The 144179-nt window shown below is 44.9% G+C and overlaps 6 protein-coding genes and 1 long non-coding RNA gene across 13 annotated transcripts in view; 4 read left to right on the forward strand and 3 right to left on the reverse strand.

Moving 5' to 3' along the window:
- ctnnd2a (catenin (cadherin-associated protein), delta 2a) overlaps nt 1-670 on the forward strand; it is a 389747-nt gene extending 389077 nt beyond the window's left edge. The window contains exon 25 of the mRNA XM_052483548.1: nt 1-670. This exon is cut by the window's left edge and continues 3522 nt beyond it. The gene's annotated coding sequence lies outside the window, so the exon portion shown is untranslated.
- A 41820-nt stretch (nt 671-42490) lies between these two features.
- On the forward strand, nt 42491-60235 carry dap (death-associated protein). Its single transcript, XM_035741782.2, has 4 exons — nt 42491-42728; nt 45118-45223; nt 49472-49514; nt 57833-60235. The coding sequence occupies exons 1-4, from the start codon at nt 42674-42676 to the stop codon at nt 57950-57952; spliced, it is 324 nt and encodes a 107-aa protein (XP_035597675.1). The 5' UTR covers nt 42491-42673; the 3' UTR covers nt 57953-60235.
- A 4077-nt stretch (nt 60236-64312) lies between these two features.
- ankrd33ba (ankyrin repeat domain 33ba) lies at nt 64313-93975 on the reverse strand. Its single transcript, XM_052483549.1, has 6 exons — nt 92956-93975; nt 69893-70022; nt 69075-69215; nt 68757-68898; nt 67703-67901; nt 64313-67551 (listed from the first exon to the last, which is right to left on the reverse strand). Exons 1-6 carry the CDS (start codon nt 93376-93378, stop codon nt 67000-67002), a joined length of 1587 nt encoding a protein of 528 aa, XP_052339509.1. The 5' UTR covers nt 93379-93975; the 3' UTR covers nt 64313-66999.
- A 9812-nt stretch (nt 93976-103787) lies between these two features.
- Nucleotides 103788-107424, reverse strand: ropn1l (rhophilin associated tail protein 1-like). Its single transcript, XM_052484239.1, is given in 9 exon segments — nt 103788-103985; nt 104066-104078; nt 104127-104180; nt 104182-104264; nt 104417-104543; nt 105236-105258; nt 105605-105617; nt 107335-107387; nt 107389-107424. Coding segments are annotated over 9 exon segments (579 nt in total). The 3' UTR covers nt 103788-103808.
- Nucleotides 107425-113291: 5867 nt separating this feature from the next.
- On the reverse strand, nt 113292-125016 carry LOC118361667 (nucleoporin p58/p45-like). Its single transcript, XM_035741784.2, is given in 14 exon segments — nt 113292-114226; nt 114366-114428; nt 114431-114463; nt 114907-114990; nt 118433-118634; nt 118747-118829; nt 118938-119056; nt 120366-120445; nt 120555-120729; nt 120855-120920; nt 121060-121219; nt 122911-123177; nt 123544-123701; nt 124125-125016. Coding segments are annotated over 14 exon segments (1740 nt in total). The 5' UTR covers nt 124205-125016; the 3' UTR covers nt 113292-114056.
- Nucleotides 125017-125173: 157 nt separating this feature from the next.
- Nucleotides 125174-144179, forward strand: part of LOC118361174 (myotubularin-related protein 6-like) — a 22652-nt gene continuing 3646 nt past the window's right edge. The window contains exons 1-13 of the mRNA XM_052483553.1: nt 125174-125427; nt 127273-127398; nt 131591-131753; nt 132302-132459; nt 132548-132676; nt 137363-137497; nt 137597-137729; nt 138237-138346; nt 140077-140202; nt 140314-140457; nt 140574-140680; nt 140852-140986; nt 143219-143345. Coding sequence (XP_052339513.1) covers nt 125404-125427; nt 127273-127398; nt 131591-131753; nt 132302-132459; nt 132548-132676; nt 137363-137497; nt 137597-137729; nt 138237-138346; nt 140077-140202; nt 140314-140457; nt 140574-140680; nt 140852-140986; nt 143219-143345 — 1617 coding nt within the window. The 5' untranslated portion in view covers nt 125174-125403. The remainder of the gene's footprint in view (nt 125428-127272; nt 127399-131590; nt 131754-132301; nt 132460-132547; nt 132677-137362; nt 137498-137596; nt 137730-138236; nt 138347-140076; nt 140203-140313; nt 140458-140573; nt 140681-140851; nt 140987-143218; nt 143346-144179) is intronic.
- LOC127912856 (uncharacterized) overlaps nt 143509-144179 on the forward strand; it is an 846-nt gene continuing 175 nt past the window's right edge. For 2 of the 7 annotated variants that reach the window (XR_008083725.1, XR_008083723.1), the window contains exons 1-2: nt 143509-143721; nt 143755-144048. This is a non-coding gene — a long non-coding RNA (uncharacterized LOC127912856). Of the gene's footprint in view, nt 143722-143754; nt 144166-144179 lie in introns of all 7 variants that reach the window. The other 5 variants (XR_008083726.1, XR_008083724.1, XR_008083721.1 and 2 more) reach the window with 5 other exon arrangements.

Below are 144179 nucleotides of genomic sequence, written 5' to 3' on the forward strand. Positions count from 1 at the left end.
TCCTCTCCAATTAAGCTGCCACCAACCTCCTGTGGTTGAATACTTATTACTCAAGACATTTAAGCTTTCATGTTTTATTAATTTGTAAAAAAATAAAATAATTGAAAAACATCATTCCACATTATGGGGTAGTGTGTGTAGGCCAGTGACACAAAAACAACAATTTAATCAAAAGTCAAGGGGTGTGAATACTTTCTGAAGGCACTGCATATATATATATATACAAGGTATCAAACACATGGTTTATGTGTGTTTGATGTCATTCCATATACGTATATATATATATATATACTTTTTATGTGCAGGTGTTGGTGTCACTAAAAGCAACAATGTTTTATGGAGAAAAACAAACCTGTACAATATGACTCTGTTCACGTGACTGTACTGATGATGACGATGATGATGATGATGAAGTTTGAACCCCCTGTTGAGAAGACAGCTCGGTTCCAATATTCACACCAGCATACTAGTTATTTGGCCATACATTCTAAGCAGTACGCTAGAGTAGATATTGGAACGTAGCAGAACCAACAGAACCTAGCTGATGATAGTGATGATGTTGACACTATGGTGCGCGTTGTGATGTCGTGTGTCCTGGCTTATTAGAAGACCTTACTGAGTGTGGATGCTACCTTTAACACCAGGTAAATAAAAGACTCTTTGCAATCTATTCTACCTATTCAACATTTATTTCACCAGCTAAGTCATGAAGATAGTTTTTTTATTATTCACATTTTATTAATTACTTTGGGACTTTTTCAAATTAATTTAAGTCACTGAACTTTCAAGAGAACTTGAACTTCTTCCAAAAGTGAAAGCCAAGTTCGACAGTGACATTTAAAAACTCCCTTGAGGTTGGAAGAAACATTGAGTTGCCAGGGCATAAGTACAGAGGATGTTTAGACAGTAGTTCATCACTTTAACCCATCCTGGGCCAATCCTTTTCTATCACATCCTACCACATTTACCCAGACCTAAGATTATGTTTTTTATCCTTATCAGGACCGCTATTTCCCTGCTACTGCTTTGTGTGTGTGTGTGTGTGTGTGTGTGTGTGTGTGTGTGTGTGTGTGTGTGTGTGTGTGTGTGTGTGTGTGTGTGTGTGTGTGTGTGTGTGTGTGTGTGTGTGTGTGTGTGTGTGTGTGTGTGTGTGTGTTCCACGTCCTGAAAGCTATTTCTGCTACTTCAGTGTGTGTGTGTGTGTGTGTGTGTGTGTGTGTGTGTGTGTGTGTGTGTGTGTGTGTGTGTGTGTGTGTGTGTGTGTGAAAGCTATTTCCCTGTGTGTGTGTGTGTGTGTGTGTGTGTGTGTGTGTGTGTGTGTGTGTGTGTGTGTGTGTGTGTGTGTGTGTGTCCACGTCCTGAAAGCTATTTCCCTGCTACTTCTGTGTGTGTGTGTGTGTGTGTGTGTGTGTGTGTGTGTGTGTGTGTGTGTGTGTGTGTGTGTGTGTGTGTGTGTGTGTGTGTGTGTGTGTGTGTGTCTGTCTGTGTGTGTGTGTGTCCACGTCCTGAAAGCTATTTCTGCTACTGCTACTGCTGTGTGTGTGTGTGTGTGTGTGTGTGTGTGTGTGTGTGTGTGTGTGTGTGTGTGTGTGTGTGTGTGTGTGTGTGTGTGTGTGTGTGTGTGTGTGTGTGTGTGTGTGTGTGTGTGTGTGTGTGTGTGTGTCCACGTCCTGAAAGCTATTTCCCTGCTGCCCTGCAGATAAATCACATGCCACATGGTGTTATCTCCCTGACAGGCTCCACTGACAAGCAGCTGATTACATCTGGACTCATAAACACCTCCATTGGGGACTGGGCCAGCAGACATGTTGTTACATGTCCAACTGAAAATAGGCTCTGTCATAATGTGGATAGCTTACAAATGTATCCATAGACCTGATGCATTCTGGCCATGCATACACTGACTATGGAGTAATAGACATGTTTCAAATAGAATGATAATCCCTTACATACCACTCTATAGATGAATAACAACAGTGACAAGATATAGACAGACCCTTCAACTCTCCTGGTACTTTCCCCCTGAAGTCACCTTTGATTCATTTCATCAAAGAGCTAGGTGCCTGGCTACAAAGCCAGCCTGGAAGTGTTTTAGAAGAGCGGAAGAAGGAGGTGGTGGCACATTGAAAGTTGACTAGAACTCATTTCCTTGCTGTGATCCAATGTAGTGCTCAGCGATAACTGTATTGTCGTGATTATTACCCTTCACAATAATTAGACACGTTAGACACTGTCAGAGAAAGTAGTCCCCACAGTGGATGGGTGATGGTAATGTGGCATGAAAATAGCTCTTCAATTTCACCTCCATTTTATGCCTCAAACACGGCAGAGACAGACACCGCCGGGGACGTGGTACCACGCTGTACTGTTCCTCTCTGCTCTGCTGCTCGCCGCTGCCCATCGAGACGTGGCAAACCTCGGGCACAGAGGAGGTGTGTGTGTGGATGGGTGTGTGCATGTGCATGCGTCAAGGGTGAAATTGTGGTTTAGATAATTGGGGGGCGAACAGTGGATGGGGTGTCCAAGGGGTCCTCTTTTAAAACACATTTCCTGCAATTATACACAGTATAAGTGAAAGGATAAGTGGAAGCCCCCCCAATAATTGAAATATTGAATTAACATATATTATAATATATGTTACTTTAAAGGTTGACTTTGGGCAAAAATGCTAAAAACAACATCTTTAAATTGTATAACTGATCAATGCACCATCATACCACTTCTGTACAAAGACAAATCCTGTGAATGACGTCAACGCATACTGGAAGAGTTACTGGCTAGCTCCAAAGTGGCAAACTTAGCTAACAAACTAGCTACTTGGGTCATGGTGTGCATGACAAGAATGACACATCGATGAACCACAAAAGGCACACCCCATTTCTGTTAGAAAATTGAGAAAGAAGAGGAGTTGGACCGTTTTTTCGCACCCAAAGTCGATAGTTAAAGCTAATTTCTTGCAATTCTACACATTTTGCCATTGCTTTTGACGTGTTTGTATGCTATCTGGGGGGACCCACAAGCCGAAACACTTTTAACTTCTTGCGTCGAGCCATCCCGGATCTGGTATCGTGACTACAGCTTCAAGCTCATTACCATAACGCAACGTTAACTATTCATGAAAATCGCAAATTAAATGAAATTAATCTATTTGCTCTCAAGCTTAGCCTTTTGTTAACAACACTGTCATCTCTGATTTTCAAAATATGCTTCTCAACCATTGCAAAACAAGCATTTGTGTAACAGTATTGATAGCTAACGTAGCATTTAGCGTTGCATTTAGCGTTAGAATTCAGCAGGTAACATTTTCACAAAAACCAGAAAAGCATTCAAATAAAATAATTTACCTTTGAAGAACTTCGGATGTTTTCAATGAGGAGACTCTCAGATAGCAAATGTTCAGTTTTTCCTGAAAGACTATTTGTTTAGGACAAATCGCTCCGTTTTCTGCGTCACGTTTAGCTACGAAAAAAAACCTGTATCCAGGATTGTGTAAATCTATCCGCAAGCTCATTAGCATAACACAACATTAACTATTCATGAAAATTGCAAATGAAATTAAATTAATCTATTTGCTCTCAAGCTTAGCCTTTTGTTAACAACACTGTCATCTCAGATTTTCAAAATATGCTTTTGAACCATAGCTAAACAAGCATTTGTGTAACAGTATTGATAGCCTAGCATAGGATTATGCCTCTATTTCAGCATGCAACATTTTCCACAAAAAACAGAAAAGAATTCAAATAAAATCATTTACCTTTGAAGAACTTCAGATGTTTTCAATGAGGAGACTCTGTTAGATACAAATGTTCCGTTTTTACAAAAAATATTATTTGTGTCGACTAATCGCTCCGTTTTGTTCATCACGTTTGGGTAAGGATTTTTTTTTTAAAAGAAGTCATTAAAACGCGAACTTTTTTCCAAATTAACTCCATAATATCGACAGAAACATGGCAAACCGATGTTTAGAATCAACCTCAAGGTGTTTTTCAAATATCTATCGACGATAAAAATCCATCGTGGCAGTTTACTTTCTCTTCCGAAGAAATGGACCTACAGATTACGCAATAATTTCGACACAGGACACCGGGCGGGACACCAGGTAAATGTAGTCTCTTATGGTCAATCTTCCAATAATATGCCTACAAACACGTCACAATGCTGCAGACAATGGCGGGAAACAACAGAAAGCGCAGGCTCATTCCTGGCGCATTCACAGCCATATAAGGAGACATTGGAACATAGCGCCTTCAGAATCTGGGGCATTTCCTGTATGAAACTTCATCTTGGTTTCGCCTGTAGCATTAGTTCTGGAGCACTCACAGATAATATCTTTGCAGTTTTGGAAACGTCAGAGTTTTGTCTTTCCAAGGCTGTCAATTCCATGCATAGTCGAGCATCTTTTCGTGACAAAATATCTTGTTTAAAATGGGAACGTTTTTTATCCAAAAATTAAAAGAGCGCCCACTATCTCGAAGAGGTTAACATAAATGATTGGGGGGGTAGAGGGGACAAACCAAACTGTTCTGAATTGGGGGGGCATGCCCTCCCCCCATCCCCCATGGAAATTTCACCTATGGCATACACATATGTGTGTGTGCACGCGTGGTGGTTCAGTCTAGAGGGTTTGAAACGAATATCTATTTCTGATTAAACAAAGATGAGCATTCAGCAGTGTGCCTAAGATACAGACAGACAGACCTAACAACATTATGTATGAGAAACAGAATTCTAATCCGCTTTAGGAGCGAGGTAGGGAGAGAGAGAGAGATACAGAGAAAGTCAGACGGAGCAAGACAGAGGGAGGTAGCGAGAGAGAGAGAAGGGGGAGAAAGAAAGGGTAGCTGAGAGAAATGGGAGAAGAGGGGGACTAAAAGACGACAGCGGCAGTGAGAAAGAGGAGCCCAGACTGCTCTGTGTGATTCGTTTAAGGCCATGTTAGAAACCCTGACGGTTCAATTTGAGCTCTGCCTAGGAACCTGGCGTCGGGCGTCAGGCGTCGGGCGCATACGATAGGAATGATTCAGGTTGCTGATGAGCTAAATACAAAACCTCTGGTGTGTGGAATAGCAACATGAATGGAGGAATAGTGGAAAACAGCCTTGCTATGCACCGCACCTAAACTCTGTGAGCTGTGACTGGCAGGGAATGGTTTGGACCTAAACAGTGGTTTTAGCCTGGTGTTCATTACATGCCAGATGCCACAGTAAAGGGGACGCATTTAGTAGGCCAATCATACCGCTATTACTTTTTGAATATGACACAATGAATATTTGTAAATGTCATCATTGTGTCCCTCCCTCTCCTCCTACTCCACACATAGAAGCACACACATCCTGTCAGATGGAATCTCCTCACCCCGAATGAAGCATGACAGTACAGTAGAGTGTTACCCATTGGAGACAAGGATAGACAGTTCTTCTTTACCGTTGCAGAAACTAGTCTTTGGTTTTAGCCTGCTGTGAAACCATACCCCCTACAGAGAGAGAGAGAGAGAGAGAGAGAGAGAGAGAGAGAGAGAGAGAGAGAGAGAGAGAGAGAGAGAGAGAGAGAGAGAACGTGTGTTCTTGTCAGATGAGGCAAAGTCACTAACTTGTGACGTCCCCATTCTGTCTCTCTGTAAACCATCACAGAGAGAGCTTCTCCCAGGCACACAAACACACACACGCATAGCAATCGTTCTGGGACTTTGTGTTTGTCTTGAGCTGTGGTCACTAACCACCAGCCACACACACACAGACAGACAGACAGACAGACAGACAGACAGACAGACAGACAGACAGACAGACAGACAGACAGACAGACAGACAGACAGACAGACAGACAGACAGACAGACTGACTGACTGACTGACTGACTGACTGACCGACAGGACAGACATACCTCAGTGTAGTCTACCCACTGTTACCTGCTCTGTCGAGCACCACTGTTATCTCTCTGTCTACCCACTGTTACCTGCTCTGTCTAGAACCACTGTTATCTCTCTGTCTACCCACTGTTACCTGCTCTGTCTAGCACCACTGTTATCTCTCTGTCTACCCACTGTTACCTGCTCTGTCTAGAACCACTGTTATCTCTCTGTCTACCCACTGTTACTTGCTCTGTCAAGCACTGCTGTTACTTGCTCTGTCTACCCACTGTTACCTGCTCAGTCTAACCACTGTTACCTGTTATGTCAAACACCACTGTTACCTGTTCTGTCTAACCACTGTTACCTGTTCTGTCTATCACTACTGTTACCTGTTCTGTCTATCACTACTGTTACCTGTTCTGTCTAGCACTACTGTTACCTGTTCTGTCTATCACTACTGTTACCTGTTCTGTCTATCACTACTGTTACCTGTTCTGTCTAGCACTACTGTTACCTGTTCTGTCAAACACCACTGTTACCTGTTCTGTCTAGCACCACTGTTACCTGTTCTGTCTACCCACTGTTACCTGTTCTGTCTATCACTACTGTTACCTGTTCTGTCTATCACTACTGTTACCTGTTCTGTCTATCACTACTGTTACCTGTTCTGTCTAGCACTACTGTTACCTGTTCTGTCAAACACCACTGTTACCTGTTCTGTCTATCACTACTGTTACCTGTTCTGTCTATCACTACTGTTACCTGTTCTGTCTATCACTACTGTTACCTGTTCTGTCTAGCACTACTGTTACCTGTTCTGTCAAACACCACTGTTACCTGTTCTGTCTATCACTACTGTTACCTGTTCTGTCTAGCACTAGTGTTACCTGTTCTGTCAAACACCACTGTTACCTGTTCTGTCTAGCACTACTGTTACCTGTTCTGTCTATCACTACTGTTAATTGTTCTGTCTATCACTACTGTTACCTGTTCTGTCTAGCACTACTGTTACCTGTTCTGTCAAACACCACTGTTACCTGTTCTGTCTATCACTACTGTTACCTGTTCTGTCTAGCACTACTGTTACCTGTTCTGTCAAACACCACTGTTACCTGTTCTGTCTATCACTACTGTTACCTGTTCTGTCTAGCACTACTGTTACCTGTTCTGTCTATCACTACTGTTAATTGTTCTGTCTATCACTACTGTTACCTGTTCTGTCTAGCACTACTGTTACCTGTTCTGTCAAACACCACTGTTACCTGTTCTGTCTATCACTACTGTTACCTGTTCTGTCTATCACTACTGTTACCTGTTCTGTCTATCACTACTGTTACCTGTTCTGTCTATCACTACTGTTACCTGTTCTGTCTATCACTACTGTTACCTGTTCTGTCTATCACTACTGTTACCTGTTCTGTCTATCACTACTGTTACCTGTTCTGTCTATCACTACTGTTACCTGCTCAGTCTATCACTACTGTTACCTGTTCTGTCTATCACTACTGTTACCTGTTCTGTCTATCACTACTGTTACCTGTTCTGTCTAACACTACTGTTACCTGTTCTGTCAAACACTACTGTTACCTGTTCTGTTTAACACTACTGTTACCTGTTCTGTTTAACACTACTGTTACCTGTTCTGTCTAACACCACTGTTACCTGTTCTGTCTAACACCACTGTTACCTGTTCTGTCAAACACCACTGTTACCTGTTCTGTCTAACACCACTGTTACCTGTTCTGTTTAACACTACTGTTACCTGTTCTGTCTAACACCACTGTTACCTGTTCTGTCAAACACCACTGTTACCTGTTCTGTTTAACACTACTGTTACCTGTTCTGTCTAACACCACTGTTACCTGTTCTGTCTAACACCACTGTTACCTGTTCTGTCTAACACTACTGTTACCTGTTCTGTCAAACACTACTGTTACCTGTTCTGTCTACCACCACTGTTACCTGTTCTGTCTAACACTACTGTTACCTGTTCTGTCAAACACCACTGTTACCTGTTCTGTCTAACACTACTGTTACCTGTTCTGTCTATCACTACTGTTACCTGTTCTGTCTATCACTACTGTTACCTGTTCTGTCTAACACTACTGTTACCTGTTCTGTCTAACACCACTGTTACCTGTTCTGTCTAACACCACTGTTACCTGTTCTGTCAAACACCACTGTTACCTGTTCTGTCAAACACCACTGTTACCTGTTCTGTCTACCCACTGTTACCTGTTCTGTTTAACACCACTGTTACCTGTTCTGTCTACCAACTGTTACCTGTTCTGTCTAACACCACTGTTACCTGTTCTGTTTAACACCACTGTTACCTGTTCTGTCTACCCACTGTTACCTGTTCTGTCAAACACCACTGTTACCTGTTCTGTCTACCCACTGTTACCTGTTCTGTCAAACACCACTGTTACCTGTTCTGTCAAACACCACTGTTACCTGTTCTGTCTACCCACTGTTACCTGTTCTGTCAAACACCACTGTTACCTGTTCTGTCAAACACCACTGTTACCTGTTCTGTCAAACACCACTGTTACCTGTTCTGTCAAACACCACTGTTACCTGTTCTGTCTAACACCACTGTTACCTGTTCTGTCTACCCACTGTTACCTGTTCTGTCAAACACCACTGTTACCTGTTCTGTCTAACACCACTGTTACCTGTTCTGTCAAACACCACTGTTACCTGTTCTGTCAAACACCACTGTTACCTGTTCTGTCTACCCACTGTTACCTGTTCTGTCAAACACCACTGTTACCTGTTCTGTCAAACACCACTGTTACCTGTTCTGTCAAACACTACTGTTACCTGTTCTGTCAAACACTACTGTTACCTGTTCTGTTTAACACTACTGTTACCTGTTCTGTCAAACACTACTGTTACCTGTTCTGTTTAACACCACTGTTACCTGTTCTGTCAAACACCACTGTTACCTGTTCTGTTTAACACTACTGTTACCTGTTCTGTCAAACACTACTGTTACCTGTTCTGTTTAACACTACTGTTACCTGTTCTGTCAAACACTACTGTTACCTGTTCTGTCAAACACTACTGTTACCTGTTCTGTTTAACACTACTGTTACCTGTTCTGTTTAACACCACTGTTACCTGTTCTGTCAAACACTACTGTTACCTGTTCTGTTTAACACTACTGTTACCTGTTCTGTTTAACACCACTGTTACCTGTTCTGTTTAACACTACTGTTACCTGTTCTGTTTAACACCACTGTTACCTGTTCTGTTTAACACCACTGTTACCTGTTCTGTTTAACACTACTGTTACCTGTTCTGTTTAACACTACTGTTACCTGTTCTGTTTAACACCACTGTTACCTGTTCTGTTTAACACTACTGTTACCTGTTCTGTTTAACACCACTGTTACCTGTTCTGTTTAACACTACTGTTACCTGTTCTGTTTAACACTACTGTTACCTGTTCTGTTTAACACTACTGTTACCTGTTCTGTTTAACACTACTGTTACCTGTTCTGTTTAACACTACTGTTACCTGTTCTGTCAAACACCACTGTTACCTGTTCTGTCTACCCACTGTTACCTGTTCTGTTTAACACCACTGTTACCTGTTCTGTTTAACACTACTGTTGCCTGTTCTGTTTAACACTACTGTTACCTGTTCTGTCAAACACCACTGTTACCTGTTCTGTTTAACACTACTGTTACCTGTTCTGTTTAACACCACTGTTACCTGTTCTGTTTAACACCACTGTTACCTGTTCTGTTTAACACTACTGTTACCTGTTCTGTTTAACACTACTGTTACCTGTTCTGTTTAACACCACTGTTACCTGTTCTGTTTAACACCACTGTTACCTGTTCTGTTTAACACTACTGTTACCTGTTCTGTTTAACACTACTGTTACCTGTTCTGTTTAACACCACTGTTACCTGTTCTGTTTAACACCACTGTTACCTGTTCTGTTTAACACCACTGTTACCTGTTCTGTTTAACACTACTGTTACCTGTTCTGTTTAACACTACTGTTACCTGTTCTGTTTAACACCACTGTTACCTGTTCTGTTTAACACCACTGTTACCTGTTCTGTTTAACACCACTGTTACCTGTTCTGTTTAACACTACTGTTACCTGTTCTGTTTAACACTACTGTTACCTGTTCTGTTTAACACTACTGTTACCGGTTCTGTTTAACACCACTGTTACCTGTTCTGTTTAACACCACTGTTACCTGTTCTGTTTAACACTACTGTTACCTGTTCTGTTTAACACTACTATTACCTGTTCTGTCAAACACCACTGTTACCTGTTCTGTCTACCCACTGTTACCTGTTCTGTTTAACACCACTGTTACCTGTTCTGTTTAACACTACTGTTGCCTGTTCTGTCTATCACTACTGTTACCTGTTCTGTTTAACACTACTGTTACCTGTTCTGTTTAACACTACTGTTACCTGTTCTGTTTAACACTACTGTTACCTGTTCTGTCAAACACCACTGTTACCTGTTCTGTTTAACACTACTGTTACCTGTTCTGTTTAACACCACTGTTACCTGTTCTGTTTAACACCACTGTTACCTGTTCTGTTTAACACTACTGTTACCTGTTCTGTTTAACACTACTGTTACCTGTTCTGTTTAACACCACTGTTACCTGTTCTGTTTAACACCACTGTTACCTGTTCTGTTTAACACTACTGTTACCTGTTCTGTTTAACACTACTGTTACCTGTTCTGTTTAACACCACTGTTACCTGTTCTGTTTAACACCACTGTTACCTGTTCTGTTTAACACTACTGTTACCTGTTCTGTTTAACACTACTGTTACCTGTTCTGTCTAACACTACTGTTACCTGTTCTGTTTAACACCACTGTTACCTGTTCTGTTTAACACTACTGTTACCTGTTCTGTTTAACACTACTGTTACCTGTTCTGTTTAACACCACTGTTACCTGTTCTGTTTAACACCACTGTTACCTGTTCTGTTTAACACCACTGTTACCTGTTCTGTTTAACACCACTGTTACCTGTTCTGTTTAACACTACTGTTACCTGTTCTGTTTAACACCACTGTTACCTGTTCTGTTTAACACTACTGTTACCTGTTCTGTTTAACACTACTGTTACCTGTTCTGTTTAACACTACTGTTACCTGTTCTGTCAAACACTACTGTTACCTGTTCTGTTTAACACCACTGTTACCTGTTCTGTTTAACACTACTGTTACCTGTTCTGTTTAACACTACTGTTACCTGTTCTGTCAAACACTACTGTTACCTGTTCTGTTTAACACTACTGTTACCTGTTCTGTCTAACACTACTGTTACCTGTTCTGTCAAACACCACTGTTACCTGTTCTGTCTAACACTACTGTTACCTGTTCTGTTTAACACCACTGTTACCTGTTCTGTCAAACACCACTGTTACCTGTTCTGTCAAACACCACTGTTACCTGTTCTGTCTACCCACTGTTACCTGTTCTGTCAAACACCACTGTTATCTGTTCTGTTTAACACCACTGTTACCTGTTCTGTTTAACACTACTGTTACCTGTTCTGTTTAACACCACTGTTACCTGTTCTGTTTAACACTACTGTTACCTGTTCTGTTTAACACTACTGTTACCTGTTCTGTTTAACACTACTGTTACCTGTTCTGTCAAACACTACTGTTACCTGTTCTGTTTAACACCACTGTTACCTGTTCTGTCAAACACTACTGTTACCTGTTCTGTTTAACACCACTGTTACCTGTTCTGTTTAACACTACTGTTACCTGTTCTGTTTAACACTACTGTTACCTGTTCTGTTTAACACTACTGTTACCTGTTCTGTTTAACACCACTGTTACCTGTTCTGTTTAACACCACTGTTACCTGTTCTGTTTAACACTACTGTTACCTGTTCTGTTTAACACTACTGTTACCTGTTCTGTTTAACACTACTGTTACCTGTTCTGTTTAACACTACTGTTACCTGTTCTGTTTAACACTACTGTTACCTGTTCTGTCAAACACCACTGTTACCTGTTCTGTTTAACACTACTGTTACCTGTTCTGTTTAACACTACTGTTACCTGTTCTGTTTAACACTACTGTTACCTGTTCTGTCAAACACCACTGTTACCTGTTCTGTTTAACACTACTGTTACCTGTTCTGTTTAACACCACTGTTACCTGTTCTGTTTAACACCACTGTTACCTGTTCTGTTTAACACTACTGTTACCTGTTCTGTTTAACACTACTGTTACCTGTTCTGTTTAACACCACTGTTACCTGTTCTGTTTAACACCACTGTTACCTGTTCTGTTTAACACTACTGTTACCTGTTCTGTTTAACACTACTGTTACCTGTTCTGTTTAACACTACTGTTACCTGTTCTGTTTAACACCACTGTTACCTGTTCTGTTTAACACCACTGTTACCTGTTCTGTTTAACACTACTGTTACCTGTTCTGTTTAACACTACTGTTACCTGTTCTGTTTAACACCACTGTTACCTGTTCTGTTTAACACCACTGTTACCTGTTCTGTTTAACACTACTGTTACCTGTTCTGTTTAACACTACTGTTACCTGTTCTGTTTAACACTACTGTTACCTGTTCTGTCAAACACCACTGTTACCTGTTCTGTTTAACACCACTGTTACCTGTTCTGTTTAACACTACTGTTACCTGTTCTGTTTAACACTACTGTTACCTGTTCTGTCAAACACTACTGTTACCTGTTCCGTTTAACACCACTGTTACCTGTTCTGTTTAACACTACTGTTACCTGTTCTGTTTAACACTACTGTTACCTGTTCTGTCAAACACTACTGTTACCTGTTCTGTTTAACACCACTGTTACCTGTTCTGTTTAACACTACTGTTACCTGTTCTGTCAAACACCACTGTTACCTGTTCTGTTTAACACTACTGTTACCTGTTCTGTTTAACACTACTGTTACCTGTTCTGTTTAACACTACTGTTACCTGTTCTGTTTAACACTACTGTTACCTGTTCTGTTTAACACTACTGTTACCTGTTCTGTTTAACACTACTGTTACCTGTTCTGTCAAACACTACTGTTACCTGTTCTGTTTAACACCACTGTTACCTGTTCTGTTTAACACTACTGTTACCTGTTCTGTTTAACACTACTGTTACCTGTTCTGTCAAACACCACTGTTACCTGTTCTGTTTAACACTACTGTTACCTGTTCTGTTTAACACTACTGTTACCTGTTCTGTTTAACACTACTGTTACCTGTTCTGTCAAACACTACTGTTACCTGTTCTGTTTAACACCACTGTTACCTGTTCTGTTTAACACTACTGTTACCTGTTCTGTCAAACACCACTGTTACCTGTTCTGTTTAACACTACTGTTACCTGTTCTGTTTAACACTACTGTTACCTGTTCTGTTTAACACCACTGTTACCTGTTCTGTTTAACACTACTGTTACCTGTTCTGTTTAACACTACTGTTACCTGTTCTGTTTAACACCACTGTTACCTGTTCTGTTTAACACCACTGTTACCTGTTCTGTTTAACACTACTGTTACCTGTTCTGTTTAACACTACTGTTACCTGTTCTGTTTAACACCACTGTTACCTGTTCTGTTTAACACCACTGTTACCTGTTCTGTTTAACACTACTGTTACCTGTTCTGTTTAACACTACTGTTACCTGTTCTGTTTAACACCACTGTTACCTGTTCTGTTTAACACTACTGTTACCTGTTCTGTTTAACACTACTGTTACCTGTTCTGTTTAACACTACTGTTATCTGTTACCTGTTCTGTTTAACACTACTGTTACCTGTTCTGTTTAACACTACTGTTACCTGTTCTGTCAAACACCACTGTTACCTGTTCTGTCTACCCACTGTTACCTGTTCTGTTTAACACCACTGTTACCTGTTCTGTTTAACACTACTGTTACCTGTTCTGTTTAACACTACTGTTACCTGTTCTGTTTAACACTACTGTTACCTGTTCTGTTTAACACCACTGTTACCTGTTCTGTTTAACACCACTGTTACCTGTTCTGTTTAACACTACTGTTACCTGTTCTGTTTAACACTACTGTTACCTGTTCTGTTTAACACTACTGTTACCTGTTCTGTCAAACACTACTGTTACCTGTTCTGTTTAACACCACTGTTACCTGTTCTGTTTAACACTACTGTTACCTGTTCTGTCAAACACCACTGTTACCTGTTCTGTTTAACACTACTGTTACCTGTTCTGTTTAACACTACTGTTACCTGTTCTGTCTAACACTACTGTTACCTGTTCTGTCAAACACTACTGTTACCTGTTCTGTTTAACACCACTGTTACCTGTTCTGTTTAACACTACTGTTACCTGTTCTGTCAAACACCACTGTTACCTGTTCTGTTTAACACTACTGTTACCTGTTCTGTCTAACACTACTGTTACCTGTTCTGTTTAACACCACTGTTACCTGTTCTGTTTAACACTACTGTTACCTGTTCTGTCAAACACCACTGTTACCTGTTCTGTTTAACACTACTGTTACCTGTTCTGTCAAACACCACTGTTACCTGTTCTGTCAAACACCACTGTTATCTGTTCTGTCTACCCACTGTTACCTGTTCTGTCAAACACCACTGTTACCTGTTCTGTCTACCCACTGTTACCTGTTCTGTCAAACACCACTGTTACCTGTTCTGTCTACCCACTGTTACCTGTTCTGTCTACCCACTGTTACCTGTTCTGTCAAACACCACTGTTACCTGTTCTGTCTACCCACTGTTACCTGTTCTGTCAAACACCACTGTTACCTGTTCTGTCAAACACCACTGTTACCTGTTCTGTCAAACACCACTGTTACCTGTTCTGTCAAACACCACTGTTACCTGTTCTGTCTAACACCACTGTTACCTGTTCTGTCAAACACCACTGTTACCTGTTCTGTCAAACACCACTGTTACCTGTTCTGTCAAACACCACTGTTACCTGTTCTGTCAAACACCACTGTTACCTGTTCTGTCTATCATTACTGTTACCTGTTCTGTCTATCACTACTGTTACCTGTTCTGTCTATCACTACTGTTACCTGTTCTGTCAAACACCACTGTTACCTGCTCTGTCTATCACTACTGTTACCTGTTCTGTTTAACACCACTGTTACCTGTTCTGTTTAACACTACTGTTACCTGTTCTGTCTACCCACTGTTACCTGTTCTGTTTAACACTACTGTTACCTGTTCTGTGTTACACTACTGTTACCTGTTCTGTCAAACACCACTGTTACCTGTTCTGTCTACCCACTGTTACCTGTTCTGTTTAACACTACTGTTACCTGTTCTGTCAAACACCACTGTTACCTGTTCTGTCTACCCACTGTTACCTGTTCTGTCTATCACTACTGTTACCTGTTCTGTCTATCACTACTGTTACCTGTTCTGTCTATCACTACTGTTACCTGTTCTGTCTATCACTACTGTTGCCTGTTCTGTCTTGACTACTGTTACCTGTTCTGTCTAGCACTACTGTTACCTGCTCTGTCTATCACTACTGTTACCTGTTCTGTCTACCACTACTGTTACCTGTTCTGTCTATCACTACTGTTGCCTGTTCTGTCTAGCACTACTGTTACCTGTTCTGTCTTCCCACTGTTATCTGTTTTGTCTATCACTACTGTTACCTGTTCTGTCTATCACTACTGTTACCTGTTCTGTCTATCACTACTGTTGCCTGTTCTGTCTATCACTACTGTTACCTGTTCTGTCTATCACTACTGTTGCCTGTTCTGTCTATCACTACTGTTGCCTGTTCTGTCTATCACTACTGTTACCTGTTCTGTCTATCACTACTGTTACCTGTTCTGTCTATCACTACTGTTGCCTGTTCTGTCTATCACTACTGTTACCTGTTCTGTCTATCACTACTGTTACCTGTTTTGTCTATCACTACTGTTACCTGTTCTGTCAACCACTACTGTTACCTGTTCTGTATTACACTACTGTTACCTGTTCTGTCTATCACTACTGTTACCTGTTCTGTCTATCACTACTGTTACCTGTTCTGTCTATCACTACTGTTACCTGTTCTGTGTTACACTACTGTTACCTGTTCTGTCTATCACTACTGTTACCTGTTCTGTCTATCACTACTGTTACCTGTTCTGTCTATCACTACTGTTACCTGTTCTGTGTTACACTACTGTTACCTGTTCTGTATATCACTACTGTTACCTGTTCTGTATTACACTTCTGTTACCTGTTCTGTCTATCACTACTGTTACCTGTTCTGTCTATCACTACTGTTACCTGCTCAGTCTATACCCTACTGTTACCTATTCTGTCAAACACCACTGTTACCTGTTCTGTCTACCCACTGTTACCTGTTCTGTCTATCACTACTGTTACCTGTTCTGTCTATCACTACTGTTACCTGTTCTGTCTATCACTACTGTTACCTGTTCTGTCTATCACTACTGTTACCTGTTCTGTCTATCACTACTGTTACCTGTTCTGTCTATCACTACTGTTACCTGTTCTGTCTATCACTACTGTTACCTGTTCTGTCTAGCACTACTGTTGCCTGTTCTGTCTGCACTACTGTTACCTGTTCTGTCTTCCCACTGTTATCTGTTTTGTCTATCACTACTGTTACCTGTTCTGTCAACCACTACTGTTACCTGTTCTGTCTTCCCACTGTTATCTGTTTTGTCTATCACTACTGTTACCTGTTCTGTCTATCACTACTGTTACCTGTTCTGTCTAGCACTACTGTTGCCTGTTCTGTCTTGCACTACTGTTACCTGTTCTGTCTAGCACTACTGTTGCCTGTTCTGTCTTGCACTACTGTTACCTGTTCTGTCTTCCCACTGTTATCTGTTTTGTCTATCACTACTGTTACCTGTTCTGTCAACCACTACTGTTACCTGTTCTGTATTACACTACTGTTACCTGTTCTGTCTATCACTACTGTTACCTGTTCTGTCTATCACTACTGTTACCTGTTCTGTCTATCACTACTGTTACCTGTTCTGTGTTACACTACTGTTACCTGTTCTGTCTATCACTACTGTTACCTGTTCTGTCCATCACTACTGTTACCTGTTCTGTCTATCACTACTGTTACCTGTTCTGTGTTACACTACTGTTACCTGTTCTGTGTTACACTACTGTTACCTGCTCAGTCTATACCCTACTGTTACCTGTTTTGTCTATCTCTACTGTTACCTGTTCTGTCTACCACTACTGTTACCTGTTCTGTATTACACTACTGTTACCTGTTCTGTCTATCACTACTGTTACCTGTTCTGTCTACCACTACTGTTGCCTGTTCTGTCTAGCACTACTGTTACCTGTTCTGTCTAGCACTACTGTTAACTGTTCTGTCTTGCACTACTGTTACCTGTTCTGTCTTCCCACTGTTATCTGTTTTGTCTATCACTACTGTTACCTGTTCTGTCTATCACTACTGTTACCTGTTCTGTCTAGCACTACTGTTGCCTGTTCTGTCTTCCCACTGTTATCTGTTTTGTCTATCACTACTGTTACCTGTTCTGTCAACCACTACTGTTACCTGTTCTGTGTTACACTACTGTTACCTGTTCTGTCTATCACTACTTTTACCTGTTCTGTTTTGCACTACTGTTACCTGCTCAGTCTATACCCTACTGTTACCTGTTTTGTCTATCTCTACTGTTACCTGTTCTGTCTACCACTACTGTTACCTGTTCTGTATTACACTACTGTTACCTGTTCTGTCTATCACTACTGTTACCTGTTCTGTCTACCACTACTGTTACCTGTTATGTCTACCACTACTGTTACCTGTTCTGTGTTACACTACTGTTACCTGTTCTGTCTATCACTACTGTTACCTGTTCTGTGTTACACTGCTGTTACCTGTTCTGTCTACCCACTGTTATCTGTTTTGTCTACCACTACTGTTACCTGTTCTGTGTAACACTACTGTTACCTGTTCTGTCAAACACCACTGTTACCTGTTCTGTCTACCCACTGTTACCTGTTCTGTTTAACACTACTGTTACCTGTTCTGTCTATCACTACTGTTGCCTGTTCTGTCTATGACTACTGTTACCTGTTCTGTCTAGCACTACTGTTACCTGCTCTGTCTATCACTACTGTTACCTGTTCTGTCTATCACTACTGTTACCTGTTCTGTCTATCACTACTGTTGCCTGTTCTGTCTAGCACTACTGTTACCTGTTCTGTCTTCCCACTGTTATCTGTTTTGTCTATCACTACTGTTACCTGTTCTGTCTATCACTACTGTTACCTGTTCTGTCTATCACTACTGTTGCCTGTTCTGTCTATCACTACTGTTACCTGTTCTGTCTATCACTACTGTTGCCTGTTCTGTCTATCACTACTGTTGCCTGTTCTGTCTATCACTACTGTTACCTGTTCTGTCTATCACTACTGTTACCTGTTCTGTCTATCACTACTGTTGCCTGTTCTGTCTATCACTACTGTTACCTGTTCTGTCTATCACTACTGTTACCTGTTTTGTCTATCACTACTGTTACCTGTTCTGTCAACCACTACTGTTACCTGTTCTGTATTACACTACTGTTACCTGTTCTGTCTATCACTACTGTTACCTGTTCTGTCTATCACTACTGTTACCTGTTCTGTGTTACACTACTGTTACCTGTTCTGTCTATCACTACTGTTACCTGTTCTGTCTATCACTACTGTTACCTGTTCTGTCTATCACTACTGTTACCTGTTCTGTGTTACACTACTGTTACCTGTTCTGTATATCACTACTGTTACCTGTTCTGTATTACACTTCTGTTACCTGTTCTATCTATCACTACTGTTACCTGTTCTGTCTATCACTACTGTTACCTGCTCAGTCTATACCCTACTGTTACCTATTCTGTCAAACACCACTGTTACCTGTTCTGTCTACACCACTGTTACCTGTTCTGTCTATCACTACTGTTACCTGTTCTGTCTATCACTACTGTTACCTGTTCTGTCTATCACTACTGTTACCTGTTCTGTCTAGCACTACTGTTGCCTGTTCTGTCTATCACTACTGTTACCTGTTCTGTCTATCACTACTGTTACCTGTTCTGTCTATCACTACTGTTACCTGTTCTGTCTAGCACTACTGTTGCCTGTTCTGTCTGCACTACTGTTACCTGTTCTGTCTTCCCACTGTTATCTGTTTTGTCTATCACTACTGTTACCTGTTCTGTCAACCACTACTGTTACCTGTTCTGTCTTCCCACTGTTATCTGTTTTGTCTATCACTACTGTTACCTGTTCTGTCTATCACTACTGTTACCTGTTCTGTCTAGCACTACTGTTGCCTGTTCTGTCTTGCACTACTGTTACCTGTTCTGTCTAGCACTACTGTTGCCTGTTCTGTCTGCACTACTGTTGCCTGTTCTGTCTGCACTACTGTTACCTGTTCTGTCTTCCCACTGTTATCTGTTTTATCTATCACTACTGTTACCTGTTCTGTCAACCACTACTGTTACCTGTTCTGTATTACACTACTGTTACCTGTTCTGTCTATCACTACTGTTACCTGTTCTGTCTATCACTACTGTTACCTGTTCTGTCTATCACTACTGTTACCTGTTCTGTGTTACACTACTGTTACCTGTTCTGTCTATCACTACTGTTACCTGTTCTGTCCATCACTACTGTTACCTGTTCTGTCTATCACTACTGTTACCTGTTCTGTGTTACACTACTGTTACCTGTTCTGTGTTACACTACTGTTACCTGCTGTCTATACCCTACTGTTACCTGTTTTGTCTATCTCTACTGTTACCTGTTCTGTCTACCACTACTGTTACCTGTTCTGTATTACACTACTGTTACCTGTTCTGTCTATCACTACTGTTACCTGTTCTGTCTACCACTACTGTTGCCTGTTCTGTCTAGCACTACTGTTACCTGTTCTGTCTAGCACTACTGTTAACTGTTCTGTCTTGCACTACTGTTACCTGTTCTGTCTTCCCACTGTTATCTGTTTTGTCTATCACTACTGTTACCTGTTCTGTCTAGCACTACTGTTACCTGTTCTGTCTTGCACTACTGTTACCTGTTCTGTCTTCCCACTGTTATCTGTTTTGTCTATCACTACTGTTACCTGTTCTGTCAACCACTACTGTTACCTGTTCTGTGTTACACTACTGTTACCTGTTCTGTCTATCACTACTTTTACCTGTTCTGTTTTGCACTACTGTTACCTGCTCAGTCTATACCCTACTGTTACCTGTTTTGTCTATCTCTACTGTTACCTGTTCTGTCTACACTACTGTTACCTGTTCTGTATTACACTACTGTTACCTGTTCTGTCTATCACTACTGTTACCTGTTCTGTCTACCACTACTGTTACCTGTTATGTCTACCACTACTGTTACCTGTTCTGTGTTACACTACTGTTACCTGTTCTGTCTATCACTACTGTTACCTGTTCTGTGTTACACTGCTGTTACCTGTTCTGTCTACACCACTGTTATCTGTTTTGTCTACCACTACTGTTACCTGTTCTGTGTTACACTACTGTTACCTGTTCTGTCTATCACTACTGTTACCTGTTCTGTGTTACACTGTTACCTGTTCTGTTACCCACTGTTATCTGTTTTGTCTATCACTACTGTTACCTGTTCTGTCAACCACTACTGTTACCTGTTCTGTCTTCCCACTGTTATCTGTTTTGTCTATCACTACTGTTACCTGTTCTGTCTATCACTACTGTTACCTGTTCTGTCTATCACTACTGTTACCTGTTCTGTCTATCACTACTGTTACCTGTTCTGTCTATCACTACTGTTACCTGTTCTGTCTATCACTACTGTTACCTGTTCTGTCTATCACTACTGTTACCTGTTCTGTCTATCACTACTGTTACCTGTTCTGTCTATCACTACTGTTACCTGTTCTGTCTAGCACTACTGTTGCCTGTTCTGTCTATCACTACTGTTACCTGTTCTGTCTATCACTACTGTTACCTGTTCTGTCTATCACTACTGTTACCTGTTCTGTCTAGCACTACTGTTGCCTGTTCTGTCTGCACTACTGTTACCTGTTCTGTCTTCCCACTGTTATCTGTTTTGTCTATCACTACTGTTACCTGTTCTGTCAACCACTACTGTTACCTGTTCTGTCTTCCCACTGTTATCTGTTTTGTCTATCACTACTGTTACCTGTTCTGTCTATCACTACTGTTACCTGTTCTGTCTAGCACTACTGTTGCCTGTTCTGTCTTGCACTACTGTTACCTGTTCTGTCTAGCACTACTGTTGCCTGTTCTGTCTTGCACTACTGTTACCTGTTCTGTCTTCCCACTGTTATCTGTTTTGTCTATCACTACTGTTACCTGTTCTGTCAACCACTACTGTTACCTGTTCTGTATTACACTACTGTTACCTGTTCTGTCTATCACTACTGTTACCTGTTCTGTCTATCACTACTGTTACCTGTTCTGTCTATCACTACTGTTACCTGTTCTGTGTTACACTACTGTTACCTGTTCTGTCTATCACTACTGTTACCTGTTCTGTCTATCACTACTGTTACCTGTTCTGTCTATCACTACTGTTACCTGTTCTGTGTTACACTACTTTTACCTGTTCTGTTTTGCACTACTGTTACCTGCTCAGTCTATACCCTACTGTTACCTGTTTTGTCTATCTCTACTGTTACCTGTTCTGTCTACCACTACTGTTACCTGTTCTGTATTACACTACTGTTACCTGTTCTGTCTATCACTACTGTTACCTGATCTGTCTACCACTACTGTTACCTGTTATGTCTACCACTACTGTTACCTGTTCTGTGTTACACTACTGTTACCTGTTCTGTCTATCACTACTGTTACCTGTTCTGTCTAGCACTACTGTTGCCTGTTCTGTCTAGCACTACTGTTACCTGTTCTGTCTAGCACTACTGTTAACTGTTCTGTCTTGCACTACTGTTACCTGTTCTGTCTTCCCACTGTTATCTGTTTTGTCTATCACTACTGTTACCTGTTCTGTCAACCACTACTGTTACCTGTTCTCTATTACACTACTGTTACCTGTTCTGTCTATCACTACTGTTACCTGTTCTGTCTACCACTACTGTTACCTGTTATGTCTACCACTACTGTTACCTGTTCTGTGTTACACTACTGTTACCTGTTCTGTCTATCACTACTGTTACCTGTTCTGTCTAGCACTACTGTTGCCTGTTCTGTCTTCCCACTGTTATCTGTTTTGTCTATCACTACTGTTACCTGTTCTGTCAACCACTACTGTTACCTGTTCTGTGTTACACTACTGTTACCTGTTCTGTCTATCACTACTTTTACCTGTTCTGTTTTGCACTACTGTTACCTGCTCAGTCTATACCCTACTGTTACCTGTTTTGTCTATCTCTACTGTTACCTGTTCTGTCTACCACTACTGTTACCTGTTCTGTATTACACTACTGTTACCTGTTCTGTCTATCACTACTGTTACCTGTTCTGTCTACCACTACTGTTACCTGTTATGTCTACCACTACTGTTACCTGTTCTGTGTTACACTACTGTTACCTGTTCTGTCTATCACTACTGTTACCTGTTCTGTGTTACACTGCTGTTACCTGTTCTGTCTACCACTACTGTTACCTGTTCTGTCTATCACTACTGTTACCTGTTCTGTGTTACACTACTGTTACCTGTTCTGTGTTACACTACTGTTACCTGTTCTGTATTACACTACTGTTACCTGTTCTGTCTACCACTACTGTTACCTGTTCTGTCTATCACTACTGTTACCTGTTCTGTGTTACACTACTGTTACCTGTTCTGTCTATCACTACTGTTACCTGTTTTGTCTATCACTACTGTTACCTGTTCTGTCTACCACTACTGTTACCTGTTCTGTCTATCACTACTGTTACCTGTTCTGTCTATCACTACTGTTACCTGTTCTGTCTATCACTACTGTTACCTGTTCTGTCTATCACTACTGTTACCTGTTCTGTCTATCACTACTGTTACCTGTTCTGTCTATCACTACTGTTACCTGTTCTGTCTACCACTACTGTTACCTGTTCTGTCTATCACTACTGTTACCTGTTTTGTCTATCACTACTGTTACCTGTTCTGTCTACCACTACTGTTACCTGTTCTGTCTATCACTACTGTTACCTGTTCTGTCTATCACTACTGTTACCTGTTCTGTCTACCACTACTGTTACCTGTTCTGTCTACCACTACTGTTACCTGTTCTGTGTTACACTACTGTTACCTGTTCTGTCTACCACTACTGTTACCTGTTCTGTGTTACACTACTGTTACCTGTTCTGTCTAGCACTACTGTTACCTGTTCTGTGTTACACTACTGTTACCTGTTCTGTGTTACACTACTGTTACCTGTTCTGTCTACCACTACTGTTACCTGCTCTGTGTTACACTACTGTTACCTGTTCTGTGTTACACTACTGTTACCTGTTCTGTCTATCACTACTGTTACCTGCTCTGTGTTACACTACTGTTACCTGTTCTGTCTACCCACTGTTACCTGTTCTGTCTATCACTACTGTTACCTGTTCTGTCTATCACTACTGTTACCTGTTCTGTCTATCACTACTGTTACCTGTTCTGTCTAGCACTACTGTTGCCTGTTCTGTCTATCACTACTGTTACCTGTTCTGTCTATCACTACTGTTACCTGTTCTGTCTATCACTACTGTTACCTGTTCTGTCTAGCACTACTGTTGCCTGTTCTGTCTGCACTACTGTTACCTGTTCTGTCTTCCCACTGTTATCTGTTTTGTCTATCACTACTGTTACCTGTTCTGTCTATCACTACTGTTACCTGTTCTGTCTACTACTGTTGCCTGTTCTGTCTAGCACTACTGTTACCTGTTCTGTCTAGCACTACTGTTACCTGTTCTGTCTATCACTACTGTTGCCTGTTCTGTCTAGCACTACTGTTGCCTGTTCTGTCTAGCACTACTGTTACCTGTTCTGTCTTCCCACTGTTATCTGTTTTGTCTATCACTACTGTTACCTGTTCTGTCTACCACTACTGTTACCTGTTCTGTGTTACACTACTGTTACCTGTTCTGTCTATCACTACTGTTACCTGTTCTGTTACACTGCTGTTACCTGTTCTGTCTACCACTACTGTTACCTGTTCTGTCTATCACTACTGTTACCTGTTCTGTGTTACACTACTGTTACCTGTTCTGTGTTACACTACTGTTACCTGTTCTGTATTACACTACTGTTACCTGTTCTGTCTACCACTACTGTTACCTGTTCTGTCTATCACTACTGTTACCTGTTCTGTGTTACACTACTGTTACCTGTTCTGTCTATCACTACTGTTACCTGTTCTGTCTATCACTACTGTTACCTGTTCTGTCTATCACTACTGTTACCTGTTCTGTCTATCACTACTGTTACCTGTTCTGTCTATCACTACTGTTACCTGTTCTGTCTATCACTACTGTTACCTGTTCTGTCTATCACTACTGTTACCTGTTCTGTCTATCACTACTGTTACCTGTTCTGTCTATCACTACTGTTACCTGTTCTGTCTACCACTACTGTTACCTGTTCTGTCTATCACTACTGTTACCTGTTTTGTCTATCACTACTGTTACCTGTTCTGTCTACCACTACTGTTACCTGTTCTGTCTATCACTACTGTTACCTGTTCTGTCTATCACTACTGTTACCTTTTCTGTCTACCACTACTGTTACCTGTTCTGTCTACCACTACTGTTACCTGTTCTGTCTTACACTACTGTTACCTGTTCTGTCTACCACTACTGTTACCTGTTCTGTGTTACACTACTGTTACCTGTTCTGTCTAGCACTACTGTTACCTGTTCTGTGTTACACTACTGTTACCTGTTCTGTGTTACACTACTGTTACCTGTTCTGTCTACCACTACTGTTACCTGCTCTGTGTTACACTACTGTTACCTGTTCTGTGTTACACTACTGTTACCTGTTCTGTCTATCACTACTGTTACTTGCTCTGTGTTACACTACTGTTACCTGTTCTGTCTACCCACTGTTACCTGTTCTGTCTATCACTACTGTTACCTGTTCTGTCTATCACTACTGTTACCTGTTCTGTCTATCACTACTGTTACCTGTTCTGTCTAGCACTACTGTTGCCTGTTCTGTCTATCACTACTGTTACCTGTTCTGTCTATCACTACTGTTACCTGTTCTGTCTATCACTACTGTTACCTGTTCTGTCTAGCACTACTGTTGCCTGTTCTGTCTGCACTACTGTTACCTGTTCTGTCTTCCCACTGTTATCTGTTTTGTCTATCACTACTGTTACCTGTTCTGTCTATCACTACTGTTACCTGTTCTGTCTATCGCTACTGTTGCCTGTTCTGTCTAGCACTACTGTTACCTGTTCTGTCTAGCACTACTGTTACCTGTTCTGTCTATCACTACTGTTGCCTGTTCTGTCTAGCACTACTGTTGCCTGTTCTGTCTAGCACTACTGTTACCTGTTCTGTCTTCCCACTGTTATCTGTTTTGTCTATCACTACTGTTACCTGTTCTGTCTATCACTACTGTTACCTGTTCTGTGTTACACTACTGTTACCTGTTCTGTCTATCACTACTGTTACCTGTTCTGTCTATCACTACTGTTACCTGTTCTGTCTATCACTACTGTTACCTGTTCTGTGTTACACTACTGTTACCGGTTCTGTGTTACACTACTTTTACCTGTTCTGTTTTGCACTACTGTTACCTGCTCAGTCTATACCCTACTGTTACCTGTTTTGTCTACCACTACTGTTACCTGTTCTGTATTACACTACTGTTACCTGTTCTGTCTATCACTACTGTTACCTGTTCTGTCTACCACTACTGTTACCTGTTATGTCTACCACTACTGTTACCTGTTCTGTGTTACACTACTGTTACCTGTTCTGTCTATCACTACTGTTGCCTGTTCTGTCTAGCACTACTGTTACCTGTTCTGTCTAGCACTACTGTTGCCTGTTCTGTCTAGCACTACTGTTGCCTGTTCTGTCTAGCACTACTGTTACCTGTTCTGTCTAGCACTACTCTTGCCTGTTCTGTCTAGCACTACTGTTACCTGTTCTGTCTATCACTACTGTTACCTGTTCTGTCAACCACTACTGTTACCTGTTCTGTATTACACTACTGTTACCTGTTCTGTCTATCACTACTGTTACCTGTTCTGTCTACCACTACTGTTACCTGTTATGTCTACCACTACTGTTACCTGTTCTGTGTTACACTACTGTTACCTGTTCTGTCTATCACTACTGTTACCTGTTCTGTCTAGCACTACTGTTGCCTGTTCTGTCTTGCACTACTGTTACCTGTTCTGTCTTCCCACTGTTATCTGTTTTGTCTATCACTACTGTTACCTGTTCTGTCAACCACTACTGTTACCTGTTCTGTGTTACACTACTGTTACCTGTTCTGTCTATCACTACTTTTACCTGTTCTGTTTTGCACTACTGTTACCTGCTCAGTCTATACCCTACTGTTACCTGTTTTGTCTATCTCTACTGTTACCTGTTCTGTCTACCACTACTGTTACCTGTTCTGTATTACACTACTGTTACCTGTTCTGTCTATCACTACTGTTACCTGTTCTGTCTACCACTACTGTTACCTGTTATGTCTACCACTACTGTTACCTGTTCTGTGTTACACTACTGTTACCTGTTCTGTCTATCACTACTGTTACCTGTTCTGTGTTACACTGCTGTTACCTGTTCTGTCTACCACTACTGTTACCTGTTCTGTCTATCTCTACTGTTACCTGTTCTGTCTATCACTACTGTTACCTGTTCTGTGTTACACTACTGTTACCTGTTCTGTCTATCACTACTGTTACCTGTTTTGTCTATCACTACTGTTACCTGTTCTGTCTACCACTACTGTTACCTGTTCTGTCTATCACTACTGTTACCTGTTCTGTCTATCACTACTGTTACCTGTTCTGTCTATCACTACTGTTACCTGTTCTGTCTATCACTACTGTTACCTGTTCTGTCTATCACTACTGTTACCTGTTCTGTCTACCACTACTGTTACCTGTTCTGTCTATCACTACTGTTACCTGTTTTGTCTATCACTACTGTTACCTGTTCTGTCTATCACTACTGTTACCTGTTCTGTCTATCACTACTGTTACCTGTTCTGTCTATCACTACTGTTACTGTTCTGTCTTCACTACTGTTACCTGTTTTGTCTATCACTACTGTTACCTGTTCTGTCTACCACTACTGTTACCTGTTCTGTCTATCACTACTGTTACCTGTTCTGTCTATCACTACTGTTACCTGTTCTGTCTACCACTACTGTTACCTGTTCTGTCTACCACTACTGTTACCTGTTCTGTGTTACACTACTGTTACCTGTTCTGTCTACCACTACTGTTACCTGTTCTGTGTTACACTACTGTTACCTGTTCTGTCTAGCACTACTGTTACCTGTTCTGTGTTACACTACTGTTACCTGTTCTGTCTATCACTACTGTTACCTGTTCTGTCTATCACTACTGTTACCTGTTCTGTCTATCACTACTGTTACCTGTTCTGTGTTACACTACTGTTACCTGTTCTGTTACACTACTTTTACCTGTTCTGTTTTGCACTACAGTTACCTGCTTCTATACCCTACTGTTACCTGTTTTGTCTACCACTACTGTTACCTGTTCTGTATTACACTACTGTTACCTGTTCTGTCTATCACTACTGTTACCTGTTCTGTCTACCACTACTGTTACCTGTTATGTCTACCACTACTGTTACCTGTTCTGTGTTACACTACTGTTACCTGTTCTGTCTATCACTACTGTTGCCTGTTCTGTCTAGCACTACTGTTACCTGTTCTGTCTATCACTACTGTTGCCTGTTCTGTCTAGCACTACTGTTGCCTGTTCTGTCTAGCACTACTGTTACCTGTTCTGTCTAGCACTACTCTTGCCTGTTCTGTCTAGCACTACTGTTACCTGTTCTGTCTATCACTACTGTTACCTGTTCTGTCAACCACTACTGTTACCTGTTCTGTCTTCCCACTGTTATCTGTTTTGTCTATCACTACTGTTACCTGTTCTGTCAACCACTACTGTTACCTGTTCTCTATTACACTACTGTTACCTGTTCTGTGTTACACTACTGTTACCTGTTCTGTCTATCACTACTGTTACCTGTTCTGTCTAGCACTACTGTTGCCTGTTCTGTCTTCCCACTGTTATCTGTTTTGTCTATCACTACTGTTACCTGTTCTGTCAACCACTACTGTTACCTGTTCTGTGTTACACTACTGTTACCTGTTCTGTCTATCACTACTTTTACCTGTTCTGTTTTGCACTACTGTTACCTGCTCAGTCTATACCCTACTGTTACCTGTTTTGTCTATCTCTACTGTTACCTGTTCTGTCTACCACTACTGTTACCTGTTCTGTATTACACTACTGTTACCTGTTCTGTCTATCACTACTGTTACCTGTTCTGTCTACCACTACTGTTACCTGTTATGTCTACCACTACTGTTACCTGTTCTGTCTATCACTACTGTTACCTGTTCTGTGTTACACTACTGTTACCTGTTCTGTCTATCACTACTGTTACCTGTTTTGTCTATCACTACTGTTACCTGTTCTGTCTATCACTACTGTTACCTGTTCTGTGTTACACTACTGTTACCTGTTCTGTCTATCACTACTGTTACCTGTTCTGTCTATCACTACTGTTACCTGTTCTGTCTATCACTACTGTTACCTGTTCTGTCTATCACTACTGTTACCTGTTCTGTCTATCACTACTGTTACCTGTTCTGTCTATCACTACTGTTACCTGTTCTGTCTAACACTACTGTTACCTGTTCTGTCTATCACTACTGTTACCTGTTCTGTCTAACACTACTGTTACCTGTTCTGTCTAACACTACTGTTACCTGTTCTGTTTAACACTACTGTTACCTGTTCTGTCTATCACTACTACTGTTCACTACTGTTACCTGTTCTGTTACACTACTGTTACCTGTTCTGTCTATCACTACTGTTACCTGTTCTGTCTTCACTACTGTTACCTGTTCTGTCTACCACTACTGTTACCTGTTCTGTTATCACTACTGTTACCTGTTCTGTCTATCACTACTGTTACCTGTTCTGTCTACCACTACTGTTACCTGTTCTGTCTATCACTACTGTTACCTGTTCTGTGTTACACTACTGTTACCTGTTCTGTCTACCACTACTGTTACCTGTTCTGTGTTACACTACTGTTACCTGTTCTGTCTAGCACTACTGTTACCTGTTCTGTGTTACACTACTGTTACCTGTTCTGTGTTACACTACTGTTACCTGTTCTGTCTACCACTACTGTTACCTGCTCTGTGTTACACTACTGTTACCTGTTCTGTGTTACACTACTGTTACCTGTTCTGTCTATCACTACTGTTACTTGCTCTGTGTTACACTACTGTTACCTGTTCTGTCTACCACTACTGTTACCTGTTCTGTGTTACACTACTGTTACCTGTTCTGTCTATCACTACTGTTACCTGTTCTGTCTATCACTACTGTTACCTGTTCTGTCTATCACTACTGTTACCTGTTCTGTCTATCACTACTGTTACCTGTTCTGTCTATCACTACTGTTACCTGTTCTGTGTTACACTACTGTTACCTGTTCTGTATATCACTACTGTTACCTGTTCTGTATTACACTTCTGTTACCTGTTCTGTCTATCACTACTGTTACCTGTTCTGTCTATCACTACTGTTACCTGCTCAGTCTATACCCTACTGTTACCTATTCTGTCAAACACCACTGTTACCTGTTCTGTCTACCCACTGTTACCTGTTCTGTCTATCACTACTGTTACCTGTTCTGTCTATCACTACTGTTACCTGTTCTGTCTATCACTACTGTTACCTGTTCTGTCTAGCACTACTGTTGCCTGTTCTGTCTATCACTACTGTTACCTGTTCTGTCTATCACTACTGTTACCTGTTCTGTCTATCACTACTGTTACCTGTTCTGTCTAGCACTACTGTTGCCTGTTCTGTCTGCACTACTGTTACCTGTTCTGTCTTCCCACTGTTATCTGTTTTGTCTATCACTACTGTTACCTGTTCTGTCTATCACTACTGTTACCTGTTCTGTCTATGCACTGTTGCCTGTTCTGTCTAGCACTACTGTTACCTGTTCTGTCTAGCACTACTGTTACCTGTTCTGTCTATCACTACTGTTGCCTGTTCTGTCTAGCACTACTGTTGCCTGTTCTGTCTAGCACTACTGTTACCTGTTCTGTCTTCCCACTGTTATCTGTTTTGTCTATCACTACTGTTACCTGTTCTGTCTATCACTACTGTTACCTGTTCTGTGTTACACTACTGTTACCTGTTCTGTCTATCACTACTGTTACCTGTTCTGTCTATCACTACTGTTACCTGTTCTGTCTATCACTACTGTTACCTGTTCTGTGTTACACTACTGTTACCGGTTCTGTGTTACACTACTTTTACCTGTTCTGTTTTGCACTACTGTTACCTGCTCAGTCTATACCCTACTGTTACCTGTTTTGTCTATCTCTACTGTTACCTGTTCTGTCTACCACTACTGTTACCTGTTCTGTATTACACTACTGTTACCTGTTCTGTCTATCACTACTGTTACCTGTTCTGTCTATCACTACTGTTACCTGTTCTGTCTACCACTACTGTTACCTGTTCTGTGTTGCACTACTGTTACCTGTTCTGTCTATCACTACTGTTACCTGTTCTGTCTAGCACTACTGTTACCTGTTCTGTCTAGCACTACTGTTGCCTGTTCTGTCTAGCACTACTGTTGCCTGTTCTGTCTAGCACTACTGTTACCTGTTCTGTCTAGCACTACTGTTGCCTGTTCTGTCTAGCACTACTGTTACCTGTTCTGTCTATCACTACTGTTACCTGTTCTGTCAACCACTACTGTTACCTGTTCTGTATTACACTACTGTTACCTGTTCTGTCTATCACTACTGTTACCTGTTCTGTCTACCACTACTGTTACCTGTTCTGTCTACCACTACTGTTACCTGTTCTGTGTTACACTACTGTTACCTGTTCTGTCTATCACTACTGTTACCTGTTCTGTCTAGCACTACTGTTGCCTGTTCTGTCTTGCACTACTGTTACCTGTTCTGTCTTCCCACTGTTATCTGTTTTGTCTATCACTACTGTTACCTGTTCTGTGTTACACTACTGTTACCTGTTCTGTCTATCACTACTTTTACCTGTTCTGTTTTGCACTACTGTTACCTGCTCAGTCTATACCCTACTGTTACCTGTTTTGTCTATCTCTACTGTTACCTGTTCTGTCTACCACTACTGTTACCTGTTCTGTATTACACTACTGTTACCTGTTCTGTCTATCACTACTGTTACCTGTTCTGTCTACCACTACTGTTACCTGTTATGTCTACCACTACTGTTACCTGTTCTGTGTTACACTACTGTTACCTGTTCTGTCTATCACTACTGTTACCTGTTCTGTGTTACACTGCTGTTACCTGTTCTGTCTACCACTACTGTTACCTGTTCTGTCTATCACTACTGTTACCTGTTCTGTCTATCACTACTGTTACCTGTTCTGTGTTACACTACTGTTACCTGTTCTGTCTATCACTACTGTTACCTGTTTTGTCTATCACTACTGTTACCTGTTCTGTCTATCTCTACTGTTACCTGTTCTGTCTATCACTACTGTTACCTGTTCTGTCTATCACTACTGTTACCTGTTCTGTCTATCACTACTGTTACCTGTTCTGTCTATCACTACTGTTACCTGTTCTGTCTATCACTACTGTTACCTGTTCTGTCTACCACTACTGTTACCTGTTCTGTCTATCACTACTGTTACCTGTTCTGTCTATCACTACTGTTACCTGTTCTGTCTATCACTACTGTTACCTGTTCTGTCTATCACTACTGTTACCTGTTCTGTCTACCACTACTGTTACCTGTTCTGTCTACCACTACTGTTACCTGTTCTGTCTTCACTACTGTTACCTGTTCTGTCTATCACTACTGTTGCCTGTTCTGTCTATCACTACTGTTACCTGTTCTGTCTAGCACTACTGTTGCCTGTTCTGTCTAGCACTACTGTTGCCTGTTCTGTCTAGCACTACTGTTACCTGTTCTGTCTAGCACTACTGTTGCCTGTTCTGTCTATCACTACTGTTACCTGTTCTGTCTATCACTACTGTTACCTGTTCTGTCTACCACTACTGTTACCTGTTCTGTATTACACTACTGTTACCTGTTCTGTCTATCACTACTGTTACCTGTTCTGTCTATCACTACTGTTACCTGTTCTGTCTATCACTACTGTTACCTGTTCTGTGTTACACTACTGTTACCTGTTCTGTCTATCACTACTGTTACCTGTTCTGTCTAGCACTACTGTTGCCTGTTCTGTCTTGCACTACTGTTACCTGTTCTGTCTTCCCACTGTTATCTGTTTTGTCTATCACTACTGTTACCTGTTCTGTGTTACACTACTGTTACCTGTTCTGTGTTACACTACTGTTACCTGTTCTGTCTATCACTACTTTTACCTGTTCTGTTTTGCACTACTGTTACCTGCTCAGTCTATACCCTACTGTTACCTGTTTTGTCTATCTCTACTGTTACCTGTTCTGTCTACCACTACTGTTACCTGTTCTGTATTACACTCTGTTACCTGTTCTGTCTATCACTACTGTTACCTGTTCTGTCTACCACTACTGTTTCTGTTCTGTCTCACTACTGTTACCTGTTCTGTGTTACACTACTGTTACCTGTTCTGTCTATCACTACTGTTACCTGTTCTGTCTATCACTACTGTTACCTGTTCTGTCTACCACTACTGTTACCTGTTATGTCTACCACTACTGTTACCTGTTCTGTCTATCACTACTGTTACCTGTTCTGTGTTACACTACTGTTACCTGTTCTGTCTATCACTACTGTTACCTGTTTTGTCTATCACTACTGTTACCTGTTCTGTCTATCTCTACTGTTACCTGTTCTGTCTATCACTACTGTTACCTGTTCTGTGTTACACTACTGTTACCTGTTCTGTCTATCACTACTGTTACCTGTTTTGTCTATCACTACTGTTACCTGTTCTGTCTACCACTACTGTTACCTGTTCTGTCTATCACTACTGTTACCTGTTCTGTCTATCACTACTGTTACCTGTTCTGTCTATCACTACTGTTACCTGTTCTGTCTACCACTACTGTTACCTGTTCTGTCTATCACTACTGTTACCTGTTCTGTCTATCACTACTGTTACCTGTTCTGTCTATCACTACTGTTACCTGTTCTGTCTATCACTACTGTTACCTGTTCTGTCTACACTACTGTTACCTGTTCTGTCTACCACTACTGTTACCTGTTCTGTTACACTACTGTTACCTGTTCTGTCTAGCACTACTGTTACCTGTTCTGTCTAGCACTACTGTTGCCTGTTCTGTCTTGCACTACTGTTACCTGTTCTGTCTTCCCACTGTTATCTGTTTTGTCTATCACTACTGTTACCTGTTCTGTCTACCACTACTGTTACCTGTTCTGTGTTACACTACTGTTACCTGTTCTGTCTATCACTACTGTTACCTGTTCTGTCTATCACTACTGTTACCTGTTCTGTCTATCACTACTGTTACCTGTTCTGTGTTACACTACTGTTACCGGTTCTGTGTTACACTACTTTTACCTGTTCTGTTTTGCACTACTGTTACCTGCTCAGTCTATACCCTACTGTTACCTGTTTTGTCTATCTCTACTGTTACCTGTTCTGTCTACCACTACTGTTACCTGTTCTGTATTACACTACTGTTACCTGTTCTGTCTATCACTACTGTTACCTGTTCTGTCTACCACTACTGTTACCTGTTATGTCTACCACTACTGTTACCTGTTCTGTGTTACACTACTGTTACCTGTTCTGTCTATCACTACTGTTGCCTGTTCTGTCTAGCACTACTGTTACCTGTTCTGTCTAGCACTACTGTTGCCTGTTCTGTCTAGCACTACTGTTGCCTGTTCTGTCTAGCACTACTGTTACCTGTTCTGTCTAGCACTACTCTTGCCTGTTCTGTCTAGCACTACTGTTACCTGTTCTGTCTATCACTACTGTTACCTGTTCTGTCAACCACTACTGTTACCTGTTCTGTATTACACTACTGTTACCTGTTCTGTCTATCACTACTGTTACCTGTTCTGTCTACCACTACTGTTACCTGTTATGTCTACCACTACTGTTACCTGTTCTGTGTTACACTACTGTTACCTGTTCTGTCTATCACTACTGTTACCTGTTCTGTCTAGCACTACTGTTGCCTGTTCTGTCTTGCACTACTGTTACCTGTTCTGTCTTCCCACTGTTATCTGTTTTGTCTATCACTACTGTTACCTGTTCTGTCAACCACTACTGTTACCTGTTCTGTGTTACACTACTGTTACCTGTTCTGTCTATCACTACTTTTACCTGTTCTGTTTTGCACTACTGTTACCTGCTCAGTCTATCCCTACTGTTACCTGTTTTGTCTATCTCTACTGTTACCTGTTCTGTCTACCACTACTGTTACCTGTTCTGTATTACACTACTGTTACCTGTTCTGTCTATCACTACTGTTACCTGTTCTGTCTACCACTACTGTTACCTGTTATGTCTACCACTACTGTTACCTGTTCTGTGTTACACTACTGTTACCTGTTCTGTCTATCACTACTGTTACCTGTTCTGTGTTACACTGCTGTTACCTGTTCTGTCTACCACTACTGTTACCTGTTCTGTCTATCTCTACTGTTACCTGTTCTGTCTATCACTACTGTTACCTGTTCTGTGTTACACTACTGTTACCTGTTCTGTCTATCACTACTGTTACCTGTTTTGTTCACTACTGTTACCTGTTCTGTCTACCACTACTGTTACCTGTTCTGTCTATCACTACTGTTACCTGTTCTGTCTGTCACTACTGTTACCTGTTCTGTCTATCACTACTGTTACCTGTTCTGTCTATCACTACTGTTACCTGTTCTGTCTATCACTACTGTTACCTGTTCTGTCTACCACTACTGTTACCTGTTCTGTCTATCACTACTGTTACCTGTTTTGTCTATCACTACTGTTACCTGTTCTGTCTACACTACTGTTACCTGTTCTGTCTATCACTACTGTTACCTGTTCTGTCTACCACTACTGTTACCTGTTCTGTCTACCACTACTGTTACCTGTTCTGTGTTACACTACTGTTACCTGTTCTGTCTTCACTACTGTTCTGTTCTGTCTACACTACTGTTACCTGTTCTGTCTAGCACTACTGTTGCCTGTTCTGTTAGCACTACTGTTGCCTGTTCTGTCTAGCACTACTGTTACCTGTTCTGTCTAGCACTACTACTTGCCTGTTCTGTCTATCACTACTGTTACCTGTTCTGTCTATCACTACTGTTACCTGTTCTGTCAACCACTACTGTTACCTGTTCTGTATTACACTACTGTTACCTGTTCTGTCTATCACTACTGTTACCTGTTCTGTCTACCACTACTGTTACCTGTTATGTCTACCACTACTGTTACCTGTTCTGTGTTACACTACTGTTACCTGTTCTGTCTATCACTACTGTTACCTGTTCTGTCTAGCACTACTGTTGCCTGTTCTGTCTTGCACTACTGTTACCTGTTCTGTCTTCCCACTGTTATCTGTTTTGTCTATCACTACTGTTACCTGTTCTGTCAACCACTACTGTTACCTGTTCTGTGTTACACTACTGTTACCTGTTCTGTCTATCACTACTTTTACCTGTTCTGTTTTGCACTACTGTTACCTGCTCAGTCTATACCCTACTGTTACCTGTTTTGTCTATCTCTACTGTTACCTGTTCTGTCTACCACTACTGTTACCTGTTCTGTATTACACTACTGTTACCTGTTCTGTCTATCACTACTGTTACCTGTTCTGTCTATCTCTACTGTTACCTGTTCTGTCTATCACTACTGTTACCTGTTCTGTGTTACACTACTGTTACCTGTTCTGTCTATCACTACTGTTACCTGTTTTGTCTATCACTACTGTTACCTGTTCTGTCTACCACTACTGTTACCTGTTCTGTCTATCACTACTGTTACCTGTTCTGTCTATCACTACTGTTACCTGTTCTGTCTATCACTACTGTTACCTGTTCTGTCTATCACTACTGTTACCTGTTCTGTCTATCACTACTGTTACCTGTTCTGTCTACCACTACTGTTACCTGTTCTGTCTATCACTACTGTTACCTGTTTTGTCTATCACTACTGTTACCTGTTCTGTCTATCACTACTGTTACCTGTTCTGTCTATCACTACTGTTACCTGTTCTGTCTATCACTACTGTTACCTGTTCTGTCTACCACTACTGTTACCTGTTCTGTCTACCACTACTGTTACCTGTTCTGTGTTACACTACTGTTACCTGTTCTGTCTACCACTACTGTTACCTGTTCTGTGTTACACTACTGTTACCTGTTCTGTCTAGCACTACTGTTACCTGTTCTGTGTTACACTACTGTTACCTGTTCTGTGTTACACTACTGTTACCTGTTCTGTCTACCACTACTGTTACCTGCTCTGTGTTACACTACTGTTACCTGTTCTGTGTTACACTACTGTTACCTGTTCTGTCTATCACTACTGTTACTTGCTCTGTGTTACACTACTGTTACCTGTTCTGTCTACCACTACTGTTACCTGTTCTGTGTTACACTACTGTTACCTGTTCTGTCTATCACTACTGTTACCTGTTCTGTCTATCACTACTGTTACCTGTTCTGTCTATCACTACTGTTACCTGTTCTGTCTATCACTACTGTTACCTGTTCTGTCTATCACTACTGTTACCTGTTCTGTGTTACACTACTGTTACCTGTTCTGTATATCACTACTGTTACCTGTTCTGTATTACACTTCTGTTACCTGTTCTGTCTATCACTACTGTTACCTGTTCTGTCTATCACTACTGTTACCTGCTCAGTCTATACCCTACTGTTACCTATTCTGTCAAACACCACTGTTACCTGTTCTGTCTACCCACTGTTACCTGTTCTGTCTATCACTACTGTTACCTGTTCTGTCTATAACTACTGTTACCTGTTCTGTCTATCACTACTGTTACCTGTTCTGTCTATCACTACTGTTACCTGTTCTGTCTAGCACTACTGTTGCCTGTTCTGTCTATCACTACTGTTACCTGTTCTGTCTATCACTACTGTTACCTGTTCTGTTAGCACTACTGTTCTGTTCTGTCTACTACTGTTACTGTTGTCTTCCCCTGTTCTGTTTTGTCTATCACTACTGTTACCTGTTCTGTCTATCACTACTGTTACCTGTTCTGTCTAGCACTACTGTTGCCTGTTCTGTCTAGCACTACTGTTGCCTGTTCTGTCTTGCACTACTGTTACCTGTTCTGTCTTCCCACTGTTATCTGTTTTGTCTATCACTACTGTTACCTGTTCTGTCTACCACTACTGTTACCTGTTCTGTGTTACACTACTGTTACCTGTTCTGTCTATCACTACTGTTACCTGTTCTGTCTATCACTACTGTTACCTGCTCTGTCTATCACTACTGTTACCTATTCTGTCTATCACTACTGTTACCTGTTCTGTCTATCACTACTGTTACCTGTTCTGTGTTACACTACTGTTACCGGTTCTGTGTTACACTACTGTTACCTGCTCAGTCTATACCCTACTGTTACCTGTTTTGTCTATCTCTACTGTTACCTGTTCTGTCTACCACTACTGTTACCTGTTCTGTATTACACTACTGTTACCTGTTCTGTCTATCACTACTGTTACCTGTTCTGTCTACCACTACTGTTACCTGTTATGTCTACCACTACTGTTACCTGTTCTGTGTTACACTACTGTTACCTGTTCTGTCTATCACTACTGTTACCTGTTCTGTGTTACACTGCTGTTACCTGTTCTGTCTACCACTACTGTTACCTGTTCTGTCTATCACTACTGTTACCTGTTCTGTCTATCACTACTGTTACCTGTTCTGTCTATCACTACTGTTACCTGTTCTGTCTAGCACTACTGTTGCCTGTTCTGTCTATCACTACTGTTACCTGTTCTGTCTATCACTACTGTTACCTGTTCTGTCTATCACTACTGTTACCTGTTCTGTCTAGCACTACTGTTGCCTGTTCTGTCTGCACTACTGTTACCTGTTCTGTCTTCCCACTGTTATCTGTTTTGTCTATCACTACTGTTACCTGTTCTGTCTATCACTACTGTTACCTGTTCTGTCTAGCACTACTGTTGCCTGTTCTGTCTAGCACTACTGTTGCCTGTTCTGTCTTGCACTACTGTTACCTGTTCTGTCTTCCCACGGTTATCTGTTTTGTCTATCACTACTGTTACCTGTTCTGTCAACCACTACTGTTACCTGTTCTGTATTACACTACTGTTACCTGTTCTGTCTATCACTACTGTTACCTGTTCTGTCTATCACTACTGTTACCTGTTCTGTCTATCACTACTGTTACCTGTTCTGTGTTACACTACTGTTACCTGTTCTGTCTATCACTACTGTTACCTGTTCTGTCTATCACTACTGTTACCTGTTCTGTCTATCACTACTGTTACCTGTTCTGTGTTACACTACTGTTACCGGTTCTGTGTTACACTACTTTTACCTGTTCTGTTTTGCACTACTGTTACCTGCTCAGTCTATACCCTACTGTTACCTGTTTTGTCTATCTCTACTGTTACCTGTTCTGTCTACCACTACTGTTACCTGTTCTGTATTACACTACTGTTACCTGTTCTGTCTATCACTACTGTTACCTGTTCTGTCTACCACTACTGTTACCTGTTATGTCTACCACTACTGTTACCTGTTCTGTGTTACACTACTGTTACCTGTTCTGTCTATCACTACTGTTACCTGTTCTGTGTTACACTGCTGTTACCTGTTCTGTCTACCACTACTGTTACCTGTTCTGTCTATCACTACTGTTACCTGTTCTGTGTTACACTACTGTTACCTGTTCTGTGTTACACTACTGTTACCTGTTCTGTATTACACTACTGTTACCTGTTCTGTCTACCACTACTGTTACCTGTTCTGTCTATCACTACTGTTACCTGTTCTGTGTTACACTACTGTTACCTGTTCTGTCTATCACTACTGTTACCTGTTTTGTCTATCACTAATGTTACCTGTTCTGTCTACCACTACTGTTACCTGTTCTGTCTATCACTACTGTTACCTGTTCTGTCTACCACTACTGTTACCTGTTCTGTCTACCACTACTGTTACCTGTTCTGTCTACCACTACTGTTACCTGTTCTGTGTTACACTACTGTTACCTGTTCTGTCTACCACTACTGTTACCTGTTCTGTGTCACACTACTGTTACCTGTTCTGTCTACCACTACTGTTACCTGTTCTGTGTTACACTACTGTTACCTGTTCTGTCTATCACTACTGTTACTTGCTCTGTGTTACACTACTGTTACCTGTTATGTCTACCACTACTGTTACCTGTTCTGTGTTACACTACTGTTACCTGTTCTGTGTTACACTACTGTTACCTGTTCTGTCTATCACTACTGTTACTTGCTCTGTCTAACACTACTGTTACCTGTTCTGTGTTACACTACTGTTACCTGTTCTGTCTATCACTACTGTTAACTGCTCTGTCTACTTACTTTTACCTGCTCTGACTAGCACTTTTAGTAAATGTATTAGGATCCTCTGCCAAGGCAGCAGATACTCTTCCTGAGGTCCAAACATGTGATTGGTCCTTCTATATACACACACACACACACACACACACACACACACACACACACACACACACACACACACACACACACACACACACACACACACACACACACACACACACACACACACACACACTGATGAATTGAAATAGCATTGTTTAGATGAACAGTCACACACCCGACTGGGAGGTCTGGACATTTTTTAAAAGCTGTATTCTCCCCTCTAGTGGTCACATGCAATAACAAACACATGTACACACGCACACACACACACACAACACACACACACACACACACACACACACACACACACACACACACACACACACACACACACACACACACACACACACACACACACACACACACACACACACACACACACACACACACACACACACACACACACAACCTAAAGGCATGGGGACCATAATACTTGTGAACATAAGCAAGCATTTAAAGGTAACTGTCGATTTACTTGCATGTGACAGAAAACTAAATTGAATCTGGTCCCATAAAATAACATGGCACACGTTAGCCCTTTGCTAACCTCACCAAGTGGCAGTGATTACATCCTGGCACAACCAGTTCAATTTGGAGACGTTGTAGGATGTGTTCCAACACTTGTTCATGGATTCGTCCTTAACATCAGTCCAACATTATGCTCTGATAAGCAAACCAACTTGGCTATCACATCTGCATTGCTGTTTGGCATTTTTGGATGGGTTTCTGTACAGGACTTTGTGAGATCAGCTGATGTAAAAAAAGGCTTTATAAATACATTTGATTGATTGATTTGACTGACTGCCTTGGTTTCACCAATGAACTATCATGGTCCAAACACACCAAGACAGACGTGAAGAGGACACAACAACACCTTCCCCTTCAGGAGGCTGAAAAGATTTGGCATGGGTCCCCAGAACCTTCAAAAGTTCTACAGCTGCACCATCAAGAGCATTCTGACCAGTTGCATCGCGGCCTGGTATGGCAACTGCTCGGCATCTGACAGTAAAGCGCTACAGAGGGTAGTGCGTACGGCCTGGCATTGTGGTCTTGTGTTCGGCGCATGTGACAAATAAAGTTTGATTTGATTTGGAGGGGTTGAATCGCACATGAGACCCCACCCTTTGAAATGTGGATGTACATGTAGTCTATTGGGTTAGTGTGTTGAAAAGGGACGTAGCCAACAGCTTGAAAATGTATAAAAAGGAATTTCTGCCTTCCACACAAACACACTACTTTCGCCTAATAAACATATTGCAGGCTATATTACATGGACCTGTACACCTAAATGTAAGACCACATTTTATGCATTTTCATAATCATCTGCTTAGTCACAATACAGTATGTGTTATTCACTGGAGGACCCAAAGTGTACAGTAGAAATAATTTGCTCTCTCAGTATCATCATACAGATGGCAGTATTGCAGTTTGAGTCGGCAGTCAATGTAGGAAGACTCTTCATTAGTATATACATGTAGGCCTACAATGTTTTATAGTTTATGCATAATTATAATCATTTTAATTGACCATCGAAGGACCGAGTTGGAACAGTTTTTTCCTGAGAAATAAAGCTTGATGCAAAGTGGGCTCAAACCCACGGTTAAAACGCACTCTCAATTACGAGTGACCGCTTTAGCAGTGGGTGCCACCTAGAAACAGTTAATAGTTCAATTAAACAATTAAGGTTGCGCTAATGATAACCTATATGACTCCTAGGCTTTTCGTTAAAACATTTTTAAAATTTACGATAAACTTTCTTGGAAGGACCTAATTTATATTTTTCCCATAAAAGCACATGGATGTGTGCGAATCAGACATGATATATTTGATAGGTGGAAGAAGAAGTTGTGCCAGGATTATGTAATCAGTGCCGCCTGGTGCTACTTGTACCACGTTATCTGATGGGACGAGATAGAATTTAGCGTTTGGTCACATCCAAGTAAATCAAACATGTTAATTGCCTGACTCATTTTGTGCGTAAGAACATGAGGTGCGTTCAAGTCCAAAACCCAACCCCTCCCAGTTTTTCAACTGGTCTTTCAGTACAGCGTCCGTTTCCGTTCAATTGTACGTTCCAGAACGTAAAAATGTGCTGAATGCAGCCTGGTTTAACTTTAAATGGGTGCTTATGTTCACATGTATTGACAAATTTTGTTGATGTTATGAATTAATCAACAACATTGTTCTACAAAACAAGGAGAGAAGGACAGCATTGACCTCCTAGCCTTTTGATTGGACATCAACACCTTGACACCTCTCATAGGACTACAACACCCTCTGGACAGGAGGAATAGGTGTTATAGGATGTCTTCGCTACTGTCAGAACCAAACACTGACACACACCGAACACACGCACAGATGCCCACACTCACACACACACTGACTAGATGATTCCCTGATTTTCAGGGGTGAATGTATAATTAATTTATTCCTGGTACGGGACCTCCTATATACCTGCTATATATCAAACATTTTTGTTTGGCATCATTGTAAATAATAAATTGTTCTTAAATGACTTGCCTAGTTAAATAAACATCTCTGCCTTGGCAAAGTATCTGTGTTCTCATCGAACCACATAGCATTTTTGGAGCGAAGGCTATAACGTTACCACCCGTTTTCAAGTACATTTACTTCCCTTTTCATGCCTCTGACATGTGCTAATGATTAAAAAAAGTGGTATAGTAGCCTACAGTGTTCTTGACATGTTGCTTTAATTATTTTGATAAGCTCATGTTTTTACCGGTATGGCGTACCCTCACTATTTATTTTGCCGGGACGCCTTACTGGACCGTACATCCTTTTACTTTGACCACTGTTGATTTGATTTATCCATGGGAAATTCTTTATTCTGGCACTAGCCCCGTCCCGTACCTACCCTACACCACGTAAGACTGAACGTGACTTTCCTATTTGCTGATATTTTCTCTGTCCTCATCATGCCCAGTTGCCAAACAAAAAAGCCACGTTGACGAACTGGACTGAAGTCTACTGCTGCTGTTTTCCCCAGAAAAATAGATCTTAACGAGCGATTTTCACTCTTCCCGAAATTTATAAATTAGATTACAGATGTCTTCGCCTCCGAAGGAAAGAATCGAGACCAAAGGAGGACATCTCCCGGCTGGTATTAAACCTTATATTTCTTTTTACAGCACAAACATCGCTTTTGTTTTCATGGTTCAACTGACATTGTATCACTGCATACGCATTAGGCCTATGTCAATAATTGTGTTGGACAACGTTAGTTAGATACACACACGACTCAAGTAGCTAGACTAACATTTGTGTGCTGTAGAACGACATCTGAAAGCTTACGAAATATGTTTGTTGTTGTTGTTGTTGCCTGCCGCTAAGTCTGATTTCCCTAATTACGCATTACGCCTGTTACGCCTGTACATTGAGATCTAACGTTGTACATGTTGCGGATGTTTTATTGCCGGTGCGCCATCAATCCTAGGCCTGTATCTTCTATTGTGACCTAGTTAGTATAGTGGAAGCTACCGTATGAAGCCTGGGTGCCAGTCTGTTTGGTTGTCATTCCACTTATTGCTATAGGTTTGACATGACAATTCCATAAGGAGTTGGCAAGAGAGCAGAAACAGACTGGCTTCCAGGCTATGTAGCTAAAGTCTATGTGGGGGATCTGATAACAGTCCTACGGAGTAGCCTACGTGGACATAGAAAGTAGGGCACGTAGCCATAACGGACTAAAGTAGCTACTAGCTAATGTTGCTAGGACTGCCAGGTGGTGAAAAGACATGCTCTCATTAGTAGGATATGCCTTGTCTTAAAATACTCTACGGGTGTTGTCATACCATTTTTGTTAATTTAGTAGGGTTCGCTTAATTTTTTGTCCAATGTGAACATTCCAAAGGAACTCAGACCCCTCGAGTCCCAGAAGCGAAACGAACTGAGACCGAGAGGGGGTCTGAGTTTGGTTTGCTTGAAATCCTCAGTCCGGTTTTCCTTTTTTTTCGGGCAATGTGAACACAAAGCTCCCTATGTCCGTTTGTCATTATTCCAGCACCACACACTAGTCTACTGCAACACTGTTTCCCCTGCCATAACCCCTCACATTGGTGTCACAATTGAGAGAAGATTTTGTGGGTTCGGAGAAACTAAACGTGTTCTGTTTTGGGATATTGGTTAGCAATTGTCAAGGATGCACAGAAATGCCAAAATATGAGTTTTTAGGTTATTTGTTTACAGTATGTGATATATAGGCTAAGAGTTTCATAAGATGTTTATTGATTGTGGAGTTTGAATAGTGTGAAGACAACAGGGTACAACAATAAATTGTAGCTCTTACAACATTCAATTACAGCATTATTTAATCTGCCGTTATTCTTTTGCTATTTATTCTGTTACTATTAACATGTCAATATTATTGGTATCTTCTGATTATGATGATTGGCATCTTTTAACTAAATGCAATTTCTTTGCTTCCAAAATGTAAGTAGGCATATAGCTTTCTGACCAGATGGAATGACTTTTCCTGCACATTGTACATTTACATTTAAGTCATTTAGCAGACGCTCTTATCCAGAGCGACTTACAAATTGGAAAAACCCAGAGTGCATTGAGTGAATGTTGGAAAAAGATCTTGGTTCCTTTCTAAACAACCACAAAATAGTTGGTTGGGAACTGGCAGAAGAGTTGAGTCCTCATTCAAGGGCAATGTGAATGCGAAGAGAACAGAGTTCTTTAGTGTGTTTTTTACCCCAGGGTTCACTTTAATGAGGACTGAGATCGGTTATTTTAAAGAGGATTATATGTGAATACCTTAGGTATTGTTTTTGACCAAGTCCACCTCTTCTGCAGGTGGGCCTGTAGCCTTCTAGGCTATCTGACTGTCTGTGGTTCATTTTACAGCTTTGGCGAAGGGATTTTTTTTTGCGCCTCAGCCTTTTGTCCACACTACCCTAATGCAGCATTTCCCAAACTCTGTCCTGGGGAACTGCATATTTTGGTTTTTGCCCTAGCACCAGACTGATAAAAATAATGTAAACTCTGTCCTGGGGAACTGCATATTTTGGTTTTTGCCCTAGCACCAGACTGATAAAAATAATGTAAACTCTGTCCTGGGGAACTGCATATTTTGTTTTTGCCCTCGCACCAGACTGATAAAAATAATGTAAACTCTGTCCTGGGGAACTGCATATTTTTGTTTTTGCCCTAGCACCAGACTGATAAAAATAATGTAAACTCTGTCCTGGGGAACTGCATATTTTTGTTTTTGCCCTAGCACCAGACTGATAAAAATAATGTAAACTCTGTCCTGGGGAACTGCATATTTTTGTTTTTGCCCTAGCACCAGACTGATACATTATTTTTAAGTTTGATGCTGAGTTGATTATTTGAATCAGATGTGTTGTGCTAGGGCAACAAAAGCAAAATGCGCAGCCTTTGGGGTCCCCAGGACCGAGTTTGGGAAACACTGCCTAATGTGTGTAGGTGTTAATGTATAACAGTGATAAAGATGTGTGTTGATGTAAATTCATTGTGTGTGACAGTGAAGGCAGGGGGGATGAGGATCGTGCAAAAGCACCAGGGAGCAGCTCCACCTGAGCCGCCTCCTGTCAAGGACAAGGACGACGAAGAGTTTGTGGAGGAGCCTAGGTAACGCACAAACACACACACACACAAAATAGTTTTTAAAACAATGGAAAAGTGGAGCGTGCATATGTATTCACTCCTTTTGCTATGAAGCCCCTAAATGAGACCTGGTGCAACCAATTACCTTCAGAAGTCACATAATTTGTTAGATTGCACACAGGTGGACTTTAAGTGTCACATGATCTGTCACATGATCTCAGTACACACACACACACACACACACACACACACACACACACACACACATCTGTTCTGAAAGGCCCCAGAGTCTGCAACACCACCAAGCAAGTGGCACCATGAAGACCAAGGAGCTCTCCAAACAGGTCATGGACAAAGTTGTGGAGAATTACAGATCGGGGTTGGGTTCTAAAAATATCTGAAATGTTGAACATCCCACAGAGCACCACTAAATCCGTTATTAACAAATGGCAAGAATATGGCACCACAACAAACCTGCCAAGAGAGGGCTGCCCACCAAAACTCACGGCCAGGCAAGGAGGGCATTAATAATGGAGGCAGCAAAGAGACCAACGATAACCCTGAAAAATCTGCAAATCTCCACAGCAGAGATTGGAGTATCGGTCCATAGGATCAATTTAAGCCGTACACTCTACAGAGCTGAGCTTTACGGAAGAGTGGCCAGAAAAAAGCCATTGCTTAAAGAAAAAAATAAGCAAACACGTTTGGTGTTCGCCAAAGGGCATGTGGGAGATTCCCCAAACATATGGAAGAAGGCACTCTGGTCAGATGAGACTGAAATTGATATTTTTGGCCATCAAGGAAAACGCTATGTCTGGTGCAAACCCAACACCTCCCATCACCCCGTGAACACCATCCTCACAGTGAAGCATGGCGGCAGCAGCATGCTGTGGCAATGTTTTTCATTGGCAGGGACTGAGAAAATGGTCAGAATTGAAGGAATGATGGATGGCGCTAAGTACAGGGAAAGTTTTGAGGGAAACATGTTTGAGAGATTTGAGACTGGGACGGCGGTTCACCTTCCAGCAGGACAATGACCCTAAGAATACTGCTAAAACAACACGAGTGGTTTAAGGGGAAACATTTTAAATGTCTTGGAATGACCTCGTCAAAGCCCAGACCTCAATCAAATTGAATCTGTGATATGACTTAAAGATTGCTGTACACCAGCGGGACCCATCCAACCTGAAGGAGCAGATTTGCCTTGAAGAATGGGCAAAAATCTCAGTGGCTATATGTGCCAAGCTTGTAGAGACACCCCAAGAGACATGCAGCTGTAATTGCTGCAAAAGGTGTCTCTGCAAAGTATTGACTTTAAGGGGGGGGGGGGTGAATAGTTATGCACGCTCCAGTTCTGTTTTTTGTCTTGTTTGTTTCACAATAAAAAATATTTCGCACTTTTGAAGTGGCAGGAATGTTGTGTAAATCAAATGATACAACCCCCCACACACACAAACAAATCTATTTTACTTCCAGGTTGTAAGGCAACAAATATGAAAAATGCCAAGGGGGGTGAATACTTTCACAAGCCACTGTACCTGCACACATATACAGTTGAAGTCAGAAGTTTCCCTACACCTTTAGCCAAATACATTTAAACTCAGTTTTTCACAATTCCTGACATTTAATCTCAGTGAAAATTCCCTGTCTTAGGTCAGTTAGGATCACCACTTTATTTTAAGAATGTGAAATGTCACAATAATAGTAGTGAATTGTTTTTTTCACCATATTCCCAGTCAGAAGTTTACATACACTCAATTAGTATTTGGTAGCATTGCCTTTAAACTGTAACTTGGGTCAAATGTTTCGGGTAGTCTTTCACAAGCTTCCCACAATAAGTTAGGTGAATTTTGACCCATTCCTCCTGACAGAGCTGGTGTAACTGAGTCAGGTTTGTAGGCCTCCCTGCTCACTCACGCTTTTTCAGTTCTACCCACAAATTTTCTATAGGATTGAGGTCAGGGCTTTGATGGCCACGCCAATATCTTGACTTTGTTCTCCTTAAGCCATTTTGCCACAACTTTGGAAGTATGCTTGGGGTCATTGTCCATTTGGAAGACCCATTCGCGAACAAGCTCTAACTGATGTCTTGAGATGTTGCTTCAATACATCCACATAATTTCCCTACCTCATGCCATCTATTTTGTTAAGTGCACCAGTCCCTCCTGCAGCAAAACACCCCCACAACATGATGCTGCCACCCCGGTGCTTCACAGTTGAGATGGTGTTCTTAGACTTGCAAGCCTCCTCCTTTTTCCTCCAAACATAACAACTGTCTTTATGGCCAAACAGTTCTATTTTTGTTTAATCAGATTAGAGGACATTTCTCCAAAAAGTACGGTCTTTGTCCCCATGTACAGTTGCAAACCGTAGTCTGTTTTTTTTATGGCGGTTTTGGAGTAGTGGCTCCTTCCTTGCTGAGTGGCCTTTTCAGGTTGTCAATATAGGACTCGTATATGTTTGAGGCTATACTTTGTTGGAAAAATGCGTGGTGCTTCATGCCCCCCCCCCCACTAAGATCTGCTCTGGGTCTCGACTGTTGAGCAATGTCTGTTTATCCAGGTGAAATATTTACACCACACTGTGTGTGTGTGTGTGTTGCGTTTACCTCTGTGTGTACTCTCCAAAACCTGTTGAGCAACACGGTGAGAGTTTTGTATAAACGTTAAAACTGAGCTGTGGCTCTCACTCCTCTCTTTGGCCGGTCCTTGGGAGCAAGCAGGAGCGAAAGAGGTTTAAAGTATTGGCTTACCCTATGCCCCAGCCTGAAGAGGGAGGTTGCCATAACAGCTCCTGCCCCGGGTCCTCTGGATAGATCAGAGGCAGCAGTGAAAGTGCCCGTGTGAAATGCAGTAGAAATCCTCTGAGGTCATCTTGGTTCTTACCCTGGCTCTGGCTTTCCTTCAGTCGCTCATTTAAGAGCAAGGTTAGTGTGTGTGTGTGTCCTGCGTGCATGCCTGTGTCCACTCTGAGAGCAGGTGGATGCTGTATAGCAGCCAGTGGAGCGAGGTCACCAAGGGAACGCCTGTCATATACAATTTAGACCTAGATGGAGAGATGGGAGGAAAGGGAGAGAAGTTTACAGTAAAGGCAACAGAGCATCGCCATAAGCACTTCCTGTACACAGCCTAAGGGGTGGGACCAACCCTAACTCTGAAGCTCTTTTTTTTTTTTCAACTCGCGCACTTGCTCTCCCCCACTCTTGCTCTCCCCCACTCTTGCTCTCCCCCACTCTTGCTCTCCCCACTCTTGCTCTCCCCCACTCTTGCTCTCCCCCACTCTTGCTCTCCCCCACTCTTGCTCTCCCCCACTCTTGCTCTCTATCCCTCTCCCGCTAGCATTTCTCTACACCCGCAATAACATCTGCTAAACACGTGTATATGACAAATAAAATTATTTCTCTTTATCCCCTTTTTTTTGTCTCTCTTTCCCCTCATCTTTCCCCTCATCTTGTCTATCTGCACTCCAGACGACTGACTGACTGCGCCTCAATCCTCTAATCTCAGCGGAACTCGTTTTCTCACTGATTAAATTGCTCTCATACCAGTGTAGTTAGATTGTAATAACATGTTGACATTACTTGAAGATAACGTTTAGGCTACTTTAAGTGAAGTACTCCAATACAGGTATACTGCAGCGAAGTTGGCCTGTGTCTGTCAGTCATTAACGTCTTGACAAGGCCGCTGGTGTTGTACCAAGGACGCTAGCGACTTTATGTAGGTTACCTTAATTGTGTATGCTACGTTAAGTCTCTCTGCTGCCCTGCCCAAACCTCCAGAGGTAGAAGCTGAGGACAGCTTTTCACCTCCGGTAATGGTTCTGCTGTTACATCAGACAGGACTCGTTTCTCATGTCAAGGTCCATTTCCATCTCGGATCTCTCTCTCTCCCCTCCCCTCATTACCCCCCCCCTTTCCTCCCTCTCCCCTACTGTGTGAGTTGCAGTGTAGAACCAGTCCAGTATTAATGATAGTCATTTAGCAGGGTGGCAGGCAGATCCACAGCATCACAGTACTATGAATGAGCTCACGGAGGTCTCTTTCTCTCGCCGTCTGTGTATGTTTGTTCAATTGGATCAAACAAAGCACTTTCTGTTCCTGTCTTTTATAACCCCCTGTAAGAGAAACTCCAGAGTTGATGGTCAGTGTTTCTGACATCGACACGGGCATACATTCATCAGGCAATTAATCTCAACAAAATGTGATCGTGTCTCGTCAAATAATTGACATTGAGGTAGGAGTCTGATGTGTTTAACCCCTCTTTCTGTCTCTAGCCCACCAAAGCCCACTGTGGTCGTGTCAGGAGTGGTTACAAAGGTAAGACCAGAGAGTGTGTGTGTGTGGTGTGTGTGTGTGTGTGTGTGTGTGTGTGTGTGTGACCCACCCAGATGTCCTTGACAGGGTCAGATGGGCCAAGACTGCTCCTAGCGTCGTGTTAGCACTGAACACAGATTGTTGGAGAGAGATACCAGATATCACCTCGGACTGGATTCTTCACCAACGCACACACACTAAGCTTAGCCTACCCTGGCCCCTAGGATATTGCCATTTACCCCCACCCTTTCCACTCACACCATGCTTACCCCCATCTAAACTCACCCCTCTGGGGTCTCTACTAGCTCTCTCTGTACATCTAGGCTTGCCTTTTTATTCTCTATTTGTCTGTGCTGCCATACCTGCAGGCTGCGACAGCCTTAAATAAAGCCTGACGAACCAGGGTGCAGCTGCAGAGATTATATTCTCCCACTGAAAGTGACCTGAGAGAGGGGTTCTACATCTCCCTGATCCAAGTCTAACCTTACTGCCTCAGATTTATATTTGTTGAGGTTTGGTAAACTAAACTAAGTTCCGCTCATTTATATTGCATTCCTATGGAGAGAGAAAGAGATGTCTCTCTGTACATACTGTACATCTCTCTCCACCTCTCATTCCATCTCTCAAACACACAAATACATTTCTCTATAGCACACACATTCTCAATCACTCACCCTCACACTGATACACACCCCTTCCCTTCCTTTCTCTCTCCCTCACACTGATACACACCCCATCCCTTTCTTTCTCTCTCCCTCACGCTGATACACACCCCATCCCTTTCTTTCTCTCTCCCTCACGCTGATGCACACCCCATCCCTTTCTTTTTCTCTCCCTCACGCTGATGCACACCCCATCCCTTCCTTTCTCTCTCCCTCACGCTGATACACACCCCATCCCTTTCTTTCTCTCTCCCTCACGCTGATGCACACCCCATCCCTTCCAGTCTCTCTCCCTCACGCTGATACACACCCCATCCCTTTCTTTCTCTCTCCCTCACGCTGATGCACACCCCATCCCTTTCTTTCTCTCTCCCTCACGCTGATGCACACCCCATCCCTTTCTTTTTCTCTCCCTCACGCTGATGCACACCCCATCCCTTCCTTTCTCTCTCCCTCACGCTGATACACACCCCATCCCTTTCTTTCTCTCTCCCTCACGCTGATGCACACCCCATCCCTTCCAGTCTCTCTCCCTCACGCTGATACACACCCCATCCCTTCCTTTCTCTCTCCCTCATGCTGATGCACACCCCATCCCTTCCAGTCTCTCCCTCACGCTGATACACACCCCATCCCTTCCTTTCTCTCTCCCTCATGCTGATGCACACCCCATCCCTTCCTTTCTCTCTCCCTCACGCTGATGCACACCCCATCCCTTCCTTTCTCTCTCCCTCACGCTGATGTACACCCCATCCCTTCCTTTCTCTCTCCCTCACGCTGATACACACCCCATCCCTTCCTTTCTCTCTCCCTCATGCTGATGCACACCCCATCCCTTCCTTTCTCTCTCCCTCACGCTGATGTACACCCCATCCCTTCCTTTCTCTCTCCCTCACGCTGATGCACACCCCATCCCTTCCTTTCTCTCTCCCTCACGCTGATGTACACCCCATCCCTTCCTTTCTCTCTCCCTCACGCTGATGCACACCCCATCCCTTCCTTTCTCTCTCCCTCACGCTGATGCACACCCCATCCCTTCCTTTCTTTCTCCCTCACGCTGATGCACACCCCATCCCTTCCTTTCTCTCTCCCTCACGCTGATGCACACCCCATCCCTTCCTTTCTCTCTCCCTCACGCTGATGCACACCCCATCCCTTCCTTTCTCTCTCCCTCACGCTGATACACACCCCATCCCTTCCTTTCTCTCTCCCTCACGCTGATACACACCCCATCCCTTCCTTTCTCTCTCCCTCACGCTGATGCACACCCCATCCCTTCCTTTCTCTCTCCCTCACGCTGATACACACCCCATCCCTTCCTTTCTCTCTCCCTCACGCTGATGCACACCCCTTCCTTTCTTTCTCCCTCACGCTGATACACACCCCATCCCTTCCTTTCTCTCTCCCTCACGCTGATACACACCCCATCCCTTCCTTTCTTTCTCCCTCACGCTGATGCACACCCCATCCCTTCCTTTCTTTCTCCCTCACGCTGATGCACACCCCATCCCTTTCTTTTCTCTCCCTCACGCTGATGCACACCCCATCCCTTCCTTTCTCTCTCCCTCACGCTGATACACACCCCATCCCTTTCTTTCTCTCTCCCTCACGCTGATGCACACCCCATCCCTTCCAGTCTCTCTCCCTCACGCTGATACACACCCCATCCCTTCCTTTCTCTCTCCCTCATGCTGATGCACACCCCATCCCTTCCAGTCTCTCTCCCTCACGCTGATGTACACCCCATCCCTTCCTTTCTCTCTCCCTCACGCTGATACACACCCCATCCCTTCCTTTCTCTCTCCCTCATGCTGATGCACACCCCATCCCTTCCTTTCTCTCTCCCTCACGCTGATGTACACCCCATCCCTTCCTTTTCTCTCTCCCTCACGCTGATACACACCCCATCCCTTCCTTTCTCTCTCCCTCATGCTGATGCACACCCCATCCCTTCCTTTCTCTCTCCCTCACGCTGATGTACACCCCATCCCTTCCTTTCTCTCTCCCTCACGCTGATGCACACCCCATCCCTTCCTTTCTCTCTCCCTCACGCTGATGTACACCCCATCCCTTCCTTTCTCTCTCCCTCACGCTGATGCACACCCCATCCCTTCCTTTCTCTCTCCCTCACGCTGATGCACACCCCATCCCTTCCTTTCTTTCTCCCTCACGCTGATGCACACCCCATCCCTTCCTTTCTCTCTCCCTCACGCTGATGCACACCCCATCCCTTCCTTTCTCTCTCCCTCACGCTGATGCACACCCCATCCCTTCCTTTCTCTCTCCCTCACGCTGATACACACCCCATCCCTTCCTTTCTCTCTCCCTCACGCTGATACACACCCCATCCCTTCCTTTCTCTCTCCCTCACGCTGATGCACACCCCATCCCTTCCTTTCTCTCTCCCTCACGCTGATACACACCCCATCCCTTCCTTTCTCTCTCCCTCACGCTGATGCACACCCCTTCCTTTCTTTCTCCCTCACGCTGATGCACACCCCATCCCTTCCTTTCTCTCTCCCTCACGCTGATACACACCCCATCCCTTCCTTTCTTTCTCCCTCACGCTGATGCACACCCCATCCCTTCCTTTCTTTCTCCCTCACGCTGATGCACACCCCATCCCTTCCTTTCTTTCTCCCTCACGCTGATGCACACCCCATCCCTTCCTTTCTTTCTCCCTCACGCTGATACACACCCCATCCCTTTCTTTTCTCTCCCTCACGCTGATGCACACCCCATCCCTTCCTTTCTCTCTCCCTCACGCTGATGCACACCCCATCCCTTCCTTTCTCTCTCCCTCACGCTGATGCACACCCCATCCCTTCCTTTCTCTCTCCCTCACGCTGATACACACCCCATCCCTTCCTTTCTCTCTCCCTCACGCTGATACACACCCCATCCCTTCCTTTCTCTCTCCCTCACGCTGATGCACACCCCTTCCTTTCTCTCTCCCTCACGCTGATGCACACCCCTTCCTTTCTGTCTCCCTCACGCTGATGCACACCCCTTCCTTTCTTTCTCCCTCACGCTGATGCACACCCCATCCCTTCCTTTCTCTCTCCCTCACGCTGATGCACACCCCATCCCTTCCTTTCTTTCTCCCTCACGCTGATGCACACCCCATCCCTTCCTTTCTTTCTCCCTCACGCTGATGCACACCCCATCCCTTCCTTTCTTTCTCCCTCACGCTGATGCACACCCCATCCCTTCCTTTCTCTCTCCCTCACGCTGATGCACACCCCATCCCTTCCTTTCTCTCTCCCTCACGCTGATGCACACCCCATCCCTTCCTTTCTTTCTCCCTCACGCTGATGCACACCCCATCCCTTCCTTTCTTTCTCCCTCACGCTGATGCACACCCCATCCCTTCCTTTCTTTCTCCCTCACGCTGATGCACACCCCATCCCTTCCTTTCTTTCTCCCTCACGCTGATGCACACCCCATCCCTTCCTTTCTCTCTCCCTCACGCTGATGCACACCCCATCCCTTCCTTTCTTTCTCCCTCACGCTGATGCACACCCCATCCCTTCCTTATATATTTATATACCTACCTCATATACATTGCCATCCTAGTTTGATCTTATTCCACTGTGTGTGAGTGCTTGCGCTTGCATTCCCGTCCATATATCCAGAGGTTTATATAGATGATGTAACCTTCCATCTGGTCTCCCTACTGCACCATAATATCAATCCATGCATTTATTTATTTCTGTTTACACACAAACCAAGACAACGTTGACTAATTTCCAGGCAAATACACCACATAGATTTCCTTATAGAGATTAGGATGTATGCTAGTGACCTAGAGAACTGATACAGGAGTTTTATTGTACCAGCTCCAGTGGACTGTAATAAAGGGGTCTGAGTGGTGTCATGCCCAGATTCAGGCCTCCTAACCTGGATAATGATGTCTGCCACACCCCTGGCTCCCTTGATCGTAGGTCTTTCAGATCTATAGGAGTTATTGTCTTAAACTGAAACATTCAAGAATATACATTGCACAACATTAGATCGCATGCATGCACAGACACACAGATAAGATGTATAAAAGTGTGTGCGTGCATGTGTGGTGTGTGTGTATTCTCTATACTGCTGTGTTAGCATTTCCTAGAGATTTGAAGCTGGTGAGTCATTCACAGCCAGCACAACTCTCTTATCTATCAGATATTATGACCTACACCACTGTTACACACTACAGTACTCTTCTGGAACGCTACACAATTCTCCTGGGGGAGAGGGGGAAAGAGAGTGAGCGGAAGATTATGAAGAGGGGCAGTTTGTTTTTATGAGTTATACTTTCATCCTCTGTCTGTAGGTGAATCTGATCCTCACCCTATGGTATTAATGGACTTGTGTACTAACCCTTCTCTTTTTATTTAACCTTTATTTAAACTATGCAAGTCAGTGAAGAACACAATGACGGCCTACCCCGGCCAAACTAACCCCGGACGACACTGGGCCAATAGGGCGGCGCACAATCAGAGGGAAGACTGCCAATCAAGTTCTTTAGTCTTAACTACAGCACTACATGTGAAGCAATGGAGTGTAAGAAGTAAATGCGTTTGGTTTTGATGGGATTTGACATCGTGGTATCGAAGGGAGGATGTGACATCGTGGTATCGAAGGGAGGATGTGACATCGTGGTATCGAAGGGAGGATGTGACATCGTGGTATCGGAGGGAGGATGTGACATCGTGGTATCGGAGGGAGGATGTGACATCGTGGTATCGGAGGGAGGATGTGACATCGTGGTATCGGAGGGAGGATGTGACATCGTGGTATCGGAGGGAGGATGTGACATCGTGGTATCGGAGGGAGGATGTGACATCGTGGTATCGGAGGGAGGATGTGACATCGTGGTATCGGAGGGAGGATGTGACATCGTGGTATCGGAGGGAGGATGTGACATCGTGGTATCGGAGGGAGGATGTGACATCGTGGTATCGGAGGGAGGATGTGACATCGTGGTATCGAAGGGAGGATGTGGCATCGTGGTATCGAAGGGAGGATGTGGCATCGTGGTATCGGAGGGAGGATGTGGCATCGTGGTATCGAAGGGAGGATGTGTATTTGTGGGCTGGGTTCATGGAACTTCAGATCGAGGGTTGAGACCATGTGGGTAGACACTCCTGGGACACTCCTCCATTTGAATTCGATCTCTTTTTTGACAGCAATCCCTTTTTTTAAAATTTAAACCACTTTCCATACGTCTGCCCATGGAAGAAGTGGTCAGAAAGCTCAAAGTTAACACGTTTTGCATTTCCCACCCTAACATGAGACATCCATGTCTTCATCACTGGAAAAGGTTGAGTTTGATTATAATTTGAAAGTATACAAACAGTTATTTTTACTATTTCCTACATTGTAGAATAATAGTGAAGACATCAAAACTATGAAATAACACATGGAATCAGGTAGTAACCAGAAAAGTGTTAAACAAATCAACATACAGTTGAAGTTGGAAGTTTACATACACCTTAGCCAGAAGCTATACTGTTACACTGGCAAAACTAAAGTGCCTATAAGAACATCCATTAGTCAAAGGTATATGGAATACAAATGGTATAGAGGGAAATAGTCCTATAAATACTATATTAATTACAACCTAAAACCTCTTACCTTGGAATATTGAAGACTCATGTTAAAAGGAACCACCAGCTTTCTTATGTTCTCATGTTCTGAGCAAGGAACTTAAACGTTAGCTATCTTACATGGCACATATTGCACTTTCTTCTCCAACACTTTGTTTTTGCATTATTTAAACCAAATGGAACATGTTTATTTATTTGAGGCTAAATATATTTGTATTGATGTATTATATTAAGTTAAAATAAGTTTATTCAGTATTATTGTTATTGTCATTATTACAAATACATTTTAATAATTGGCTGATTAATCGTTATCGGCTTTTTTTGGTCCTCCAATAATCGGTATAGGCGTTGAAAAATCATAATCGGTCGACCTCCATTCTGTGTACCCCCCACCGTCACAATTGATTGACTCAAACGCATTAAGAAGGAAAGAAATTCCACAAATGAACTTTTAACAAGGCACACCTGTTAATTGAAATGCATTCCAGTTAACATGAAGCTGGTTGAGAGAATGCCGAGAGTGTGCTAAGCTGTCAAGGCGACGGGTGGCTGTTTTGAAGAATCTCAAATATAAAAAATATTTGTTTATATTTTTATAACACTTTTTTGGTTACTACATGATTCCATGTGTGTTATTTCATAGTTTTGATGTCTTCACTATTATTCTACAATATAGAAAGTAGTACAAATAAAGAAACTCTTGAATGAGTAGGTGTCCTAAAACTTTTGAGCAGTTGTGAATCGGGGGGGTTTAAACCTTTTTAACGTCATTTATCATTTGAGATTATTTTTTTAAATTTTTTAATTTTTTAAATATTTGTTTATGTTGTAGCTGAGATTTTTGTTGTGCCTGCCATCGGTTGAGACACAACATGCTCTTAAATACAGGGTGGGTGTCATTTCAATCATAGAAATAGAATTCATATAATTGACCTATTCCTTCAGACCACTGCATTTTAACTAGTACACCATTTGAAATTGAACTGAAATGTTTTCCTTCTAATTACTAACATAATGATGGCCACCGGTCTACTTGTTGCTGAATGTCAACTTTGAAATAAATGTTCATGTCTTTTCTATTATCTATATTTATATGATTTCAATAGGTTTCCTATGGAAGATTGACAGTATAATTTAAAACAGATATTCCCATTCAAGTCGGTGTTCTATGATGTGTGGACTTCCATCTTTGTGATACCTTTTGAACGTCGAAATTGAAATTATATTCCCACTTGAGTACGTTTATCAGCCGAAACATCTCACCCACCCTGTATTCAAGAGCGTGTTGTATCTCAACCGATGGCGAGCACAACATAACCTCATATGATGTAAAATAGGTTCTAAGCTACAACATTATTTTTTGATAGTTTACCTATTTAAGGTTACATTTTTACTTTAAAAAAAATATATATATATTAAATAGTTTGACAACCCTGTTTGTAAGCTTTTAAAATGATGTTTATCTTCTCCAGTGATGAAGACATGGATGTCTTATGGCATGGCGGGGAATGCAAAATGGCTCAACTTTCAGCACCTTTTATCTCTAAGGTCCAAAGGGTCAAGTTCTGAGGACTTCTACAATGGGAAAATATGTATGGAAGGTTTTGTTCAAATCAAAAGGGGTTCAGTCAAAAAGTGATTGAAATTAAATGGATTTACTCTCCTAGGTCTCTGTACTGGATTCTACTGTGTGTGTACACACACACAGCATCCCTGTGGTAATTAATCAGAGCGCCTGAATATTTAGAATAGACTGGGGTCAAACAGATCTGCACACCAGGAGAAACTGCGCGTAGACATACAAGTGATAGACACCACACACAGGTGCTGCTGGATGCTTGGAGGAGCACTAAGGCCAGTGTGATGTATTGAAGCTATAGGGCTCTGACTAAAAGGCCTGTAGTCTGAGGGCTGATCAGCTTGAGGAAAGTGTGTGTGTGTGTGTGTGTGTGTGTGTGAACACCTTTTGTTCTGTAACACACCTGTACTAAGTGGATGTGTGTGTGAACACCTTTTGTACTGTAACACACCTGTACTAAGTGGATGTGTGTGGTTGTGTTCTTAGGGTGATAAGGACTTCACCCCGGCGGCAGCCCAGGTAGCTCACCAGAAGCCCCAGCCGTCTGTCACCAAGATGCCCCAGAACCAGCACCTCACCCAACAAATCCACCAGCCCCGCAAGTGAGGCTACCGCCAAGCTTACCATCCCTCCGCTAACTCTGCTACTGTTGGCCCCACAAGGCGCCAGCAATCTTCCCAGACACAGCTCTACGGTCAGTTTTGTGTTTACCCCCCTCCAATGGTTAAGTAAGGATTTGAGGAGGCGAAACTGATCCTAAATCTGTGACTAAGGGCAAGCCAATGCAACGCATCATCAATGAACCACATCAGCCAACCTATCACAGCAGCCTACCGACCAACACAACAACCACAAACCAATCAAAGAACTGGACAACCAATCAATTAAGCATGCAACCAATTACCATAAGTGCTCAGGTTACCAGGGAATCAATCCCCTGTTAAGCATTCCATGTGATCCCACTCTCCTCATACTTGGGTTATTATACTGAACAGAAATATAAACGCAACAATTTTGTCCTCGCACTGTTAAATGCGTTTATTTTCAGCAAACTTAACATGTGTAAATATTTCTCTGGACATAACAAGATTCAACAACTGTGACAAACTGAACAAGTTCCACAGACGTGACTAACAGAAATGGAATAATGTGTCCCTGAACAAGGGGAGGTCAAAAGTAACAGTCAGTATCTGGTGTGGCCACCAGCTGCATTAAGTACTGCAGTGCACTTCCTCCTCATGGACTGCACCAGATTTGCCAGTTCTTGCTGTGAGATGTTACCCCACTCTTTCACGAAGGCAACTGCAAGTTTCCAGACATTTCTGTGGGGGAATGGCCCTAGCCCTCACCCTCCGATCCAACAGGTCCCAGACGTGCTCAATGGGATTGAGATCCAGGCTCTTCACTGGCCATGGCTGTCTTGCAGGACATCACGCACAGAACGAGCAGTATGGCTGGTGGCATTGTCATACTGGAGGGTCATGTCAAGTTGAGCCTGCAGGAAGGGTACCACATGAGTTCAGTCCGATGTTGCTGCGACACACTGCCCCAGACCATGACAGACCCACTACCTCCAAATCGAACCCTCTCCAGAGTACAGGCCTTGGTGTAACGCTCATTCCTTCGACGATAAACGCAAATCCGACCATCATCTCTGGTGAGACAAAACCGCGACTCGTCAGTGAGCACTTTTTGTCAGTCCTGTCTGTTCCAGCGTTGGTGGGTTTGCTCATAGGCAATGTGGTTTCTGGTGAGGACCTGCCTTAAAACAGGCCTATAAGACCTGTCCAGCCTCTCTCAGCCTATTACGGACAGTCAGCACTGATGGAGGGATTGTGCGTTCCTGTTTTAACTCGGGCACTTGTTGCCATCCTGTACCTGTCCCGCAGGTGTGATGTTCGGATGTACCGATCCTGCGCAGGTGTTGTTACACGTGGTCTGACACTGCGAGGACGATCAGCTGTCCGTCCTGTCTCCCTGTAGCGCTGTCTTAGGCATCTCACAGTACGGACATTGCAATTTATTGCTCTGGCCACATCTACAGTCCTCATGCCTCCTTGCAACATTCACGCAGATGAGCAGGGACCCTGGGCATCCTTTTCTTTTGTGTGTTTTTCAGAGTCAGTAGAAAGGCCTCTTAGTGTCCTAAATGTTTGTCTCTGACCTTAATTGCCTATGGTCTGTAAGCTGTTAGTGTCTTAGCGACCGTTCCACAGGTGCATGTTCATTATTGTTAATTGAATGAACATCCAATTCTCTGGCAACAGCTCTGGTGGATATTCCTGCAGTCAGCATGCCAATGTCACGCTCCCTAAAAACCAGAGACATCTGTGGCATTGTGTTGTGTGACAACTGCACATTTTAAAGTGGCCTTTTAGTGTCCCCAGCACAAGGTGCACCTGTGTAATGATCAGGCTGTTTAATCAGCTTCTTGATATGCCACCCCTGTCTGGTGGCTGCATTATCTTGGTAAAGGAGAAATGCTTACTAACAGGGGTGGAAACACAGTTTTGCACAAAATATGAGAGAAATAAGCTTTTTGTGCATATGGAACATTTCTGAGATTTTATTTTTTTAGCTAATGAATCATAGGACAAACTTTACATGTTGCATTTGTATTTTTGTTCAGTGTAGTTCTAAGGGAAATGTCATAGACCATACACACAATCCTCCTTCATTTCAAGTGTGGTTATTGTCAACACCGCATTTCAGGGTTCGAGGGAAATACATTTAGGCAAGAAGGAGTAATTTCCTAAGTTTATTTAATAAAGTTTAAAATGATATATTTTTTATTTTACTCAGTTTGTTTCTTGAGTAAAGTCCTTAGTCAGTGAGTGGACTTAAGCATTAGGTGTGGTTGTCATGAATAAAGATTTAACTTTAAAATCATTGTTGTCTTCATTGTTACTGGATGTATTATGTAATATTCTGTATTGTCCATGAACAAATGGAACTGTTGTGTATTGATCTCTGTGACCTACATATCTCTTTTTCTAAACTCTACACATGCTGCCTTCAAAGTATTCATACGCCTTAACTTCTGCCACATTGATGTGTTACAGCCTGAATTCAAAATGGATTAAATGGCTTTACACACATTACTTCATAATTAAAACAGTCTTCAGAATTGTTTGCAAATTTATTGGAAATTAAATACAGATATCACATTTACTGTACAGAAGTATTCACACCCCTGAGTCAATACATGTTAAATTCACATTTGGCAGCGATTACATCTGTCTTTCTGGGTAAATCTAAGCGCTCTGCACACCTGGATTGTACAATATTTGCACATTAGTCTTAAATGATTCAAGCTCAGTCAAGTTGGTTGTTGATCATTGCTAGACTGCCATTTTCAGGTCTTGCCATAGATTTTCAAGCCTATTTGAAGTGAACTGTAACTAGGCCACTCAAACATTTAATGTCTTGGTTAACAACTCCAGTGTAAATTTGGTCTTGTGTTTTAGCTTATTGTCCTGCTGAAAGGTGAATGTGTCCCAGTGAATAGAAAGCGTACTGAAGCAGGTTTCCTCTAGGATCTTTCCTGTGCGTAGCTTTATTCTGTTGTTTTCCCAGCTAGTCCTTGCCGACGACCTGATGCAGCTGCCACATGCTTGAAAATGTGATGCGTGGTACTTAGTGATGTGTTGGATTTGCCCCAAATATAACGCTTTGTATTCAGGACATAAAGTGAATTTCTTAGCCACATTTTTTATAGTTTTAATTTAGTGCCTTATTGCAAACATGATGCATGCTTTGGAATATTTCTATTCTATACAGGCTTCCTTTTCATTCTGTCATTTAGGTTAGTATTGTGGAGTTACTATAATGTTGATCCATCCTCAGTTTTCTCGTATAACAGCCATTAAACTCTGTAACTGTTTTGAAGTCACTATTTGCCTCAAGGTGAAATCCCTGAATGGTTTCCTCCCTCTCCTGCAACCTAGGAAGGACGCCTGTATCTTTGTAGTGACTGGGTGTATTGATACCCCATCCAAAGTGTAATCATTACCTTCACCGTGTTTTTACCCATCTACCAATAGGTGCCGTTCCTTGCGAGGCATTGGAAAACCTCCCTGGTCTTTGGTTGAATCTGTTTGAAATTCACTGCTCGACTCATAATTGTATGTGTGGCGTACAAATATGATGTAGTCACTAAACACTATTATTGCACACAGTGAGTCCATGCAACTTATGTGACATGTTAAGCACATTTTTAGTTTTGAACTAATTTAGACTTACAATAACAAGGGTTGAATACTTGACTTGACATTTCAGCTTTTCATTTATAGTTCATTTAAAAAATGTTGGACATACTTTTGGTAGTGTGGTGTATGTGGACACCTGCTCGTCGAACATCTCATTCCAAAATCATGGGCATTAATATGGAGTTGGTCCCCCCCCTTTGCTGCTATAACAGCCTCCACTCTTCTGGAAAGGCTTTCCACTAGATGTTGGAACATTACTGCGGGGACTTGCTTCCATTCAGCCACGAGCAGTAGTGAGGTCGGGCACTGATGTTGGGCGATTAAGGCCTGGCTCGCAGTCGGCGTTCAAATACATCCCAAAGGTGTTCGGTGGGGTCAAATTCTTCCACACCAATCTCAACAGTCCATTTCTGTATGGACCTGACTTATTGCACGGGGGCATTGTCATGCTGAAACAGGAAAGGGCCTTTCCCGAACTTGCCACAAACTTGGAAGCACAGAATCGTCTAGAATGTCATTGTATGCTGTAGCGTTAAGATTTCCCTTCACTGAAACTAAGGGGCCTAGCCCAAACCATTATTCCTCCTCCACCACACTTTACAGTGGGCACTATTCAGTAGAGCAGGTAGCGTTCTCCTGGCATCCACCAAACCCAGATTCGTCTGTTGGACTGCCAGGTGGTGAAGTGTGATTCATCACTGCAGAGAACGCGTTTCCGCTGCTCCGGAGTCCAATGGCGGTGAGCTTTACACCGATGCTTCGCATTGCTCATGGTGATCTTAGGCTTGTGTACGGCCATGGAAACCCATTTCATGAAGCTCCCAACAAACAATTCTTGTGCTGACATTGCTTTCAGAGGCAGTTTTGAACTCTGTTGTGAGTGTTGCAACTGAGGCTGCTGTTGCCCTTAGACGTTTCCACTTCACAATAACAGCACTTAGTTGCCCTGGCAGCTCTAGCAGGACAGAAATTTGTCCAACTGACTTGTTGGAAAGGTGGCATCCTATGACTGTGCCACGTTGAATTTCACTGAGCTTTTCAGTAAGGCCATTCTACTGCCATTGTTTGTCTATGGAGATTGTTTGGCTGTGAGCACCAATTTATTCTCCTGTCAGCAATTGGTGTGGCTGAAATAGCAGAATCCACTCATTTGAAAGTGTGTCCACATACTTTTGGATATATAGTGAAATTAACTTTGACATTATGGTCAGATTTTTGTTTTAAATTTAATACATTTTCAATTCAGGCTGTAACACAACAAAATATGGAAATATTCAAGGGGTGTGAATACTTTCTAAAGACACTGTATTATCTACACAACAGTATGAAACACAATCTACATATACTATCTATACAACATGGTATGAACACAAGCTACACCCCTCCCTCTCTCTCCTATCCCCTCCATCTCTCTGCCCTCCTTTACCTCAACCAGATTCCCGATACCTTTCCATTCCTTTCACATCTCCATATGGTGCTTAGTGGCTATGGGTGGATTTTTAGGAATTGAAGACAGGAATAGGAGCAGAAAAGAGGTGCTTAGCGGGAACCCTTGCCTCAACCATAACCCTAGTCTCAGCCCTAACCCTAGTCTCAGCCCTAACCCTAGTCTCAACCCTAACCCTAGTCTCAGCCCTAACCCTAGCTTTATGTCCACATCCTGGTTCAACCCTAACCCTTGCCTCAACCATAACCCTAGTCTCAGCCCTAACCCTAGCTTTATGTCCACATCCTGGTTCAACCCTAACCATAGCTTCATATCCACATCTCGGTTCAACGCTAACCCTCAACCCTAACTTCCTGTCCACATCCTGGTTCAACCCTAATCCTAGTCTCAACTCTAACCCTATCTTTATGGCCACATGGTTCAACCCTAACCCTAGTCTCAACCCTAACCCTAGCTTCATGACCACATGGTTCAACCCTAATCCTAGTCTCAACCCTAACCCTAGCTTCATGACTACATGGTTCAACCCTAATCCTAGTCTCAACCCTAACCCTAGCTTCATGACCACATGGTTCAACCCTAATCCTAGTCTCAACTCTAACCCTAACATTGTCTGTGAACTTTGTCTTGAAAGCAGTTACAACAGTCTCTCTGGTCAAGGCCTGCATGTTTCTTTACACAAACACAGGGCTATCTGACATCTGATAGGGTGGACAGAACTGTGTGTGAGCTTGACACAAAGTACTACTGATATAGACCTCTACTCTGATACTGATGCTATGTCCTAATATTCTACAAGCCCTCTTCTTTCCATTCCCTCATGAGCACTCATCCTTAAGGACTAAAGACCAGATAAAATAGGTTTTATGCTTATTTCTAAATGCTTATCATGCTAATTTCCTAAATCAGTGATCACGTCTCTTTCATAGAGTGAATTGAGCCTAGCCTGCAATACCATGAGTGTGGCCTGCAATACCCCTGTCTTCCAGCAGAGTGTACCAACTTGTGTTTCCTACCCCTGCTCTGGATAGGATTGGGTTTTGGCTAATCTGATTTTAAATCCGTTGTTAGGAGGTGGATTTGCAGAGGGAGATTTTCCAGGCTGACAGAAGTGCTGACCACATCTCAGGGTTTATAATCTCAGGTAACCATCTCAGACAGCAGCTGCTCAAAAGAGTGACCTCAATATTATCTGAAGGCTTTGTCTATAGCCTATCCCTCTCCCTTTAAAACAATGGGTTTTACATGCCTGTTTCCACTGGCTGTTACCTGGTACTTATCAGGAAACTATGCAAACACACACAAACAGTAGAGCTTGTAAAACAGTTTGGGTTTTATTCACCATAAAACAAGAGTTCTGTAGAATATTTGGCCTGGATATTTTTGGTCCCCTTGTGGTTCCATCACCACTCAAACCAAAAGTGTTGTAAACATGTAGTGAATCTGTAAAACAGTGTGGGTTCCTGAGAGATGTGGACACTTGTTCACACATCAACTAAAAATACAGTTGAAGTCGGAAGTTTACATACATCTTAGCGAAATACATTTAAACTCAGTTCTTTACAATTCCTGATATTTAATCCTAGTAAAAATGCCCTGTCGTAGGTCAGTTAGGATCCCCACTTTATTTTAAGAATTTGAAATGTCACAAGGGCCTTTGCTGTTGTTCTGGGATTGATTTGCACTTTTCACACCAAAGTACGTTAATCTCTAGGAGACAGAAGGCGTCTCCTTCCTGAGCGGTATGAAGGCTGTGTGGTCCCATGGTGTTTATACTTGCGTACTATTGTTTGTACAGATGAACGTAGTACCTTAAGGCATTTGGAAATTGCTCACAAGGATGAACCAGACTTGTGAAGGTCTACAATTTTTCTCTGAGGTCTTGGCTGATTTCCCCATGATGTCAAGTTAAGAAGCACTGAGTTTGAAGGTAGGCCTTGAAATACATCCACAGGAACACCTCCAATTGACTCAAATGATGTCAATTAGCCTATCAGATGTTTCTAAAGCCATGACATCATTTTATGGAATTTTCCAAGCTGTTTAAAGGCACAGTCAACTTAGTGTATGTAAACTTCTGACCCACTGGAATTGTGATACAGTGAAAAAAATCTGTCTAAACAATTGTTGAAAAAATGACTTCTGTCATGCACAAAGTAGCTGTCCTAACCAACCTGCCAAAACTATAGTTTGTTAACAAATTTGTGGAGTGGTTGGAAAAATGAGTTTTAATGACTCCAACCTAAGTGTATGTAAACTTCTGACTTCAACTGTATAAGCAGAGTGTTTAGAGAGTTTCCACCAGTGAACACTTTGAGGAGATGGGGCAAACAGAATTTGGCTAGAGTGTTTAGCGATATGTCTGGAGTCTAAATATGCACTTTGTCATTTTCAAGTTAAGATTACCTTCCACTGGGAAGCATTCAGTGTTCCACTCCTGCATAGCCCGCTCCATTTATTTACAGAAATTATTATTTGGCCAACTACTGCCCCCTGGTAACGCCACAGCAACTGATCACCATGGCTATTAGACACACTTGAAGATTGCACTTAAAGCTTCCTGTCCTGTCCTTGGGGTTATTACGGTGAAATGATCTTCTCTTCAATCCCTACCATAATAATATAATATCAGTGCTTTCCAGTTGCTGTTTATGTTCATACCTTCAGCTATTTTCTTCAATTATTTTCTATTAAATGTCTGAACCAAGTTACATGGAATACATGGTTCCTTACTCTTATGACCTCTGTTCTGTCTTATTGTCATCGAAGTACACGTTTGTATTAAGCACTCTGATCTGAGGTCAGTGTAGCAATATGTAGATCTCATTCATAACATGCAAACATTTCAGGATTTTGTTCCAGTTTCCCCCCCCCCCCACATGCTAGATAATGCGCTCTATTAAATCCGTATCATGGAAGTGATGCAAAAGCAATGTTCTCGTATTAGCAGCGGCTGCATTCACGGTTTACACTGCATTTGTCGGCTCAATCGGAAATGACCTTAAAATGTCTCACATAATCCGTAATGCTTTCAGCGATACGGACTGACTAGAGCCCATAAGTGTCACATCACAACAGTGTAGTGTTGGGATATTTCTTTCAGACTTTGAAAACCATTTCATTCACATTCTCTTAATATGTCTACTTTAGTAGAAAATAAAGTGATTAAAAAAAGCCACCTTTATATCTCTTATTGAAAATACCTGACGAAAGGGGGATACCTATGCATTCAACTGAAATGTCTTCTGCATTTAACCCAACCCCTCTGAATCAGAGAGGTGTGGAGGTGCTGCCATAATCCACATCCACGTCTTCGGCGCCCGGGGAACAGTGGGTTAACTGCCTTGCTCAGGGGCAGAACAACAGATCTTTACCTTGTCCGCTTGGGGATTCGATCCAGTAACCTTTCGGTTACTGGCCCAATGCTCTAAGGTACAATCTATATGCAAAATACATTCACAGAATTAAAAAAGCTTTCAAAAAGCCAATATAAACATACAATGGTGCCTATCTAAAAATAAACTATTATTGCTCAGACAAATGCCATTGCTTATAAAATAAAGCTTATGTTTATCTTTGGCGGTAAATCAGTTTGACATGCTGGTAGGCTTACTCAATGGTTTTATAGGCTAACTCTTCTTATTTGTCCCATTCAAACCCTTCCCCGACGCTTATTGTGTCATTTTAGGCAAGAAAGTTTCCATTTGTGATGTGTCAGATATATCAGTGAAACATTCTGTACTCAGTCAGGTCATATGGGTTTGTAATCTGGGTAAGTGCCAGGTAATACAGAAATCACCCTATTAAAATACTGCTGATTTTGTGAAGGAAATGCATGACAAAATAAAGCGCAGTCACTTTTACTCCAAAGAAAGCGAAATAAATACGAAAATAAGTTAACATCAAACATTTCAAGTATCCAACCCCCTCTGAACACTATCTACTGGCCTGGCAACAGTGGAGGAAAGGGTGGAGTGACATCACTTCCTCTTGTGGTGTCATTTCCTCTTCCCGACAGCCAGGTGCCGTCTCGTGGCCACCTCCACCCTCCTCCTCTCTGCCTCCTCCGCTCTCTTCCTCTCCTCCTTCAGTTCTTTATACCTCCACTTTGGGAGCTGCAGGAAGTTGCCCCCACCATCTTTAAAGCTGCTCTTCCTGCGGACTCTCTCAGGTTCATAGGTTGGTGTTGGGGCCTTAGTGATTCTCACCTTGGGAATGGACAGCCCTGGCCGTACACTACTACGTCTCACCATACCCAGAGGCAGCAGGCTAGCTCTACGCAGGGCCACCGAGGAAACGGCCCCAGACCCAGACACCGTACCCAGGTTAGGGTTAGTCGTGGTGGGGCTTTTGTTCTGCGATGGGAGGCTGGACCGCCGATCCTTTGGAGGTTTAGGCACCAGAGTGACCCGTGAATTCTGGAAGAGTTTGCGGTGGTCGTCGAGCCTCTCAGGGTTCTGGGTTTTCAGTTCTTTGGCCCGTTGGCGTCGGAGGATCTCTGGGACGGAGTGACGACGTTTACCCACGCAGGGCGGGCTTGACGGACACACCTAGAGGGTAACAACAAAGGTATACATAAGGAGGGGGAGGGAGCAATGAGAACATAAAGCCAGAGAGAGGGAGTGACAAACACAGAGAGAAAGGTTAAATAGTAGACAGTGAAAAAGAGGAAGGAAGAAGAAACAGAAGTTTCTAACTCACGGTGGTACACGCCAGCGCCACAAAGGGGCTCCCTAGGGCTGTTGTCACGGTGACTAGGTGATCTAAGACTCCTTCGTCGTCAGGCTCTGTGATGTTAGCGAATGTCAGAGCGTTCCGTATGGTGTCTGATATACGCTGCATACAGCCTCGAGGCTCCCGGGCCTTAGATACTAGAGACGCCAGCTGAGGCCACTCTGGACTGGAAAATAATACAATTACATGAATATAATGACTTAGCTAGTAATAGTGGTAGTACTCTATGAAGTATGTCAAGCTACACACAGCCACCGGGGCATTAGCTATTAGAGAAACCAGCTGGGGCCACTCTGGACCGTAACAATAATATCAGATTAGGAAATAATACGATTGGAAATATAACAATATTCAATTATATCGATGACATTATATAATGATAATAAGAATCGTCACCACCACCAACAACATCCTCATCAATACCACCATCACCATCATCATTATTATCATCCTCATCACCATCATCATTATTATCATCCTCATCACCATCATCATTATTATCATCCTCATCACCATCATCATTATTATCATCCTCATCACCATCATCATTATTATCATCCTCATCACCATCATCATTATTATCATCCTCATCACCATCTTCATTATTATCATCCTCATCACCATCATCATTATTATCATCCTCATCACCATCATCATTATTATCATCCTCATCACCATCATCATTATTATCATCCTCATCACCATCATCATTATTATCATCCTCATCACCATCATCATTATTATCATCCTCATCACCATCATCATTATTATCATCCTCATCACCATCATCATTATTATCATCCTCATCACCATCATCATTATTATCATCCTCATCACCATCATCATTATTATCATCCTCATCACCATCATCATTATTATCATCCTCATCACCATCATTATCATCCTCATCAATATCACCATCATTATTATCATCATCACCATCAACATCATTATCATCCTCACCATCATCATTATTGTCATCCTCATCATTCATCAACATTACTCATAAAGTTGAGTCTACCTGTAAGCGTCACACAGTTGATAAGGACAGGGTCGGGAGAGGAGGCGTGTCATGGCCCAGGCGGTTTCGTAGCGTCCCGTGAAGAGCGCCCACTCTCTGGAGGTCAGCTTACGACCAAAGTCTCTCGTCTCCATGTCAGCTCCTTACAGAGGAGAGGAGGAGAAGGAAAGGCATGAGGAGAAAAATGTATGACGACATCCTGAAGATATCACCTTACTGGTGGTAGATGTTATTCATGCTAGAAGTTACTGTTTGATGTTAAATATTGAAATATAAGTGAAAGTAAAGTAATTTGTTTGTGTCCATCTGTGTAAGTACCTGCTAGCATCAGGGCTCGTACACACTCCACCTTGCCCTGCATAGCAGCCTTCATCAGAGCAGTGAAGCCATGACAGTTCCTCCTCTCTATGTCCAGACCAGGGAAGTAGTTCAACAGGTAGTTACTGATCATTATGTGACCTGGAGGAAGGGAGGGAAAGGAGGGGAATGAGGGAAAGAGAGAGGAATGAGGGAGAGAGAGAGGAATGAGGGAGAGAGAGAGGAATGAGGGAGAGAGAGAGGAATGAGGGAAAGGAGGGGAATGAGGGAAAGAGAGAGGAATGAGGGAAAGAGAGAGGAATGAGGGAGAGAGAGGGGAATGAGGGAGAGAGAGAGGAATGAGGGAGAGAGAGGAATGAGGGAAAGGAGGGGAATGAGGGAAAGAGAGAGGAATGAGGGAAAGAGAGAGGAATGAGGGAGAGAGAGAGGAATGAGGGAGAGAGAGAGGAATGAGGGAGAGAGAGAGGAATGAGGGAAAGAGAGAGGAATGAGGGAGAGAGAGGAATGAGTGAGAGAGAGGAATGAGTGAGAGAGAGAGGAATGAGGGAGAGAGAGAGGAATGAGGGAGAGAGAGAGGAATGAGGGAAAGAGAGAGGAATGAGGGAAAGAGAGAGGAATGAGGGAAAGAGAGAGGAATGAGGGAGAGAGAGGAATGAGGGAAATAGAGAGGAATGAGGGAAAGAGAGAGGAATGAGGGAGAGAGAGGAATGAGGGAAAGAGAGAGGAATGAGGGTAAGAGAGAGATAAAGTGAACCTTTTTGGTGTGTGTGTGTGTGTACGCGCATGCGGGTGAGTGTGTAGGTGTGTGTGTGTCCTACCTGCCTGGGCAGCGGTGATGAGGGCAGTGTTCCCCTCCTTGTCCTGCCAGTTGACATCCAGGTGAGAACACTGGGCCAGCGCTATGACAACATCAACGTAACCCTGGTAACACGCCACCATTAGTCCCGTCTGAGGGAGAGCGAGAGAGAGAAAGAGTGAGCGATGGGGAGAGAGCGATGGGGGGAGAGAGAGATAGAGAGGAAGGGGAGAGAGAGTGAGAGGGGGGGGATGGGGAGACAGAGAGAGGAGAGAGAGAGGAGAGAGAAAGAGAGAGCGAGAGATGGGGAGAGAGAGGGGGAGGGGAGAGAGAGAGCGAGAGGGGGAGAGAGAAAGAGCGAGAGCACGAGAGATGGGGGAGAGAGAGGGATGGAAGAGAGGAGAGAGATGGAGAGAGAGAGGGGGGGGAGAGAGGGAGTGAGAAAATGGGAGAGAGAGAGCAATAGAGAGACCGGGGGAGAAGAGAGAGAGAGATAGAGATGGGAAGAGAGAGCGTGGGCGAGAGATGGGGAGAGTGAGATAGATAGAGAGGGGGGGGGGGAGCGAGAGCGTGAAAGAGAGAGGGAGAAGAGAGAGAGAGGGGGAGAGAGAGAGGGTGGGGGGAGAAAGAGAGATGGGGAGAGAGAGAGGGTGGGGAGAAAGAGCGAGAGAGAGATGGGGAGAAAGAGCGAGAGAGAGAGAGAGAGAGAGAGGGGTAGAGAGAGAGAGAGAGAGAGAGAAAGAGGGGTAGACAGAGACAGAGACAGAGAGAGAGAGACAGAGAGAGAGAAAGAGAGAGCAGGGGAGAGAGAGAGAGAGAGAGAGAGAGAGAGAGAGAGAGAGAGCAGGGGGAGGGAGGGAGAGAGCAGGGAAGAGAGAGAGCAGGGGGGAGGGAGAGAGAGAGAGAGAGAGCGAGAGGGGGAGAGAGAAAGAGCGAGAGCACGAGAGATGGGGGAGAGAGAGGGATGGAAGAGAGGGAGAGAGATGGAGAGAGAGAGGGGGGGGAGAGAGGGAGTGAGAAAATGGGAGAGAGAGAGCAATAGAGAGAGCGGGGGAGAAGAGAGAGAGAGAGATAGAGATGGGAAGAGAGAGCGTGGGCGAGAGATGGGGAGAGTGAGATAGATAGAGAGGGGGGGGAGAGCGAGAGCGTGAAAGAGAGAGGGAGAAGAGAGAGAGATGGGGAGAGAGAGAGGGTGGGGAGAAAGAGATGGGGAGAGAGAGAGGGTGGGGAGAAAGAGCGAGAGAGAGATGGGGAGAAAGAGCGAGAGAGAGATGGGGAGAGAGAGTGGGTGGGGAGAAAGAGCGAGAGAGAGAGAGAGAAAGAGGGGTAGACAGAGACAGAGAGACAGAGAGAGAGAAAGAGAGAGCAGGGAGAGAGAGAGAGAGAGAGAGAGAGAGAGAGAGAGAGAGAGAGAGAGAGAGAGAGAGCAGGGGAGGGAGGGAGAGAGCAGGGAAGAGAGAGAGCAGGGGGAGGAGAGAGAGAGAGAGAGAGAGAGAGAGAGAGAGAGAGAGAGAGAGAGGGAGAGGGAGAGACAGACAGAGAGAGAGAGAGAGAGCGCAGGGGGGAGAGAGAGAGAGAGCAGGGGAGAGAGAGAGAGAGCGAGTAGGGGGGAGTGAGGGAGAGAGAGAGAGAGAGCAGGGGGGAGGGAGGGAGAGACAGAGCAGGGGGAGGGAGGGAGAGAGAGAGAGAGCAGGGGGAGAGAGAGAGAGAGAGCAGGGGAGAGAGAAAGAGAGAGAGACTGTTTAGTCTCAGAACAAGTGTCTCACTGTTCTGTCTTCTACTAAATACAACTCTGTTTCTCCCTCCTACCCTCTCTACCTGTAGCACTGAGGTGACTACTCCTGTTCTGGGAAGGCCACTGTGTGTGTGTGTATGTCTGTTTGTGTCTGTGTGTGTGTGTGTGTTTGAGCCTCCATGTCTTTCTGCAAGTGAAAATTAGTTGATGAACAGGCCCATCTAGCTGACAGAGCCAAAATCCGCCACACACTATGGAATGTATGAAGATGGCTGAATGAGAAGTTCAGTTCTGTTGCCTAACTGGGAAACATATGATATCCGAGCCAGTGTCATGGAGGTTAGACGACAACAGGAGGCCTGTATGCATGGTCCAAAACCAATATCATTCAGTAAATATTTCAGAAGTTTTGTTTGCTATTAAAACAGAACTTTGATCCTTGTGGAAAATTCCTTTTTCTGATGTGCCGTGTTTTTGGAATGCCAGTGCAACCTGTGTGTGCGTGTGTGAGTGTGTGTGTGTGTGTGTGTGTACACAGCTTGGAATCTCCTGTAAATGTCCCAGTGTTTTCCGGAAGGTCAACACTTCATCAGCCAAAACAAGCAACTTTAATGCCAGAGAGAGAGGAAGGAGAGAGAGGAAGGAGAGGGGGGAAGGAGAGAGGGGAAGGAGAGAGAGGGGAAGGAGCGAGAGAAAGGAGAGAGGGGAAGGAGAGAGAGGGGAAGGAGAGAGAAAGGAAGGAGAGAGAAAGGAAGGAGAGAGGGGGGAAGCAGAGAGAGGGGAAGGAGAGAGAGGGGAAGGAGAGAGAGGGGAAGCAGAGAGAGGGGAAGGAGAGAGAGGGGAAGCAGAGAGAGGGGAAGGAGAGAGAGGGGAAGGAGAGAGGGGAAGGAGAGAGGAAGGCGTGAGAGGGGAAGGAGAGAGGGAAAGGAGAGAGAGGGAAAGGAGAGAGAGGGAAAGGAGAGAGAGGGGAAGGAGAGAGAGGGGAAGGAGAGAGAGGGGAAGGAGAGAAAGGGGAAGGAGAGAGGGGAAGGAGAGAGAGAGGGGGGGGAGAGGGGAAGGAGAGAGAGGGAAAGGAGAGAAAGGGGAAGGGGAGAGGGGAAGGAGAGAGAGGGGAAGGAGAGAGGGGGAAGGAGAAAGAGGGGAAGGAGAAAGAGGGGAAGGAGAGAGAGGGGAAGGAGAGAGGGAAAGGAAAGAGAGGGGAAGGAGAGAGAGGGGAAGGAGAGAGAGGGGAAGGAGAGAGAAAGGAAGGAGAGAGAAAGGAAGGAGAGAGGGTGGAAGGAGAGAGGGTGGAAGGAGAGAGGGGAAGGAGAGAGGGGAAGGAGAGAGAGGGGAAGGAGAGAGAGGGGAAGGAGAGAGAGGGGAAGGAGAGAGAGGGGGGAAGGAGAGAGAGGGGAAGGAGAGAGGGGGGAAGGAGAGAGGGGGAAGGAGAGAGAGGGGAAGGAGAGAGAGGGGAAGGAGAGAGAGGGGAAGGAGAGCGAGGGGAAGGAGAGAGGGGAAGGAGAGAGAGGGGAAGGAGAGAGAGGGGAAGGAGAGAGAAAGGAAGGAGCGAGGGGAAGGAGAGAGAGGGGAAGGAGAGAGAAAGGAAGGAGAGAGGGGAAAGAGAGAGGGGGAAGGAGAGAGGGGGGAAGGAGCGAGAGGGGAAGGAGAGAGAGGGGAAGGAGAGAGGGGAAGGAGAGAGAGGGGAAGGGGAGAGAGGGGAAGGGGAGAGAGGGGAAGGAGAGAGGGGAAGGAGAGAGAGAGGGGAAGGAGAGAGGGGAAGGAGAGAGAGGGAAAGGAGAGAAAGGGGAAGGGGAGAGGGGAAGGAGAGAGAGGGGAAGGAGAGAGGGGGAAGGAGAAAGAGGGGAAGGAGAAAGAGGGGAAGGAGAGAGAGGGGAAGGAGAGAGGGAAAGGAAAGAGAGGGAAAGGAAAGAGAGGGGAAGGAGAGAGAGGGGAAGGAGAGAGAAAGGAAGGAGAGAGAAAGGAAGGAGAGAGGGTGGAAAGAGAGGGGAAGGAGAGAGGGGAAGGAGAGAGAGTGGAAGGAGAGAGAGGGGAAGGAGAGAGGGGGGAGGGAGAGAGAGGGGAAGGAGAGAGGGGGAAGGAGAGAGAGGTGAAGGAGAGAGAGGGGAAGGAGAGAGAGGGGAGGGAGAGAGGGGGAAGGAGAGAGAGGGGAAGGAGAGAGAGGGGAAGGAGAGAGAAAGGAAGGAGCGAGGGGAAGTAGAGAGAGGGGAAGGAGAGAGGGGAAAGAGAGAGGGGGAAGGAGAGAGGGGGAAGGAGAAGGAGAGGGGGAAGGAGAGAGAGGGGAAGGAGAGAGGGGAAGGACAGAGAGGGGAAGGAGAGAGGGGAAGGAGAGAGAGGGGAAGGAGAGAGAGGGGAAGGAAAGAGAGGGGAAGGAGAGAGGGGAAGGAGAGAGGGGAAGGAGAGAGGGGAAGGAGAGAGAGGGAAAGGGGAGAGGGGGAAGGAGAGAGAGGGGAAGGAGAGAGAGGGGAAGGACAGAGAGGGGAAGGAGAGAGGGGAAGGAGAGAGAGGGGAAGGGGAGAGAGGGGAAGGAGAGAGAGAGGAAGGAGAGAGAAAGGAAGGAGAGAGGAGAAGGAGAGAGAGGGCAAGGAGAGAGGGGGGAAGGAGAGAGAGGGGGAGGAGAGAGGGGGGAAGGAGAGAGAGGGGGGAAGGAGAGAGAGGGGGAGGAGAGAGGGGGGAAGGAGAGAGAGGGGAAGGAGAGAGAGGGGAAGGTTGAGAGGGGAAGGTTGAGAGGGGAAGGTTGAGAGGGAAAGGAGAGAGAGGGGAAGGAGAGAGGGGAAGGAGAGAGGGGAATGAGAGAGGGGAAGGAGAGAGGGGGGAAGGAGAGAGAGGGGAAGGAGAGAGAGGGGAAGGAGAGAGAGGGGAAGGAGAGAGAGGGGAAGGAGAGAGGGGAAGGAGAGAGGATGAGAGATGAGAGGAGACAGAGAAATGAAAAAGGATAGGAGAGATATTAGACATAAAGGACAACACCATAGAGACAGCAAACTTGGGCTATTCTTTCTAGTGGGTCAATTAGTGAAAATGATATGTTAGACAACAGTAGAAAAGATAACCAGGAGAAGTGCAGCTCCTTTAAGAGTGTTAATCCTGACTGAGATGGAGTGTGTGCTGGCCTGTATTAACCTGCAGTTAATGAGAGGTGATGGTTTAAAGCAACAGGTTGAGCATATGTGTATCTATGTGTGCGTGTGTGTATGTAGGTAGGTGGAGGTGTGTGTGTGTGTGTGTGTGTGTGTGTGTGTGTGTGTGTGTGTGTGTGTGTGTGTGTGTGTGTGTGTGTGTGTGTGTGTGTGTGTGTGTGTGTGTGTGTGTGTGTGTGTGTGTGTGTATGTAGGTGGAGGTGTGTGTGTGTGTGTGTAGGTGGAGGTGTGTGTAGGTGTGTGTGTGTATTAAGCTGGCAGTATTGTTAATGCGAGCTGAAAGTTCAAACTCATAGGCTGTTAAGTGTGTAGTGTGTGTGTGTGTGTGTACAGGCTCTCAGAGTGGCTTTAACAAGCTTGGGAAACAAACTCTTCTACTCTATGCCACTCAATTGATTGTGCAACACATGTGTTTGGCTGTCCTTTCTTTCTTTCATTCTAGCTAGTAGAGTGTGAATGACCACACACACACACACACACACACACACACACACACACACACACACACACACACACACACACACACACACACACACACACACACACACACACACACACACACACACACACACACACACACACACACACACACACACACACACACAAGCCTATAGAGAGAACAGAAACAGCAGGCTAAACCCTACTGAAATAATCAGCCTGAGAGGTACTTCCATGGAAAGTGTGTGTGTGTGTGTGCGTGCGTGCGTGCGTGCGTGTTTGACTTAAGTGATTTGTGTGGTGTATAATCAGGAATTCCTGGAAAAACTCAAAGTGAGACAATGGATGTGTGTGTGAAATAATGCCTTTTCACATACTGTACCTCACCATCAAAATAGCTGCGCTGAAGTTTTTCTTTTTTTAAATGTAGAGTAAAAGTGCAGGCTTGTTGTTAAACCATTATTCTTAAGGCAATATTAACTTGTTTGTCCTCCCTAAATCCTAATCTGTTCTGTAGTGGATTTAGGTTAACCCCAGCCTTAGCACTATGTTCTGCAGTGGATTTAGGTTGACCCCAGCCTTAGCACTATGTTCTGTAGTGGATTGAGGTTGACCCCAGCCCTAGCACTATGTTCTATAGTGGATTGAGGTTGACCCCAGCCTTAGCACTATGTTCTGTAGTGGATTGAGGTTGACCCCAGCCTTAGCACTATGTTCTGTAGTGGATTGAGGTTGACCCCAGCCTTAGCACTATGTTCTGTAGTGGATTGAGGTTGACCCCAGCCTTAGCACTATGTTCTGTAGTGGATTGAGGTTGACCCCAGCCTTAGCACTATGTTCTGTAGTGGATTGAGGTTGACCCCAGCCCTAGCACTATGTTCTGTAGTGGATTGAGGTTGATACCAGCCCTAGCACTATGTTCTGTAGTGGATTGAGGTTGATACCAGCCCTAGCACTATGTTCTGTAGTGGATTTAGGTTGACCCCAGCCTTAGCACTATGTTCTGTAGTGGATTGAGGTTGACCCCAGCCCTAGCACTATGTTCTGTAGTGGATTGAGGTTGACCCCAGCCTTAGCACTATGTTCTGTCGTGGATTGAGGTTGACCCCAGCCTTAGCACTATGTTCTGTAGTGGATTTAGGTTGACCCCAGCCTTAGCACTATGTTCTGTAGTGGATTTAGGTTGACCCCAGCCTTAGCACTATGTTCTGTAGTGGATGGAGGTTGACCCCAGCCTTAGCACTATGTTCTGTAGTGGATTGAGGTTGACCCCAGCCTTAGCACTATGTTCTGTAGTGGATTGAGGTTGACCCCAGCCCTAGCACTATGTTCTGTAGTGGATTGAGGTTGACCCCAGCCCTAGCACTATGTTCTGTAGTGGATTGAGGTTGACCCCAGCCCTAGCACTATGTTCTGTAGTGGATTGAGGTTGACCCCAGCCCTAGCACTATGTTCTGTAGTGGATTGAGGTTGACCCCAGCCCTAGCACTATGTTCTGTAGTGGATTGAGGTTGATACCAGCCCTAGCACTATGTTCTGTAGTGGATTGAGGTTGACACCAGCCCTAGCACTATGTTCTGTAGTGGATTTAGGTTGACCCCAGCCCTAGCACTATGTTCTGTAGTGGATTCACCCCCCCACTCCTAAAATAAAAAAAATAAAAATATATCCTGTACTGCATACATGTACCATACTCACCTTTCCATCTACCACATGATACAAATCACCATACACAAAAACCCTCTCCTACAACCGTATATCCAAAACATCTTCCCCAGCAATACAGACAGCCCCCCCAACACACCATATCTCCTCAAACATCTCCACACATTTGATCATTTTATAGAACTCAAACTCAACCCTAAGGCGCGCAGAGACCATCCCATTAAACAGTAGTAAAGGGTCTGTTATCCCCCCACCTTTGACCCTGTTCCTCCTTGTTAGCCAAATAGCTAACTTTGCCTGAGCAAACAGAAAATTCAACAAAACACATTTTTCTTTCTCCTTACTCGAATACCTGTATCCCATAATAAACATCCCAACAGCAAAAACCACCCCCAACCTGTCACCCAGACATTCCAACAGAGACATTAATGGCATTAACCTGGTGCACACAGAAAACACATGAATTACAGTTTCTTTCATTTGACAGAAAGGACACCCCTGCCCAATTCCCGGATCTCTCCAGCAGCCTAAGAGACGTTATTCCTGTTTGTTGCGCCAAGACCTCCGGGGTTTTCCACCCCTCCTCTCCCAGCAGTCTCAGGTCACCCAGCCTTTGTAAACCCCCTGCCATCAGTTTCCTCTGCAGGGTGGCCGACTGAACCGATCTCAAAGGGATGGCTGGGTTGTGGAAGATGGGCTCCTCCCACACCCACTGCCCAGGCTCCACACCCCCTTCTCGTGTGGGCCTTAGCAGCTGCCAGGCCCTCAGCACCGCAGAGTAAAACTCTGAGAGACCTGCTGTACTCAGCCTCTCCAGCTTCATGAGGAACAGCTGCCGGTCCAACCCTAATCCGCCAGCTCTCCTCAGCAGCGCGCATGCTGGTTCCCTCCAGCCAACATCAGTGTGGTACAGCAGTCTCTGCACCGCCTTTAGTCGGAAAGCAGCCATCCTGCTCTCCAGTTCCACCAGGCCCTGTCCTCCTTCGTGGACGGTCATGTACAGAACCGCTGCCTTCAGCCAGTGATGTCCCGACCAAAAAAAATCCACCAGCTTGCGTTGCAGGTCTGCAAGCAGACTGGCGGGGGGGTTGAGGACAGCCAGTTTATGCCACAAGGAAGATGCCACCAGGTTGTTGATTATCAGCACCCTCCCTCTATATGACACTTGGGACAGGAGCCACCTCCACCTGGCCAGTCTTGACACCACTGCCTGTGTCAGCCCCTCCCAGTTCTTGCTGACCCACCTCTCCGAGCCCAGGTACACCCCCAACACTTTAAGCCCTTCACAACCCCACTGCAAACCCCTGGAAGCAGAGGAGGAGCCCTATCCCCCATGCCCCACATAACAGAGCTTTGCTCCTTCCCCAGTTTACCGTAGCTGATGAAGCTCCCTCGTACACCTTCAGACTGGTCTCTAGTTCCTGCATATCTTGCCCATCCCTGACCATCACAGAAACATCATCTGCATATGCTGAGACTGCTATTCCTGTCACCACATCCATGCCTGTCCAGCACACTCCCCGCAGTCTCCTGCGTAGCAGTCCTAAAAAGGCTCAATGGCTAGTGTGTACAGCTGCCCAGATAGAGGGAATCCTTGTCTAATGCCCCGTCTCACCCAGACTGGCCTACTGAGCCCCCTCCCACATTAACCATACATGACGCCCCAGCATACAACAGCTTCACACAGGTCACAAAACTCTTCCCAAACCCAAACACAGACATCGCATTAAACAGATACTCATGATCCACTCTATCAAAAGCCTTCTCTTGATCTAAAGAGACCAGTCCAAAGTTCACATTAGAACCTCTCGACAAGTCCAACATGTCCCTAATCAAGAACAAGTTGTCCGTGATTGAGCGTCCCGGTACACAATATGTCTGGTCCTTGTGTATTATAGAGTCCAGATGGGACTTCAGTCTGTTAGAGAGGACCTTGGCAAAAATCTTGTAGTCCGCACAGAGTAATGCCACAGGCCTCCAGTTCTTAAGTTCACACAAGTCCCCGTCGAAAGTCAGCGGCAAGCATTTTTTTTTGGGCAGGAGAGTCAGAGCCGCCCGACGGCAGCTCATCGGCAACTCTCCTACCCCGACGCATTCTCGCAACACGCAAAAGAAATCCTGTCCAATTGTTCCCCAGAATTTTTTGTAAAATTCCACTGGAAGTCCATCGACCCCGGGTGCACGACCGGGGGACATCTGGGTTACTGCCTCTGCCAGTTCATGTGACAACAGAGGAATGTCCATTTCATCCCTCTGTGCCCGAGAGAGCTTAGGGAGTCCTGCGAACAAGACCTGAGCACACATAGGATCACACATTTCTGCCCTATACAATTCAATATAAAACTCCACAGTCCGCTCAGGCATCTCCCCCACCACAGAGGTCACCCGCCCATCAGACAGCCGTAGACAATGCATACCCTTGGCTTCACTGCTCTGTCTTTCCAAACCAAAGAAGAAGGAGCTGGGAGCATCCATCTCCTTGAGCATGGAGAACCTAGCTCTTACAAGTGCTCCCTTTGCTTTAACCTGGAAAAAACTGCCCAGGTCCCTACGTAATTCGGCTAAGTTAGCCTGGAGGCCTACATTGCCTTGCCCCACCATCTCTACCTCCATCTCACTAATACACCGCTCTAGTTCCCCCAATACTCTCCTAGCCTCTGAAGATGAGAGAGCTGTGTACTGTTGAGAGAAAAGCCGAATTTGCACTTTCCCCACATCCCACCATTGACTCAGAGACTCATACTCCTCTCTTCGCTGCCCCCATCTTTCCCAAAAAGTCTGGAAACCTGAGCAAAAAGTGGCATCTTGTAAGAGCTTTACATTGAACTTCCAATAAGATGCCTGCCGGGGCCCTGGTGAAATAGACAGCCGAGCCATGGTTATGTGGTGATCCGAAACCCCACTGGGAGAATGGTAGCACCCAGCAGCCTATTGCTCTGATTCCTGGACATGTAAAACGATCAAGTCGAGCTGCACTCACCCTAGCCCCAAAAACCTTCACCCACGTATACTGTCTTGTGTTTGGATGTTTAGTTCTCCAAACATCCACTAGGTCAAACTGATTAAAGATGTCCCTTAACACTCCCACTGACACTGAATGAGGCTCTTCCCCATTTCTGTCTTTTGTAAAATCCATTGTACAGTTCCAGTCACCTCCGATCACCAGCGTCTCCTCAGGCGCTACTTGTGAGAGTTCCTGTCTAAGACTCCCAAATAGAACCCTCTTTCTCTCCCTGTGTTAGGCGCATACACATTTATAAAGACAAAACACATGTTGTTAATTTCTGCTTTAACAACAAGCAACCTACCCCTACACACCTCCTTTGAGGAGCAAATTTTTACAGCCAGACCCGGTGCAAAAAGGACTGCCACCCCTGCACTAAGATTTGTCCCATGGCTCAACACACTTGCCCCTTTCCACCAGAGCCCCCAATCAACTTCATTCACCACATCACTATGCGTCTCCTGCAGAAACAACACCTGTACTTTGTTTTGTTTTACATATTCACCCAACACACTCCTCTTTCCCGCATCTCTGGCGCCATTTATATTGAGAGAGCCTACCCGAAGAGTCTCCATAAGAAGTGGGAGAAAAGCCAGCAGAGAAATAGACCAATAGCAAAGCTCAAAAAGCCCCAGTGTCAGTAAGAAATTAAACATTTAAACAGTGTCTGAAGGTAAACCTTTACGCACTGTTGTGACCCACTTCCTCAACCTAAACCGTTTCCTGGGTGAGAGTACACCATGCCCCTCATTTCTCATAGCATGTTGTACTGATATTACAAACTTTCTAGGATCAGGAAAAAAAGCCTCAAGATTAACTTTTTCCCCCATAGTCTCATTCAGGAACCTTGTCAGTTCTCTCAACGTGTACTTAGACCCCTCTGGTTGACTGGCTGTCAGCTCCGGGCCAATTGAAGAGGAGTCTGAAAAAAATAACTCCTCATCCTCTTCCTCAGACTCACTTTCCTCCTCTTCTCTATCTCCCACCCTGACCACCTGCCCTTTCTCTCTGGTTAGGGCCTCACCCACAGCAACAGGCAACATTTCCATGGTGCCTTTGTCCATACCCTTTTTCTTTTTCATCTTGACACCCTCCTCCTCCCCCCCTAATCTCTTACACTTCCCCACTATACTCTCCTCATCCACTAGAATAACCTGACTAGACGCAGTATCATCTGCACCACCCTCCATAGCATGACTCGGCCCAGCATCATCTGCACCACCCTCCATAGCATGTCTAGGCCCAGCCTCAGCTACCCCACCATCTCTAGCCTGACTAGACCCAGCCTCTGCTTCTCCACCATCTCTAGCCTGACTAGACCCAGCCTCATCTACACCACCATCTCTAGACTGACTAGGCCCAGCCTCTGGTGTCTGCATCTCCTTACCCCCTGCATTTTGACCTCGATTTCCCCCCCTTGCGCTCGTACCCTCCCCTTGTCTATGGCCTTTATGTGGGCACGCAAAGCTCTTGTGCCCCAAATCCCCACATTCAAAACACCGTAGACTATCTGTGCTGGCAAAACCTGCATAGAGCCCCTCCCCATGCCTCACTTTAAAATGCACATTTAGCTGTTGCTCATTATTGTTCAGAAACATAAACACTTGCCTCCTGAACGAAACAACGTGCTTAACGGCATCTGCCTGAAAACCTGCTGACAGTACACGGAAACCGCTAGCAAACTTACCAAAACGACTCAGCTCTTTCCTAATTTGATCATCCGTAATAAACTAAGGCAAATTTGCCACTACAACTCTTGTTGAAGGTGTAGAGAGAGGTGAAATTGACACCAACACATCCCTTACAAATATTCCGCTAGCAATTAGCCTACCGACCAAATTAGCCCTTTTCATGAACACAACCACAGCTTTGTTCATTCTAGAAGCAGAATGTATAAACTCAGCTCCTACCTGTTCACCGACCGCGAGCAGAACCTCCTCCACCTTAACTCTACAGCGTCTCCTGCGCGCTAGGCTGAGAAGCCATTGCGCACACTAGACCTTCCAACCCCCAGGAACGTTACTCTGTCCTCTTCCACCCTAACTTTGAAAAAAAAAACTTTGGATACCGCTAAAAACAAATATTGCATTAACCCTCCACCATAGAAAATAACATGTAAAGAAAAGAATAGAATCAAGAAAGTTAGTTAGGATAGAGCTTTCCACACCAAACACTCAAACTCCAAAAACACCCAGCATGCACCGATAGAGAGAGAGAGAGAGAGAGAGAGAGAGAGAGAGAGAGAGAAGAATAGATATCTGGGAATATAGAAAGACAGGAATAGAAAGGCGTAGCCCTATCAGCCTCACAGAGAGAGAGAGAGAGAGACCCCACAGAGCCCCAGGACAGCAACACAATAAGACCCAACCAAATCATGAAAAAACAGAGAGTACACATTGGCAGAATACCTGACCACTGTGACTGACCCAAAGGTAAGGCAAGCTTTGACTATGTACAGACTCAATGAGCCTTGCTATTGAGAAAGGCCGCCATAGGCAGACCTGGCTCTCAAGAGAAGACAGGCTATGTGCTCACTGCCCACAAAATGAGGTGGAATTTGAGCTGCACTTCCTAACCTCCTGCCCAATGTATGACCATATTAGAGACACATATGTCCCTCAGATTACACAGATCCACAAAGAATTTGAAAACAAACCCGATTTTGATAAACTCCCATATCTACTGGGTGAAAAACCACAGTGTGCCATCACAGCATCAAGATTTGTGACCTGTTGCCACAAGAAAAGGTCAACCAGTGAAGAACAAACACCATTGTAAATACAACCCATATTTATGTTTATTTATTTTACCTTTTGTACTTTAACCATTTGTACATCGTTACAACACTGTATATATACATAATATGACATAATATGTAGTGTCTTTATTATTTTGGAACTTCTGTGAGTGTAATGTTTACTGTTAATTTTTACCTCACTTGCTTTGGCAATCAAAATAGATGTTACCCATGCCAATAAAGTCCTTTGAATTGAATTGAGAGAGAGACAGAAAGTCAGCACATCCTCTCTAGAGTCAGAGGTTATCTCTGTCATCAGGGTTGTGTCCAGTCCAGAGGGTGACCTTTAACCCCCTAGACAGGATGTTGATTATGTCCGTGTACAGTTACTGTATGGTACCATATTACTATATCATATGGAGCCAGTTTATTGTGCTTTGTCTTTAGCTGGCCAGATCCATTTTTTACATTTCACAACTTCTAAACTACAGCAATAGCAAACAGAATTATACGTGTGTAACTCATTTCTATACTATTTCAACAGTTTTAAAACATTAAACATGTGTTTTTTGGTGTAAATTAGAGCCAGATAGAAGTTGATTCCGTCACGCTGGCCTCGGTGACACCAGAGGATATTAGATAGGACATGCCTCACCCGGAGAGACACCCAAAACCCAAAACAGAGCTTTGGTGACAGTTTGACAGAGAGTTAAGATTGTCATTCCTGATACAGCAGATCCTTCATGGATGAAAACATTGTCCCTTATTTCTATGGCTAAGCAAACTGAAAACATATTTCAAACTATAACCTCTAAGTCCTATTTTGCTTTGGCACAACCAATGTGATAAAACTGAGAGATTTTCTGCACAGAAAAAAAAAAAACACAAATATTATGTAGATATTCATGCAGACATTCTCTTCATTGTATCACAGAGGCATCAGAACCATTTTACAACCTAAGTTTGACAGAAACATGAAGCCTAGCATGTGTGTTTTACAGAACACGAGGAAGGAGACAGGACTGTGTCCCAGTGTAATGAACAGCAGACAGGAGACAGGACTGTGTCCCAGTGTAATGAACAGCAGACAGGAGACAGGACTGTGTCCCAGTGTAATGAACAGCAGACAGGAGACAGGACTGTGTCCCAGTGTAATGAACAGCAGACAGGAGACAGGACTGTGTCCCAGTGTAATGAACACAAGACAGGAGACAGGACTGTGTCCCAGTGTAATGAAAGCAGACAGGAGAGGACTGTGTCCCAGTGTAATGAACACAAGACAGGAGACAGGACTGTGTCCCAGTGTAATGAACACAAGACAGGACTGTGTCCCAGGAGACAGGACTGTGTCCCAGTGTAATGAACAGCCCACTGTGTGTAATGAACAGCAGACAGGAGACAGGACTGTGTCCCAGTGTAATGAACAGCAGACAGGAGACAGGACTGTGTCCCAGTGTAATGAACAGCAGACAGGAGACAGGACTGTGTCCCAGTGTAATGAACAGCAGACAGGAGACAGGACTGTGTCCCAGTGTAATGAACAGCAGACAGGAGACAGGACTGTGTCCCAGTGTAATGAAACACAGGAGACAGACTGTGTCCCAGAACACAAGACAGGACTGTGTCCCAGTGTAATGAACACAAGACAGGAGACAGGACTGTGTCCCAGTGTAATGAACAGCAGACAGGAGACAGGACTGTGTCCCAGTGTAATGAACAGCAGACAGGAGACAGGACTGTGTCCCAGTGTAATGAACACAAGACAGGAGACAGGACTGTGTCCCAGTGTAATGAACAGCAGACAGGAGACAGGACTGTGTCCCAGTGTAATGAACACAAGACAGGAGACAGGACTGTGTCCCAGTGTAATGAACACAAGACAGGAGACAGGACTGTGTCCCAGTGTAATGAGACAGGAGACAGGACTGTGTCCCAGTGTAATGAACAGCAGACAGGAGACAGGACTGTCCCAGTGTAATGAACACAAGACAGGAGACAGGACTGTGTCCCAGTGTAATGAACACAAGACAGGAGACAGGACTGTGTCCCAGTGTAATGAACACAGACAGGAGACAGGACTGTGTCCCAGTGTAATGAACACAAGACAGGAGACAGGACTGTGTCCCAGTGTAATGAACAGCAGACAGGAGACAGGACTGTGTCCCAGTGTAATGAACACAAGACAAGACATGAACACAGAGACAGGACTGTGTCCCAGTGTAATGAACAGCAGACAGGAGACAGGACTGTGTCCCAGTGTAATGAACACAGACAGGAGACAGGACTGTGTCCCAGTGTAATGAACAGCAGACAGGAGACAGGACTGTGTCCCAGTGTAATGAACAGCAGACAGGAGACAGGACTGTGTCCCAGTGTAACTGTGAACAGCAGACAGGAGACAGGACTGTGTGAACAGCAGACAGGAGACAGGACTGTGTCCCAGTGTAATGAACAGCAGACAGGAGACAGGACTGTGTCCCAGTGTAATGAACAGCAAGACAGGAGACAGGACTGTGTCCCAGTGTAATGAACACAAGACAGGAGACAGGACTGTGTCCCAGTGTAATGAACACAAGACAGGAGACAGGACTGTGTCCCAGTGTAATGAACACAAGACAGGAGACAGGACTGTGTCCCAGTGTAATGAACACAAGACAGGAGACAGGACTGTGTCCCAGTGTAATGAACACAAGACAGGAGACAGGACTGTGTCCCCAGACAGGAGACAGGACTGTGTCCCAGTGTAATGAACAGCAGACAGGAGACAGGACTGTGTCCCAGTGTAATGAACAGCAGACAGGAGACAGGACTGTGTCCCAGTGTAATGAACAGCAGACAGGAGACAGGACTGTGTCCCAGTGTAATGAACACAAGACAGGAGACAGGACTGTGTCCCAGTGTAATGAACAGCAGACAGGAGACAGGACTGTGTCCCAGTGTAATGAACAGCAGACAGGAGACAGGACTGTGTCCCAGTGTAATGAACAGCAGACAGGAGACAGGACTGTGTCCCAGTGTAATGAACAGCAGACAGGAGACAGGACTGTGTCCCAGTGTAATGAACACAAGACAGGAGACAGGACTGTGTCCCAGTGTAATGAACACAAGACAGGAGACAGGACTGTGTCCCAGTGTAATGAACACAAGACAGGAGACAGGACTGTGTCCCAGTGTAATGAACAGCAGACAGGAGACAGGACTGTGTCCCAGTGTAATGAACACAAGACAGGAGACAGGACTGTGTCCCAGTGTAATGAACAGCAGACAGGAGACAGGACTGTGTCCCAGTGTAATGAACACAAGACAGGAGACAGGACTGTGTCCCAGTGTAATGAACACAAGACAGGAGACAGGACTGTGTCCCAGTGTAATGAACAGCAGACAGGAGACAGGACTGTGTCCCAGTGTAATGAACAGCAGACAGGAGACAGGACTGTGTCCCAGTGTAATGAACAGCAGACAGGAGACAGGACTGTGTCCCAGTGTAATGAACACAAGACAGGAGACAGGACTGTGTCCCAGTGTAATGAACAGCAGACAGGAGACAGGACTGTGTCCCAGTGTAATGAACAGCAGACAGGAGACAGGACTGTGTCCCAGTGTAATGAACAGCAGACAGGAGACAGGACTGTGTCCCAGTGTAATGAACAGAACACAGACAGGAGACAGGACTGTGTCCCAGTGTAATGAACAGACAGGAGACAGGACTGTGTCCCAGTGTAATGAACACAAGACAGGAGACAGGACTGTGTCCCAGTGTAATGAACACAAGACAGGAGACAGGACTGTGTCCCAGTGTAATGAACAGCAGACAGACAGGAGACAGGACTGTGTCCCAGTGTAATGAACACAAGACAGGAGACAGGACTGTGTCCCAGTGTAATGAACAGCAGACAGGAGACAGGACTGTGTCCCAGTGTAATGAACAGCAGACAGGAGACAGGACTGTGTCCCAGTGTCCCAGTGTAATGAACAGCAGACAGGAGACAGGACTGTGTCCCAGTGTAATGAACAGCAGACAGGAGACAGGACTGTGTCCCAGTGTAATGAACAGCAGACAGGAGACAGGACTGTGTCCCAGTGTAATGAACAGCAGACAGGAGACAGGACTGTGTCCCAGTGTAATGAACACAAGACAGGAGACAGGACTGTGTCCCAGTGTAATGAACACAAGACAGGAGACAGGACTGTGTCCCAGTGTAATGAACAGCAGACAGGAGACAGGACTGTGTCCCAGTGTAATGAACAGCAGACAGGAGACAGGACTGTGTCCCAGTGTAATGAACACAAGACAGGAGACAGGACTGTGTCCCAGTGTAATGAACACAAGACAGGAGACAGGACTGTGTCCCAGTGTAATGAACAGCAGACAGGAGACAGGACTGTGTCCCAGTGTAATGAACAGCAGACAGGAGACAGGACTGTGTCCCAGTGTAATGAACACAAGACAGGAGACAGGACTGTGTCCCAGTGTAATGAACACAAGACAGGAGACAGGACTGTGTCCCAGTGTAATGAACACAAGACAGGAGACAGGACTGTGTCCCAGTGTAATGAACACAAGACAGGAGACAGGACTGTGTCCCAGTGTAATGAACAGCAGACAGGAGACAGGACTGTGTCCCAGTGTAATGAACACAAGACAGGAGACAGGACTGTGTCCCAGTGTAATGAACAGCAGACAGGAGACAGGACTGTGTCCCAGTGTAATGAACAGCAGACAGGAGACAGGACTGTGTCCCAGTGTAATGAACAGCAGACAGGAGACAGGACTGTGTCCCAGTGTAATGAACAGCAGACAGGAGACAGGACTGTGTCCCAGTGTAATGAACACAAGACAGGAGACAGGACTGTGTCCCAGTGTAATGAACACAAGACAGGAGACAGGACTGTGTCCCAGTGTAATGAACACAAGACAGGAGACAGGACTGTGTCCCAGTGTAATGAACACAAGACAGGAGACAGGACTGTGTCCCAGTGTAATGAACACAAGACAGGAGACAGGACTGTGTCCCAGTGTAATGAACACAAGACAGGAGACAGGACTGTGTCCCAGTGTAATGAACAGCAGACAGGAGACAGGACTGTGTCCCAGTGTAATGAACACAAGACAGGAGACAGGACTGTGTCCCAGTGTAATGAACAGCAGACAGGAGACAGGACTGTGTCCCAGTGTAATGAACACAAGACAGGAGACAGGACTGTGTCCCAGTGTAATGAACAGCAGACAGGAGACAGGACTGTGTCCCAGTGTAATGAACACAAGACAGGAGACAGGACTGTGTCCCAGTGTAATGAACAGCAGACAGGAGACAGGACTGTGTCCCAGTGTAATGAACACAAGACAGGAGACAGGACTGTGTCCCAGTGTAATGAACACAAGACAGGAGACAGGACTGTGTCCCAGTGTAATGAACACAAGACAGGAGACAGGACTGTGTGTGTCCCAGACTGTGTCCCAGTGTAATGAACAGCAGACAGGAGACAGGACTGTGTCCCAGTGTAATGAACAGCAGACAGGAGACAGGACTGTGTCCCAGTGTAATGAACACAAGACAGGAGACAGGACTGTGTCCCAGTGTAATGAACACAAGACAGGAGACAAGACTGTGTCCCAGTGTAATGAACACAAGACAGGGAGACAGGACTGTGTCCCAGTGTAATGAACACAAGACAGGAGACAGGACTGTGTCCCAGTGTAATGAACACAAGACAGGAGACAGGACTGTGTCCCAGTGTAATGAACACAAGACAGGAGACAGGACTGTGTCCCAGTGTAATGAACAGCAGACAGGAGACAGGACTGTGTCCCAGTGTAATGAACACAAGACAGGAGACAGGACTGTGTCCCAGTGTAATGAACAGCAGACAGGAGACAGGACTGTGTCCCAGTGTAATGTCCCAACACAAGACAGGAGACAGGACTGTGTCCCAGTGTAATGAACAGCAGACAGGAGACAGGACTGTGTCCCAGTGTAATGAACACAAGACAGGAGACAGGACTGTGTCCCAGTGTAATGAACAGCAGACAGGAGACAGGACTGTGTCCCAGTGTAATGAACACAAGACAGGAGACAGGACTGTGTCCCAGTGTAATGAACACAAGACAGGAGACAGGACTGTGTCCCAGTGTAATGAACACAAGACAGGAGACAGGACTGTGTCCCAGTGTAATGAACAGCAGACAGGAGACAGGACTGTGTCCCAGTGTAATGAACAGCAGACAGGAGACAGGACTGTGTCCCAGTGTAATGAACACAAGACAGGAGACAGGACTGTGTCCCAGTGTAATGAACACAAGACAGGAGACAGGACTGTGTCCCAGTGTAATGAACACAAGACAGGAGACAGGACTGTGTCCCAGTGTAATGAACACAAGACAGGAGACAGGACTGTGTCCCAGTGTAATGAACACAAGACAGGAGACAGGACTGTGTCCCAGTGTAATGAACAGCAGACAGGAGACAGGACTGTGTCCCAGTGTAATGAACACAAGACAGGAGACAGGACTGTGTCCCAGTGTAATGAACACAAGACAGGAGACAGGACTGTGTCCCAGTGTAATGAACACAAGACAGGAGACAGGACTGTGTCCCAGTGTAATGAACAAGACAGACAGACAGGAGACAGGACTGTGTCCCACTGTGTGTAATGAACACAAGACAGGAGACAGGACTGTGTCCCAGTGTAATGAACAGCAGACAGGAGACAGGACTGTGTCCCAGTGTAATGAACAGCAGACAGGAGACAGGACTGTGTCCCAGTGTAATGAACAGCAGACAGGAGACAGGACTGTGTCCCAGTGTAATGAACACAAGACAGGAGACAGGACTGTGTCCCAGTGTAATGAACACAAGACAGGAGACAGGACTGTGTCCCAGTGTAATGAACAGCAGACAGGAGACAGGACTGTGTCCCAGTGTAATGAACACAAGACAGGAGACAGGACTGTGTCCCAGTGTAATGAACACAAGACAGGAGACAGGACTGTGTCCCAGTGTAATGAACACAAGACAGGAGACAGGACTGTGTCCCAGTGTAATGAACAGCAGACAGGAGACAGGACTGTGTCCCAGTGTAATGAACACAAGACAGGAGACAGGACTGTGTCCCAGTGTAATGAACACAAGACAGGAGACAGGACTGTGTCCCAGTGTAATGAACAGCAGACAGGAGACAGGACTGTGTCCCAGTGTAATGAACAGACAGACAGGAGACAGGACTGTGTCCCAGTGTAATGAACACAAGACAGGAGACAGGACTGTGTCCCAGTGTAATGTGAACAGCAGACAGGAGACAGGACTGTGTCCCAGTGTAATGAACACAAGACAGGAGACAGGACTGTGTCCCAGTGTAATGAACACAAGACAGGAGACAGGACTGTGTCCCAGTGTAATGAACAGCAGACAGGAGACAGGACTGTGTCCCAGTGTAATGAACACAAGACAGGAGACAGGACTGTGTCCCAGTGTAATGAACACAAGACAGGAGACAGGACTGTGTCCCAGTGTAATGAACAGCAGACAGGAGACAGGACTGTGTCCCAGTGTAATGAACACAAGACAGGAGACAGGACTGTGTCCCAGTGTAATGAACACAAGACAGGAGACAGGACTGTGTCCCAGTGTAATGAACACAAGACAGGAGACAGGACTGTGTCCCAGTGTAATGAACACAAGACAGGAGACAGGACTGTGTCCCAGTGTAATGAACAGCAGACAGGAGACAGGACTGTGTCCCAGTGTAATGAACACAAGACAGGAGACAGGACTGTGTCCCAGTGTAATGAACACAAGACAGGAGACAGGACTGTGTCCCAGTGTAATGAACAGCAGACAGGAGACAGGACTGTGTCCCAGTGTAATGAACAGCAGACAGGAGACAGGACTGTGTCCCAGTGTAATGAACACAAGACAGGAGACAGGACTGTGTCCCAGTGTAATGAACAGCAGACAGGAGACAGGACTGTGTCCCAGTGTAATGAACAGCAGACAGGAGACAGGACTGTGTCCCAGTGTAATGAACACAAGACAGGAGACAGGACTGTGTCCCAGTGTAATGAGATTTATCACACACTCTTAAAACGAAGGACTGTCTTTCTCCCTCCATCTCTCTCTCCCAACTGCGGATATCCACTCACATTTCTCTCTTCCTATTATACCCATAATTATCATAAGAATTCCTCAACAGGCAGCGTTGATGAGGAATTTTTTATTTTTTTATTTTACCTTTATTTAACTAGGCAAGTCAGTTAAGAACAAATTCCTATTTTCAATGACGGCCTAGGAACAGTGGGTTAACTGCCTGTTCAGGGGCAGAACGACAGATTTGTACCTTGTCAGCTCGGGGATTCGAACTTGCAACCTTTCGGTTACTAGTCCAATGCTCTAACCACTAGGCTACCCTGCAGGCACAACGCCACCAACACACACCGAGAGAGTTGATGAGGAAGGCTGCAGCATGGGAGCAGATGAATAGCAGTCCCAAGGCCAGGCAGTGAGAGACAGCCTGTCGGCATCATGACGTTACAATTCTGTTTATGTAATTCACACTGTTCCTCCCTCAGGTCCTGTGACCTCATCATTGATAACACACAGAGAGAGGACTGCATGACCACTTCACTGTACAGTCTGATAAAGGCTGATCTCGCTCACTGCCAGAACGAGTGAGTGAGTGTGTGTGTGTGTGTGTGTGTGTGTGTGTGTGTGTGTGTGTGTGTGTGTGTGTGTGTGTGTGTGTGTGTGTGTGTGTGTGTGTGTGTGTGTGTGTGTGTGTGTGTGTGTGTGTGTGTGTGTGTGTGTGTGTGTGTGTGTGTGTGTGTGTGTGTGTGTGTGCATATGTTTATATTCACAGTGAGAACTAAACAACATACAGAGGCACGAATACTCAAAGGGGAGTTGGTCTTTAGTGGTTTTGAGTGTCTATCAATTCAAATGAAGGGTCCAACTGGTGGTTTTACAGCCAGTTCCTCTTAGTTTTCTGTGTTGTTGGAAAACATAGTGGTGTGTATCTGGTGAGTCATACTGACACTGAAAACACCATGTGTCGTAACAATAATGCAAAACCACTTGGGAACCATTATGTATACATTAGATGGGCTAATAAGGGATGCTGTGTTGACGCCACGATGCCTCCATCTTGGCACTCCCTCACCCGTGTAAAAAATATTTTGTATTACAATTTTTTGAGATTACTTATGATACTGTCCCCACTACAGCAACAAAAAAATATATGAAATACATGTCATCTTGCCCTTGAAACATTTAATTGAAGTAGTGTAGAATTCCAATCATTTCTATGGAGGACTGCTCCTACTTGGGAGTGCCAATATGGCCGAACAGTGGCTTCAAAGCCTCTCAATGGCCAATACATAGTATCAGCAATCCAGGGTTTATATATATCATTGATACACAGCCACATCCAACTGAGAGCATGTATTACCTGCTTGGTATTCCAGGTCTCTTTGCATTGTCAAATCAAACATACATTATTACTATGAGATTTATAAAGCAGTTATTGACTTGTAATGGACAGCCTGTAGGCCTAAATGAGAACGCTCTTCTCATGAGTCTCTGTAAAACACTGTCTTAACAGTACAGGCCTTTAATTGACAGTGGGGAGATTCATATTAGAAAGTCAGTAAGCAAACCTATATTACACTGATTCTCTCACGGGTACCCTGAATCCACCCACAAACAGTAAAACACAGACAGACACATAAAGACACACACACACAGTGCCGGTTGTTCTGCTGACTGTGAGAGACTCCGTGTTTTCCTGTTGCTGTAATTATGACAGAACTTCAGGCTCCTCTCTCAAGACCCATAAATCCTGGGCAGACACACACACGTGAAAGGAAATGAAACTAATATGAGATGTGTCTCTGGTTCTGATTCTACTGACAAACAAACTACTTTAGCAACTCAGCACAGCTTGGATGGGAAGAATAGGTTTAACTTTGGGATCTAATGTTAATCATGACTCTCAAAGTTGAAATATCTGCTACAATGGCCAAGTTATATGAAACATCTGATTACTGTTGTCGTGGCTGACATGTTCTTAACACTTTAAAAAATATATTTGTTTAACCCCTCGACACACTGACATACATGAGCGAATACATAGCTGTTGACGTACTTCAACAAATATACAACAGTTGATCACTTTGGATATGCACTTTGACCATGCGTAATTACGCACAGGTGAGTTCACACCGCACGCACCATTGTGTACAAGGCAGTGCCAAACGACCTAATCTCCAAACCCACCGCAGGAAGAGAAGCCACTGGATAGAAATACATTACAACAGAACACATTCCGATAAAAAATATATATTTGACACACACATATGGGCACATTTAACCCGACTTACCCTGTTGTTTTTATCCGTCTCCCTCACCTCCTCTACCCCCACACCTTGTCGGATCATGATCCGGACTATCGTGGCGTTGTTGGTGCAGCACGCCTGGAAGAACGTCAGCGGCTCGGGACTCGGTGGAGACGGGGTCCGCTCGTTGTCCGCGAACACATCGTCCGGTGGGTAAAAGGAGTCGTCCGAAGCGATACTTTTACTGTCCGGTAATAACGAGAAATCGTCGTATTCCTCGTACTCATCCCCCTCTGACTCGCAGGACCCGAGATATGAGTCATCGTCTGATAAGGACGGTGATTCCTCGGTAATGGTCGGATGGACCTGGGCGACGCCGCTGGCCCCTTTGGGGTTCTGCTGCTGCTGTTTGACTCGGACCGTAGTAGAGGAGCCACCTCCGTCTCTCTCATCCGTGATCAGCACCATCTAACCCCCTAGGTGGCTGTCCTCCTCAGGGGGGAAGAACGGGTGGATCTCGGGCGAAGAGCACGTGGACGTTTTTTCCAACATCAACGCGGAGTATGAGTTGAACTTTGCAAAGAGCCTGGAAATGGAATGGCAGTGAAGGTTTGGTAACTCGTTGTGATGTGATCTAACAGGCAAACTGCTGATCCTACTTCCTTGAGGAATATTCCCCTGATAATAGTCCAACTCCAGCATCCCAGAGAGAAATTAACATGAAATCATATCGCTGCGCTGTCCCTGGAATACCAACCTAAACTACACCGGGTTGGAGCCTTCACCGGAGTCAAAAATGGATTGTATAAAACATTGAAAGTTTTTCCATCACGTCTGCAGCAGTGAGAAAATTAAATACCCGTGAAGTGCAATTCAACAGTCAACATCCCCCTTTGCCGACACGAAGTAAACCGAGAGTTACGCCAACTCTTGTTATGTCGTCTTCAGTAAGAAAAAAAAAGTGTTCCTCATTAGGACAGAAAACAATAGACACGCAGTACCCAAAGTAAAAGAGCCACACTCACCCAGCAAACGCGCAGAGTAGAAAAACAGGCACTCGATAAACTGTCGTCCCATAATCCGATTAGTTTCGTAGCCAACTCCCCCCTCCTCTCCATGGCTCTCCCCTCATGCCCTCCCTCATTTCGTTTTCGTTTGAGCAGATTAATTCCGCTCTGTCTGAAATGTTGACATCAGACATACTTTGAGATTATCATTTTAGCTAAATGGGGGCAACCCCATTGCAACCCTTTCATGAGACATTGGTCATCCTTAGAATGATTCATACTGCAAAAGCAAAGTAAAACGTCTGTGCAGTCATTCTGCGGTTTCAAATGTACATTTTCTGTTTATTGGATGATGTGAGACCTGTCAGGAAATCCCCCTACATTACCTTAGTTCTCACTGTGAATGACTCAGACACTCGGTAGAACAGTCACACCAGTTCAGATATCCATCCTTGATTCAACCGTACAACCACTTTTCACATTTTCACACTTGTAGAACAAGCCAAGTTAAAGTAGGCCGAAAACTGACTATTGATTCACTGACCAATCCATGTTTAATAAGGTTCCATCAACTCATGATGCCAATCCAAGACAGTGGTAATTGTGCTTGTTAAATGGCCTGTGGATCTGTGTGTCTGCTTGCTAGAGGGACTCTCCTCTCTTGGTGTATCTGACCCTAATCTGTCCCTGTCCCGGCCCCAGCTGTCCTAGGCGCCCGAGGCCTATGCAACCTCTAAATCAGTCTGCAGTGTATCAGCCCATTGCTAATCAGATCCAACAGGGGTGAATGACAAGGCTGTTTAGTGTTCAGCAGGCCTGTTTTCTCCTGGTCTTCCTGATGTAGTCAAGGGCCTGATGCAGACAAACATCCAGTGGCCCTGGCTGTTTTTTTTTGTGTGCGCGACAGAGACAATAAGAACCTGCCTGGTTCCTGCCATATAACTTCATATGTAGCAATTAATCTATCACTCTGTGTCCTCTGTGATTCTGACCCACCTGATCTCATATTGACTTGTGAGCCGCACCTGGTATAACCAGACAGCGAATCAGAGTAGAACCCCTGGGGGGTAAAGGACAGGTAAACGTCTGGCCCGAGCCCATGTTCTGAGGGTCATGGGTGTGTGACAGCCAGAGAAAGGGGTGTCACTCAACACATCAGCACCCGAAACTTTACACCTAAGCATATTCTGTGGGCCCGTGTCAATGCTCTATAGATGCTAATCATCAGTATATATATTTTTTTTTTCTATGAAGATCGTGCCTTTATAAGTAGATAAACTGACAACTAATATCTCATACTGCCTATATTCTTCATCTTTGTCAGTATTCCTCAACACAACAACAGCATCTTACCTGTGATTTAAACATGTCTATACATGCACTCTCTACCTACAGACCTCTCAATGCATGTCTTTAAAACACAGAGCCTACACAACACCTTAAAGGCATAGATCCACCCAAAGTTGTTTTCAGCCCTCAAAAGTGGTTCTACTTTGGAGGTCGGAAAATGTCTGTAAAAAAAAAAAAGTACATATATTTCTGAGGTGAACTATCCACTAACAAGCCATCCCCTCACCTGGAATACCCTGTGCTGCAGTGTACAAAAGCCCTCTTATGACTACTTAGACACACCCTGGCCTCTGTGTGGGTTTGAGTACACTGTGTGTGTGCGTTTATACAGGTCTCTGAGTTGTTTCCCCTTTTCCCATAAAGCACCAATCTGCTGCGTGTTAATATGTTTATCAGTAGCTCTTTGACCGGCAGGTATAAGTTCATTGGCCAGAGCAGAGAACACCAGGTAGACACTAAAGGAGGGAGAAAGCAAAGGAACGAGAGAGATAGGTGGAGTGTGTTTACTGCTTCCAGTAGCATTTATTCAGGCATCTGAGTGGCAATTAACACATTCTAATCACAGAGCAAATCCCCTTCATTAACATGACTTGTTTGTATGTGTATGCACTCACTCGCAGATGTGCGTATTTGTCTGACTGTGTGTTTACCATTTATTAAAAGATGGGACATGGATTCAGATACATAAGATGGGACATGGATTCAGATACATAAGATGGGACATGGATTCAGATACATAAGATGGGACATGGATTCAGATACATAAGATGGGACATGGATTCAGATACATAAGATGGGACATGGATTCAGATACATAAGATGGGACATGGATTCAGATACATAAGATGGGACATGGATTCAGATACATAAGATGGGACATGGATTCAGATACATAAGATGGGACATGGATTCAGATACATAAGATGGGACATGGATTCAGATACATAAGATGGGACATGGATTCAGATACATAAGATGGGACATGGATTCAGATACATAAGATGGGACATGGATTCAGATACATAAGATGGGACATGGATTCAGATACATAAGATGGGACATGGATTCAGATACATAAGATGGGACATATTCAGATAATGATGGGACATGGATTCAGTTGGGACATGACAGATACATAAGATGGACATGGATTCAGATACATAAGATGGGACATGATTATAGACAGGCAGATACATAAGATGGGACAGACAGGTCTTTGAATGAGGCCTCTGATTCAGATACATAAGATGGGACAGATTCAGATCTGTGGGACATGGATTCAGATACATAAGATGGGACATGGCAGTCATGATGGACTGGATTCAGAAAGATGGACAAGATCATAAGATGGGACATGGATTCAATACAAAGAGACATGGATTCAGTATATGGATTCAGATACAAGACAACAGATACAAAGTCATGGGAAAGATGGGATACTGATTTAAGATGGGGGATTCAGATACATAAGATGGGACATGGATTCAGATACATAAGATGGGACATGGATTCAGATACATAAGATGGGACGGTCAGATACATTGGGACATGGAGGTTGACATGGACAGAAAGATGGGACATGGATTCAGATACTGGGACATTTCAGATAAAAATGGGACATGGATTCAGATACAAAATGGGACATGGATTCAGATCCCTAAGATGGGACAGTCAGCTGGACTGATTCAGATACATAAGATGGGACATTCCTACATAAGATGGCAGAACAAACAAAATGACATGGATTCAGCTGTGGGAGAGGAGAGAAGACCAGTTCATACTGTATTGTTAGCTGTGACCTACCCTGACAGCATGTTGCCAGTCTGGACTGGAAAAAAGTCCACAATACAAAGAGACCAGTATAATTCAAGACAACGTACAAAGTCAGGGAAAATGGGATACTGCTTTTGGGGGCGGTATATAGGTCGTCAATTCCAACGGTCTTTTAATGGAGGTTGATGACAGAAAAGCAGGAATTCCTGATTTCAGAAAAAAAGGACATTTCAAGAAAAATCCCATCCCTTAAGTCAGCTGGCTGCACCATTCCTCCTTGGCAGAACAAAGAAAATGAGTTGCTCTTTCCTCCTCCTGTATTGTTACTCCCTCTCCTCACTGAGTGGCTTTGTTGATTTCCTTACACTCCTCTGTTTCTCCCAACTCTTTCTTTGTTGTTATCTTCTCTTTCTCTCCTCCTGTTCCATCTCCCTAGTTACTCCCTCTCCTCACTGAGGGCTTTGTTGTTATCTTCTCTTTCTCTCCTCCTGTTCCATCTCCCTAGTTACTCCCTCTCCTCACTGAGGGCTTTGTTGTTATCTTCTCTTTCTCTCCTCCTGTTCCATCTCCCTAGTTACTCCCTCTCCTCACTGAGGGCTTTGTGTTCTCTCTGGCCCTGGCCACTCGTTTCCTTCCTTTCCTTCCTTCCTACCTACTATTCTGTGATAGCGTCACCTCCCTAGAAATGTTATTTCCCAGGGACAGGCAGCAGTAAAGTAGAGGCTGCTGTTGAGCAACAAATTATTCTCTAGGACCCCAGCCCACTAAGTCTACAAAGCTACGCACAGACTGTAATTGAGGCCTATGGTGTCTTGTGCACAAGCTTCAGTCGTGAGATACCTAAGGAGCAATGAAGTGACCAGGGCCCATATCCACACAGCATCTCAGAGTATGAGTGCTGATCCAGGATCAGTCTTGCCTGTATAGATCAAAATGAATACGATTATATGGACAGAAGGGATCACAGCATAAAAGGGATCATTTCAACAAAATGTTAAAAACCTGGTCACGAAAAAACATATACTTTCCATGGCCCCCAGTCCCGGCGTGGAGCCCAGACTAGAGGGGGGGTAGTTAGAAGAGGAGGGGTGCTGATGAGCCCCCTTCCTGCCCCCTCTAGCCTGCTGCTAACCAGTCCCGGAAACATAAAATCCCCCTGATCTTATTTCCTGACCTGGCTTGTAACTTAGCTGGATCACTCCACACTCTCAGCATAGAAACCTCATGTTTTATACCTGTTCCTAGCCAAGTTTACACTCTACTGCTGGTTAGTACCTATACTATTGTGTAATATGGTTACATCACTTCATTTGGGAAGATAAAGAGGAAAACCCTACTTTCCTCAACTTTGCCCTACCTATGCTAGCGTGTGTGTGTGAGACTTATGTTTGTAAACTTGTTCTCTGAGGGTATGTGTGTTTGTGTAAGTGTTCACTGTCAGAGGTTTGTGTGTGTGTGTACTCTGCGAGAGTTGCAGTGTGTGTGTTAGGGATTAAGAGATTCCCTAGCAGTGAGTTGTCTGCTCTTCAGGTTTGGCATCATGCTGCAGTCTGTCTCACAGCAGCCAGAGAGCCAGCCAGCCAGCCCTCACCTCAACAGCCTCAAGGGGTGTGTGTTCCCTGTGAGATTTGCAGTGTCTATGACTTTGGCACCATGATGTGGTGTGTCTATAAGCAGCACGCCTACCCAAACCTCTCCATAACCCTGCATCTGGAGGTCAGAACCACAGATATAGAACCAGATTACCAAATCCCCAAATCCTAACCTTAACCAATAGGGGTAACCTTCACCAAGACCCTTTTCTGCTCCCTCACTCCATCACTGCCAAGAGCCAATTCGATCAAAGAACTCCTTTACCCAAAACAGCCAGCAGCCAATTAAATCACAGGATTGCCTAACCAATTTCTGCAAGAAGCCAATCAGATTACAGAGCTCATCAAGCGCTGCCAGGAGCAATTCAGATCACAGGGTTTATTAAGCAGCGCTGCCAACAGCCAATGGGATGACAGGGTGTTGTGAGGTAAAGGAGTTTATTACATTACCATCAGTGACAGGCTAGCCAGGGAACTAGATTAACCCAATGAACCCCTGGCACAGATTCAAGAAACACTTTGTCTGTCACGAAACCCCCATTGTAATACAGTGGCTTGCGAAAGTATTCACCCCCTTGGCATTTTTCCTATTTTGTTGCCTGGAATGACCTGGAATTAAAATAGGATTTTGGGGGGGTTTGTATCATTTGATTTACACAACATGCCTACCACTTTGAAGAGGCAAAATATTCTTTCTTGTAAAGTAATAAGACAAAAAAAACAGAAAACTTGAGCGTGCATAACTATTCACCCCCCCACCCCAAAGTCAATACTTTGTAGGGCCACCTTTTGCAGCAATTACAGCTGCAAGTCTCTTGGGGTATGTCTCTATAAGCTTGGCACAACTAGCCACTGTGATTTTTGCCCATTCTTTAAGGCAAAACTTCTCCAGTTCCACTGACGTACAGCAATCTTTAAGTCATACCACAGATTCTTAATTGGATTGAGGTCTGGGCTTTGACTAGGCCATTCCAAGACATTTAAATATTTCCCCTTAAACCACTTGAGTGTTGCTTTAGCAGTATGCTTAGGGTTATTGTCCTGTTGGAAGGTGAACCTCCGTCCCAGTCTCAAATCTCTTGAAGACTGAAACATGTTTCCCTCAAGAATTTCCCTGTATTTAGCACCATCCATCATTCCTTCAATTCTGACCAGTTTCCCAGTCGATGAAAAACATACCCACAGCATGATGCTGCCACCATCATGCTTCACTGTGGGGATGGTATTCTCGGGGCATTGAGAGGTGTTGGGTTTGCGCCAGACATAGTGTTTTCCTTGATGGCCGAAAAGCTCAATTTTAGTCTCATCTAACCAGAATACCTTCTTCCATATGTTTGGGGAATCTCCCACATGCCTTTTGGCAAACTTCAAACGTGTTTATTTTTTTCTTTAACATTTTTCTTCTGGCCACTCTTCCGTAAAGCCCAGCTCTGTGGAGTGCACGGCTTAAAGTGGTCCTATGGACAGATACTCCAATCTCCGCTGTGGAGCTTTGCAGTTCCTTCAGGGTTATCTTTGGCCTCTTTGTTGCCTCTCTGATTAATGTCCTCCTTGCCTGATCCGTGAGTTTTGGTGGGCGGCCCTCTCCTGGCAGGTTTGTTGTGGTGCCATATTCTTTAAATGTATACATTTAATAATGTATTTAATGGTGCTCCGTAGGATGTTCAAAGTTTCTGATCTTTTTTTAAAACCCAACCCTGATCTGTACTTCTCTACAACTTTGTCCCTGACCTGTTTGGAGAGCTCCTTGGTCTTCATGGTGCCACTTTCTTGCAACACCACTAAGCCCCTTGCTTAGTGGTGTTGCAGACTCTGGGGCCTTTCAGAACAGGTGTATATATACTGAGATCATGTGACAGATCATGTGACACTTAAATAAAGTCCACCTGTGTGCAATCTAACTAATTATGTGACTTCTGAAGGGAATTGATTGCACCAGATCTTATTTAGGGGCTCCATAGCAAAGGGGGTGAATACATATGCACACACCACTTTTCCAATTAAGAATTGTTAGTAATTATTTGCAACAAGTAATTTTTTTTCATTTCACTTTACCAATTTGAACTATTTTGTGTATGTCCATTACATGGAATCCAAATAAAAATCCATTTAAAATTACAGGTTGTAATGAAACAAAAGAGGAAAAATGCCAAGGAGGGTGAATACTTTTGCAAGGCAACCTAGGCTGCTTCATGCTAGAGAGATGATTTTACTATGCTGCAAGCAGTAAACTGGTATATGCAATGAGAGTTCTCGATACATTGTCAAACATAGATGTCAATTCCTTGTAATATTTCCTCATCCTACATGACGACTGTATGGGAAAGAAAAAGTGAGAGATTAGTCTGTTTTCACTATCACACACAGGCAATCTTCTGTGTATTACAGCATGTGCTACTGTGTACCAGTGCGTGTGTTAGCTTTGAACAGATGATCTGGGGGCTCTCTCACTTATCAGTGTCTGTTCTATTGTCGAGAGGACCACTGATACGAACACTGTATCTCCATTTCACAAGAGCTGACAATCTCTCTGTCTCAGAACCTTTCACAGAATATGCCAAGTGGAAAGTGAACGGAACAGGCACTTGAGCGATAAGTCATGAGCATGACAAATTAACTATCGACTAACCTGTCAGGACAGGAGCGAGTGTCATTGGAAACAGTGATACTAACTTACATACAGTAAGTAGCCTTCCATGTAATATCACAGCAACTCTCAATAAGATATGGACCAAACTCAATGACCTTGAGAGCATTCTGTTTGGGATATAATTCAAGCACTGGCTATTATTTATTATTATTGTCAAAATCTGAGCATTAATAGAGAAGAAAATCACTGATCCTGAATTCATGTTGATTTAGAGAATGTATTTGTAGAGTAAGTAGTAAACCCTTTTTTCCTGCTATGCTCTGTTTCTTCCTTCTCCTCTTCCCTATCGTCTCTCTCCCTCTCCTCTTCCCTATCATCTCTCTCCTTCTACTCTTCCCTAACGTCTCTCTCCCTCTCCTCTTCCCTATCATCTCTCTCCTTCTACTCTTCCCTAACGTCTCTCTCCCTCTCCTCTTCCCTATCATCTCTCTCCTTCTACTCTTCCCTAACGTCTCTCTCCCTCTCCTCTTCCCTATCGTCTCTCTCCCTCTCCTCTTCCCTATCATCTCTCTCCTTCTACTCTTCCCTACCGTCTCTCTCCCTCTCCTCTTCCCTATCGTCTCTCTCCCTCTCCTCTTCCCTATCGTCTCTCTCCTTCTCCTCTTCCCTATCGTCTCTCTCCCTCTCCTCTTCCCTATCGTCTCTCTCCCTCTCCTCTTTCTCTTCCCCTCTTCGTCTCTCTCCCTCTCCTCTTCCCTATCTCTCTCTCCCTCTCCTCTTCCCTATCGTCTCTCTCCCTCTCCTCTTCCCTATCATCTCTCTCCCTTCTATCTCTTCCCTAACGTCTCTCTCCCTCTCCTCTTCCCTATCGTCTCTCTCCCTCTTCCCTATCGTCTCTCTCCCTCTCCTCTTCTCTCTCTCCCTCTCCTCTTCCCTATCGTCTCTCTCCCTCTCCTCTTCTCTCCCTCTCCCTCTCCTCTTCCCTATCGTCTCTCTCTCCCTCTCGTCTCTTCCTCTATCGTCTCTCTCCCTCTCCTCTTCCCTCTCTCCTCCCTCTCCTCTTCCCTATCGTCTCTCTCTCTCTCTTCCCTACGTCTCTCTCTTCCTCTTCCCTATCGTCTCTCTCCTTCTCCTCTTCCCTATCATCTCTCTCTCTCCTCTCCTCTTCCCTATCGTCTCTCTCCTTCTCCTCTTCCCTCGTCTCTCTCCCTCTCCTCTTCGTCTCTCTCCCTCTCCTCTTCCCTCTCTCCTCTCCTCTTCCCTATCGTCTCTCTCCCTCTCCTCTTCCCTATCGTCTCTCTCCTCTCTCCTCTTCCCTATCGTCTCTCTCCCTCTCCTCTTCCCTATCGTCTCTCTCCCTCTCCTCTTCCCTATCGTCTCTCTCCTTCTCCTCTTCCCTATCGTCTCTCTCCTTCTCCTCTTCCCTATCGTCTCTCTCCCTCTCCTCTTCCCTATCGTCTCTCTCCCTCTCCTCTTCCCTATCGTCTCTCTCCCTCTCCTCTTCCCTATCGTCTCTCTCCCTCTCCTCTTCCCTATCGTCTCTCTCCCTCTCCTCTTCCCTATCGTCTCTCTCCTTCTCCTCTTCCCTATCGTCTCTCTCCCTCTCCTCTTCCCTATCGTCTCTCTCCTCTCCTCTTCCCTATCGTCTCTCTCCCTCTCCTCTTCCCTATCGTCTCTCTCCCTCTCCTCTTCCCTATCTCTCCTCTTCCCTATCGTCTCTCCTTCTCCTCTTCCCTATCGTCTCTCCCTTCCCTCCTCTTCCCTATCGTCTCTCTCCCTCTCCTCTTCCCTATCGTCTCTCTCCTTCTCCTCTTCCCTATCGTCTCTCTCCCTCTCCTCTTCCCTATCGTCTCTCTCCTCTCCTCTTCCCTATCGTCTCTCTTCCCTCTCCTCTTCCCTACTATCGTCTCTCTCCTCTCCTCTTCCTATCTCTCTTCTCTTCCCTATTGTCTCTCTCCCTCTCCTCTTCCCTATCGTCTCTCCTCTTCCCCTCTCCTCTTCCCTTATATCGTCTCTCTCCCTCTCCTCTTCCCTATCATCTCTCTCCCTCTCCTCTTCCCTATCGTCTCTCTCCCTCTCCTCTTCCCTATCGTCTCTCTCCCTCTCCTATTCTCTCAATTTTTGCCGCTGTAGAAGTTAGCCACCTGAATCATGTCTATCTGTTTGGTGGTGTAAACATGAATGCCTTGTTTTAGAACCATTTCATGCTGCTTACTATCAAATCTATGATTAGAACTATAGTATCTCTACCATCTCATGTTGAGGGTATATTCCCAATCGTCTTAGGCAGTGTTAGATAACGTAATCAGATCTTACGCAATGATAGCCAACAGAATTAGGGTTAGGATATTTTAGAGGGAATTGACCGCCTTAGTAATGTAATGTACCATCCACAGTACAGGTGTGCTGTGAATACTACAGGTATGTTCTCGCACTATAAAACAGTGAGATTACTGTACTAGGCCTATACGGCTAATGAACAACAGGATAGATAGTATGAGAGAGGCAGAGACAGAGGGGGATGGATAGTGAGAGAGAGACAGACAGCTACAGAGTGATAGAGAAAGTATGTGTAGGTTAGTGTACTCAGACAGGCTTCTGCAGGCTGCTTAGGAAGCTGTCTATCTGGTCCTGGGGATCTCTCCGCCCAGGTGGGCCAGGTAGGGTGTACAGCCCTGCGAACAGATCAAAGGGCATCGTCGCTGCTCCACCCCCCTCATACTCTGTCAGGATTTCACACGCATACCTCAGGGCATTGATGATCTGAACACACACAGAAAAGTCAGTAAACCCCAGGTCATCAAGACAGTGAAATACTGCCTCCATGTGGTACTTATATGAACTACACCACAGTTTCTCTCTGGAGACTGACTGACATATGGGAGCCAGTCAATCACCCCTTACAGAGCGAATAACTGCATCCAGTGGATGTTGGCAAAGAAGTTCCCCAGGGCCAGCAGTGTCCAGCTGCTCTGAGGGCTGACACAGACCCTTCCACTTCTGCTGCAGCTCCTCCATACTGATTGTCTCCTTGGGAATAGGCTAGAAACATACATGGAGAGAGGAGGGAGAACAGGGGTTCAATTAGCTTGGTTCCTCTCCATTTTTCAACTACCATGGACAGTTTTAATAAGGGCAAGCTGGAGTACCAAATATGAGTGAGGAGGCCTGGTGTCATTCTGTGGGTTACTGACTATCTGTTTGTTTAGGACCTTGAGCAGGCCTGGAGTTAGTCCGGTATCTGTCTTCTGTGTGGCGACAGGCCTCTCCAGCCTCTCCTTGGTTGGTAGAATGTCTCCTTTGGACAGGGCAGAAAAGTACCTGATATAACAACAACAGATACACTTTAACGAAACAATTTCACCTTACCCTGCCCATTATCCCTGCTCAGATACTGGGTAGTTACACAGCCAATGTACGACCACCTGTACCATAAAAGCCCCGTTCTCTTGGTGGTCCTGTAGCGGGTTTTATATGTACCACAGGAGAACCCAGAAATGAAGAGCGACACCACGGCTGTCTTTTTGGCTTTTATGTTGATCTGCAATAGTATTGTGAAAAGACAAGACAGGAACACATCAGTCTCCAATGCCCCATCTGACAAGCTGTTCTTTATCTCTGTGTTTTCTCAGACTCAAATCACATTCATACATAAAGCCATAATGTATAGTATAAAATAATAACCAGTCCTTAATACAACAAATGTATCCTCTTAATTCTTAGACAATAGAACCATACCTGCAATAGTATTGTGAAAAGACAGGACAGGAACACATCAGTCTCCAATGCACCATCTAACAAGTTGTTCTACACAGGAGCATGAAGAAAGGTAAAACACATCTCCTGTCTCACATCCCCAATACATTGCTAGGTGCTTTCAGTGTTGACAGTACCAAAATACAACTCATGTACAAAAACCCTTTAACACAAACAAGTTACAACGTGAAATCGCCTCTATCCCATTTAGACCTTAGAGAGCCAAAACTACATCTCCCATAATACAACGCCAGCACCAGTCGGCGGCCCAGCTAATCATCTGCATCACAGAAAGGCATGCTAGCTAGCAACAGCAGCACTTTTAGCACTCGGTAAACTACACTGCTCAAAAAAAATAAAGGGAACACTAAAATAACACATCCTAGATCTGAATGAATGAAATATTATTATTAAATACTTTTTTCTTTACATAGCTGAATGTGCTGACAACAAAATCACACAAGAATGATCAATGGAAATCAAATTTATCAACCCATGGAGGTCTGGATTTGGAGTCACACTCAAAATTAAAGTGGAAAGCCACACTACAGGCTGATCCAACTTCGATGTAAAACAAGTCAAAATGAGGCTCAGTAGTGTGTGTGGCCTCCACGTGCCTGTATGACCTCCCTACAACGCCTGGGCATGCTCCTGATGAGGTGGCGGATGGTCTCCTGAGGGATCTCCTCCCAGACCTGGACTAAAGCATCTGCCAACTCCTGGACAGTCTGTTGGTGGATGGAGCGAGACATGATGTCCCAGATGTGCTCAATTGGATTCAGGTCTGGGGAACGGGCGGGCCAGTCCATAGCAACAATGCCTTCCTCTTGCAGGAACTGCTGACACACTCCAGCCACATGAGGTCTAGCATTGTCTTGCATGAGGAGGAACCCAGGGCCAACCGCACCAGCATATGGTCTCACAAGGGGTCTGAGGATCTCATCTCGGTAACTAATGGAAGTCAGGCTACCTCTGGCGAGCACATGGAGGGCTATGCGGCCCCCCAAAGAAATGCCACCCCACACCATGACTGACACACCGCCAAACCGGTCATGCTGGAGGATGTTGCAGGCAGCAGAACGTTCTCCACGGCATCTCCAGACTCTGTCACGTCGGTCACATGTGCTCAGTGTGAACCTGCTTTCATCTGTGAAGAGCACAGGGCGCCAGTGGCGAATTTGCCAATCTTGGTGTTCTCTGGCAAAAGCCAAACGTCCTGCACGGTGTTGGGCTGTAAGCACAACCCCCACCTGTAGACGTCCCGCCCTCATACCACCCTCATGGAGTCTGAGACACATGCACATTTGTGGCCTGCTGGAGGTCATTTTGCAGGGCTCTGGCAGTGCTCCTCCTGCTCCTCCTTGCACAAAGGCAGAGGTAGCGGTCCTGCTGCTGGCTTGTTGCCCTCCTACGGCCTCCTCCACGTCTCCTGATGTACTGGCCTGTCTCCTGGTAGCGCCTCCATGCTCTGGACACTACGCTGACAGACACAGCAAACCTTCTTGCCACAGCTCGCATTGATGTTCCATCCTGGATGAGCTGCACTACCTGAGCCACTTGTGTGGGTTGTAGACTCCGTCTCATGCTACCACTAGAGTGAAAGCACCGCCAGCATTCAAAAGTGACCAAAACATCAGCCAGGAAGCATAGGAACTGAGAAGTGGTCTGTGGTCACCACCTGCAGAACCACTCCTTTATTGGGGGTGTTGTCTATTCCATTTGCAAAACACCATGTGAAATTTATTGTCAATCAGTGTTGCTTCCTAAGTGGACAGTTTGATTTCACAGAAGTGTGATTAACTTGGAGTTACATTGTGTTGTTTAAGTGTTCCCTTTATAACAATACAACTTAAGTTACATGTTTCAATATTCTCACACTCCATATTAACATTATCTTCAGCATTAACCTTGGGATGTTTTATTTATTTGACGTTATGGACTTCTACAAAGGAGTAATCTGCAACCTTTCTCTCAGTGTTTTCTCGGACTGAGGAGAACGGGAGCTACGGGTAGTACCAGGGTGTTAGTAGGTGATGCAAGCACCCAGATGAAATAAAATACATTTAATGAAACAAAATCTGAAGATGTTAACATCATTCAGCTTCTGTAGCTGCCTACCTAACATCAACAGGCAGCACCAGTAGCGCAACAATTAAAAATAGAAAGTAAAAGTTCCTGGCGATCATAGCGATCTGACTCCCCCTTCTGTCTGAACTTGGAATATTCCTGTTCGCGGGCTTGGGCCACTGACCCCCAAACGGGTTGTTCTATTCTGATCATTTGAAGTTTGATGGGCGAACCTTTTTAACTCTCCTACAGTCCAGTCACATGCAGGGAGGCTGTAGCCTGTACTTACGTTCTGATGGCAGCTTTGGTGAACTGTTTGAGGATGTCTGGTAGTTCAGTGGGGGATGTTGATTTGCTGGGAACAATCTGGAGAAGGCATTGCTGGGAAATAAAGTGGGAATTAAATGTTATTCAAGCTGTGATAATATTGTAGCGACCCGCACAGACAGCTGTGTGTTATGTGTTAGGCTAATTAGTGGGTTGTGTTGTACTTAACAGTGTTCGCGGGGTCCGACATGCCAATCAACCTGCTATCTGCCAATCATGGGAATACCTGGAATGTTCTGATGCCGGGCATCCTGGCGGTTGGCGGAGTGGCGTGGAGGGGGGTTGGGCAGGGGGATGGAGCATTGGAAGTTAAGACCAGGTTTAGCCATTGTTCTCTCTCTTACGTCTGGGCTTCACAAGAGAAGGTCATGGTTGGTTTGGGGGGTATCTTTCATTTATTTGGCGTGGGCTACGGCAAAACAGTAGTCTGTGTAAATTGGGGTTAATAAACCGTCAATTCGTAAACTCAAGCCTCAGTCTGGACAATTGTTCCTTTATGATCTAGTCAGGTCATTACATTGGTGTCAGAGTAAAAACGTTGTTAAAAGTTAGCCAGCTTGGTAGCTGACGTCTGTGGCTAGCTACCGTAGGTGAGAACGGGGGTTGAAAAAGCTTTGAGGGAATCCGAAAGTAGAGGTAGGGGACGATTATGGCCAAGGAGGAGCGTGTGCATGGACGTCGGAGGATCTGGCTGAGGAGATTGCCAGGGCGTTGGAGCCCAGAGGCCGCTTGAGGGAGGACGTTAGAGTGATGGCGACTGAAGCGGGCATGAGTCCTTCGTCGACTGCGTTTCGCGCGGATTCTGTTGGGTGGACCGAAGGGGTGACGTCGACGCGGCGGGACAAGGAATTTGAGGTTCAGGATGTAAACAAACATGGCGGTGCCCAGTTCCCGGCTGCGTCCGTATCAGTTAAGACCCCGAAGTACTCCGGTAAGGCGGATTGGGAAGCTTTTCATGCTCAGTTTGAACTGTTAGTTCATTTAGGGGGGCGGTCGGATGAAGAAAGGGCACTGCAGTCGGCTTTATGCCTCACGGATGAAGCTCTGGCCTGTTTGATATTGATTAGCCCTGAGGACAGATGTGATTATGGTGCTTTAGTGGGAGCAGGAGGCGCTATGGACAGTGTGTACAGCCCGGGCTACTGCGCTCCGAACTAAGTAATAGATGCAGGCAGCCTGGAGAGCCTCTACGGGTGCTAGCTAATGACATTGAGAGCTTCTCTCTGTGGGCATATGCTCACATGCCCCCCTCCGTGCAGAGCGAGCTAGCACGGGACCAGTTCATACAGGCGCTCTCTCCTACGGAGCTGCGCATACAGACCCAGCTGGCTCATCCTGAGTCATTGCAGATAGCCTTGGAGATGGCTTTGGAGAGGGATTTGGTGTGGCTGGGGCTTCAGCTGGGGCTTTGGTGGGGGTGCAGGGAGAAAGACCCTCTGTGCGGGCTGTGAGGCAGAGCAGCCCAGAGCCGGAAAAGCTCGAAACACACACCCTGGTCCCAGGGTCTGCTGGGGTTGTAGCCAGCCAGGCCATCTGCGCTGGGTTTGCCCCATGTTCCCCAGAGCTCAGGGAAACGGCTTGCGGTCCGCATAGACCGGGTAGTGCGTACCCCTTGCTTTCTATCCCAACCACCATCTTCTTCAGGAGGAGCCCACCGGCACAGACGGCGAAGCAAGGCTCCACTTCCCCCAGGCAAGCGGCTGGAGCCTGTTGTTGTGTTGGGCCGGACCTGTGTTGGGGATTTTTGTCATGTCCCTGTCACTGTGGAGGGGGTGCCCTGCTCTGCCTTGGTGGACACTGGGTCCACAGTAACTCTGGTCAGGCCGGATATTGTGCCAGGTTGGACTCAGTGTGAGCCCACAACTGTGCAGCTCCGCACAGTCACAGGTGAGCTGGCACCCATGAAAGGGAAGGGACTAATGACTCTGACAGTAGTGGGCAGGTCTGTGCTTCATCCTGTGTGGGTGGTGGCTGTGCAGGACCCTTGTATCCTGGGGTTGGACTTTCTTAGGAGCACAGGCTGCCAGTTAGACCTAATTGGGGGCACACTGAGCTTCCAGGGAGGGCCGGCAGTCACCATGGTCCCCCCCTGTCACATTCACTCAACCCAACAAACCCTTTACTCCAACAGTTAAAGCAGCAGAGACTCATGGCTGCCCCCGCTCCCCCACATCTGTGTGACTTTACCCCAGCCCCCCTGTCACCTACGGCTGTGTGTTACATTCCCCCAGCTACCTCCACGACACATCTCTCCGTTAGTCCGGGCCGCGCCCCCCCAGCCCAGCTACACCAGATGGAAGAGGAGAGAACATTGTCTGCAGTGAGGGAGATATGGGGGAGGAACAGTGTTGGTCTTGACCCCGAGCGGCAGGAATGGTTGTGGCAGTTGCTGTTTGAATTCAGAGACAGCTTTGCGCTGAGTGAGGAAGAGGTGGGTCAGTCTCATCTGGTGCAGCATGAGATCGACACAGGTGATGCTTGACCCATCAAGATGTGTCCCCGCCGTATCCCGCTGGCACGCCAGGAGGCGGCAGACAAGGCTGTGTTGAAGATGCAGCGGGAAGACTTCATCGAGCCCTCAGACAGCCCCTGGGCGGCGCCAGTCGTCATGGTTCCTAAGAAGGGGGAGAGCTGAGGTTCTGTGCGGACTACAGGCAGCTGAATGAGGTAACCAGGAAGGACTCATACCCCATATCGATGAGTCACTGGACCTGGTTAGGGGGTCCGCCTGGTTCTCCTCACTAGACCTCCGCAGTGGCTACTGGCAGGTGCCCCTCTCCCCAGAGGCCAGAGCCAAAACTGCGTTCTCCACTAACGGAGGACACTGGCAGTTCAAGGTCCTGTGCTTCGGCCTGTGCAACGCTCCAGCTACTTTTGAGCGTTTGATGGACAGGGTGCTGGATGGCATCCCCCGACAGCAGTGTCTGGTATATCTCGATGACATCCTGGCCCATGGCAGCTCCTTCCAGTCAGCCCTGGTGGCGCTTCGGCGTGTGCTTGAGCGGGTGGCTGCCGCAGGTCTGAAGCTCCACCCCGAGAAGTGTCACTTCATGAGGAGAGAGGTGTCCTTCTTGGGCCAGAGAGTGGGGAAGGAGGGGATCAGCACCATGGAGGACAAGGTGGGGGCTGTCCGAGACTGGCCCACCCCCACCAACCAGCGTCAGCTGAAGAGCTTCCTGGACTTGGCCTCGTACTACAGGAGGTTTGTACAGGGCTTCTCAAGCATCACTGCTCCCCTGAACCGCCTGCTGCCGAAGGACAAGGTCTTCACTTGGACAGTGGAGTGTGAGGAGGCCTTCAACACCCTCAAACGTGCACTGATCGAGGCCCCCGTGCTCGCCCCCCCTGACCTCACCTTGCCCTTTATCCTGGACACAGACGCGAGCAATGTGGGCATGGGTGGGGTGCTGGCCGAGGTGGGGCCAGAGGGGGAGAGAGTGGTGGCGTACTTCAGCAAAACATTTGGCAAACATGAGCGCCGCTACTGTGTCACCCGGCGGGAGCTCTTGGCTGTTGTGGCTTCCGTCAAACACTTCAAGTACCACCTGGGTGGCCTGCCCTTTACTGTAAGGACTGACCACTCTGCTCTCCAGTGGCTCATGTCTTTCAGAGAGCCAGAGGGGCAGGTGGCTCGCTGGTTGGAGGAGCTTCAGCCGTATGACTTCATAGTGGTGCACAGGGCACGCCACTCCGACGCCATGTCCCATCGGCCCTGTACTGCAGACAGCTGCCACCACTGTGAGCGGAGAGAGGGACGGGAGAGAGAGCTGTGTGCAGAGGGGGCCTGTCTGCTGTGAGCTGCAGACTGTCGACGTGGCTGAATGGGGGCAGCAGCAGGGACGGGACACAGACCTACAGCCAGTGCTACAGTGGGTAGAGGTGCAGGTGAGGCCACCATGGGAAGAGGTGACAGCGCTCTCACTCGCGACCAAAGGGTTGTGGTCAAAGTTTGAGAGACTGCGGCTGGCTGTTGTTGTGCTACAGCGGGCATGGAAGGAGTCAGCTACGGGAGAGGAGAGATGGCAGGTGGTGGTCCCAAAAGCACTGCGGGAGGCTGTGCTCCAGAGTACTCATGGGGGGGGACTGGACACTTTGGGACCCATGTGACCTTTGAGTCCCGTGTGTTCACCACCATGTGTGAGAGGCTGGGTATGCACAAGACCTGCACTACCCCTCTCCATCCTCAAAGTGATGGCCTTGTGGAGTCCTTCAACAAAACGCTTGGACAGCAGCTGGCCGTCGTCTCGTCCAAACACCATCGTGACTGGGACAAGCACCTGCCTATGGTCCTCATGGCATGCCGCATCCGCTGTCCAAGACTCCACCTCCTGCACGCCTGCCCTCCTCATGCTGGGGAGAGAGATCCGCTCCCCTACGGAGATGGCGTTTGGTTGGCCACTGGATAGCCCTCATGTTCCCCCGGGGCCGGAGTATGCCCGGAGACTCCAGGACCACCTGAAAACAGCCCACACCTTCGCCAGAGAGCAGCTGGTGAATGCAGGTGTGAGGCAGAAAAGGAACTATGACGTGCACACCCGGGGAAGGCACTTTGTGGCTGGGGAGCTGGTCTGGGTCTACAGCCCCCTAAGAAAAAAAGGCAGATGCCCCAAGTTGGACAGTCACTGGGTGGGACCCTGCAGCGTCCTGGAGAGGGGAGGTTGTTTACCGGGTGCAGCTTCCTCCCAGGGGGAGAAAGGTGGCACTGCACCGGGACAGGTTAGCCCCATACAGAGGGGCCTCTTCTCCCCAAACCCCACAATTCCCCTCTGGCAATGACATTCTCCAGGCATCCACCCCCAGGTGCCCCAGACAAGGCTCCAGACAACCCACTCCCCCGGTCTCCCTCCGTGTCACCGCGTGGTTCCCCGGAGCCATGGACTATATTCCACATTTCTTCTTCCTTGTCCCCCATATCCCTGCCTTCATCCCCTGGGTCCCAGAGGGGCAGCCCCCTGCCACGGATGGAGCCCCCTGTTTCACATCTGGACACTCTGCGACCATCACGGCCACGCAGGCAATGGAGACCTCCAGGTCGCTTCAGAGACTTTGTTTGTTCCCTCGGGGACGAGGGATTTTGTGGTGGGGGGGGTAGTGACCCGCACAGACAGCTGTGTGTTATGTGTTAGGCTAATTAGTGGGTTGTGTTATACCAGTGTTCGCGGGGTCCGACATGCCAATCAACCTGCTATCTGCCAATCACGGGAATGCCTGGAATGTTCTTATGCTGGGCATCCTGGCGGTTGGCGGAGTGGCGTGGAGGGGGGCTGGGCAGGGGGATGGAGCATTGGAAGTTAAGACCAGGTTTAACCATTGTTCTCTATTACGTCTGGGCTTCACAAGAGAAGGTCATGGTTGGTTTGTGGGGTATCTTTCATTTATTTGGCGTGGGCTACGGCCAGACAGTAGCCTGTGTAAATTGGGGTTAATAAACCCTCAATTCATAAACTCAAGCCTCAGTCTGGACAATTGTTCCTTTATGATCTAGTCAGGTCATTACAAAATATTAGCTAGTATAAATAGTATTAACTAGTGCACGGTCTTAGCTAGTCACGTTTAGCAGACATAAAACACAGCTAACCAAGTCATGTAATCAGTTTAGTTACTACAAAAATGGAATCCAAATATCTCTTGGTGGCTAAAAAAGACAAAATAGCTAAATTACATAAGTTGATTTGGTTTAGAGACAGACAACCCGATTTTCATTGCATAGTAACCCCAAACGTTTTCCCTCAAGGTCACATAGCAACAGTAAGCTTCGATGATTGGACCAGAAAGGTGACATGTATTGCCGCAAAATATTTGTTCAACCGCCAGGTGGCATTGTAAACAGGCAAACAGCAGATTATCTTTCCAAACACTTGATACATGTCCTCTGCTCATAAGAGAAACATTTCAACAAAAACAGACAAAGGAAAATCATCAACATCAGGAATTTTATTATTAAACTGATGTTTGAAAATACAGGTTTACACTTATCAACTCAAATGAATAGAACAGGATGACATCACTATTTGGTAACAGAGAGAATCAGAATAGACAACGGAAAAGCACAGACCGTAATACCCTCATCATCCACCAGCCCTAAAACACCACGGTCTATTGACACACACACACACTGCATAAATTCACACTTGACAGGAAATGTACGTATGCGTTTGTGTATGTTTGGTGTGTTCTGGTGCCCTTTCAGGTTCTAATTTGAGGCTGTGTGGGACATTCAGCACAGCCAGTTCTCTCCCTTGCATGCATCCTAACATACACAACAAACACTTACAAAGAGTATAAAATAAAAACTCTACAAAAACTAAGCAATCATGATGAAACAATAATGAGGACATTTAAAGAACAAAACACAGGTTATGAACCTTATCCAAATGTGCTGATCTTTTATGCTCGAGGACTCCCTCTCCTCATTTCCTCCACCCTGGTCCTGCATAACCCCCCTCCCTCAAACCCTCTGCTCCCCTTCAGGTATAAAAATAAAGATCTGGGACAGACTGTTACACCCCGACCTCCCCTGGACAGCTCTAGAAGTCACCCTTGGGCACAGGTCTAGAATAAACGTACCCTCCCAAATCCACCTACATGGACTGTGACCCATTAAACAACCTTGGACAGTTCTGGAAGTCACAGATCTAGGATCAGCTTACCCTCCCCAAATCCTAACCGTTCCCTTTGCCCCTCTTATCTCTTGCCCCTCTTGTTTCCCACCGGGGGCTTCTTGAGCTGCAGCAGTGGACCTCCAGTGCCGAAGCCCGTGGCGGGAGGGTTGGACACGCCAAACGTCAGGCCTGCAGACGCGTTGAGGCCGGGGCTACTGAAGTTAAACCCTGAACTACTGTTGCTTCCAAAACCTGGAGAGAAGGAGATAGGAGAAACAGAAGAGGACATGAGTTATTCAAATAATGAGTATGCTCACAGGGAGTGTGTGTGTGTGTCTGCTAAAACACCCTCCAGAGAGCTTGCACAAGGAGGTAAGGTGTGTGTGTGTACCTGCACTCAGGCTCCCTCCCGAGGGCTTGCTGGCAGAGGAGAAACCAAATGAGGAGCCCCCGTCGCTACCCCCCCGAAACCTGGACCCCCACCAAACACTGCAGGGGAGAGAGATTGAGGGAGCCAAGCTTTAGGGACACACACTCACTATGCTGCTAATACATGAGGGAGAGAGCTTAGCTTCATGGATACACCACACACACACACACACAACTACTGCAAGAGTGAGAGAAAGAACAGTAGCTAAGCCTCTGTCATGGCTCTCACAAACGGTATAGTAGAAGTAACTGTCTCCAATGACGAGAGTAAAAGCATAGAGACCCACTACATACCACAGCTACAGGCAGACTGTTTCAGCCCTAGATAGTGAGGAGCTTAACTCACACCACATACATTCCTAACACTGCCAACAGTTCCACACACAAGGAGGGGGATAAATGGAGGTTGCGAGTGAGATCTAAAGAAAGCAACACAGTGAGAAAGATACATAGTAACGATGGATGAGGAAGAGAAAAAGACTAGATGTAAAAAGAGGTAGTACCTCCGAGACCTGAGGTGCCCAAGCTAGAGCCCACTCCCAAGGCAAAGGGGTTTCCCAAGCCAGACCCCAGGGACACCTGGCTCCCTGAGACAGAGAGAGCACACAGCTTACTCCTCTGGACTAGGGAGTGTCCGTTTGTGTGTGTGTGTTACTGAAGTCAAGTTCCCCCTCTCCTCTGCAACGCTCAGTAGTGATGTAGGCTGTGTGTGTGTGTCCACAAGAGAGTGAACAGAGTAACATGTCAGGACCCCGTGGATCAGTGGTTCTGTATCACATTCCACCAGACGACACTAGACTTCTAAGCCCAACGTCCTGTCTCATCCCAACACTAACCTTACTGCCACATCGAAGTTGTTCCCTTTGAGATAATCCCTACACATTTATACAAATACATTAGCAACTGTGGATAGATTTTCACAGATAAAATGGTCAAACAAATGTGACTGTGGTAGAAACATGTCTGCTAGTTCCTTCACTCTGAACCTCCGTGCACCTGTATCGTTTCTCAAATTGGATTTTAGAGATGCAAACTCAGCTTGGTTTTTAGCATCATCCAAAAAGTGTGCTCATTAATTCTCTTAAATCCAATTGGGTGTTCAAAAATCAGTAATTTACCAGTCAAAAAGAAACAAAGACAAAGTCGCTCCTTTAAAACGGATTTATTGTCAATTTAAAGCAATACCACTTACATATAAACAGACACAGTTAAAGGACACAACCGATTGTTAATTCCTAGCCGCTATATTGCATTTCACAAGTTTTCCAAAACTATTCAAGATTCCAAGAGTGAAGGAACTAGCATGTGCTAGGAAAAATGCATCGCAAAATTATTATTAATATATGTCTAGTTTCAAAAAGGCACACAATATTATATAGTATCAGATATATGCATCATCGTCAACAACAAGCATTGGTTATATTTAGATTAAACACACCATTCTAAACAAAAGCACTCTGAACCAGAGTGAAGATGAGGGGTGTGTTCAGTGATGCGACACGTTCTGTACGTTGAAGACAGAAATGTAATGAATAGAGCTGATATGACTCCCTATTCTACAACATATTTCTATCTGAACGTTCTGTAACATCACACCCTCCTGAACAGGCCACAAAATTGACATCTGTGTTTGTCTGAAGATACACCTTCCCCAGCCAATACCAGTGTTCTACAAACATCCCAGCACTTCACTGGCTCCAACTAGCTATTCCTCTGAGTCTGAACACTGTCTGAGTCACTCAGCCAGTCAGTCCAACCACAACTAGTAGTCATTTATTTAAGTAGGCAAGTCAGTTAAGAACAAATTCTTATTTACAATGACAGCCTACCAAAAGGCCTCCTGCAGGGATGGGGGCTGGGATAAAAAATTTAAAAAAACTATCGGACCTTCTGACCTCATTGAACCCCTTCAAAAAGCCCCAAGACATTCATCATTAGTCCTGTTAGCCAGCCCTGTCACATTAACAGGAGATTGATATGTAGAGCAGACCACGAGTTACAGAAACCAACCACAGAGTTCCAGAACTAATTTACGTGTTCCAGTTTCACAACTATTTAGCTACTCATTCTAGAACAATCAAAGTTTCAGTGGTTCTGGAATGCTAGCGTGAAATGGAGGACAGACGGGTCAGTCCAGAGCAGCAGTTGGTTAATCTCGGAGCACAAAATGGCCGACTCTGAATAGAGAAAAATACTGATTTTTGGCACTAATGATCCAACTGGCCTTCCCAAGGCAGTCGATACGAGCAGCACGTTCACTCGGTTTCTCCCCTGTAAAACTAGTGAGTGACGTAACACCGTAGCCCTTCTATTAAATAGAATGGATTATGGAACTAAAGAGAACTAGGTTCCATCTGTACAGATAGACTGTGCGTCATCAGCCCCTCTGCCATCTATATCCTGGAGTGAGGTAGACCTGCATGGTAGACCACCTGCCAGTGTTAAGTAGTGTGTGTAGGAAATACTGATAAATCACAATCATTATCTTAGTCAAAAGGTTATTTTAGAATGCATAGTGATGAATTGAAAGTGATATGGACTGTCATGTAGAAGTGGATGTCTTGTCTGTGGTTAAAATTACTGTACAACGGTTATTACCGGCTGAGGCAGTCATTGTCCTGTCTACAATGCGGATACAGTCACACACACAAGCACACACCTGGCCACTAGCAACCAGAGCCTGCTGTTATTGCTATTACAACTAAAGATGCTGCCGTTGTTACAAAAAGGAATGCATATGTTCAACAGTTAAAATCTTTCACTGAAATGAAAACACCCTTTTGATGCAAGACCTGTGCAGTAAATGATAATATCTTCTTTAAACACTAAGCTATACACTGTCAGATCTTCTTGAACTTTTAAGATGTCATCCTGAAATATAGGTGAAGCATGTCAATCAAAGACAAAATGACAGATGCCGAGAAAACAGGCAAAATCATTACATACAACCTAGTTGGGAAGGGAGATCTGCTGGTCTAAGGCTGGTGTGTGTGTGTGAGAGAGAATGAGTGTGTGTGATTTAAGTGCTTATCAAGACTGCTACCACACAGTGAAAGCTACATTACTGCTTTATGAAAACACACAGATACAACGGTGTCCTAATCTAAACCAGTTTGTTCAGGAAAATCCTAATAATAATTTATAAAAGGTTGAGACCCAATTCCCGAACTAAACCGATTTGGACAGTTGCGTCCTAATCGAAGACACAGAGCACACTCACTTTGAACCACCACGTTACACCATCCAGACTAAGTCCATAGTAACTACCTAGGATATTTTATTCAATAAAACCAAAGCAGTTAAGCTTCACAAAAAAGCACCTTCAATAAATATAGATAATCAAGAACCCATTCAATATAAATTAAGCGACTGAACCCAAAGAGAATGTAGCCTCCAAGAATTCAAAAGATTATAGTCTAGAGTGTCTGGGACAGATGAGAGCTGTGAATGAATACCCAGTGATACGAGTCCTGCCTTCCTTGTTTTTAGTCTCATCTCCAGTAATCTGAGCACTCTACACTTTTTCAATCATCTTAAAAAGCCACAGATTCACTGAGAAACTGTTAAGTGCTTCTCTTATGGAGGGAGAGACAGAGAGACAGAGAGAGAGGGGGAGATGAAGGGAAAGCAGAGAGCCAAGAAATGGCCCCTGCTACGTTGATGAACAGGCAGTTCCAACACCACCGCAGAAAGATTGCTTTGGGTCTAATGCCTGTGAGGAAAAGGTCTTCTCACACGTATAGAGCAGAACCACTGGAGAAAGACAAACTGAACACGGTTTGGAACTTACTATGTTGCTTTTACATTCTCCTCTCTCCTTCCCTCCATTTCTCTCCCTCTTTCCAGAGAAAGAAAAGACAAACTAACCTAAAAGTTGGGCACTGGCTACATTTTTATTCTGTCCCACTTTCCTTCTCTCCCCCTACATCTCTCTCCTCCCCCCCTCTCTCTGTCAGACTGAGGGGTGGTAAGGTGAAAGGTCAAAGGTGAGGGGGTCAGGGTTCTAGAACTTGAAGGCGGAGGTCAGACCTGGGCCGGGCTGCTGCTGCTGGCTCAGCGTGGCTGCCATGGCGACCGCCGCCGCATTGGGGATGCTGCTGAAGGGGGCAGGGCCAGTGGTGATGCGTGGGGCACTCTGCCACTTCTTACTGGCCACCCGCTTGGACTCGAAGACGTCCGTGGAGTCCTCCAGGAAGGCCCGGCGGTATCCCAGGTACTGCTGCTTCAGGGTCTACAGATACCCCAGAGGAAGAAACTCAATCACTTCATTCAAAATACTCAATATTTATTTCTGTAACAAGGTGATTTCTTATAGAACAGTCAGTGATGTCTGTAGGACTTACCTTGACGTTCTCGTGTACTGACTGGAGCTGAGCAGCCAGAGCCACAAACGTCTGGTACAACTTCTGCATGGCCAGTGACAGATCTACACACAATATTCAGTGAAGAGACACAGAAACACACACATAAAGACTATGAAGAAAGTCAAGAGTCTGTGTATGTATGTATGTATGTATGTATGTATGTATGTTACCCTGTGGTGTGATGTGTGATCCACTGCCCTGTGTAGTAAGGTGATTCTCCAGTTCCTCTATCTGCTGTCTGTACTGCTGCAACTGAACCTCAAACTGTTCCACTAAACACCGGAAATAACTACAGACAGAGAGAAAGAATGAGACAGGATTGAATTTATTATGGCTAAAATGCAGTGCATTCATCTGTGGTTAAAAATCAAAAAGGGGTATGGTACATTATATATACACACAAAAGTATGTGGACATTCCTTTAAATGAGTGGATCCAGCAATTTCAGCCACACCCTTTGCTGACAGGTGCATCAAGCACACCGCCATGCAATCTCCATAGACAAACATTGACAGTAGAATGGCCTTACTGAAGAGCTCTGTGACTTTCAACATGGCACCGTCATAGGATGACACCTTTCCAACAAGTCAGTTCATCAAATTTCTGGCCTGTTAGAGCTGCCTCGGTCAAATTATGTTATTGTGAAGTGGGAACGCCTAGGAGCAGCAACGGCTTAGCCGCGAAGTGGTAGGCCACGAGCTCACAGAACAGGACAGCCAACTGCGGAAGCGTGTAAAAACCTGTCCTCGGTTGCAACACTCCCTACCGAGTTCCAAACTGCCTCTGGAAGCAACTTCAGCACAATAACTGTTTGTCGGGAGCTTCATGAAGATCACCATGCGCAATGCCAAGCATCGGCTGGAGTGGTGTAAAGCTTGTCGCTATTGGACTCTGGAGCAGAGGAAACGCGTTCTTTGGAGTGATGAATCATGCTTCACCATCTGGCAGTCCAACGGACAAATCTGGGTTTGGCGGAAGCCAGGAGAACGCTACCTGCCCTAATGCATAGTGCCAACTGTCAAGCTTGGTGGAGGAGGAATAATGGTCTGGGGCTGTTTCCATGGTTCGGGCTTGGCCCCTTAGTTCCACTGAAGGGAAATCTTAACGCTACAGCATATAAAGACATTCTACACGATTCTGTGCTTCCAACTTTGTGGCAACAGTTTGGGGGAAGGCCCTTTTCTGTTTCACCATTACAATGTCCCTGTGCACAAAGCGAGGTCCATACAGAAATGGTTTGTCGAGATTGGTGTGGAATAACTTGACTGGCCTACACAGAGTCCTGACCTCAACCCCATCGAACACCTTTGGGATGAATTGGCGCTTTGACTGCGAGCCAGGCCTAATCACCCAACAGTACCCGACCTCACTAATGCTCTTGTGTCTGAATGGAAGCAAGACCCACAGCAATGTTCCAACTTCTAATATAAAGCCTTCCCAGAAGAGTGGAGGCTGTTATAGCAGCAAAGGGGGGGGGGGACCAACTCCATATTAATGCCCATGATTTTGGAACGAGATAGTCGACGAGCAGGTGTCCACATACTTTTGATCATGTAAGTTCAGGGGGATATAACAATGATGGTGATAGGAATACTCACTCATAGGGAGCCGTGTTGTCGTGCTGGAGTCCAGGGGGAGTCTTCTGAGTCCGCAGAGCTATGTCTGCATTCTTCAACTCCTAGACGAGGAGGGTTAGGAGAGAGGGACTATGACGTTCAGCAACAGTAAGGGCATGTGTATTTTGAGCCTTAATTCCTCAAAAGACAATGTGACATCACCGTGTGTACCTGCGCAGTCTCCATCTTCAGTTTGTCTATAGCCAGGGCGTTTCTCTGTAGTCCCGAAGCGCTGACAGATAGCAGCTGTTTGAGACTCTTGATGTCGTCCTGAACCTTCAGCATGGCTTTAGATGACATCCTGCTGATCTCCTCGTGAACCTGCTTCTGCTCCTTCACAAACTTCCTACAGGACGGAGAACTCACAAGTCAACACAATGCATCTTCATGACCAAAGATGTGCAAACAGTACTGTTAGAGCCACACACACTAACATGGGGTGTAGTTGAAGAAAAGTACTGATTTACGTACTGGAAGTTGTCTACATCCTGACAGATGACTGGAGGCAAATTTTCATCTTTCAAAGCTTTACTGTCTCTGAGAGTGAGAGGAAAGAAAAATAAACAAGGACAAGAGTCAGATATATTACCTATTATGATGACCATTATAAACAATTGGTCAAGAAATGACACTGGACACTCATTGGTCCAGACAGCTGTCAGTCAGTAGGACTCACTGTGGGCTGGCCCCTGATGATTTGTCGCTTTTCTTCTCTGAGGAGGTGCTGAAGTCAACTCCTCCCAGTCCAAGGCTGGGGGCCGCTGACACCGCCGTGGAAGTAGAGGCCAGGGAACCTAACGTCAACCCCCCTGATCCGAGAGTGGTCTGGCCCAAACCTGAAAACATTAACACAAATAAACACACCGACACTCACAAACACAACCATGCAAATGTTAGTCTGACACCCATACAAACCTAACGCAAACCCCAGTCCTCCAAGAGTGGACTGACTCAGACCTAAGATCAACACATAATCAAAAAGGTGTTAGTCACACACACACGCGAGACAGATCATTCATTACCTCCAAATAAGGAATGTAGTGAAAAGACAGAGATAAGAGACAGAAATGGAAAAAGATAGGTGTGATGAGACTAGAAGTCGACCGATACTGATTATTGGAGGACCCAAAAAAGCCGATACCGATTAAAAATCGGCTCGATTTTATTTGTAATAATGACAATTACAACAATACTGAATGAACACTTATTTTAACTTAATATAATACATCAATACAAATCTATTTAGCCTCAAATAAATAAATGAAACATGTTCAATTTGCTTTAAATAATGCAAAAACAAAGTTTGGAGAAGTAAAAGTGCAATATGTGCCATGTAAAAAAAGCTAACGTTTGAGTTCCTTGTTCCTTTTAACATGAGACTTCAATATTCCAAGGTAAGAGGTTTTAGGTTGTAGTTAATATAGTATTTATAGGACTATTTCTATACCATTTGTATTTCATATACCTTTGACTATTGGATGTTCTTATAGGCAAATATAGTATTGCCAGTGTAACAGTACAGCTTCTGTCCCTCTCCTCGCCCCTACCTGGGCTCGAACCAGGAACACAACGACAACAGCCACCCTCGAAGAAGCGTTACCCATCGCTCCACAAAAGCCGCAGCCCTTGCAGAGCAAGGGGAATAACTACTCCAAGTCTCAGAGCGAGTGACGTTTGAAACGCTATTAGCGCGTAGCCAGCCATTTCACATCGGTTACACCAGCCATTAGGCTGATAGGCTTGAAATCATAAACAGCGCAGTGCTTGCGAAGAGCTGCTGGCAAAACGCACGAGAGCTGTTTGAATGAATACTTACGAGCCTGCTGCTGCCTACCATCGCTCAGTCAGACTGCTCTATCAAATCATAGACTTAATTATAACATAACACACAGAAATACGAGCCGTAAGCCATTAATATGGTCAAATCCGGAAACTATCATTTCGAAAACAAAACATTTATTATTTCAGTGAAATCCCCCAGCATTGCATTGATTATATGCAACGCAGGACACGCTAGATAAACTAGTAATATCATCAACCACATGTAGTTATAACTAGTAATTATGATTGATTGCTTGTTTCTTGTAAGATAAGTTTAATGCTAGCTAGCAAATTACCGTGGCTTCGCGTAACAGGCAGTCTCCTCGTGGAGAGTAACGAGAGGCAGGTGGTTATAGCGATGGACTCGTTAACTATAAGCTTGCAAGATTGGATCCCCCGAGCTGACAAGGTGAAAATCTGTCGTTCTGCCCCTGAACAAGGCAGTTAACCCACCGTTCCTAGGTCGTCATTGAAAATAAGAATGTGTTCTTTAACGTACTTGCCTAGTTAAATAAAGGTATATAAAAAATATATATATTTTTAAAAAATCAGCGCCCAAAAATACAGATTGTTAAGAAAACTTGAAATCGGCCCCAATTAATCGGTCAACCTCTAGATGAGACCCAGAGAGAGATGTGTGTAATTAACTAATCAGTAGGATCCATGCTGGATACCAGAGAGAGACAGAGATATTTAGTTAACTAACCAGTAGTAGCCATGTTAGAGAACATACTGGAACCCAGCGATAGACCTGTGGATGGGGCTGTACTTGCGGCCACACCCCCTAGGTTGAGAGAGAATCCTGTGGCTCCTTGCTGTGGCGCAGTGGAGGTGAGGACTGAGCCTAGTGTCAGTCCTGCCCCTGTGGGGGCTGAGGAGGCTGCAGTGAGGGAGAAGGGTTGGGCTGAGGCAGAGGGTTTATTGAAGGTCATACTGAAGCCCGTGGTAGGGGCTGTAGAGGCTGCTGGGGCACCTGGGAGAGACAGCAGGTAGAGCAGGGTTAAAGGTAGACTCAACCATACGACATCCTCACCCACAGGCATTAACAAATTAATCTGCCAAGACAGGGACTATTGTATCATCATGCGAAGGCACCGACTGGGATGAGCCAATGGTAGCAGTGGAGGTCTTGACTGATGTGGAGCTACATTGATAGTAAGCTCACCTAATGTAAGGCTGTGGGTGCAGGAGCACCATAACTCCATAACTACAATAGTCACCTACACCTAAATGTATGTCTGTGTATTTCTTTGTGCTTGGTGGTAGGAAACATCAAGCATGAGGCAGGTCTGCAGAGGGAAAGAGATCGACAGGCCATGTTGAAAACGTGTGTGCCTACCTGAGGCAGGAGTGTTAAAGGAGAACCCCCCAGTAGGTTTTTGTGAGAATAGTGACCCGCCCAGGCCCAGAGAAGAGGTGGTGGTGGTGGAGGCTGGGGCTGTAGCACCCAGAGTTCCACCCAGAGTAAACCCACCTGTACCTGCTGCAGCTGGGGTACTAGAGAAAGGGGTGAGAAAAAAAGTGGGGGAGATAGAGGGAATAAGTACAAAACATTACATGACTTTGCAGTATGCCTCACCATATTTACAGACGTGCAATATGCCGCTGTCACAATTACAATGTATATCTGCTGAATACGAACAGTACGTAGCTATGACATAGAAAAGGCCGAAGTCTAAACCCCACACTGAATACAAACTGCTCTCTCATATAACACACACACACACACACACACATATAAAACAACTAGTTGACACACCCATAATATATTAGCAGTTTGACACACTTACATCAGAGCGCTGTTTGCATGATTACTTCTACATCGATATTTAGTTAGTTTACAATACATCCTGGGTAACCCTCGCTGTATCAACATATCCGCGAGATAAAGCTAACGTACGTAATCCGTACAATTCTTACCTGGCAGCGGCTCCAAACGAAAACCCTCCGCCAGCGTTGGTGGAACCAATAGACCCGGATCCGAAATTAAAGCCTGACATTTTTAAGCAACAACCAAGTTTCTAGTTAGTCAAACGTTATCTAACTGACTGTTCGATAGCTGCTAGCTAGCTTTGAAAGGCACGAACGCCCGCGTGCAGGCCAGTGTGACTGTGGCTACGAAGTCATGGTAACGTGAAAGAAAATAAAAACATACTATTCGGCGATTTAAACTCACACGCTTAGTAACGTATACACATTTACAGCGATCTGAAAGGTAATTAATCCGTTATGCATATAGTTAAACAGCACTAAAATGTTAGCTTCCTTCTCAAAACTGTTTTTTTCCGAATCCGCGCTTTACCCTCAACGTACTTTCCGGTTATTGTGGCCTGCTGGGATACTGGAGGACTTGGCAGATTGGACGGTCATATGGGGACATCTAGCGATTACTATCATGTTTTTGAAGAAGTAAAAATTAGCTTTAATTATTTGTCAGTTTGAGAACGGGTTTTAAATACATACATACATGTGTCACGATGGAACGATTACAGAATATGTGCAAATAGTAATAGGTGGTGGAGTAACATCCTCTCATTAGACTACTCTGAATTCGATGTCTGATGGATGGGTGAAACATTTCCCATAACGCCTGGAATCTGTACTAAGTTTAATTTTTTTTACATTGTTATATCATACAAAACAGAACACATGTATTAACGAGAAAATACTAAAACATACAAAAAAGATCAAGTAATAAAAAAATAGACAATCAAACAATGGAATCTGCACTACGTGGCGGTGAGGTAGAACGCCCATTGACGTCACCCATGCGGGAAGCGCTGTAGTGGATAACGGTCTCCACTAGTTCCCACAGTCACAAAGTCAAAAATGTCTATATCGTAAAAATTAATGAAAACAAAAATTTGATTTTTGATGTTAATTTAAAGTTAGGGTTAGGCATAATGTTAGTAGTGTGGTTAAGGTTAGGTTTAAAATCACATTTTAAGAAGATAATTTGTAGAAATGGGCGGGGTTTATTACTTTGTGGCTGTGGTGACGAGTGACGACAGTGAATAACTAATAGCTGGCGAGCATCTACTGAAAAAAATACACAATCGTGAATACTCAACTAATGTCGGTAGAAAAGTAAAACAAGCGATCAAATAACGTCAGCTTGCCGCACCTTGATAATCGATGTGCAAGCCACATCACATGTCAACTGGTTGAATCGTTGCATGCACTGACAGCTGTCAGGGAAATGGAACATATCCGAACGCCTAAGGTAAGAAAGCTAGCTAGCGCCATTCACGTTAATGTTTTTTTGTTTAGGCTCTGCAAAACATGTCAAATGCATATGATGTAGCTAGTTAACTAACTTTAGCTAGCTATAATAACTTGCTTTGCAATTACAACAACGTCTGGTGCGTTGACAATGGTGCCCTAAAAGCTAACGTTAGGCCTGACAGATACAGGGCCAGTTAATTAGTTAGTTAGCTAGCTAACTTGTTAATATGCCCAGTCTTGTTTTGGTTCCAAGAGAAGCGGATGTTGCACGGCTGTATGAATGGCCATTACAATGGTTGTTTAGAATGGGCAAGTTGGCTCGCGCTTTGGGTGGTAATTTTAGAACTTGATAGAGAGCTTCAGGGAAGCCACTGTAGACGTTGCTAGTAATATAAAACAGTATAGGTGGAGACAACCGAGTAGGCTACACCATGAAGACAATCTTTTTTTTTTCTGTTTTGACAATAGACTGTCTGATGTGTTTGTGTGCCAGTGACCTGTTTTTCTCGCTAGCTGCCTCCTGCAGCTGCCTGTCCTCCTTTGCACAAACACGATATTAGATTTATTGTACCAGTTGGATGTTTCCAGATAATGCACTTAGTGTGACAGATCATGGGGCCACCACTACGCCAAATGAGCAAAATTGATTATTTTTTTGTATTTATGCTATAGTCAGAATAATGAGCTAGTTATGCAATGATTTGCTATAGTGAGTGAAAGACGTCATCACAGCCGCTGTTTTCACAAAACAGGCTCAAGGCTTTCATGTTGGTGGCACCAGTGAAGAGCCACCTCAAAGTCCTTTTGTCTTTTTTTTTATCAGTCAAGTGCCACCTGAAGGAGTGTGTCTGTTGAACTGGCACTTGTCGTGTGTGTTTGTTTTGTTCAGGTGAATAGATGGTGGGTGTGGTCGCCTGCAAGGGTGTTACCCATCTGCAGTATGTTAGGCTCTGCCCCCCTGGACCCTGTTTGAACTCTTAATTAAAACATACAGACCGTCAACTCCTGAGATTTGCTGCGGTCTTGGGTCATGGGTGCACTAATCTGAATCATGCTGATATCCGAATCAAGGAAATAGGCCTTGGGACTGTGGAACTGCAATGCAGTTGGTGAACAGGACAGTCATCAGCTTGACTTCAGGCCCGTCATCAACCTTTTCTTTCCTCCTCTCTCTCTCTCTCTCTGTGTGTGTGTGTGTGTGTGTGTGTGTGTGTGTGTGTGTGTGTGTGTGTGTGTGTGTGTGTGTGTGTGTGTGTGTGTGTGTGTGTGTGTGTGTACACAAACACACACACTCTCTTCTGTTTGCTACCAGGCCTTGACTGAGCTGACTGATCGCCATCCTGTGGCGTTGCCTAGCACCACACTGGTTGCTGGGAAACAGAGAGAGACTCAAAGAGAGGGAGAGAGAATAGGCTAGCCTATTTGTTAATCACAGATTAGAATAGTGCGGATGAAGTATATTCAGTCAAGTGTTCTAAATGCCATTAAAGTGATACAACCTACAGGGTGTGAAGACAAAGGTGAGAGTTAAATTAAGTAGTTCTTCATCTTGTAACCACTGTCAACAGGAGTCAGTGAACCAGGAATGTGTATTTTCTTTTAAAAGCATCCAGTCAGGAAATTATCAACTCTGGTTCGACAGACTCTGTCAATGTTCTACTGACATTCATGCTGTGTGAGTATTAGTGAGGACATGGTAATAGAGCCAAAGGTTTTCACTACAAGTGTTTTTGTGCTTGGGTTTGAGTGGACAAGGGAAAGGGAGAGTCCAAATCTCTTTACATAATGTTGCAAGGAGACAGGTTTGACAGGTGTCACCGTAGTCATAATTGTACCTGTGCAGGTGGAGCAGGTCCGTCTGTTGGAACGCTTCAGTAACAAGTCCACCAACGGGACGCTGCACCTGACAGCCACACATCTCATCTTCGTGGAGAGCAATAATGCCACCACCGCTGCACAGGAGATCTGGGTAAGAAGTACCTCTATTCTAATACGGAATACAGAACACAGCTCATCTCACACAGCGCTCTAAATTCAGAATGTAAGACTTGCTAATGCCTGACACACCCCATTACAGATTAGTGTTCACTAATATCATAGGTGTGTGTGGGTGGTGTGAGGAAGTAGGGCAGTGTGATGTGTGTGTAGTCTGTCTAGTGGTGATAGTTACTGTTGAGACACCGTGGGAACTGGGTTCGGCCTTCCTCAAGTGACAACTGTTGCTACAGTAACCTGCTGGCCCAGCCTATTCTCAACATCGCCTTGGTAACCTGTTGGCAGTGCCAGGTGGAAAGGGAGGGGTGAGAGAGTAGTAATGAGGGAAGACAGTAAGCTCTTATTAGGCCTACTTGACTTGATAAATCAAACTTCATTTGTCACATGTGCCAAATACAACGTGTAGACCTTACCATGGAATGCTTACTTACCTTAACCAACCATGCAGTTCAAGAAAGAGTTAAGAAAATGTTTACCAAATAAACTGAAGTAAAAAGTAACACAATAAAATAACAATAACGAGGCTGTACAGAGGGTACCGAGTCAATGTGCGGGGTACAGGTTTGTCGAGGTAATTTGTACATGTAAGTATGGGTGAAGTGACTATGCATAGATAATACACAGTGGGTAGCAGAAGTGCAAAACAAACTGTCTATGACTTGGGTGACTGGAGTCTTTGACTATTTTTGGGGCTTTCCTCTGACACCTCCTAGTATATAGGTCCTGGATGGCAGGAAGCTTGGCCCCAGTGACGTACTGGGCCGTAGGCACTACCCTCTGTAGCGCCTTAGTCAGCTGTTGAATCGGGTAGGTTAGTTAGTGCTGGCTGGGTTGGAGTCTGGAACAGAAATCTGTAAACCGTGTAGCTCCAGGGTCACGGTTGGAGTCGGATCTCTTAACAAAGACAATGCTGCCAGGCTTCCTACACACTTCCTTCCTCTTCCTACTGCTGAGCAAGGGGAAAAGTGTGTGTCAATTTGGTAGCTAGCACTCAGTCAGAGAGTCCGAGTATGTGTAGAAAGGCAAAATGTGCCTCCAGGGCATAGATATTCAAGAGATGCTAAGACTTTGTCTTAGGCTTGGGCGGTGTCCAGATTGTCATAACTTCATACCGGGCTATTCGGTAGTGCCGGTACTGAATACAAGGGGCGCTATTGTAATCCGAAGGTTAGCAATGCTAATAAGTACATGTAAAATCCCATAAACAGTGCTAACTAAATAATAACGACCGCATTAGGACCATTGTAATACAGTCTCTGACCTAAAGTATTTGCAGGACAAACATTCCAGCTCATAAAGTTATACAAGTAACTCCAAAATGCTACTCAGTTTGCTGCACGCGCAAAACAAGGCTCTTGATCCAGAGGCTAACCACTTACAGTGGATGTTCCACTAAAAGTTTGGCGATTATGCTGCGGGACTTAGAGGTAATTTGTGGTTTAGTACGGTACCCTGCGTCACCACTTCATTGCTCCAGACCAGCGCAAGCGGGAGTTAGAGTGCTGATTATGCTTTTGGGTCCTACGGTGTCTTTAACTGACAATGAATGGGCGACATAAACCTAAATAGAAACTGATAATTGTGCACGACTTCAGTATCACTTACTAATACTGTTTATTTTGTTAGGATTATTTTGCTCTTACTGTAGCCCACGCCCGACCGGTCACGTTGTACAGCGCCCAAGTGGCGCAACGGTCTAAGACTCTGCATAGCAGTGCAAGCTGTGTTGCTACAGATTGATTCAATACCCGTGCCCACCTCGACTGGGGGACCCATGAGATGACTGTAGGTTTTTGGTTTCTCTCCCTCTAAAAACCGAAATAAATAATTCAAAATAATAAACTGGCTTTATTTACAAATTAATAACAATGTCTCACCCTATTTTCAAGAATGGCCTTTATCTCGCACATTTTACACAAGGTTCAGGGCAAGGGTGCGCCGCAGAGCCGCACACAGAAGACGGACCTAGCCCATGAGAAAGGGGTGGTGGACCCCCGCCCCACTGGGTAGCACAGAACAACACTTTAAGGGGGATTGCACTAATAATGGCGCTAACTAGGGAATCGTTCCCGCTGTTCTTAGTGCCAGTCTGCACGTTCAAACTAAAATAATGTAACTAATAATGGCATCTTTATGCTTTCATTTATAAAATAATGATAAAAATATCCTCCAATCCTCTATATTTAATTATTGGCGGAGAGTCACATCATATTTTTTGCTATACTGCAGGCCTACCGTAGGCGACATGAGTCTCACTAGTGTTGAGTAATGTGCTGTTAAAAGTGGTGGTCTTATTTATTTAAAGAGTACATTGAAGTTCCATCCTAACGGAAACAGAGGGATTTTCGTTTTTCTTGGATTCGAAACACCATAAATATTAATCAAATTAATTAGGGTTTCTCTTCATTTGACTATTTTCTACATTGTAGAAAAGTAGTGAATATATCACAACTATGAAATAACCCCTATGGAATCCGTTAAGAACAAATTATTTACTAGGACAGCCTACTCCTTCCTCTCTGTTGAATTGAACTCCGGTTTCCCGCGTGCCTGCATGACACAGGGATTCTTTAGCTAAATAGCCCAGTACTGTAGGCTACTCCCGGCCGTCATGTTGTACAGCGCCACATTTTCCGTGCTATCCTAACGGAAACCCAGAGGGTTTTTCATTTTTCTTAGGATAGAAACACCATTTATTTATCAGCCCATTACACAATGTATTTACAAAAAAAGTTTTTAAATTCTCTAGTACAGCCGCTATTGAAGGCTATCAAATGCTTCTCAAAGATGCCGTTTGGTGGTCAAACTAGCATTAATGGTACCAGTGGTTCACACTTAAATAACGTGCCATAGAATTCTGCGTCACCTTGCAAGCTGTGCTGCAGTACCCTGCAACTTTTAAAGGAGGTACCGCTGTAACTAGATGGCCCACAAGCTACTAAATGAACAAACCAAATGAACAACTACAGAGCATTTAGCACATCTTTAGACAGTTAACTTAATAGTTATAAGAGTTTTTATAAGACATTTTTAGTTTAAGTTCCATACTGTAGCTAGGTCACCTAGATCACCTGGCTGCACAACAGTGGGTGACTCACAAGGCCATGGTCTCTAGTCATTGTGTTCTTGTACACAAAAACCATGTGACTGGCGAATAGCGTCAAGCTTCATAATGAAAAAATGATGTGACTGGTGAAATGAAGAACTCAATCTTTATCTCCTAATGTATAGCACAATTTGACTGCAGGTATTTACTTAAATGTAGCTACAAACGTTCACATTTATAAAAATAAAATAAAAATAAAAATGTCTCAAATAGTTAAGGGTATTGAAAATCCATTTCTATTTTCAAATAACCCGGTATACGGTATATCGCCCAAACTTACCGTCTGACTCATTGCTACTTCTCTCTCTCTCTCTCACAAACACACACACTTAGTGTTGGAATGTTCTGCTAGTCATTAACTATGCTGATGAATGCGCATTTTAATAATGTCCCAGGGTTGGAGTCACTATAAGGTTGTTGGTTATCTAATATGATTATGGTGATGGGCTGATTTAAATATGCTTATTTGGTGCATTGTCCTTTCATGCCCTCTGTTTTGATGGTCATGAAAAGGCTTTAATGAATTGATAACCTCATTCACACACTCCTGGCAGATAGAAAAAGGTGATGAGGTATGATGATTGCAATGAGCGTGTGTGTGAGTGCACATTATCTCCCTGTGTCCTTTATGTGTGTTTAAATGTTTGATAGAGTGAAAGAAAACGGTCTCTACCTCTAGATTAAGATGACTTTATTTATCTGTTTTACAAAAGGTTAAACCGAAATTGAGTTCCGCTTTTATCCCAAACCCTCTAAAAGACACACTTACATAGGTTGGAGCAGGGGACTGCTACACTGGGTGCCCATGAACCAGTTGTTGTGGGAGTTTAAATGCCTTGCTTAAGGGCACAATGGCAGGCAATCACATCTAGGATTTGATACCAGCGACCTTCCAGTTGCCAGCTCACTTCCCAACATATTTTTCCAGTCAGACCTGGGATTCGAACTGGAAACCTCCGGTGGCTGGCTTTTAACTGCTAAGTTAGCTGCTGCCTCTACAGTATGTCCTGTGGTGTCATATTAAGGAAAGGTGTCATGACTGTTTTGTGTTCCCCTCCAGATCCTGCACCACCACATAGCGTCAGTGGAGAAGCTGTCTTTGACCACCAGCGGTTGTCCTCTGGTCATCCAGTGTCGTAACTTCAGAGTGGTCCACTTTGTGGTCCAGAGAGAGAGAGACTGTCACGACATCTACAGCTCACTGCTCAGATTGCTACGACCAGGTACCTACTGTACCTGAGCGTGTGTGTGTTTCAGTTAGGGCTGTGACGGTGATGGTTATTGGTAAGCTAAATGACCGTGGTCACCATTTTAAAATCGTTAGAATAGCATTTTTATTTATTTTTTAAATGCAAGACGCACATTTCTTCCTCTCCTCTGCTCCTGACTGCATGTGCTGCTGCTGCAGGGAGGGGGGTGTTGCCGAGGCAACCAAAGACTTGTTTGCCACAACACCTTGCTTGTTTCAGCAAGGAGCAACAGTTTCATCACGTTGTAAAGAGTCCATGTTACCGCGGAAATGGACTCAACCGCAAGAATGACCTGCCGTCCTGTCTTCAGTCAGCAGTTCATTCCACCACCCAAAAAACAAAAACTAAATGGTTATGACTGTTTATTTTAATGAGTCTTCATTCATAATCGTTGGTTAGATGATTATAAGGTAATTGTGCCCGCTTACTTTGAGTGTGCAGGACGGTTGAGTTGAGTGAAGTTTCTAAAGAATGTTGACATTTGCTCTCTCCCTCTTCTCCATCTCTGTCTCCCTCCCTAGTGTCCTATGATGAGCTCTATGCGTTCTCCTACAACCCCAAGCAAAACGAGCAGCAGAGAGAGGAAGGCTGGCAGCTCATCGATCTGGGGGCGGAGTTTGAGAGGATGGGCGTACCCTGTGACCGATGGCAGCTCACTGACGTCAACAGGGACTACAAGGTGGGCAGAGCGTTCCAATAGGATTCAGGATGTAATGGAATAAGATTGGTTCAATATTTGACAACAAATCTCATGTTTCCTGTTGTAGATATGTGAGACATATCCCAGGGACCTGTATGTGCCCATTACAGCCAGTAAGCCCATCATCGTCGGCAGCTCCAAGTTCAGGAGCAAAGGACGCTTTCCTGTCCTCACATACTTCTACCAGGAGAAGAAGGTAACACCTTACCCCACCCTACCCATCTTCACCCTTACCGTAACTTATTCTAAAATGTATTAAGTTGTTTTTTGTGTGTGTTTTTAAAAAATCTACACACAATACCCCATAATGAAAAAGAAAAACAGGTTTGTAGATTTTTTTAGCAAATCTATTAAAAAGAAAAAAATGAAACAATTTACATAAGTATTCAGACTTTTTTCTCAGTACTTTGTTGAAGCATCTTTGGCAGCGATTACTTCCTCAAGTCTTCTTGGGTATGACGCTACAAGCTTGGCACACCTGTATTTGGGGAGTTTCTCCCATTCTCTGCAGATCCTCAAGTTCTTTCAGGTTGGATAGGGAGCGTCACAGCACAGCTTTTTTCTGGTCTTTTCAGAGATGTTCAAGTCCAGCCTCTGGCTGGGCCACTCAAGGACATTCGGAGACTTGTCCTGAAGCCACTCCTGCATTGTCTTGGCTGTGTGCTTAGGGTCGTTGTCTTGTTGGAAGGTGAACCTTTACCCCAGTCTGAGGTCTTGAGCGCACTGGAGCAGGTTTTCATCAAGGATCTCTCTGTACTTTGCTCTGTTCATCTTTCCCTCGATCCTGACTAGTTTCCCAGTCCCTGCTGCTGAAAAACATCCTCACAGCATGATGCTGCCACCACCATGCTTCATCGTAGGGATGGTGCCAGGTTTTCTCCAGATGTGACACTTGGCATTCAGGCCAAAGAGTTCAATCTTGGTCAGGCCAGAGAATCTTGTTTCCCATGGTCAGAGTCCTTCAATGCCTTTTGGCAACTCCAACCGGGCTGTCATGTGCTTTTTTTCTGAGGAGTGGCTTCCGCCTGGCTGCTCTACCATAAAGGCCTGATTGGTGGAGTGCTGCAGAGATGGTTGTCCTTTTGGAAGGTTCTCCCATCTCCACAGAGGATCTCTGGAGCTCTGTCAGAGTGACCATCGGATTCTTGGTCACCTCCCTGACCAAGGCCCTTCTCCCCCGATTGCTCCGTTTGGCCGAGGTGGCCAGCTCTAGGAAGTGTCATGGTGGTTCCAAACTTCTTCCATTTAAGAATAATTGGAGGGGCCTCCAATCCTTCTTGGTCTAAGGCACTGCATCACAGTGCTAGCTGTGCCACCAGAGATTCTGGGTTCGAGCCCAGGCTGCGACCGGGAGGCCCATGGGGCGGCGCAAATTGGCCCAGCGTTGTCCGGCAGGGACATCCTTGTGTCATCACACACTAGCGACTCCTGTGGCGGGCCGGGCGCAGTGCACGCTGACCAGGTCTCCAAGTGTACGGTGTTTCCTCTGACACATTGATGCGGCTGGCTTCCGGGTTGGATGTGTATTGTGTCAAGAAGCAGTGCGGCTTGGTTGTGTTGTGTTTCTGAGGACGCATGACTCCCGAACTTCGCCTCTCCCGAGTTCGTACGGGAGTTGCAGCCATGAGACAAGACGGTAACTACTACCAATTGGATACCACGAAATTGGGTGGTAAAAAAATAATGATTGGGACCTTTAATGCTGGATCCATTTTTGGATACCCTTCCCCAGAGCTGTGCCTCTTCCTGTGACCTTATGGCTTGGTTTTTGCTCTGAAATGCACTGCCAACTGTGGGACCTTTACAGTTGAAGTCGGAAGTTTACATACACCTTAGCCAAATACATTTAAACTCCTTTTTTCTTCTTCACAATTCCTGACCTTTAATCCTAGTAAAATGTCCCTGTCTTAGGTCAATTAGGATCACCACTTCATTTTAAGAATGTGAAATGTCAGAATAATAGTAGAGTGATTTTATTTCAGCTTTTATTTATTTCATCACATTCCCAGTGGGTCAGAAGTTTACATACACTCAATTAGTATTTTGTAGCATTGCCTTTTTAAATAGTTTAAATTGGGTCAAATGTTTTGGGTTGCCTTACACAAGCTTCCCACAAAAAGTTGGGTGAATTTTGGCCCATTCCTCCTGACAGAGGTGGTGTAACTGAGTCAGGTTTGTAGGCCTCCTTGCTCACACATGCTTTTTCTGTTCTGTTCACAAATGTTCTATAGGATGAGGTTTTGTGATGGTCCCTCCAATACCTTGACTTTGTTGTCCTTAAGCCATTTTCCACAACTTTGGAAGTTTGCTTGCGGTCATTGTCCATTTGGAAGACCCATTTGTGACTAAACTTCCTAATACTGATGTCTTGATGTTTCTTCAATATATCCACATAATTTCCCTGCTTCATGATGCCATCTATTTGGTGAAGTGCACCAGTCCCTCCTGCAGCAAAGCACCCCCACAACATGATACTGCCACCCCCGTGCTGCACGGTTGGGATGGTGTTCTTCGGCTTGCAAACATTCCCTTTTTTCTCCAGCCATAACTATGGTTATTATGGCCAAACAGTTCTATTTTTGATTCATCAGACCAGAGGGCATTTCTCCAAAAAGTATGATCTTTGTCCCCATGTGCAGTTGCAAACTGTAGTCTGGCTTTCTTATGGCGGTTTTGGAGCAGTGGCTTCTTCCTTGCTGAGACACCTTTCAGGTTATGTCGATATAGGGACTCGTTTTACTGTGGATATAGATTATTTTGTACCCGTTTCCTCCAGCATCTTCACAGGGTCCTTTGCTGTTGTTCTGGGATTGATTTGCACTTTTCGCACCAAAGTACGTTCATCTCTAGGAGACAGAACGCGTCTCCTTCCTGAGCGGTATGATGGCTGTGTGGTCCAATGGTATTTATACTTGCGTACTATTGTTTGTACAGATGAATGTGGTACCTTCAGGCATTTGGAAATTGCTCCCAAGGATGAACCAGACTTGTGGAGGTCTACAACATTTTTTTCTGAGGTCTTGGCTGATTTTCTTTTGATTTTCCCATGATGTCATGCAAAGAGGCGCTGAGTTTGAAGGTCGGCCAAATTATGTCAATTAGCCTATCAGAAGCTTCTAAAGCCATGACGTCATTTTCTGGAATTTTCCAAGCTCTTTAAAGGCACAGTCAACTTAGTGTATGTAAACTTCTGACCCACTGGAATTGTGATACAGTGAAAAAATCTGTCTGTAAACAATTGTTGGAAAAATGACTTGTCATGCACAAAGTAGACGTCCTAACCGACTTGCCAAAACTATAGTTTGTTAACAAGAAATTTGTGGAGTGGTTGAAAAACGAGTTTTAATGACTCCAACCTAAGTGTACGTACACTTCTGACTTCAACTGTATATAGACAGGTGTGTACCTTTTTCAAATCATGTCTAATTTAATATACCACAGGTGGACACCAATGAAGTTGTAGAAACATCTCAAGGATGATCAATGGAAACAGGATGCACCTGAGCTCAATTGAGTCTCATAGCAAAGGGTCTGAATACTTATGTAAATAAGGTTTTTCAGGGCCTCCCGAGTGGCACAGTAACCACTAGAGGTTCTGGTTTCAAGTCCAGGCTCTGTCGCAGTGACCGGGAGAGACCCATGGGGTGGCGCACAATTGGCTCAGCGTCATCCGGGTTAGGGGTGAGTTTGACCAGCAGGGATGTTCATGTCCCATCGCACACTAGCGACTCCAGGCACATTGCTCTTGACCTTCGCCTCTCCTGAGTCCGTAAGGTAGTTGCAGTGATGAGACGATTGTAACTATCAATTGGATACCACGAAATTGGGGAGAAAAGGGGGTAAAAAAACAAACAAATAAATAATAAGGTATTTCAGTTTTTATTTGTAGTACATTTTCAAACATTTCTAAAAACCTGTTTTTGCTTTGTCATTATGGGATATTGTGTGTAGTATTTTAAAAAATCAAAATAAAAAAACATTACAAAAAAAAAACATTTTAGAATAAGGCTGTAACGTAATAAAATGTGTAAGTCAAGGGGTCTGAATCCTTTCCGAATGCACTGTATACCCTAAACATATAACACACATCTGCTTTTATTTGGCCCCCCAACTTCTTTCTTTTTATTGTTGAGAATTTTAATCTGTCCCAAGTGATTTTAATTTAAGTCATCTGTTCCCAAGTATTCCCACACATGATGGAGAGAAATTATTGTATACAAATGTAAGGTTTGAAATGATTGTGCTAGTCCAATATTATCTGTTTGGGCTTCTTTCCGTCAATTTACAGTCTACAAATTATTTTATAATTATGTTCAGGCCCCCCGACTATCTGCTCAAGGAAAAATCTGTACACAGTAAATCTAGTTGATGATCCCTACCCTAACATTTGACCACTGATCACAACCCCAGTCATAATCTAAACCTAATCTGTACACAGTAAATCTAGTTGATGATCCCTACCCTAACATTTTACCACTGATCACAACCCCAGTCATAATCTAAACCTAATCTGTACACAGTAAATCTAGTTGATAATCCCTACCCTAACATTTTACCACTGATCACAACCCCAGTCATAATCTAAACCTAATCTGTACACAGTAAATCTAGTTGATAATCCCTACCCTAACATTTTACCACTGATCACAACCCCAGTCATAATCTAAACCTAATCTGTACACAGTAAATCTAGTTGATGATCCCTACCCTAACATTTGACCACTGATCACAACATCAGTCATAATCTAAACCTAATCTGTACTGTAACTTTTACCATTTCACCCCAACACAATATTCCCAACCTACCAAGTCTCTGTAAATCATCCGGTTCGGTGTATGGGGCCTAACCCCTGTTTTCTGTGCTCGACCCTGTCCCCTGCAGGCAGCAGTGTGTCGGTGCAGCCAGCCTCTCTCTGGGTTCAGCGCACGATGCCTGGAGGACGAGAGCATGTTGCAGGCCATCAGCAAAGCCAATCACAACAGCCGGTTTGTCTACGTCATGGATACCAGGCCCAAGGTACCTAATCGCAACGCCGTTAGCAAGCTCTTCCCAAAGAATGTGGACATTGTCAGTCCATTCCTTCATTCTTTTGTTTATCGCCCTCCCTCTCTGCAGTTGAATGCCATGGCCAACAGAGCAGCAGGTAAAGGCTATGAGAATGAAGATAACTACTCCAACATCCGTTTCCAGTTTGTGGGGATCGAGAACATCCACGTGATGAGGACCAGCCTACAGAAACTCCTGGAAGGTCAGACGGGCACACTCACTCACACCACACATGCACTACACCCACATGCACTCACACCACACATGCACTACACCCACACGCACTCACACCACACATGCACTACACCCACACGCACTCACACCACACATGCACTACACCCACACTCACTCACACCACACATGCACTACACCCACACTCACTCACACCACACATGCACTACACCCACACTCACTCACACCACACATGCACTACACCCACACTCACTCACACCACACATGCACTACACCCACACTCACTCACACCACACATGCACTACACCCACACTCACTCACACCACACATGCACTACACCCACACTCACTCACACCACACATGCACTACACCCACACTCACTCACACCACACATGCACTACACCCACATGCACTCACACCACACATGCACTACACCCACATGCACTCACACCACACATGCACTACACCCACATGCGCTATTTACTTCACCCCTTCCATCTCTCTCTGCCTGTCTCAGTGGTGGGAAGTCGTTTTCTGTCGGTAAATGACTACCTGCTGGGCTTGGAGAGCTGTGGTTGGCTACGGCACGTCAAAGCTGTGGTAGATGCAGCCATCTTCCTCACCAAGGTAAGGCCATGTCCTTTCTCCAATCACTTTCTGCTTTCCACTTCAGTTTAGTCACACTGTGATTGCAGACAGTTAGGGGTATAAATGTTAATTTGGGATCCTTAACGTTTTAAGAAAAATCCCAAACCGAAAAACAATGTAGCAGTGCAGTTATCACACAACATGATTTTGTGTGTTATATCCTAACTAGACTATATGCTATATAGGTCTGGGGAAAGTTGCTTCATGTAAATAAAACCAGAGCGGAAGAGGTGAACTTGAGGCTATTATGGTGAATTTGCGAGAAATGCAAAATAGATTCCCAAGACACATGCGCACCTCTCTCCCTCACGCTGGCTCGCCTGGGGGCGTATTCATTCTGCCGATTCTGTTGCAAAATTATTCTTAAACAGAAGAAAACGGGGAGGGACCTACCTGCATTTGTCTGTAGAAACTCTAGTTTTAGTTGAAAAAAACTGTGTTCTGTTATAATCTCCACCCGGCACAGCCAGAAGAGGACTGGCCACCCCACATAGCCTGGTTCCTCTCTAGGTTTCTTCCTAGGTTTTGGCCTTTCTAGGGAGTTTTTCCTAGCCACCGTGCTTCTACACCTGCATTGCTTGCTGTTTGGGGTTTTAGGCTGGGTTTCTGTACAGCACTTTGAGATATCAGCTGATGTACGAATGGCTATAAAAATAAATTTGATTTGAGTTGAAAAACGCTTCTCAACTGTTAGAGCAGTGTCATGATCATGATGCCAGTGTGTGTTCAGTCTTCCGTCTGTTGCGTGTAGAATATCCTAGCCTATTCATTGATAATAGGCCCTGCTTTACTGAAGTTGCGAGACATTGCAAGGAAATAAATAGTGAGATACAGCATCTCGTTGCGATATCCAGCTTTTGACTGCCTATAGACGGGCCTAGTGCACGGTTCTGACTGTCTGCCTGGCGGCCGGCCTGACTATGCTGTGCATCTCCCCTCGCTATCCGTCCCTCGCTAGCTCGCCATGAAACATGCAAGTGTTTGTGTTCGTGGAAGTACGGCAACTACTCAGTCTCCTCTGTTCCAAAAATACTGAATCTTTAGGAGTTGATTCTGAGCGGAATCTAATCTTGACATTCAGAAATGGGAGTCGACACCGGGAGTCGACACCGGGAGTCGACACCGGGAGTCGACACCGGGAGTCGACACCGGGAGTCGGGAGTCGACACCGGGAGTCGACACCGGGAGTCGACACCGGGAGTCGACACCGGGAGTCGACACCGGGAGTCGACACCGGGAGTCGAGTCGACACCGGGAGTCGACGGGAGTCGACACCGGGAGTCGACACCGGGTCGACACCGGAGTCGACACCGGGAGTCGACACCGGGAGTCGACACCGGGAGTCGACACCGGGAGTCGACACCGGGAGTCGACACCGGGAGTCGACACCGGGAGTCGACACCGGGAGTCGACACCGGGAGTCGACACCGGGAGTCGACGTGCAGCTGAGGAATCAATTATTTTGGAGTCGACTCTCCACCCTTTTTCTAATTTGTCACATGAAGCAGGTAGCCTAGCACTTAGAGCATTGGGCCAGTAACCGAAAGGTCACTGGTTCTAATACCCTAATCCTGACCATGTAAAACAACACATTTTACTGCACCTTTCCGGTGTGTGTGACAATTAAAACATTGTATTTAAAAATATATAATTTATTTACAAGTTATGATAATGGTAGTGATTTTAACTTCAGTCCCCCTCCCCCATAGGCAGTGACCGTAGAAGGAGCCAGTGTGTTAGTCCACTGTTCAGACGGCTGGGATCGGACAGCCCAGGTCTGCTCTCTGGGAGCTCTGCTCATGGACCCCTACTACCGCACCATCAAAGGCTTCATGGTAAGTGTGTGTGTGTGTCGGTGTGTGCGCTACTGCACCATAAAACAACTTCCCTATGCCTGAAGAGGAAGGAAACATGCCATAAGAAACTCTGCTCTCTCTGTGTTTCAGGTCCTCATAGAGAAAGACTGGATCTCCTTTGGACACAAGTTTGCAGACAGGTGTGACCAGTTGGATGGAGACCCCAAGGAGGTGTCCCCCGTCTTCACACAGTTCCTGGAGTGTGTGTGGCAGCTCACCGAGCAGTTTCCCCAGGTGTGTGTGCGTGTGCAGTCATCTGGTGTTTCCAGTATACTCACCACATAGCAGCCATCACAGTGGAAGAGTGAGGAATGATTGTGGTGATGATGATGATACCTACTCTTCCTCAGGCGTTTGAGTTCAGTGAGTGGCTGCTGCTGCAGATCCATGAACATGTTCACTCCTGTCAGTACGGAAACTTCCTGGCTAACAACCAGAGACGGAGAGAAGAGCTGCAGTGAGTAAACCACAAACATGCACACTTTCCATCTCTCTCCCACTCTCCCACTCTCCCACTCTCCCACTCTCCCACTCTCCCACTCTCCCACTCTCCCACTCTCCCACTCTCTCACTCACTCACTCACTCACTCACTCACTCACTCACTCAATCTTCTCTCTCTCCTGCCAGACTTGGAGACAGGACTCACTCTCTGTGGGCGTTTCTGTTAAGAGAGCAGCAGAACTACCTAAACCCTGCCTACTGCCCCACCTACGCAGACACACACCCTGTCCTAGAACCCTCCACCCTGCCCTGCCACTTCAAGTAAGAACTAGTCCTTTACCTCCTCTCTCTCTCTCTCTCTCTCTCTCTCCTTCCCTCATCCACTCTACTCTAAGAATATCCTTTCTCTATCCTTTCCTCATCTTCCTAATCTCTGTTTCACTCCACACTACTTTGTCCCACCTGGACAAAAGGAACACTTATGTGAGGATGCTGTTAATTGACTACAGTTCACCGGTCAACACCCTAGTGCCCTCCAAGCTCATCACTAAGTTAAGGACCCTGGTATTAAACACCTTCTGCAACAACATATCCGCCACGCTGACCCTCAACAAGGGGGCCCCTCAGGGGTACGTGCTTAGTCCCCTCCTGTTCACCCATGACTGTGTGGCCGAGCACGACTCCAACACCATCATTAAGTTTGTAGATGGTGGTAGGACTGATCACCGACGAAGATAAGACAGCCTACAGGGAGGAGGTCAGAGACCTGGCAGTGTGGTGCCAGAACAACAACTTGATCGTGGACTATAGGAAATGGAGGGCCGAGTACGCCAACATCCACATAGACGGGGCTGTTGTGGGACAGGTCGAGAGCTTCAAGTTCCTCTGTGTCCACATCACTAAGGAACTATCATGGTCCACACATCAACACAGTCGTGAACAGGGCCCCTTTCCCCTCAGGAGGCTGAAAAGATTTGGCATGGGCCCTCGGATCCTCAAAGTGCTACAGCTGCACCATTGAGAGCATCTTGACTGGCTGCATCACCACTTGGTATTGTAACTGCTTGGCATCCGACCGCAAGACTCACATCAAACATCTCCAATCAAAAATCAAATCCAGAGTCGGCTTTCTATTCCGCAACAAAGCCTCCTTCACTCACGCTGCCAAGCTTACCCTAGTAAAACTGACTATCCTACCGATCCTCGACTTCGGCGACGTCATCTACAAAATGGCTTCCAACACTCTACTCAGCAAACTGAGTACAAAGTACAAACTAAAGCACCTTATACCACCCACCACTGCGACTTGTATGCTCTAGTCGGCTGGCCCTCACTACATATTCGTCGCCAGACCCACTGGCTCCAGGTCATCTACAAGTCCATGCTAGGTAAAGCTCCGCCTTATCTCAGTTCACTGGTCACGATGGCAACACCCATCTGTAGCACGCGCTCCAGCAGGTGTATCTCACTGATCATCCCTAAAGCCAACACCTCATTTGGCCGCCTTTCGTTCCAGTACTCTGCTGCCTGTGACTGGAACGAATTGCAAAAATCGCTGAAGTTGGAGACTTTTATCTCCCTCACCAACTTCAAACATCAGCTATCCGAGCAGCTAACCGATCGCTGCAGCTGTACATAGTCTATAGGTAAATAGCTCACCCATTTTCACCTACCTCATTCCCATACTGTTTTTATACTGTTTTTATTTATTTACTTTTCTGCTCTTTTGCACACCAATATCTCTACCTGTACATGCCCATCTGATCATTTATCACTCCAGTGTTAATCTGCAAAAATTGTATTATTCGCCTACCTCCTCATGCCTTTTGCACACATTGTATATAGACTGCCCATTTTTTTCTACTGTGTTATTGACTTGCTAATTGTTTACTCCATGTGTAACTCTGTGTTGTCTGTTCACACTGCTATGCTTTATCTTGGCCAGGTCGCAGTTGCAAATGAGAACTTGTTCTCAACTAGCCTACCTGGTTAAATAAAGGTGAAATAAAAATAAAAATAAAAGATGCTAGAGGGTAGTGCGTATGGCCCAGTACATCACTAGGGCTGAGCTCCCTGCCATACAGGTCCTCTATACAGGGCGGTGTCAGAGGAAGGTCCTAAAAATCTTCAGTCATAAACTGTACAGTACCCTGTGTATATAGCCACCCCCAAAAAAAAAAATATATATATTTTCATTAAAATAAAAAAATTCTCTGCATTGCTGGGAAGGGTCTGTAATTAAGCATTTCATTGTTAGTTTACACCTGTTGTTTATGAAGAAAATACATTTTGATCTCTCCCCCTTTTCCACCTCTCCGTTCCTCTCTCTTCCTCCTCTCCATCCCTGTCTCTCATCAACCCTACCCTGTTATACATTATTTTCTCTGTCTCTGTCTCTCTGTGTGTCTCTCTCTCTCTGTCTCTCTGTGTGTGTCTCTGTCTCTGTCTCTCTCTCTGTCTCTCTCTCTCTCTCTCTCTCTCTCTCTCTCTCTCTGTCTCGCTCTCTCTGTCTCGCTCTCTCGCTCTCTGTCTCTCTCTCTCTGTGTGTGTCAGGTTCTGGAGGAATATGTACCACCAGTTTGATCGCTCCATGCACCCCCGTCAGTCTGTCCTGAAGAACGTTCTCACCCTGAAAGAGAGCAACTGCCAACTGGAGAACACAATAAAAGACCTGGAGGCTGTGAGTACTTGTATCTCACTGGGTTGATGGGATGTGTGGAGGGCAACTATTGTTTTTCTATCCTGTTTCGTGCTTATTTTGAAGTTTTTATGCATTTCTTTCATGGTGCAGTGTTAACACATTGTTTATTTATTGGAGAAGGGGGTGAATAGATGGGGGGGGTGAGCAGAGGCAGGTTGTTGTAGTAACGGAAACTCTGGTGGTGGAGGTGAGTACAGGGTCTGTGGGGAACGGTAAGCATGCTGAGGAGGTGAGTACAGGGTCTGTGGGGAACGGTAAGCATGCTGAGGAGGTGAGTACAGGGTCTGTGGGGAACGGTAAGCATGCTGAGGAGGTGAGTACAGGGTCTGTGGGGAACGGTAAGCATGCTGAGGAGGTGAGTACAGGGTCTGTGGGGAACGGTGAGGAGGTGAGTACAGGGTCTGTGGGGAACGGTAAGCATGCTGAGGAGGTGAGTACAGGGTCTGTGGGGAACGGTAAGCATGCTGAGGAGGTGAGTACAGGGTCTGTGGGGAACGGTAAGCATGCTGAGGAGGTGAGTACAGGGTCTGTGGGGAACGGTAAGCATGCTGAGGAGGTGAGTACAGGGTCTGTGGGGAACGGTAAGCATGCTGAGGAGGTGAGTACAGGGTCTGTGGGGAACGGTAAGCATGCCGAGGAGGTGAGTACAGGGTCTGTGGGGAACGGTAAGCATGCTGAGGAGGTGAGTACAGGGTCTGTGGGGAACGGTGAGGAGGTGAGTACAGGGTCTGTGGGGAACGGTAAGCATGCTGAGGAGGTGAGTACAGGGTCTGTGGGGAACGGTAAGCATGCTGAGGAGGTGAGTACAGGGTC

Source organism: Oncorhynchus keta, chromosome 28 (genome assembly GCF_023373465.1).
Source record: "Oncorhynchus keta strain PuntledgeMale-10-30-2019 chromosome 28, Oket_V2, whole genome shotgun sequence".
In the NCBI taxonomy this organism is placed as follows: domain Eukaryota; kingdom Metazoa; phylum Chordata; class Actinopteri; order Salmoniformes; family Salmonidae; genus Oncorhynchus; species Oncorhynchus keta.

Coding starts and splice junctions, on each gene's coding strand:
- ankrd33ba (XM_052483549.1), bottom strand. CDS start 93,378: ATGGTGCTGATCACGGATGAGAGAGACGGAGGTGGCTCCTCTACTACG. Junction 69,216..69,892: donor CATCACCGCTGCCCAGGCAG/GTAGGACACACA, acceptor CCCTTCCTCCAG/GTCACATAATGATCAGTAAC. Junction 67,552..67,702: donor TGGCGCTGGCGTGTACCACC/GTGAGTTAGAAA, acceptor GTTACCCTCTAG/GTGTGTCCGTCAAGCCCGCC.
- dap (XM_035741782.2), top strand. CDS start 42,674: ATGTCTTCGCCTCCGAAGGAAAGAATCGAGACCAAAGGAGGACATCTC. Junction 42,729..45,117: donor AGGAGGACATCTCCCGGCTG/GTATTAAACCTT, acceptor TGTGTGTGACAG/TGAAGGCAGGGGGGATGAGG. Junction 45,224..49,471: donor GAGTTTGTGGAGGAGCCTAG/GTAACGCACAAA, acceptor TTCTGTCTCTAG/CCCACCAAAGCCCACTGTGG.